Genomic DNA, 144,179 nt, shown 5'->3' with positions numbered 1-144,179 from the left:
TTTTCATCATAGCTGTACACATAAATGAAATTTCCACTTGGCAATGTTACAGGATATGTCGATATACAGATAAGAGGCGTGATTTGAAGATACAATGAATTATGTATCAATTACATTTCCATAATTTACATCATAGGTATAAAATAGTTCACACTACATTGCATTGTATGTTCGTTCTTGTATGAGGTTATTCGCTATGTTTTTATTACAGATATAAGCACGAATATTGTAAACAAACTTTGACATGATATTGGAGCTCACAGTTTCATTTCGCACATGATTATTAAAAGGTCATTTCTATAATCAGGCATGTTGGCTTTTAACTTCACTGAGATAACCATCCTTTATAATGTAACAACAATATCCATAATCGCGATATATGGTGCTGGCGAGCCTATCCGCTTGGCAAGCGTGCATGCATTTGGTGATATTAATAGAAAAGGTGGTTAACGTTATCTATACAAATATGAAGGCATGGGTGTCTAATGAAGTGGTTGCTGACCCAATTCTGGTCAACTAGTATAGACGCAAGCTTATTCTCTTCTTTGAACATGAATTCCACGAATTGTTACGTCGGACAAGCTTGTGCATTATGCTATTTTAAAAGAAGTAAAATACCTACCAACTGAGAAAAAGAGAAAAAGTGAATTGTATCATTGCTCACATAAGCTAACAGTAAACTGGCTATTTAATGGTTATTGATTCTAGCCGCAATTGATCACGAGAGTGAGCTCTGTCCACTCAATCAAGGCGTCCCTCTCGGGGTCGAAGATGGTCGGATTCCTGATTCAAGTATGTCGTCGTCTTCTACATACAACCACGTTACCCTGCCGCAGCATGGCCGGCTGAACATGAATCCTGCTTCGCATGGTATTTCGGCAGTATGGAAACCACATCCTTCTGATCAAGACGGATGGCTGAAAGTAAGAATTGTCTACTACCTTTACTTTCACGAGACAAAAACTGATATAGGGTTCTCCGTGCATACCATTTTGCATTTAAAGGGGATGTTTAGTAACTGATCAGTGGGAATCAGTGGGAATGCTGGGGGATGATTGTTCCAATCCTTCTGGGATTCATTTAAGAGTACATTGTATATCTATTGTGGGAAATGTATTTGCTTCAGAATTGTGTCATATTCAAGTAATATGCAATTCAATGTTTCTAGGTTAGCATGCCTATACAGCGCCGGGACGATTGTTAACGATCGCCCCGACAATCTAAATACATTTGAGACGCAGATAAATACAAATACATGTATTCAAATACATGAAGGAGTTGAAGGCATGTTTTGAACTGATAAAATACGTAATCGACAGAATTTATGAATAAGTAAGTACTCGACAGGAAGGCAGAACATAATAATTATATATGACGTCAAGTTCTGACAACGTGTAAAGAAAGGGCAAAATGATAAGAGTCTAAATTTGTTCGGGGAAACAACAACGATAAAGTATACTAAGCATGCTTACAAACACACACACGTACAAACATGCACACAACGGACATTTACTCATTGACGAAAAATATCAATCTTAGATCTAACATTTTCTAACAGACTTGACAATATCACTGCAGTTTGCCCAAATTTGTAAACAGTATTTCAAAGAGGGCAAAATGAGACAATTGGATATCGGTGAAATCTATACGAAGAACCAGACAGTGTTCTGGTTCAAAGAAATAAAAAGAGTGTGACTGACTGCAAATTACTACAATGTACAATTGTTTAGATATTCAATCATTCATTCTCTATTCATCCTGTGTCAGGAACTGCTATTTTCCTGATCGGGAAGTATAAGAGCATAAAATGAGGTATACATTCTTAAAACTATAATATGGTTTTATACACTCTGACATAGGAATTATATACCATAATATTCACTGTGGACAGGTAGAGGGGAATGTTAGTGTGTATTCCTTGTGATTTGTCCATGATCAGCGGTGAACATTGTAGAATATTTAAGAAATTTGTGCCATGTCAATCTAAACCTCTTGACATTTTCCTTCTTTTCAGTCCTTTGTGTCTCGCCGCATTCCAAAGGAAGTTCATTATTCTGAGACGGAAAACGTTCATAAACAAGATAACTATTTATTTTTTTCAAGTTGATTGGCGATTCGATAATTTCATAATTGGCAAAATGTTTGTCCATACGTAAATACCTAACAGTCACATTGTTTGCAGTTTCGGATATCAACATCGTAAAGTACACTAACATCATTTTCATTGATTCACGTTAGAAATGATAATCATCAGATCTACACACTACAAACATAATTATGTCTGTCATCATTATAACAATTGAAACCTACATGAATTCAGAAAAAAATACTGATCCTCTGGATATCATGAAGAAAAACACGGTTTGTCGATGAATAAGACCTAACATTTACTTTCAGTCAATTTCCTGTTTGTTCACTTGAGTGTTTTATATCATTTCATTTCATCTTATTGTTTCAGCTTGGTACGTGTAATCAACTATGATCACTTTCGGAATATACACATCTTACACGTGGTTCATTATTATTCATGGCTGTTTTGCACATGTGGGTAAGCAAATCATTGTGACAGAGAACAGGGATATAATTAAAGGGGAAAAAAAATCAAAGTTCAATACAGGAGGATACTCAGTATTATGCCGACCTTAATATTGGGGCCTCATTGAGTGCACAAAGAACTAAACAGTTTTAATCAACTGTCGATGTCTCTTAGCTACAACAAAAACAAACTATTTGGCCCAATAAAACATACATGGTCAAGTACACAGGTGATGCTAAGAAAGAAACATGAATACAAAGAAAAAAGGAATAGCCATAATGGAATGTAGTGAGAAGGAAACAGAAGAGAAAGAAATAGGCTAGAAGGACTCCTCGTTCTATTTAGGGGACAAAACCCAATCACCGTACTTTGTTATATTTCTATTTTGCAATAGATTGACCTCGGAGAGGAGTACATCGTAACAGGTGTTGTTACTCAAGGTAGATCAAATGCTGAACAATGGGCAACGTCCATGTACATCTCCACCTCCCTGGATGATACCGATTGGGTTTTTACAACCGACCCGCTATACCGTGGACCCAAGGTAGAGTTAAAGTGCAACGAACGAGATATTTATATTAGGAATATCTTATGAAAGAAAAAGTATCACAGAAGAGGGAATACTCCTGAAACAGATTATCATTTTGTCTTATCAAATTATATTCGCGCCATTGAGAAATTGTGAGTTAAAACTAATCAATTCACTGAACAACAATTTACAGCCGCGTCCTTTTCGAGCCCTGAACTGTGACGTCACAAAAGACTCAAGACCTTTTACGAGTGCAGCGGGACATTGTGTGATTTCAAGTTCGGTGCTAGTACCTATAGTGCTAGCCCGCGAACAGTCTTAAATCGAGCCGTTCCAACACGTCAGATTAACGAGGCGATACCGATCAAAATTATCGATCACTAGCACTGGTGTTGGAATCACAGGACCGCGAAATCCGCGGGAATAGCGCGACGAAGTGATGGCGCATAGTAAAAGTCAAATATATATATAATATATATATATATATATATATATATATATATATATATATATATACCATACTGATATATATATATATATATATATATATATATACATATTATATATATTACATATAACATAATATGTATATATATTACATGTATATATATATATATATATATATATATACATTGTATATATATTAAGCCATGACTGCTTAGTTTTAGACACACAACGAAGAAGACTGATTAAATGGCACAAACTTTATCCATTCATTAAAACACAGTTATCCTAATTTTGCTTTTAGGCTCAGAATTAAAAAGGCCATGTCGAAAGTGTTCGTGTACGATACGTTTGCGACCACTGCAGTCGCTAAGATGTTGCACGTAAAACGTGCATCTATTATGAGCGTGAATATGAGTCTCAAGCACAGTACGGGCAACGGGCCGGGTTTTTGCTATGGTGTGCCAAAAGGAACCATGACTGGTTCTGTTACAGTAGGGAGCTTTAGATTTGCTGCACGGATGTTTGAGACGACGCTTGAGCTGGAAGTTCTCCTTTTTTCCTGCGTCGTGTTGAAAAGCAGCTTTAGATTACGCCAAGACGCAACCTATAAAAAATAAAATGGCGCCCCCATAATTATTGTCGGTGCATGAAGTAGCTCTCTACCAAAGAGCGTACAACCCTTAGTCTAAGAGGGTCTACTTGCGCGATTCTGCACCTAAATAGGTGTAGTACGCCATGGAGTCCAACGGCGGCCATTTTACGAAGCAAACCGCTGGATTATCGCGAGCGTCTAATACGTGACCTATAGGAGTGAATTCTGCCTCCCCTTCATTTTCTCCCTTTTAAGGGAGCAAACAGCGGTATAGTTTTGTTTAAGACCTAAGATTTCCATTTAGTAGCATCATTCATGCCTAAAGATAAAAAAAATGAAGAAATGTCCATTATTTTCGAATCTGTAGTCCCTCAAAGTTCGAGCTATTGAAACGCTTTTCTCTCCATCTCTCCCTCTCTTTCGCCCCTGCCCTTTTGGCCTTATAAAACATCTTTAAGGGGGGGGGGGGGGGGGTCGTGTCCCCTAGATTTTTTTTTTCTGAGGATCACCCCCCTTGTTTTTTTTTTTTCCAAATTTAGCTTTCTTATTTTTTTTTTAGCACTCTTTATAGACCTTGTCACGATGATCTGCAATGGGAACATGTTGAAGATTACAATGTATTAATATTTGATTGAAAATTCTCAAATATTTCACCAAAGGTGTGCATCACATGGTTTGACTTTGATTCTGAAAATGCATTCGGTCCACCTCTCACACAATGAAGACGCGCATATTATGCCGATCTTGGATAAAGAGGTTGCGAATAATAACAAATTCAGCCAAATTTTCTGTACATTTCCTCTGTTTAGAAAAAGCAATTATTCCGTCAAAATACGCATCAAATCATATCAATTCTGAAAATAAAAAAACTCCCTCGTGTGGGACGGAGACATCCTCTAAGTCTCCACCCCCCCCCCCCCCACAACCCTCCCCCGAGCCCCACTGTCAACTTCCAACACACATGTCAGAGTGCACCACGAAGACCGACAACATATAGATCAAGAGTTTACAGATACCATGATTCAGGCAATCCTACTGTCCCAGAATATATTTAATTAAAAAGATTTTGAATATCATTCCACCGAAATGGGCACCGGCCGAAGATTGTTGAATTCTTCTTGAGAAATCCAAAAGCTCCGACGGTAAAGAGGGGGCAGTGGTGTAGACAAGTCCTCAGATTAGACCTGGTATGATTTGTAACCGAGAGCGATCTCAATGTATTACGGCCAAGAAAGGCGATTAATGTCCGTTCAACCCCCCCTCCCCCCCCCCCCACCACACACACACACAGAGGTGCTGTTCGTTATTCCGAAGGTTCGTTAATCCGAAAATGAAATAAGTTCGTTATTCCGAAAGCTCGTTTATCCCAAAATGATAGGGTTCATTATTCCGAAGGTTCGTTTATACGAAAATGAAATAGGGTTCGTTATTCCGAAGGTTCGTTGATCTGAAACTGAAATAGGGTTTGATACGAACCTTCGGAATAACGAGCTTTGTGTCATTTTTCGGATTAACGAACCTTCGGAATAACGAATCTCCGGAATAACGAACCTTTGGACTAAAAAACCTTCGGAATAACGAATCTTCGGAATAACGCACTGTACCCCCCCCCCCCCCCCACACACACACACATACATACTCATCACTACACTTAAATACATGGCCACTTTACCCAGGAATATTTTTCTCTTAGGGCAAGAATAATTGACATTTTGTTGTAATAATAGGAGACGTTGTTTTTAGGTATCAGTAATGTGAAAATGTATAAGGTGATGGCGACAACGATCACAAATAAGATAATTCATACTAAGAAGAAGAGTGTCATGGTTGATAAGAATACATCTTTATTAATTTCATAATACCATGCACCGCATTCGTTTGGTCCATGTTAATTCTAATTTCAATTCAGATTTAGATTCAGATTTTGTTTTCACTTTTCAACAAAATGTACGAAAAATATATGTGAAATTTGACATGCGTGTTGTTGAAAACACAGCGACCCGGTCATATAGGGATACATTATGTTAATGTCTATGATTATGATCAGTACAAAAAAAAAAAGAAACATACAATTCACAAATTTTAAATGTGCAACACAGAGAAAATGACCAAGATGTCTACACTACCCCATCCACGGTATCCCCCCACCCCCATCTAGAAGAAAAAAAGAAAGAAAGATAACCCCCAAAGAAAAAATAGCATAGTGTTCTGCAGCTTTTCTGGAAACAACTGTTTAGAAAGGAAAATTGCATTGACCGCCTACAATGATTTCTATTGGTTGTTCTAGGGAAAATCAGGGCATGTCAGCCTGCATTGCTGACCAAGAGAAGAGTTGAGAGGGAGGAAGAGAGAGAGAGAGAGAGAGAGAGAGAGGAGTGGGAGGGAGAGAGGGGAAGGGGGGAGGGCTCTGAAATTGTGATATGCGATTCTGCGCATGCTCAAAGCATTTTTTTCCCTCTGAACCTCTCAGTCGCGAAAACCTAAACCTCCCTAATATCGCTATTAAGTAAACTTTTACTGGTGACTGATTGTTGCCGTTGATTAAAACATAAGAACACTATTTTTTGCTGATTTTCTGTCGAAATACTGTCTTTTTTTTTCTTAAGAGAACCAGACATGATTCTCTTTTTCGCACCATAGCCTTCAACCCCCCCCCCCAAAAAAAAAAAAAAAAAAAAAATCATGACGGTTGGCGTTAACGTGCTCGGTGTAAACGCGCTCTCACTACCATTTGTTTGAATACTGATACACGAGTAGCTAGGGTTATGGGCACCGTATAGTAGCTCATATAAAGCGTGTTCAGTGGACACATTCTAGCTGCCAGCCGGTCGCCAGCAGCCATAAGCTAGCAGCAGAAGCCGTTAGGACAAAAGGGCACTGTTTTATAAAGAGTCAAAATTGATTATAAAGTTAATTTCAACTGTAAGTCTATGGCAACTTGTGTGGTAAGATGTCGATTTTATCTTTTGATAAAATGGGGCGGTGTGTTTTAGAGGCAGGGCATGTACAGTTACGTCTCACAAAAGTATAGGGACTGTTTACTGTAGAACTCTGCAGTAGCTTGTAGACCTCTAAAGTCTAATTTAAACCTACATACTATATCTAGCTCTGCTTCCCTATAAACAAACTACGGACTAAAGCCAAACCCATAGTTAGTTATCCATATCTGGGATACGAATCTGATATATATGTATTTAGCTAGAATCCTGAAATGTCCAGGGTTCAGAGGGTGTCTTGGGAACATTTTTTTTTTCAGGACTCTAGGAATAGGACTAATTTGCTAGTCTAGATCTTTAACGTTAGCTCTATCTAAAGATGTAACATGTTAGATCTACAGACGAAGATGGATGTGCAAAATTTCAGGGAATTACTTTTTTTTTTTTTTTCCTCACGTATTTTTCAAATATGTCGGACAAGTGACCAACTACTACTTCAATTCAATTCAAATCCCTTTTCTCGACGTCAAATCACAAAATATAACATTAAACATTTAGTGTTACAAGATGAAACATACAAGCACTGACATATAAAATACACAACAAGAACATGAAGTTTACAGTCATAAATTGTTAAAGATTACAACAGGCAAAAAGTAAAATGGAAAACGGTGTACACATAAAAAAACAAAAAGACCTGTAGGCGCGCGGACACCGTTGTCAAAATTATCTAAAATTGGAATGTAAGTTATTTTCAGAAATCATAAATCAGTTTTATATAGAAGGTACCCAAATTATAAACATACACATACAACCATACAAAAAATGAATAAAAAACAGACATAAAAAGATGGTTAATTACGTAGTTTTAATGAAAAGACAAAATAATGCCTCTTATGATACTTCTTAAATGAATCATTATTTTTGCTTATTATAATTATCCGGGTTTATTGCATTCCAAAAAACTGGTCCTGCATGACAAAGAGTTGCTTTAATTTCGTACTTTAAGGACATTTCCATTGATGAACATTATTGTAGCTCCGTGTATGATAAGTATGTATATTTTACTTTAATATGAACATGTGATTATTCATGATGTAAGAAGAGAGTGCATCTGTGTGAAAACGTTGCATTGCGGAAGTTATATGAACTTTATTTATATCATACAACTTTAGTGTTTTCAATCGTTTAATAAGTGATTTAGGTGTGAGCTTAATATGAAGATTTTGTAACATGACGCTTGACGCAAGTCTGTAAACAAAAGTGTTTCCCCATATAATATTTCAGTACAACAAATGAGGTAAAAAAAATGTAAAGATGAAATAAGAGAAAAGGAGATAATTCAACTTCTAACGTTTTAAAACGCCAACAAACTGCGCAACTTTTCTACATATTTTTTCTATTATATATATATATATATATATATATATATATATATATATATATATATACTATGTGGAGCAAGAATGGTAGTGTCATCAGCATATGAAACGAAGATAGAATCAGGCAAGAATTTATAGCAATATCATTCACATAAAGCAAAATAAAACAGAAAAGAAAAGAAAAGAAAAGGACCTAGAGTCAACCCATGTGGAACCCCAGTGCAAATCGTTTTAATATCAGAAGAAACAGAATCAAAAGCAGTGTATTGCATTCTGCCAAAAACTCTCAAATGATTTCAAACAAATACCTCTGATACCAAAATACTTTAATTTCTTTAACAAAATAGAATGAGAAATACAATCAAAAGCCTCTGAAAGATCCATATATGTGACCGTGCACCTCAAAACGAACATAAAGTCGCACACACTGATTTTGCATGAGGACTGAAAATAAGTGAAATGGGTCAACCTAGCCGAACTTGACTTTTTCATATTTTCTGAAAGAGCGGGTCTTCTTTAACATCATGCTGAAATTTGGTATCATAAAACGGGCAGGAAAGTGTGTTTTTTTTAGCAGTTTATCTCGAATATTTTTGGTAGAATAGTGTGATTAGGTGTGTCTTTAGAATACCTTTTTCATTTCTGAAAAACCTTGTCCACACTCTTCACTTTCAACTCTAATAACTTTTGAAAGGATAGTGCTACTGCTTTGAAAGTTGGCATTAATTATGGACAGAATGTGTTAATGAGGCATGCTGAATTTCACTTTAATCTGATAATCCCTTTATTGTTGTTACTCTGGTGGTTTACTTCCTGTTTTTTGTCCCATTCATAACACAGCCAGCACGGTTTGGGAAAGATTAAGCGCTTGAATAGACACTGTACTTCAGAGCCTCTTTTCTCAGTTCACACTTTTCCTGAGTTTGTGCTTTCTTTCCAATATTTAGATAGGTTAGGAGAGTCCATTTGATTTGAGTTATACATCATTTTAAAGCTTAAAGTCTGCTCTTTCAGAATATGGTCTTAACTAAAAATTAATGTCTGGCGACTTTTTGTTTGTTTTGAGGTGCAGGGTCACATATATTTCAATTACATTTTCATTGACTTTTATTTCATTATTTTTTCGATCTTGTATTTCAATAATAGCCATTTCAGTTAAAAAGAATTTGTGGAAACCATACAGGCTCGCACATTGCATTTCTTTTCATCTTATTTCATTTCTGACGAAAGTACACAATGTTGCATTGGCATACAAACAAAGTAAAGTACAATGTAATATACAATGCATATATATATAGTTATATATTCTTTTTTTTTTAATGAAAACTTCTAAAATCTGTTATGCATTACCCACTCAAACTTTTTTTTTTAACAAGGTACAGTTGAAATAGGTCATAGTACTGAGAACTTGGGGATCCCTTTAAAAATAAACCAAACAACAACGGAAAACACATTAGATATTTTAGCTGGACAGGTACAATACCGTTGGAAAAAGATCGATTAAAAACATACATTAGTGGTTCAATAATTACATCAATTGCCCCTTTTTGATAACTACTTCACTATCAACATTATCAAATGTTAAACTTTTCCCGAACTACAACTACTAAAATGATATATACCGTGTTTCTTCGAATGTACTCATAAAATCAAATTGTGAGTGACGTAAGAGGCCATGATACAACATTCCCAGATGATAAAACATTCCCAGATTTTTCTGGCTGAACCATAGCATGAAGCATAGGGAATAATTTTGGCCAAACACGTTGTGTAAGTCAAGTAAAATGGGCGAGATTTTGTCAGTACAATTAAACATTAATTGGAGTATAAATCATTTATGATTCTGGAAGGCTGGGCAGGGGATTATGTGCTTGTGTGTGTGCTTGTGCGTGTGCCCATATCATACCCCTATCAAAATGACTTAGGGTTTGCCATATCATTGTAAAAAGTAAACTCTAATGAAATTATCCTCCTAGACTATTGTTCCCTTCTGATCATGCTGATTCAACGGACTGTATTCGTCATAAGTTTCTGTTATAAGATTATTATAAAACCATGGATTGAATTTCGTATTGTTAAAACAAGTATAATTGATATCACGTGCGTTTTAGAATGGCGAAATCTTTATTTTTTAGAATGGCGAAATCTTTATTATTTTTCTGCTGGCATGAAGGTTGTAGAATCCCTATTCGTCAAACACTCTAGGAAGATAAAATATCCTTTGTTCTGGTTTGAACTTGTCAACCGTGTCATGAAAAGGAAAACATAATGCAGCTGTGACACGCTAGTGTGATACTGCAATGACAATTCATTCATTTTTTCATTCATTTCATTTATTTCATTCTTCTTTTTTCAACAATTCCCTGTCTGGAATTAGTATGCACACAAGTCAATAAATGAGAGATATTTATATCGTAGGATATGTTAATTATGCTTGCTACTCGACAGCACAATATTCATTATCTGAGCAACAAAATTGCAATCAAAGTAGATATAGAATTATTGCAAATAGCGTTAGATTCCTTTTAATAAGAAAAACAAAAACAAAACAGGTGGTGGCTCATGCATCTTAAAACTTTTGAACGTAAAGTATTCTGCCCGTATGTACACCTACGTGTAGGGTGCAATATCGCTGTCTCTGAAACACTGTCGTAGAATGTAGATGACTACATTGGCTTTGAATTTTATATCAGGTATGTCATGAATTGTAATTATAATGTTATGAAAGACGCTAACGCGGTATTGCAGTGAAAAGTTATTATCTGTTATTCAGCGGGCAATAAATGAGTAATGCAGATTTTACAAGCTATGTGTTACTTGCACTTGCTATATTATATCCCTATAAAAATGACTTGAAATGAATCGCATCACTGTAAAAATAGTAGACTCTAACGAAAATATACTCCAACACTTGAATTGTTTCCGAGTGATCATGCTGATTACACTGACTGTATTCGTCATAAGTAACTGTTATAAGATTATATAAAACTGTGAATTGAATTTCGTGTTTAATTGGTATCACGTGCGTTTTAGAATGGCGAAATCTATATTTTTCTGCGGGCATGAAGGTTTCAGAATCTCTATTTCTTGAAACACTCTAGGAAGATAAAACACACTTTGCTCTGTTTTGAATTTTTTGTCAAGTGTGTCATGGAAATTAAACGCAATGCAGCTGTGGTACACGCTAGAGTGGTCTCCAATGACAATTCCCTGTCTGAAATTAGTATGCACTCAACGCAGTAAATGAGTGATGCTTAGCATTATGACATGTTAATTATGCTTGCTACTTGCCAACACAATATCTGAGCAGCAAAACTGAAATTAAAATTGATATGGAATTATGTAAAAATCGCGTTAGATTCCTTGTAATAAAAAAATAATAGGTGGTGTCGCATGCATCTTAAAACTTTTGAATGTAAAGTACACTGCGCGTATCGTATGTAGGTTGCAATATCGCTGTCTCTGAAACACTGTCGTAGAATGTAGATGACTACATTGGCTTTGAATTTTCTATCAGGTATGTCATGAATTGTAATTATAATGTTATGAAAGACGCTAACGCGGTATTGCAGTGAAAAGTTATTATCTGTTATTCAGCGGGCAATAAATGAGTAATGCAGATTTTACAAGCTATATGTTACTTGCGCTTGCTATATTATATCCCTATTAAAATGATTTGAGGTTTGTCATATCACTGTAAAAATAGTAGACTCTAAAGAACATGTCCTCCCAGACTGGAATTGTTTCCTAGTGACCATGTTGATTACACTGGCTATATTCGTCATAAGTAACTGCTATAAGATTATTTAAAGATTATATAAAATCATGTATTGAATTTCGTTTTGTTAAAACAAGTATAATTGGTCAGGTTTGAGTTTCTTCAGTTTGTCTCCCGCTACAAATGAAAATTTGTTAAGATCGCAACTGCTGATCTGTAAATTAATAAACATGTCGGAAAAAATAAACAAGTGGGACTCGAACCTGTCATCTACTGCTTTCCGGGCAGCGACACTACCACCAGGCTGTCCCTGGTTGCCGGCAGTGACACGATGAACATGGAACAAAATACCCAAGCTCCGAGATAGAAGCAGTAGATGACAGATTCGAGTCCCACTGGTTCCTTTTTTCCGACATATTTGTTAATTTACAGATCAGCAGTTGCGATCTTAACAAATTTTTCATTTGTAGAGGGAGACAAACTGCAGAAACTCAAACCTGAGCCTTCACCCCTCTGAATAATATTATCTTGTTTTCATTAAGCATAATTGGTATCACGTGCGTTTTAGAATGACGAAATCTTTTTTTTTTTTTTTGCGGTCATGAAGGTTGCAGAATCTCTATTCGTGACACACTCTAGGAAGATAAACCACACTTTGCTCTGGTTTGAACTTCTTGTCAAGCATGTCATCAAATGTAATGTAATGTAGCTGTGACACACGCTAGCCGGGCACTGCCATGACAATTCGCTGTCTGAAATTAGTATGCACTCAACGCAGTAAAATGAATGATGCTTATATAATAGGATTTGTTAATTATGCTTGCTATTTGTCGACACAATATCTCAGCAACAAGATTGCAATTAAATTAGATATAGAATCATGTACAAATCGTGTTAGATTCCTTTTGTAAAAAAATAATAGGTGGTGTCGCATGCATCTTAAAACTTTTGAATGTAAAGTATACTGCGCGTGTGTAAGTTGCAAAATCGCTGTCTCTAAAACACTGTCGTAGAATGTAAATGACTTTTCTGGCTTTGAACTTTCTGTCAGGTATGTCATGAATTGTAATTATAATGTTGGGAAAGACGCTACTAACGCGGTACTGCAGTGAAAAGTCCTTATCTGTTATTCAGCGTGCAGTGAGTGAGTGATGCAGATTTTACAAGCTATACATTACTTGCGCTTGTTATACATAAAACTATCAAAATGACTTGAGATTTGTCATATCTCTGTAAAATAGTAGACTCTAACGAAAACATACTCCAAGACTAGAACTGTTTCCTATTGACCATGCTGATTACACTGATTATATTCGTCATAAGTAACTATTATAATAATATATAACGCAGTGGGTTGAATTTTCGTGTTGTTAAAACAAGCTTAATTAGTATCACGTGCGTTTTTATATGGCGAAATCCATATTTTTTTGCGGGCATGAAGGTTGCAAAATCTCTATTCGTCAAACACTCTAGGAAGATAAAACACACTTTGCTCTGGTTTGAACATCTTGTCAAGTGTGTCACGAAAAGTAAACATAGTGCAGCTGTGATACACGCGGTATACTGCGATGACAATTCCCTGTCTGAAATCAGCATGCACCCAACGCAGTAAATGAGTGATGCTTATATTATGGGATATGTTATTTTTGCTTGCTGTTTGACAACACAATATCTGAGCAACAAAATTGCAATAAGTTATAAATTATGTAAAATCGCTTTAGATTACTTTTAATAATGATTTGAAATATATATATATATATATATATATATATATATATATATAAATATATATATATATATATATATATAAATATATATATATATATATATATATATATATATATATATATGGTATCGCATGCATCTTACAACTCTTGAATGTAAACTATTCTACCCGTATGTAGGTTGCAGAATCGCTGTTTGTGAAACACTGTCGAAGAATGTAATGACTTATCAGGTTATGAGCTTTCTGTCAGGCATGTCCTGAAGTAATTATAATGTGACAGATGCTAACGCGGTGCTGGAATGACAATTATTTATCCGTTACACAGCGAGCAGTGAATGAGTGATGCACATTGTACAAGCTAAATGTTACTTGCGCTTGCTACTTGACAAAATGTTGTTTGAGCAACAGAATTGGCATATGCAGATATAAAAAAGAATGTAAGGTTTGTGCTGACTATTGTGTAATACAAGCAGGTTCGGGTGATATCACGTGCATGCTAGATCTAACTGTATATTATAGTTTGCAGGTATTTAGATTGCAGAATCGCCATTTGCGACCCACTCTGTACGAATATCATAACTTTCACATGGCTTTGGAATTTCTGCCAGGCATGTCATGAATAGTAAACACAACATTGTTACACACAATAATATGGTACTGTTATGACAATGTCCTGTCTATTCATCAATATGTAGTGAATTAAAGGTGCACATCACGAGATCGACACCAGCGAGTTATACAGCCCACGAGTCAAACAGCCCATGGGTTTGACACTAAGCTAACAAGGCCCACGATACCGACATATAAAACCCCGTGTTGTATCTGTCGAATTCTGTTTTTTTTTTCCTATTGTCGAATTCATGAGCTTTATTTGCCTATAGTGTCGAAATCGTGGGCTGTATGACTCATGAATGTCGGTCTCGTGGGATAACCCCGCAGAATTAGTGCTGCACATTTTACAAGTTAACATCATGTATGTTAATTCTGCTGTGGCTTCTTGACGACATGCTGTTCTATAGCTACAAAGTTACAAAGGTAGACGTAATAAAAGTTTTGAAAAAAATATAGAGTGGATTTCTTGTAATATAAACAGTTTAAGATGATGTCAAGTGCATTCAAAAATTCTAAATGTATATGTATACTATAACAGCATTCTGCTTATATGTAGGTGGTCTAATCACTATTTGTGACCCTGCATCACAAAACTACCAAAAAGACATCATGAATTGATTTCTGGTAGGGTGGATACGAATTGAGCAGACTCTAAGCTTTAAATGACACATAATTCAATAGAAATGGACTATCCCTACCCATCTAGATAATGGAAAAAAGGTACACACTACGGAAAAGTGTGTAACGAGAAAAAAAAAAAGTTTAAAGCTAAGGCTTATTGCTCTCTGCAATGAATGAACAAAGTACAGGACATAAGAATCTATAATAACCACTGTGAAGGGATTACTAAACTAATTATTTTTTTTAATATTATCATGTACATTCTATTCATCACTGATACTAATTTCCAAAATCATAGCATCATTATTTTAAAAGTTGTTAGAGATGGGAAAAAAATGAAGGGTTATTTGTGCTCCGAATCACTAAATCGACCGTAAAAACACCTTCGTCAGACCGAAACAAAGTGTTCCACAAAAAAAAAAAAAAAAAAATCCTGCCACAAAGACAATTTAATACCTGAATATAAAAAAAACGATCCAGGTCCAAATTTGCCTATCGTCTTTGGAGACGCTTTACGAAATCATGCAAAGATAAGTAATTGGTCAAATGATTGTTTTACATTTAGATTTGTATAAATGACATTCCACTCGCCGAAAAAAATAACAAAATAAGAAAATCATTTCAAGATATCTATTTTTTCTAAATTTTGTGTAATGACTTGGGTCGTTTCTATATTCAGGTATTCTATTTCCTATTTGTTTGATGACCAAAACTTAAGAAATATATCGAAGCAGAATTACTCTTACAGAGAATATAAGAAAAAAAAGTTTGACTTGTTATTCGCTTTTCACCTGTGTTGAGTCCTCATGAAAAGAAAACAAAAACAAAAACAGGCCGTGCAACATTTGTTGGTTTTGTGAATTGTGATGCACAGTCACATTTGTGAAACACTCGTAAAGAAAATAAAAATTTCTTCTCTGGTTGTGAACTTTATGTCAAGCATGTCAGGAGTAGTAAGCATGTTAAAAGTTTAGACACACAATATTAAAGGTTCTGAAATCGCAATTTCCTGTCTATTAATGAGTGTGAAATCTTTGAATGTTTCATTTCATTTCATGTCATTTATTTGTTTCCACATCCAAATAATACCAAAAAAAAAAAAATTCGCAAAGACGCATCATCAACTCGTATTTGAAGGTTAAATGTCCTGAAGTAAATACAAATTCAAACAATATCTACAGCTGTAATACAAACGTATGATACTAGATATTAAAAAAGTTCCCCTTTTGATTGTTAATAGTTAAAACACTATATATCAGATACCAACGGCATTGATATGTGTAATAGCTAAATAATGTACAATTTTATCAGAGGTAATTAAAGAATGAAAGCATATATCAGTTTCATTAAATTCAACATTTACTCTTATAAAAGGTTAGGCGTCAGATTTTGCTCTTTTTTAAACCGCTGTACAACACTTTAATTTTGCACAGGGGTCAATTGGTGTGTATGGGAGTGTTTAACACCCAGACAATAGTCCTGAACAATGGCAAGAGTTTGAATTCTCTAGATATTCTTCTTTCTCATTCTCTTTCTCCTTGTGTGTGAGTGTGAGGACGCACGCTTGTCCATGTGCACTTGCGTGCGTGCAGAGAGAGAGAGAGAGAGAGAGAGAGTGTGTGTGTGTGTGTGAGTGTAACTGCCTGTGTTTGACTTTCTTTCGTGGAACCTACTCTTACAAGCATTTGCTTCTATATAGGTTCCTGCCACACAATCTTATTTGTCTGTCATTATCATGTATGTACTTGAGATTGATTTGAATTGATTTGGGGCTATTTGAATATTCTGAACTTATAATCTATGTGTTACTTTACATTGTCATGGATGGATGTTGTAGATACCACACTTAATGATTTGTGTGGAAACTTAATAAATGAAATGAAATGAAATGAAATGAGAAATTCCACTGTCACTGTTAATCTTTATTTGTCCTGAGATGTGTAATGCAAGGACATGAAAACATGTGCTTAGTCTATTCATGTGCATGCATTTTATCCTTAAAAGGGGGTTTACACCAGGGTTTGCGTAGGGTTTGCGCAGCGACTACGCCGAAATCAGCTGTGTAGCTACTCGTGAAAAATAATTACTGTATGATGATACGCGCAGGACTGGCGTTGTTCCGGCGGCGAATATTTTTTTCGTACATGGAAACGCTATGGGACAGTATTGAATTATTCATTGGTTGAGCTGAAATACTGAAATGCGCAAGCGCGTGTATAGCTGGGCCAACTTGTACACAATGAACAGACTCAACTCGCATTTTTCCACAGGCCTACTCTCTGTGTACACATGAAACGTATTTCTTATTATACGTATTATTATTGTGTGGATCGATCGCGCGTGTGCATGTAGCGCACACCCGATGCAGCGAGCTAGCTACTCGTACCTGTGTATGTGTATATGTATGTGTGTGTGTGTGTGTGTGTGTGTGTGTGTGTTGTGCCATAGAGATGTAGTATATATCTCTATGGTGTTGTGCATGTACATACGTTCGTGCGTAAACATGTCACTGCACTCACGAGGTTCGTCCGATCAATGTACAACATGCAGAAAACTGAACTGTCATGTCGCTTAGGATAGCTAGCTAGCTAGGCTAGCTAGCACTACAAAACACATTCACATTGCACACACACTTGATAGCATGCACTCTGTACATCGGATACAATCACGCTCACGTATCACGTACGTCTAATTGACTAATCAGTTTGAAAACACAGAACTAGACTCTACTGAAGTTCGGTCTACTATTATTAGTGTACATGTGGATTAGTAATGATTTTATCGTTGTAATTCAAAAGTGCACTCGAGATGCTTGAGTCACTGGCAGCACTTAGAAGTCGATTGTGAATACATGTCCGCTGCCGATCATAGCCAAGTACGGAGTAGGCTAACTACGACCAGCAGCCCCATACGCATAGCGTAATGGGGCTACGCATTGTAGCATTCACGATCATGACAGAATAGTAAAGCGGACAAATATCAACTTAAAATCGAAAACTTTCTTCAATTTGAAGACTTACCAGTGAATTTGAAGTATTGACAACAGGGTTCGTGCAACGTTTAGTTCTGCCAATAGTCCTTTTCTGTTCAAATTGATGACTTAATATGACTCGGTCAAGAGGAACCTGGGAGAACTACACTGAATTGACGGCCAGCGCATGCGCGCACAGACATGTTATCCAGTCAATGGATTTGGGTTTGTGCGCATGTGATGTGTGCGCATGCGCTGGCAGTCAATTCAGTATAGCTCACTCAGGTTCCTCAGGACCGAGTCATATCAAGTCATCAATTCGAACAGAAAGGGACTATTGGCAGAAGTAAACGTTGCACGAACCCTGTTGTCAACAACATCCGCAACGGTCCTTGCTAATGCGAGCAGAGTACTAGGAGTAGAGTGAGATGATGCGAGGTAAAGCGAGGTAACGCGAACTAAAGCGAGGTAAGTCGAGGTGAAGCGAGCAGGTATCGTAACCATACGCAGTGAAACGCAGTTCAAAGTAAAGCTGCGTTGGCCTGCGTTAAGCAGCTCGTTGTCGCTCGCCCTTGCTCGTCCTTGCTCGCATTAGCTGGTTGTCCCTCGTCTTAGCTCGTATGGATTTTGATCTTGCGTTCAGTTGCGGATGTTTGAAAAAATTTCAAACTAGCGAGCTAGAACGCAAAGCCTTTGCGTTAGTCTGCGTATTAACCTCGTATTAGCTCGTTTCATTGCGTAGTGCTGCGTTGGGCTGCGTTAGACTGCGTTCGGGCAATACGCAGCTGAACGCAAGCTCGAAACGCAAAGGTGTGAGCTAGGCTTAAACTGAATAGCGAGAACGTACGTACACGTACGCACGCAGTGATCACTCGTGATCATATGTACAGTATTAACTATACATCGCCCAGTCGCTGTACGTAGGTACGTAGCGCACAGCGTACTTACAGTCTCTGGTCGGGCTAGTACAGTATGCGAGTCCGTTCATTCTGTTCAAATTGGCCAAGCTATAGAATTTTAGCGAAGTCCACGCGCTTGTGCACTTCAAAATGTCACCTAAACTTATGAATAATTCATGTCCCATAGCGTTTCCATGTACGAAAAAAATATTTGCGTTCCGGCGTAGGGTTACGTATGGTTGCGTATCCACGTAGCGTATTTTGCGTGAGCGAGTAGAGGTACGTACATAATCATTTACACAGAGGTCGGGCGCATAGGTCACGTAGAGTTGCTTGCAGTTGCGTAAAGTTGCGTACCGCCCGTGCATACGCAAATTAATGAAACTGCAGAGCTACTTCAGCATAGATAGCTCTCTGCTTCTCATTTCACTATTGACTGCTGTTCAAACACGTAACAAAATATCATGGGAGAGGTTCAATCCTTTACTACATTGTACTATCTTTAGTATTCTTCAGCATTTGGATGCCCTAGAGATTTGCAGTTCTAATGCGAACGTTTTCAAGAACAAGAAAAGAGAAGAAAAAAAACTGTTTTAAGAATGGGAAAGAGTGTGTGGGTCAAACCTTGGATCCAGTGTTGACCCCTACCGGGTTCAATATGAACAACTAATGAAAGAACTGATGCCGAAGATTTTTCTTTTTTAAAGGGAAGCAGTCCTGAGATTTTCACTGTACTGATAATTAAGAAGAGTAAAACATATAACCTTTCACCAATTTATACGCGTGGACATCAAAAATTGTCTCCGTACGCGATTTTTAAAAAATAATTCCTGCAAGCGATCCTGTAGGAGCCTGCCAAAAGGTGCAACGTCATTGATGCCCTACTCTCAAGTTGACAGCCGTGCCTCAGAAAACCAATTTAAGTATTCAAAATGATCATATCTGATTTTTTTCATAAAATGTGACAATGTGTGGTTTTATTATTTGAAACAAAATATTTCAAGCTTATTTATATATACAATTGATATAGAAATAAATAGTAAACATGTATTTATAAATAACTAGGGAGCGTACGCATGACGAGCAGAACACCGCTGGAAAGAGTTTTGCATCGAAGACGTATGACTCTCCGCCAAGACTTGCTCATTAGCATATTCACCATGCAGAGTCACACTTTTTCAACCAACATGTACGAGCTTATTTGGTGATTTTAAAGTTTGTTTTTGGTGAAAGTAGTTCATTGGAGGTACCAACAACAACATATTTTTTTTTTTAATTTCGTGAGGACTTCGTCCCTTTAAAGTGATCAATTTTCCCGCGAATAGCGCCACAGGTATTCAATAAACTCATATCACATCGCACTACGAATTACAAAACACGATGCCAAATTCAGGTAATCTTTGGAGCATGAAACTTGCAGTAACTTTGAAGTTGATCTGGCCACTGCTAATAGCTACAGGACCTTACGATATGGACTTCGAGATTCTCAAGACCAGAAGTTTGTTTTATAACTTCAAAGGTTTCTTCTCCATTATCCTGCTGGCAATTATAGACGCTCACAGTACAGGTTCATGTAAGTGGACATAGGACAGACGGGCTCCGGCCCTGATGCTGGGATGTTCAACTACAGTTAGCCCTTCCAAGACAGCCATTAAGACCGGGAAGATGAACCTGCCTGCAGCAGACCCTCTTCCCCATATTATGATGACCCTGCAGAAAACTTGAATACTTCCTTGTGGGAGATGATACTCTTGCGCTGAGGACTTGGCTAATAAAGCCCCTGCCAATTCGTGACATGACTCACCAGCAGCGAGTGTACAAAGTCTCCAGGCTTTCACGAGCCAGACGAGTTGTAGAAAATGCGTTTGGGTCTACTATAGTGCCTGCGAACTGCCTGCATCTTGATCACTAGAGGTATATGTATAACGAGCAATAGAGGCCGAACTCTTGCCCCTACCTCACATTTTGCTCTTCCTTTTCGGCATTTTACAATTATTATGCCTACAAAAGAAACAAAGTCTCGAAGAGCACACGTAAGTATAGACATTCACCAGCGATTCACAGTCCAGTGGGATGAATGACAACACGCAGATTTCTAACATTGGTCAGGCATTTGAATGCCCAATCTACATCTATAATAATAGGTTACGCAACTGTAAACAACACTACGCAAATGTACGCCAAGTCTACGCATGTCTACGCAAATGTCTACGTAACAGTACGCAACAATACGCCATGTCATACCTGAGCCCCAAAAGTGCTTTGGTATGAACGAGGTTTGATGGCGTACTATTGCGTATAAATGACGCACAGTTTCGTAGTGTTGCGTAATCTTGCGTAATACCTGCGTATCAGAGCTCTACGCGGAGGTAACGTGAAGAAAAATGAAACATCTCTATTTTTTTTTTTTTTTTTTTTTGCTTACCCTCCGCGTAGCGCACCAGTACGCAGACTTTCTACGCAAACGCACAGGAAACAGATCAGTATTATGGAGTGGGTTCAACAACACCCGATGCTCTGTGATAAGGCTTGTGAAGACTATAACAACAAGGAGGCTAAAAAGCAGGTGTATCAGTCAACAAAAGGCCATGGCGATTGGGGTGGAAGGTACAAGTGATCAACCAGGCCAGCGCTTGCAGACATGGCAAAAAAAAAAAATCAACGAGATAAAGTTGGTAGGCTAATGAAGACGGGCGCTGTTCTAAAGTACCATCAGGGAAAATTCGGAAAAGACATGTCTCCAAAATGTTACTTGTGGCTTTGATGCTCAAGGTAGAGGAAGTTACTGCAATGTCATTCAGTCACACTGATGTAAATAATCAGTATCTAATTTTGCCATGGCACACTGCCTACGGGCGAGTTGAAATATGTTGAGAAAAAGTTGAAAAACAGCATGCATGGGTAATCTTGATGGCTCTCTCTGGAGTTGAAGATATGAAAAGTGACCAGCAGGCAGCGGAACCTTGCTGTCAGTATAAGACTCAACGCATTTTTCAACAACCCGTCTGGCTCGTAAAAGTATATTGTTGTAGACTCGCTGCTGGTGAGTCATTTCACGAAGTGACAAAGGCTTCATCACCCAAGTCCCAAGCGCAATCAAGCGTCATCTCCCACAACGAAGTGGTCGGGTATCTGGTCATCATGGCACACAGGGTCTGCTGCAGGGAGGTCGAGTTTCCAGGTCTCAATGGATGTCTTGAAAGGCGCTCTGGCTGAACGCCCCAGCATCAATAGTAAGAGCCAGTCTGTCCAAAGTCTACTTATATGAACCTGCAATGAGCGTCTACAAATTTACAGCAGGCTGATGGAGAAGAAACCATTAAAGTTATAAAACAAACATCCAGTTTTTGCAGGTTTCTTGATGCCATCTGTGACTACCATGAAATAAGGAGAGTTACAATGCTTGTAGAAGTCCAGTCACTTCCAAGTTGTTTCCATCCCTCTGGAGTGTCTATGGCCAACTGAGAACTTCATCAGATAATCATTCTTCAATTATGACTGGCACACTCGGGGAACAAACTCGCAAATAGTGCTATGAGCAACTGGAATCCATATTGTAGGGTCTTGTACTTATTTCCAGTGGCCAGAAACCTCGAAATTATGGCAAGTTTGAAACCAGGTTCCAAAGATTTCCTGAAATTTGTATCTTGTTATGCAATGTTCGGTGCAATTCGTGTCAGCAGTTCACTGAATGCCTGCGGCTCCATCCGCATTAATTATGAGTTGCAGTTCTTTCATCAGATGTTTGTATTGCCCCTGTAGGGTCCGACGCTGGGTCCAAGGTTTGAACCCCTTACTTCTTCGTATTCTTGCAACAGCTTGTTTTATTCTTTTTTTTATTCTTGAAAATATTCGCATTCTGCGAATACTGCCTCTAGGACATCCAAATGATGAAGAATTGAAGATACTGGCAAAGGAACTAACCTCCTCATCATATTTTGCTACATATTCGATCAACAGGCAACTAAACAGTGAAATGAGACGCAGAAAGTTTTATGCTGAAGTAGCTCTGCAGATTCATTAAATTGTGCATACGCATGAGGTACGCAACTTTACGCAACTTGTAAGCAACTCTACGCAAATGGCGCTACTCTGATGCGCGCTTTCTACGCAGGCATAAATTATGCGCGTATCACAATTATTAGTACGCAGCTGATTTCGGCGTAGTCTCTGCGCAACTCTATGTAACTCTACGCAGATCCCGGTTGCAGTGCCCAGCGCAATCCATCATGAATTATTTTTAAAGCGTTGATGTGTCTGGGAGCAATAGTCCAGGAGCCTAGTCAGCCTAGTTCTGAAAAAAAAGAAGAAGATGGTATTTTATGGTATTCGTGTCTTTTGCTCAGTCATTGTAAGCACACATTGATACACACATCACTGCTCCTTGTGTAAAATTCAATGTTGTACAGAGGATTCGAATTTGACCAAAATCTGGAACTTAACTCTAAAATTAATCATGACTTAATTTTATCGAAACTGGCATATGCTCTTATATATATCTCCTCTAACTAATTGTACACTATATTCAGCTATCACTCACATCAATGACAATGTTATCTGATGTATAGCTTTCGAACTATTAAGGATCATAATCGGGAAATGTTTGTGTAACACCTACAACATGTACAGCTGCACCTACAGACACACATGTAGGAACACTTAATTGAGATAGTTGATCATCATGAATTTATTATCAGTTAAAACAGCCCTCTCTAGTAAGGAATATATTAAAGGAAATATGGAAGGAACTTGCACAAAATGTAGAACTTGTGCAGTTAGCAAGTTTCCTGGGTAGAAAAGAAAAAAAATAGTCTTTGCACACACGCGTATAATACGAACAAGTGGGCATAACGAATCAGAAGGGATAAGAAGAACAGGTAAAAGTAAAGCAATGGAACAATGGCAGACACACATATTCAAATAAACAAACACACACACACACAAACAAACATGGCCACAGACATAAGTTAAGTGTGCTCACACTTGACAACATGCAGTTATTTCACAAAGTTGATCATGATTAGGATTACATCCAATGCGGTGGTAGAGAATCCACTCGACGCTCAACACAGTCTCCTCTGTTATGTAGACAAAAACAATTAGGGAACACCGCCATCTACTGCTGGCCAGCGGCTAAATACGACACCATCTCACATTGAATGACCTGGTGCGTTGGTTACGAGATGTAAAAGGCAGTTAGATTGAACAAAAAACAAAAGAAAAGTGACACAAACGAACAAATATAAAAACAACGGATCACCAGAAATATAATGATTATAACTGTCCAAAGAGAGAGAAATGAATATCGACTCCTTGTTTATGCTGAGACAAACAAAATAATCCTACTTTGTCGCATTGCGATAGAAACAAAGGATAGGATATGGTTGATTGCTAATAGTTTGGCAATATGACTCTATTGAACTTAATTTCCTTGTATCTTTCAAATTCTGTAATATCACGATTTATTGTAAAGTTTAAATAAAGGGTGGCGTGCAGAACTAGCCAAAACTGGAAAAAACCACAAATTCTTGAATTGTTTTCCGTCTATGACAGCGGCATAATATAGAATTCAAACTCCAAACTTTCAAAAATATTAACCATGTTAAAGGTCCTGTTTACCTTTGGGAACAGTGATAAAAAAAAAATGTTCAAGATATCACATTTGATGCATATGTGTAGGTCTTTCAGAATCTGTTCTTAAGTAAAATTCCGTGTTTAGCGACCTTTTTTTTTTTTTTTTGGTTTTTTGATGCAGGGTCACAATTTCTGTTTTGTAAGTGATCGTGTCCAAATAACCCCTCGTGGAGCTTCATTATGAACGTGTCATTTCAGCTGTATTTTCACTTTTACACTACCTTTGAAAGATGATGGTACAGATATCAATGAATAAAACCATTTAAAGTCAAATCAAATCAAGAGGCTTGTTTCCTGAAGTCTACATATAGATTTAACTAGAAGTAAATATTGAATGACACTGTGGAGGCTCTGAGGTTGTATAGTGGATAAGACTCTTGACTTTCAATCAGAGGATTCAAGTTTGAATTCCGTTCAGTGCTTACAGGTTGTTTCGACCCTGATGCAACAAATGAAAATGGCTGCAGTATGATAATTGCGACGACGGGGCGTTCTGGTAGAGCAGTGGTAACAATGAAGAGGGCCTCCTTGGATAAAGAGGACACTATCATTATAATTATCATTATCATCATTATTGTTATTATTCTTATTCTTATCGTCATCATTTTAATTGTTACTACAATTATTATCGTTATCATCTCGATCATTACTAGTAATATCTTTTTATCATCATCATGTCAAGGCACCTGACACTGAAGGATTAGTAGCCTTTCTGATACGTGCAAATAATCAGTGTCGCTGATATTTAAAAGCAAGTGTTAATGAAATACTTTCTTGATGTCACTCATTTTTTTTTTGTTATAGAATAACCATTATTTTTTTTTAAGGAGAGGGTATATCTTGACATGGTCCCGTACAGCTTGAAATTTTAACCTGTCTTTCTCAAAACGATTTGCGCTAGACGCAAAACCTTGCTTAGTTTTGATACATATACGGAGAAGTAATACTCTTGTATCATGCCCGAGTACGAGTTGCAGCTGTTGTGATTTAGCCCACGCTTCCTGAGCTGCAGTCGGATCGTAATGACAAGGAAAATCTTGCCGAAAAAAAAAAAATAAAAGAAGGAAAAAAGAAAGAAATAAAGGTCGGCCTCAGAGTGTACGGGCCTCAAAAAAGAAGAAGAAAAAGGAAAGGAAGAAGAAGGGGACATCCTGTGAAAGTACTCTGAAGCACAGCAGGTTGGCTGGGGGCTGGGTCACCATGGCAACGGGATGATTCATCACGGTCTGGTCTTCTCTGCGTGCCTGCACTCCCACCATGCGTAATATTCGCTCCGTTTATAGGGGATGCAAGCTATACTTCTTCCCGTGGATCATATACCTGACTCAAGGTGAAATCCGGCCTTGCTAGGATGACTTCAGGATAGAGATCAGTGATATAAACGTCGGTTTAAGGTTGACCGCGTCATTCTTTTACTGTTTCCTTTCTCCTTGCCTATGCCAATTTTGCACAACGAAGGCTTCATGTTATTTAGACTGAGTCGGCCGCCGTCCAATCGTCGCAAGCTGTGAAATCGCTTTATTGTGGTCAGTTTTTGATGTCCGGTTTTGTGATCCGGCCGGAAGTCACGCTCCATCCGACTGGCAAAGGTAGGATGAGGGTGGTTCAGGATTTATGGCACTGCGTGCTATTCGAAATGCATACTTCATCGTGCATGCCTGAATGAAAAAGAAATGAATATAGGAATCCACTGAGTTATCATTTTTAAGGCTTAAAACCAACCTTGTTAATTCATTCCAATCAGGAATAATTTGGTAACGACGAGCTTCACCTATCAGGGTTACCAATGTGGTAATAACCGAGGAGTTGTATTGCAAAATGAGCTAAGCACCATTTTTAAACATTTCAAAGTAAGTCCATCATCAGATAGAACAAAACAAATCCTCTCTTGTAATACCTCACTTGTAACCTAACAAGGAATGATTTAGAAGTTATGATTAAAAATATTTTGATCACAAATATCTCAATTTAACAAGAATGGAGTTAGCTCATTTTGCAAAAAAACTCTTCAACTATTCAAGGTTATTTTGTTTGTTTTGTTGTGTTTTTTAGTCTTTTCGGTGAGTGTATGCAATAAAGCATGTCTTAAACTGTTGATTGTGTAAAACATTGATTGAACTTCCCGATGAAAAGATTGGATTTCGACGTGTTTCTGTGCTGGCCTTGATAATCACGATAATACTTCATTCATCAATTTACCCGTTAATAGTCAAACATACATCTCATTATTGCTTAAGATTATTTTGATCTGTTTACGTAAATATACGTCGAGAGCTTATTCTTTTCTGAAGAACTAGAATTGCCATGTTTGATGTGTTTAATCATTCACTTGATCATCTGTTTCATGCACTAATTCATTGAGCCATTGCATCGCCATAAGCTCGCTACGTGTCCAAGAGTATTGCCACTGGTCGCTGGTAGCTACACACCTTTTTGCACTATGTTGTGTTGAAACTGAATCGAATGTGATCTGTTCCACCGATTAAAAGTACGTTTACAATAATGTAGGTGTGCAGAGATTCGACATGTAATCCTTCATTCGATAGCTTCACTATATACCCTTTTTTATGTCACTCTTTTTTTTCTCTTTTCGTGTTGAATTTGACAATGTGGTTGTCCTGTCAACATGGTATTATTATAGTATTCGTCTATGTGTTTTTGTATATGTTATCGAATGACATATTTCTTTAACATTTTTCATGTATTAATCCCTTTTGTCTTCAATAATCCATTAATTTGGATGTCAATTATGTTCTATTTTCTCCTTTACTAAAGTGATTATCTTATCATTATCCAATTGTCTCCTAGAAGTGCGTGTGCTAGCATTCAGGCTTCGAGTATCACAAATCTAAAATGGATTCAATCATTCCTTCCTTTAGACACATTATGTTCAGAAACTTTGTCCATGAATTGGAAGGTAGCTGTTCTAGCTCCGTCCCAAGTCCACGATATAGATCTCTTTCTAAAATGGGTGTGGTTTTGACAATGCTTCTCTTTGGAGAACCGATACTCGTTCGACACCTCGCTCAGCACTTTATGATCTCCACCAGAACTCAAGATCGAAATACAGTGAACAAAAATGTCGAATGACTTGCCTCTGTTCGGATAAAACCCATCCAAGAAAAAGGTCTAGAGTTGTCAGCCACACAATATGGACGGAACTATAGCCTTTTGGACCGGGGGTGGAAAGGGGTTCTTTTCCTCCGCAGGCAGCCCGCTCGATCCCATCGTGCACACTTCACGTGTCATTCCGTGTCAATATTGCGTCACACCGTAACGATTGGACAACTTCCGCCATGGGCCTCAAGTTCCATCATTAGTCACGTGTCTTTGGTGTAAAACTGGTGCCGAAGAGACCGGCATCGCTTTGCCAATATTGATCAAACAAAATTATACTGCCCTACACATGCCCCCCCCCCCCTCCACATTGTATTGGCTGATTTTCCTACTATTGTTTAATCCGAGACAAGACATTACATTCTTAATATTGGTGATTGTTTGTAGATAAACCTGGAATGGCTTCAGATCAAAATTCCTCTTGATGCAGCAGTCATTTTGACGTTATCTATGTTAGACATTATTGTTACAATGCGAACGATATTGAGTCCTGCAGAATAGGTCAATATTATTGTTCCGCTATTTTGTTTTAAAGGAACATTTCAGGTTTGAAAAGAAAAGAAGAAATTAATTGTCTAACTGTTGGATGATACACTTGATGCAAGACAAACGTTATCTCCAATCCGTGCTTGCTATGGTTATTTTTGGCAGTTTGGCCCTGCAGAATGTTTATTGTGCACATACGACTTCTCATATAAACATGCAGAAATTGTGTATTTCCCTTGAAGTTGTGTAAGTGATGGAGGAACAATGACGGTTACTATTCATGCTGCGTATGAAAGATATCTATTAAATATGTAAAGAATAATATCAAACTGAGTTTTCAATAGTTGTTATGTCTCATATTATCATTGCTCCGCGAATTTATACCTTAAACTTATCTGAAACCGTCAGGGATTGGAATAGTTCCTTTTTCTTTTAAAGCAAACTTTCGCTCCATATTCAAAGTTGACCTCATGCAACAAAAACGATCAAATCGCATGAGCAGATATATTTGAAGTTTCACCAAACCATGTAGATTTATTCGCGCATTTAAAAAAGAAAGCAACAATAATATAAAAAAAAACTTTAAAGGGATCGTATAGTTTTGGTGGAGACCTAATTTCAGGTTTTTAACATTTTTTGGTGAGATAATGAGAAACCTCTTATGAAATATGAAAGAGCATGTAATTTAATGAGAATTTAATGATGAAAATTAGTTTTGAAATGGCTGAGATGTCCGAAATAGAGCGATTCTAATTAAGTGTGGGACCCACATTTTATTACGATCGCTTCGTTTTACTTTGTTTTTGGATGTTTCAGTCATTCTAAGTCCCATTTTCATCAAATAAACTTTGAATTCCTCTTAAAATGGTATGCTTTGTACTATTTTTAAATGTTTTCTTGGTATCTCGCAAAAAGTTAAAAGCCCAATTCTCATCTCCACCAATACTGTACCATCCCTTTAAGATATGATGATTATTCAGTGCAATAAATGTGTGACGATGAGACCAGATAAGCACTAACTATAATTACATCTTTTCGCCTTTATTCACTCTCTTCAGTCAAGACAGGGCCCCAAACTGATCTTTTAAAACAAAAATGAACATAAAGGACACGTCACTATCAAATACACACAACTGGATTCCCTACACAAACTCGTTATTTTTATGCGCTATGCACCACTGCACATTTCTTTTCAATTTTTCTTTCTCCACTACATCCTGATAAGTGAGTGACGACATGAGTATTCCTATCATTTGTCGTGCTGTATTGTGAAAACTTTTGCCGAGGCCATCATCGTTGTCAAACGTTTACTCCTATCACTCTAAGTCTCCTGTATTTCTGTTATACTTGGAGTTGCTTAAATTCCATTATGGTACATATAATTAAACACGTCTATAATCATATCATGTATAGTAACACATGGTCTTCTTAATTTGTTATCACGAAATAGTGTCGTGCATTTAAGGTCATCACTATACCTGTTCCAACTGATAGATCCAAGCAATACTCAGTAACTTTGTTGAATTGACTTTGTGTTGCATTCATCTATGAAAAAGAAATGCATTAATGAAATCAATCAACCGATCAATTAACAAAGGACATAAGATGTTAACCCATGTTATGTTTTTACACAACAGTAATATTCCTTTTTTTTCCCCGCAACCTCAAAATAGATGATAACAGCGCCAGAATCTCTAAAGGCTCCAACCAACCTTCAAACAAGTCTTTACTACCCCCCCTTTTTTTTTGGGGGGGGGGGGGGGATGTTTTCATGATATAAATAAAAATGGGGAAATATATATATATATTGTGCATAATTATTGTGTTCAGAAGATTATTCCGTGTTCCTTGTTCCGTGTTCAGAAGATAATTCCGTGTAAAGAATATTCATTAGATTTAATGAAATTTCATTAAATTCATCGTTTAAAGTCCAATTTTGATTATTTATCTACAACAGCTTTCGCTCATGGATTTTTGATTCATTTATCAAATGAAATTGGACATCATGTAGAATGGCACTTCCACTCATGAGCTGCATTCTTAAGATATCAGTAACTAGAAGTATTAATGTATTCACTGCTCTATAAGCATTGTCAATAAATTATGTGTACGTACAAGCGAATCTGCAAGTATGTGACCAGTAGACCGAGGGCCCAGGAGGTTTATCCAACCGAAAAACGGACAATTAGCAACTGACCTCATAGGAAGTTTGCATGGACCCTGGGCATCACGAAAATGCATTGCTGCCGCGTCTCGTCGTTGGCCATTCCGTCAAAATCACTAAAATCATGACGTCACTTCCGGTAGGCCCTTTTCCCAATTTTTTGAGACAGTTTGCGCTGAAGCATCATTATTAAGATGTAAGAGTCAGTAATGGTGTCCTAGATTTATATTCTATTTGGTATCTAACTAGTTTGGAATATGTTCAACCATCTAATTGTTCATTTTCTATGTGGTGATACTAAGCAATGCATTTTTGAGATATACAATGGTCCACGTAAACTTCCTATGAGGTCAGTTGCTTGTGTTTAGCAACAACAACAACAATGATATCCCCATCCAAAATCAGTGGCGTCACAATGCTTGGCAATGACGTCAGCACATCGCAATAAGACGGGTAGGATGAATACCAGAAGAACAACTTGGGGAACAACGAAGCTGTATCTGCTTGCCCCGAGGAATTTTGTCTTTGTTTTATAAATTCTCCTTATTTCAAAGGTCCCTCTGCAGTCACAATGTCTCCTCCGCAGCTTTCAACAGAAGACAAAGAAAAAAATACACAAAACAACAAAAACAGAGACACCATTTAGGATTTTCCCTATTCACTGACAAATTGTGATTTGTTCAAGTTTTGTCTATATTGCTTCATTCCCAGTTTGTTTTTATGTGGTATGTACATATGGTTCAAAAGTCTTTTTCAGAAACACGGGGCTTTTTTTTTTGTTGTAAATAACTTCATGTGTACTTGTCTACAGCCCAACAAAAAGAACAGCTAATGATTGATAAACTAAAATCAGATAAAAATTAATTAAAGTTCTCGATCTGTAAATGACGCATGTTTGTTTAGAAAACTCCGGTATTAACAAAATTATTAAAAATTCTTAAAATCATTACAAAAACTTACAGAAAGTCACCTTATCAATGTGACGTGAGAGTATAATGCCACGATCGCATGGAGCAGAGGGTGTCTTCAAGCTCTGTATAGTAGCTCTGAAAGTATATGACCTTTACGCACGTGTGAGCAAATATCTCTTTGGCCGAAGGAAATTAAAATTCAACGAACTAAAACAAGATGTAACATGACAACATTAAATTCGATGAAATGACAAAGGGTAAATTGTAAATAATGTGAGCAAAGATAAGATGAAACAGTGAAAATAACGATAAGAAAATTACTAAACAAAGTCATTACTATAACAAAGACATTTTCCTGTCGTGTCGTTAGTGGCAACCCAGGTGTTACAAGAGTGTCTTCTACCTGTCATTTCGCTTGTTAGAATCTTTTCTCCTACAACAAGAACCCTCGGCTTATCTGACCAGTTGTTTTGACGGCAGTCTTGGATTCCATCGCTATGACAAGCAAAGCACTTGTCATACACCATGCGTCCCCGCTAGACAATGGCCCGGGATTCTGGGAGGGTGACACACTTTGTCAGTTGGGAGGGGGGAAAGACAGGGGTATCCAGACGAATTCGTGCCAGGGAATTGTTACGGCTTGGATCGAATCTGGAAGGACCTTTATCATTTCTTGCCACACAATGATGACAAAGAAAAACAAAAACAGTACCGAAAACAAAACAAAGCAAAACAACAAAACCACGCTATGTTGGCTCGCATCTTTGATATAAAAACATCCAAAAGGATCGGGACAATAGCTTCAGGGGGCTGTTCTCACTCGCTGTGTCTGTTTTGGCATGTACAGATCAGCTTTGTCTGCAAGAAGTAGATTGTACTTCTCTTTCCTATACTTTGCGTTGCCCCGATATAACATAACCTGTTTGTGTTTCCTCACCAAACTTTAGAATGAATATCTTGCTAGTTTTGCGTTATAAACACTGTCTTTGTTTTTATATTCAATGGTCATAGATGCCTTCAACGTTTATTGTTTTTGTTTGTTGTTTGTTTGGATTTTTTTTTTTGCAGACGTAGATGATACTTCCAGATTGAGTGACACCAAACTATATTTTCCGTTGCCCTCATGGCATATTCGAGCATATGCTGCAGTACTTTGACCTGAAGAAGCAGTTATCATTACGTACTGTAGAAATCGATTTTAACTAGACACAATAGAGTAATTGAGACCTAATTCTGAAATGCTCCAAATTTAGAGCCAAGGCAGCATTAACTTCCGAAATGCTGGTAATGCCAAAAGAGAGCAAGTGCCGAAGTATTGTTCTAGATTTATGCCAAGAGAACTTTCTAGAGTAGATGTTTGATAGACGAGCAAGTGCTGTTCTAAGAACTTGATATCTACATATTTCGCGGCCAACTAGAAAACTTTATCAATTTTCATTCGGAGTGGTCAGGTAGATTTTTGATTGATTGTGTTCTGTGTTTTGGCCGTGCAAATTGCTTTCTGAATTCTCTATAGTTCTTTGAACGGAATTTAACAGACATCCCTAAGAGATTTACAAGAAAGCTGGGGTGTCTTCCAAAGCACAAATAAGCACATGAGAGCTTGAGAGTGTGTGAGGGTGTGTGTGTGTGTGTGTGTGTGTGTGTGTGTGTGTGTGTGTGTGTGTGTGTGAGGGCTCCCGCGCGTATGTGTGTGCGTGTTTTTATTTGTGGACGTCTCCTATTCGTACGCGATGTGATTATGCGTGAGCATTTAGTTTCGTATTTGAGAAAGATTGACCAAGCAAGACATATACATGTCGGGTTTTTTTTTGAACTGCGAATAAAAAAAAAATCGTGAGACATCATTTGGATGGAAATGAAGTGGGATTGCCATCAATCCAGCATACGTGTGGTGGAGTCGTTGATAGGATGCTTTCATCTGTTCTGATATTGGACCAGGAACTTCTACGATAATGCTAAGAGAAGAGGGAAGTTGTAGGTCTAAGTCACTTAATCACCATTTAAGGAGGATGAGAGTCTACAGTAGGGCCTAATATGATACTGCAATGCTTGGAGAGGTCTTTTCTGAGTGCGATTTGAAGAAAAAAAAACCGAAAGTGCTTGATAATTATCATGCTGATATGGAAGCCATACAACCATGAAGAATAGAAAGAAAAAAAAAAAACATGATTTCCTCATTCACGAGGAAATTCCAATTAGTGAATTCGTTCCTTTCGTTCAAGAAGGATAAATATTATGGTTGGTCTTTTTTATATTATTGTTGACAATATCAACTAGTTCGAGAGTAATTAGCTCTGGCTATGTCAACAGTGTCAATAACAACTTTCTTGACAGAATGTTAACACACCTTCATTCTAGCTCCTATTAAACACAAAATGCGTGCACTTGCGTGCACAGTTTTGTCTTGGTTAGTTAACACAGATATTACGTACGTGCAAGTTCAGAATATAGCTGCTTGTATTTGCATACTTTATATTTTCTTCATACATGCATCAAGAGCTATCACATTTTCGTTAATTTGTCCACATGAATATTTGTATTGATGCTTTTCTGGAATATTGTCTGAGCGGCAGCGAACCATTGTTGATTAGCCTAATTTGGAACTCTGTACTAAAAAAATCTTAAATTAGTTATAGGTTGCTTTTTCACAATAACAATAATAATAATAATAATAATAATAATAATAATAATAATGACAACAACAACCACCAAGAAAAAATGTTTCATCGGAGTTCTGCATTGTGGAAAAAGAAAACATAATTCTAATATATGCGTCTGGAGATGATGTGCATGACGTTGCACTTAATGTTCCCTTTTCCACAAAATACGAATCCAGAATGTTTCTTTGTGTGATGTCAAAATTTCATATGCCATTTGACTTATGAAAAAGACAATGTTTTGTTCTGATGAATAAAAAAAAAAAAACAAACACCACAATACAACACAACAACAACAACTCCCTCAAAAAACAAACAAACAAACAAACAAACAAACAAAACAACCGGATCCAGTCAAAAGTAGAGGGCCCACTGTCAGGTGAAATGGTAGAGACACATCAACGTCATTCCTCGTTCCGCCGTGGGGAATTCCAGATTCTTAAAGTTAACGAAGCTTGCAAATCAAATCTATATCATTCAAAGGAACTGAGGTTGTTCCTGTTATTGCTTTCCCAGATGAATACATGATCCATTTGAATAGACGAGATTTGTAGTTTGCCCTTGAATAAACTACGTATGACCAAAAAAGTAACTAAATAAAAAAAGTCAAAATAAGTACAAAAAAATACAAATGCAGTGGTAACATTTCAAAATATTCATTTCACCAGATTTTTCTTATTTCATGTTCCTCATATTCATGAAATTTGCGCAAGTATGCACCTGTTGGCTTTCGTCCTAATTCAAAGGTTAAGCAGATCATCATAATATTGTGTGTTTATGTCTTCGTTATATCAGGGAGGTGGAAATGAATGCTTTATACGAGGCAAACTGACTGGTACAAGGTATTATGCTCTAAAAGAAATAGGCTCAACTTTACACCTTTACCAGTGTCACACTGCGTGGGAGCACCTTTTCGGGTGCAACATGCACTTACTCTGTTGTATGGCATTACAATGAAATTATGTATCATCAAAATATTATATTTTCTGTAATTTGTTTGTTTTTTATTCGAATTTTCACGTGTGTTCTTTCCTTTGTTTTATGTCGTTCTCTTGTCGTCTAGCCTGAGAAAAATTTGGACTGTCTCGGAATGCTCACGTATCTCAGCATATCTAGCCCTCCCTCTACGTCACAGCCTATGTAGTTACAGCACGACCTTTGAAAGAGAGGGAGGGAGAGAGAAAACCGCTATTTCCCGTAGCGGTACCTGATTACTCATCGCTGAACTCGCCCATGCAGCCGTGTCCCATTCCAGGATTTGACACAATCCCCGCCATCGCAACGGAGGTACGTCATCCCCGAATCCTAGGGCGCTGTCACCTTCTTTTGTTTGTTGCCGGACTGACAGCACCCAAATTTAAAGGTAAATCAGCCAACATTCTCCTCAAAATTATTACCAGATTATTAAAAGTATTTGAGTGCCACTTTTCTCAGATATTAAAAAGTGAAAACGCACGGAAGATTAATAATCACAACTTCTGACATGCTTTTCAAACGTTATAGATGCACAGATTTAATATTACCACTCCTTCAGTCTGCCACTTCCCAGATCTGGCTGCATTTCATGTCAGTTTTAATCAAGATAGTTCTTCCAAGTTCCTGTTTCTTTAGAGAGAAACCATCCCGCCCCCCCCCCCCCCCAAGCATGGAAACTTATCTTATCTTATCTTATCTGTATGTACATAAATGATGTATGTATGTATGTATGTATGTATGTAGAACTATGTATTATGTTATATCTTAACTATGATTAATATGATTAGCGAGTTTAGCAGCTGTTGAACTATGCCTCACCAGACAAGTAGTTCAAATGACGACTTCTTTGTGCTGGCTAAAATGTACTTGTTTTCAGGAAGAAAATCAAACCATTCATACGAAGTACTGAATATCATTTTCATCTGTATAACGGAATGATAATATTGAATATATCATACTTCTCTTCATTTGATGATTTGAAACATAAACGCCCCAATAACGCTCAAGTTGACGAGAGTCCCAGTGATCAGCCACTACGCCGAAAAGAACATATCCAGACAGTCCTTGCCATTTTCATAGCCTGGTTGGGTCTTTGCTGTAACGCATAGCATTACTAAACGTTAACCTTATGTTGAAACAGGGAGGTGGGAAGTTGGTTTGACCAGGGTAGCCTGTCTGACGGATACTGCACGCGGGATATAATCTGTCCCTCGGACAGGACATAAAATGGAGGTCCCGTCTGTGAGCGTCACAACTCATGCACGTAAAAGATCCATAAGCAACTTCCCGCTTCATTCATTCATCGCAAAGAGCAGGGTGTTTCCCGCCTCACATCCAACTGGACCCCATGGAAGACCATCTTAGCATAGCTAAATATGGGCTATCCAGCCATCTTCTCAGATGGAAAATGAATAAACAAACAAACAAACAAACAAACAAACAAACAAACAAACAAACAAACACAAAAAAAAAAATCTAGGGCGAAACCATGAGACGGTTAGACAACCTCGATTTCAGTTGTCCAGAGGTCGCTGCATAGACAAAGTAACTGTTTACCTCGATCAGCACGTTTCCAAGAAACTTGTGACTTTTTTTCTCGACATTATTACTGTTCATTTTCCAAGCGATAATTGTTGGATATAAGTAGGTGAGCTTAAACTGTCGATTGACAATTATGGTCACTTATAAGCATGGGGAGTACGTATGAGTCTAGCTATGTAGCAATACCTCAGTTGCTAACCCTCATGGCTGGACACTTGCTTGTCTCAAGACCGACGGAAGTGTGTGCCGACCACATGAGACCAGTTATGTAAGAACCTTAGGACGCCGCGCCGGAGCTCAAAGTTTGCCAAAGAAAAAAAAAATGACAAAAATCTGGCTCCCTCTCAACATTTTTTCCAGGTCCGTGTACAGAGAGAATTAAAAGAGAGAGAGAGGGAAAGTAGGTTGGAGGGAGGGGGATGCTCATTTTTCTTTCTCCCCTATGTAAATTGACAGGTTGCCCATCCCTAAAACGGTGTTCCTGCCAAACTGTATTGTTACCTGACGTTTGTGAGGCCTCTGATTTGGCTCGAACGTGGAGGGACTTTTACAGGGGCAGTTGAGGGCTATCACGCTAAAGCCCGGTCTTTTCTTCCTGCATTTCTATTTAAACATCTTTGAAACAGATAGCGGTTGGTTGTTTAGCCGATTGTGTGATATCGACGCCGACTTTAGATGCGAGAGGTGCCAAGTTCGAGTCTTTTACGAGACAACGTGCTGCAGATTGTGTTTCATTTGACTTAGTTGGTATACAGGAAGAGTGTTAAGTTCAGGGGTCCAGGTAAGGGTTTTATTGCCACTGGGCTACGCTTTGAAATTGTCAAGAGATACTTTTATAGATCATGTATTCATGTTTACGAATATCTTCTATTGTTTATAATGTATATACATACATATAGTTACTAATGGGTTAAGGACCAAATACAATTACTTGTCTATTTGGCACACACATATAAGAAGTAGAAGTCTTATTCATCTCAGACATGAACATACCACTTTTGCATCACCTTTGTTGTTTATTTTATTCTTGGACGTCTTTCATTTGCATTCAGAATGATTATGCAAAGAACTCGTATTTGAGATTTTATATGTGATGATGATATTGTACTTTATCGTTATCACTGCTGAATCTGATGATTTTATTAAGTAATAATTGTGTCACCACCCTTCGGATTGTTTGAAAAGGACAGTCGCCATTAACTGTCTTTTTTTATGCTGAAGCAAAAGGCAATGAAACTTGCCTCAACTGCGCCTTCAGGATGAGAAAGTAGGGTAAGGTATTAAATACGAAAAGGCGCCGTCTATTTTTATTATGTTGTATTCTCCTTCTGTCCCCTTTTTATAGGTTTAGAACATAAACGAAATGAATATGCATGAGAGATAGTGTAATTTCTTTTTTTATGCTGTTGTTATCCAAGAGTGTACAGTGTGCAATAACGGATGTAAATCAAATACAAGTACAATTTTGTGCAGATACCACTCAGTGTCAGTGTGTTGTCTGTTGAAGCCAATTTAATGTGTCCGCATTACGATTGCTGTGACTTTGCGTGTCTGCCAGAATTTCTGCATAGCTTAATTGATGCCATAAATAATTTCGACCACACGACCAGTTTGGCAAACCAACCATTCTTCTCTCAACACGCGACTGTACGCCCAAGGCTAAATCACTCCAAAATTAAAAAGGTTAATGACATTGAAATATCATTATTGCTGTTTTAGGAGACGACAGGTGCTGAAAAAAAAAGGTATGATCCTAATTCTGACACATGCGAACAGTGTATGATATAAATCTAACATGTTCATAAATTATTAATATCCGCAACAACACATTGTATGCGTCTAAGCACACACACACACACACACACACACACACACACACACACACACACACACCCACGCAAAACATACAGATTGTTGGAGAGAAACATTAATGCATCTAAATCTTATCACCCATGTCTAGCCGACAGACAAAAATGACAAAGTCGGTGAAAGATGGGACTGCATTCAATTCAATTCAAACTTTATTTCGTTTTTCGAAAAGTACATACATTTCACTTCCTTTGGTAACAGAATAAGATAACATAATGAAAACAAAGTAAATTGAGAAAGATATAATTGTGGAACCTTGGAGTTACAAATACGTTGTCATGAAAATTTACTGAAGTAATATAGATGATAATATTATAATGATACGCAAAACACCGACAAATGGAGGGACCCGCGAAAAATACAAGGCTTCAAGAATGTGTACAAAATGTCAAATAGAAAAAAAAATGATGCAAAAAAGAGGGAAAAAAAGGCTGTAAAAAAGAGTCTGAAAAAAAGTCTGGAAGCCCACTAAGAAGACAGTTACAAACAGATACACATGCACACGCGAATAAACATTAAACGAGAATGGGACGACGAAACTACAAAAGGAAGACTAAAAGACAAGACAGAATGAGACAAGACTACACATGACAGGAAGAAAATAACAATGAACAGAAAGGCATAACAGATCCAGCGACCCTCGACAGAATTCTATAATGAAAAATAATGGGATGCGTAAAAAGGATACAGAATTATAGAGAAATAGATGCAGAAGTATAATAGAGAGAAATTGATGCAGAAGTAAACAGAGAGAAATAGATGCAGAAGTAAATAGAGAGAAATATATGCAGAAGTAAATAGAGAGAAATAGATGCAAAAGTGAATAGAGAGAAATAGATGCAGAAGTAAATATAGAGAAATATATGCAGAAGTAAATACAGAGAAATATATGCAGAAGTAAATAGAGAGAAATAGATGCAGAAGTAAATAGAGAGAAATATATGCAGAAGTAAATAGAGAGAAATAGATGCAAAAGTGAATAGAGAGAAATAGATGCAGAAGTAAACAGAGAGAAATAGATGCAGAAGTAAATAGAGAGAAATATATGCAGAAGTAAATAGAGAGAAATAGATGCAAAAGTGAATAGAGAGAAATAGATGCAGAAGTAATAGAGAGAAATAGATGCAGAAATAATTCATGCAGTTGAGATGGCCTACTTTTGTGATCCACACCGTTTCCGCTTTCCATTCCGGTATATTTTGTTCGAAAAGAAAAAAAAAAACAGAGAAGTAGGGCCCATATGATTACAGAAAGCGATCAACGCACTGTGTGCTATAGAGTAGTTCAGTTTGTTTTATTTTTTTTTGTTTTTGTTTTTGTAACATGTTAATGTCTATTTCAGCTATAACTGGGGACAGGAGAGGGGTGGGAGCTAGGGGGTCCCGCAGTTATGGCCGACAAATAAAACCACAGTGTCTTAAAACCGAGTAGGTTTATATCATCACCTTTTACTGCTTCGATCTAAACTTTCGAGCTGCAGGTTAGAGCATCATACTAGCTATAGCTTTCATGTTACTATTAAACCGATGTTAACATTTGTAAGGTCAAATGTGTGTCTCACCGAATGCTTTGCTCAACAACGGCAGTCCGCTTTGCATTTTATTTTGGTGGGGGTGGGGGAGGGGTGAGGGTGGAGGGGGCGTGTAAATTCTATAGACAGGAGGGGAATCCTGTGCTGATTAAAAAAAGAAAACAGAAAACAGAAGAGGAAGAAGCTTGAAGAAATATATGATGGAAAAAGAAGTAGAATGAAGAAAAGACAAAGAAAAAGCAGAAGAAAGAGAGAAAAAAAGATAAAGATAATGATGAATCATAATGGTCTACCGACATTCCAGGCCAAAGAATGACAGATCCCGGTAAGATTGCGGTTGATACAAATTGTGAGTCACCTGGTGATTTGCTACGTGGTGTAACAGGGAGCTGACTAGACATTGCCCCGTACTCAAACCGCAGCAACAGCGGACGCACCGAGTCCCATGTGCGTGAATACTTTTCACTTCACAAAGAGCTCTAGTTTTTACATAAAGATAAACGAGGAGAATATCATGGAAATTGCTGGTGCAATATATATTCTATTGCAAATGATTTTGCTTTTGCTTTTCATGGGTCTTTCAGCCACGGGAGTTTAATAATTCATAAAAGTATCTTACAAATGATTTGTTTGTTTGTTTCTTTGTTTGTTTGTTTGTTGTTGTTGTTTTTTTTTTTTCAAATTGATACAGTGGACTCCCGTTATAGCGAAGTCCTCGGGACCGGCATTTTTCTTTCGTCATATCGAAATTTCGTTATAACCGAACAAATAAACAATAAAAATACAAAGAGGGGATAATGTTGCGACCTGAATTTTTACTTCGTTGTAGCAGGAGTTGCATAATAACCGTGTTCGTTATAATGGGGGTGCACTGTATTGGTGGTGTCTTTCTCTCTTTGTTTGGGAATTGACTGTTTTCAAGATCGTAGGAGAAAGATACGGAAAATGTACCCCTGAAATATCCTTTAACATCTCCATAGAAAAGTAGGAGAATAAAAAGAGGAGGAAGAGGAAGAGGAGGAGAAACAACACCACCAACAACAACAACAACAATAAGACAATGAAGAAGAATGAATTTAATATGAAAGGAGAAAAAAAAAACATTCCAGATGAAACGTTAACAAATGTGATAAAATTGTCACATTCCATCGCTCTTTTCTTGTAAATGTCAAAGATTGCGAATGGGTGTCGTATTCAACGTTAGTTTAAAGTCTTTTATATTTCATTTACCATCTAAAAGTTGATTCTATTTGAACGTCAAGACAGGACAAGCAAAGCATGTGATCAGGGAGCTGCAAAAAATAATAAAAATTATAACGATGTAGTCGGTTTTTTTTTTTTTTCAGGGTGGCCTATTCAGTGTTGCCACTACTCTACCGGAGGGCCCTAACATTATCATTACCCTATAGCGTTGCCAAGTACTCATTTATACACCTGGGTCGAGAGGGACATGGTGGGTAAAAACATCTTGGCCAAGGATATAATGCGCTGGGCGGGAGTCGAACTCGGGTCCTTCGATTCAGAGTCAGGAGTCGTATCCACCAAAACCACAGCTCCCCATGGGTACAAGGATGAACGAGAGGCGGAGGGAATGACGGTAAAGGGATGAGGAATATGTTGACATGATAGGGGAATGTGCGAGACATGACGGGAGGAAAGGGGGGGGGGGGATGAGGGGAAACGGAGCAAGGGGTGAGGAGAGGGTAAGTATGCAGGTGTGAGTTTTTACTAATTTACTCATTATTTATCTAGCGATCCACGTCCGACAAGCTTTGCTTTTTAGTGGATCACTATTTTCCATAATCGAATTTATTTTCCGCTCGCCCACGAGGTATTTATACAGTTTTTTCCTCATTATTGTACATATGTTGTTCTATAATTTGTCTCGTATATATATTACATGAATCTTTTGCAAACGTTTGAACTATATTATTTCATCACATGTATACTTTGTACTATGTTTTTGATTTCCAATGATTGGAAATAAACTATGATTAAATTGAATTGAATTGAATTGAGTGTGAGAGATGGGGAGGGATAAGGGGTGGGAAGGTAGGGGCGCGGGCGGGGTGTGGTAGTGAGGGGTTGCGGCCGCTGGAAGTGAGACGAAGATGAGACAGGTAGGCCTAGATTGAAAAGGAGGTTGTAAGAGACAAGACAGACAGGTTGTAAACACTATTGTAAGGAAAGGTAAGGATTAGAAAGGGCGGGGGTAGGGAACACGGGGGATGTGAAAGACTGGGTGGGGGGGGGGGGGTAAAGGTGCAGTAGGGGAGAGAGATAAGTAAAATAGCATACGCGGGGGGGGGGGGTAGGTGAGAATAGGTAAGAACAGTAAGTGGTGAGATGTGGGCAAAAGGGTGGGAGGTTATAGGGGTCAAGACAGAGTGTGGGAAGGGGAAAGGATGTAGAGAGGGAAAGAGGGCTAGATTTTATAGGGAAACAGGAGGCTGTAAAAAAGGAAGAATGCAAGTTATGAAGGGGATAAAGACAAGAAGAGGATAACGGATAGAGAGCGGGATACGAGATGAGATGAGGTGTTATATTGATATAAATAAGGAGACGGCGAGTAATAAGGAATTGAGAATGGCGCAGGATATATACAACTGTAGCATATGGGGTTTGTAAAGGTCGTTTGTAAAAGCCGGGAATAGAATAATGGGCAGCGGTTTGATAGATAAGACATCTTGCGACCTGAAAAAGTGACCAAGGCTCAAAATATTTCCCCCAATAATTCTACTTTTTTTTTTCTTTTTTTGCTGCTATAGTTCCAGCCCGAGGAATATTGTGCTGATATCCTTTCTCCTTATACTGTTACACATTGCAGTTGCTCTTTGCATGTCTAATGCTGATTGTATTATTAAAGCATGGTAAAATATACTGATAATGATGCTAATGAAAACAACGACAATAGTGCTAACGATAATAGTACAAGAGATGAAAAAAATAACTGTCATGATCATTGCTATAATTATGATGATGATGATGATGAAGATGATTATTATGATTGTCATTATTATCATTATCAGGAGTAGTATTATTATCATTAATTGCCGTTGTTATCATTATCATTATCGTTATCACCTCTCTTGACTTGTCATGCCCGTCCAGCGATGAGCGTGGATTATACGTTGTAGGATTTCGAATAATGCGTCTTTGGTAGAAACGGCCCTGAACCGTTGCTGTCCATCACACCATTTTCAATATACTTAAGAGGCTTCCTCTTTAAAGTTGCTCTAAGATAGCATCTATTAACTTTCTCTTTCACCCAGCTCCCCCTATCCTTCCCTCGCTCTGCCCCCTAGTTCTCTCTCCCTTACCTTCTCTGTTGCAGAAGTCATTTGTTTCTATTCGTGCTTTCTTTTTTTTTCTCTCCCCTTCTGTATCGTATCGGAAATGAGATGCCATGGTCAGACTAAGACAGAGATTTCCCATTTCATCTCACTTTTACAGACTTTTTACTCCCTTCTCCCGCTCTTCACCATTTCCTGCACATGCATCACACATCGCATTGTCTTGAATGTGACTTGAAGCATGTTTGCTCCGCTGTGCTCAAGTGTTGCCGTTTTTGCATGAGAACTTTAAATTACATTTTTGAGACGTTCTGGCTTTAAATGAGCAACTCCACCGTTTTCAAGTAAACTTTGATTATTAAAGCAAGAAAACACGAAATGAAGTCTTTGAAATTGGACATGGTATCATAATAGAAATTCAGTCCTGATCAATTATCTAACAACTCTAAAGTGCTCTTATGAAGGAGCAGCCGTTAATATATCATTTTGATGTAAGAATTGATTCATATAAACCATACATTCATTTCATCTTTATGAAATTATTTTGGAAATACCGGGAGAGAGAATGGCAAAGTTCATCATTTCATATTGATATCAGTACTTTGATAAATTGCTTTTGTTATTAGAGTTGTAATAACACTACCATTATCAATTTTATCAATCATTGAAATTATTAGTATTACTATAACTAATTATAATAACAACGATACAGTGTTATCGCATTAGTACGATATCAATAATTATATCAGCAGCATCATAACTATCGTTATCATTATCATAATCATCATACTCATAATCACTACTGCTACTGCTCCTACACGTATGCCTCGGAGTAATCATTATTACTACACTGACTAAAATGTTATCGTAACAAGTGTTATAGTTACTTAAGCGAAATTATTATTCGGCAACCATGTGCCGTTATAACAGTTATTCTTTCCGTCAGAAAGTTGTTATCAAGGCGCAAATAGAACTTGAAAACAATAGTAAAAACACAAAACAAAACAAATAGAAACAGATACAAAATGAAAGAAGAATCGGAACAAAAACAGCAAAACACGCGGACAAGCAGAATGTCATTGTGCCTATCACTAAACAAAAGCCAACATATCCAAAATCTACATGCATGGTATCGATATCCTTAATTTTCTTTTCTGGTGTATACCTTGTCATAAGTTAGTTATTAGCTGACTGGGCAGATTATTAGGACCGACGCAGAAGTGGTATGAAGTCATTTTAGCAGTTATTCTAATTTCCTCCATTTCCTACAACTTTTTTTCCTTGATACGATTTAATTACAGTTTGCCTGTATGCATTTCCTTAAACCATGCGTTGTAGTATTGTGAAGAAAAAAGAAAAAAAAAAGAAAGAAGCACGCAACAAATGAGCTGCATTGTTTTCGTTTAATTATGGAAATGATTGTTATGGAAGATTGTTCTTTAAACTTTCGTTGGAAATAGAATGAAATAAGATGAGATAAAATGATCGAAATAAAATGAAATGAAATGAAATGAAGGGAAAACTTGCGTATTATTGTAAGTGGACAGAATCACTCAGGTTCTCTGCTGGGTTGTGTGGACGTCCGAATCCAAAAATAGTCGCACCACGCCTTTCCGATGACACTTTTGAATGATATTGCCACCGACACGCCAAGGCGTTTTATTACGCCTGGTGTTACACACCAAATCTAGTTGATCAGGGAGAAATCCGTCTCTGTAGCTCGCTTGACATTTACCACAATAGAACACATTGACATTGGCAAAAGAATATGACAGCAAGAGAAGAAGTAACGGTGGGGGGGGGGGGGGTGGATAAAATTAACAGTACACACTAGTTTCTGAGGAAGGCGCTGCCTTGTACTCTAGTAGTTTCGCTGTAGTTATTTTGTCATAATGTTGAGAAGAGTTAGTTCAAGGGTCTGCGTTGAACAGACTACGGAGCACCTGCCTGATGCTGATGATTACACCTCTCTCAAGAGGAATACAAAACTCGCCTTCACAAACTTGGCATTGGTTATAGATACTCTCTCTGCAGGCGCAACTCGCGCGGAGTCATATGCGCTTTATAATCTTCTCCCTTTTCTGTTCTTGGTCTGGCAACTCGCCCGTGTTCTCTGCGGTTGGCTTCACCCCTCGGCACTGCCTCCCATTGGTCCTTCTTTGCTCTTTGGCCACTAACATTGTTTCCATAGGCTCTATACCTGAGCCAGCCTGTCACACTACTATTTCCAGTACTGTCAACATTCCTCGCCAAGGTAAGTTTTGTATTTCGTTTTCCGTCTTTTTTCCTCTGTTTGGTTTTTGCAAGTACATGTTATTATTAATTATTACACTTCATTTGTTTCCAATTAAATTAGGGTGTTCACTAGAAGTACTATGGTATTGTATACGTGTTCTTATAATATTACACGAGTCGGCTCATCACTTAACGGTCAGAACATTATAGGCATAAGATCTTTACGCGTGTATACTACGAGCATTCTGAGACATTTGATCCGTCTTCAGAATGTGATACTTTCGTAAGAACCAGACGCATCATTTTTATAGTGTCGAGGGTAATCTTACGATGAAATTGATGCGGAATTCGTAAATGGAAGACAGACACTATTCGCAGAGAAAGGGAGTGAAAGAGAGAGAGAGAGAGAGAGAGCGAGTGGAAGGGGGAGATCGAGAAGGAGAGGCATATTGAAAAAAAAGTATATATATATATATATATATATATATGTACATGCATATATATATATATATATATATATGTGACCGTGCATCTCAAAACGAACATAAAGTCGCACACTCTGATTTTGCGTGAGGACTGAAAATAATTGAAATAGTTCAACCTAGCCGAACTTGATTTTTTCATGTTTTCTGAAAGAGCGGGTCTTCTTTTACATTATGCTAAAATTTGGTATCATAAAACGGGCAGGAAAGTGTGTTTTTTCTAGCAGTTTATCTCGAACATTTTTGGTAGAATAGTGTGATAAGTTGTGTCTGTAGAATCCCTTCTTCATTTCTGAAAAACCTTGTCCACACTCTTCACTTTCAACTCTAATAACTTTTGAAAGGATAGTGCTACTGCTTTGAAAGTTGGCATTAATTATGGACAGAATGTGTTAATGAGGCGCGCTTCATTTCAGTTTAATCTGATAATCCCTTCATTGTTGTTACTCTGGTGGTTTACTTCCTGTTTTTTGTCCCATTCATCGCACAGCCAGCACGGTTTGGTAAAGATTAAGCGCTTGAATAGACACTGTACTTCAGAGCCTATTTTCTCAGTTCACACTTTTCCTGAGTTTGTGCTTTCTTTCCAATATTTAGATAGGTTAGGAGAGTCCACTTGATTTGAGTTATACACCATTTTAAAGCTTAAAGTCTGCTCTTTCAGAATATGGTCTTAACTAAAAATTCATGTCTGGCGACTTTTTGTTTGTTTTGAGGTGCAGGGTCACATATATATATATATATATATATATATATATATATGCATATATATATATATATATATATATATATATATATATATATATATATTAATCATTTTGACTTTCCACTGAAAGCATGAACAGGTGACATATGATGTACGAAGTTTTCGCGCAATTTAGAAAAATCGATATATCATAATAGAAGGAAAAAGAAAGAAACTGACACGCTAGAGTTAAATTTACAACAGAACCTGGTATGTTGAATTTAAATCTAATTCGAATTCAATTAGTGTTTAGCCAGAGTTGGAGAGAGAGAGAAAGGAGGAAAGAGAAAGAGAGAGAGAGAGAGAGAGAGAGAGAAAGATGGATATATCACGTTAAGTCACATGATGTGTTGATATTTTCTTTTTTAGTTGCCATTAAAATCATGACCGAATAGTGATGTGAGGTATATATCCCGCATAAGAATCGATATATCGCATCAAAGTGCTGTGGAAGGAGGCAAAATCCTGAATATTCTCGTAGTTTTCTTCTTTGTCATCTTTGAGAGATTCTGACTGGCAATGTATACCTCTTCCTCCCTCTCTCGGAAAAGAGCCAGGTAATATTAGTCACGAAAGATTTTCGTGGTTAAGCGTGCAACATGACTAATAATTTTAGATTTTGTTCATAATTGTTGCCCTTTCAGCATAAAGTGAGGGCATTCGAAGCCGTCAAGAGTATTGATTGCTGCACGAAACAAACGTCTGCCTGAAGCGATGAAGATGTCATCTTTTATTATTATTATTTTCTCTTTAGGAAGGGGGGGGGGGGGGTGATCCTGCTTTTGTGAGTGTTGTGGTACTTCTTGCCGGATATCTATGACCAATATTGAGACTGACACAGAGGGTAGTAAATTCCGATGCTTCCAGTTAAATCCACCAAGGTCGCGTACCTTTCCTCTCCCTCTTCCTCTCTCTTTTCAAAATGTTCCACAATGGTAATAATGATCAATGGGACTGAATAGTATTAGACTTCGAGTTATTGGCAACTTGTTCAAAATCATGTTATTATATTCATCACAAAATTTATGAGTTTGATTGTATAGGAGTGTAGGGACGGACGGCAGGACTCTACACGATGGCTCATAAAAAGTTCGAGATGCATGACTCACGATAGTTTGATTGATTTTGAGAGTTGAATCTATCTCGGATGTGTCTTTATCTCGTTTACACCGGCAACCGAAGGGCTCACTGATGACAAATTGAAGGTACTTTACTCCTTCAAGACATCTGACACTGAGGTGAAACTGAATTTTATTAAGTCAAAAAGGACATGAGACTTTTGTTTGCTTGTTTGTTTGTTTTTATCGGTTCTTTTTTTACACTCCTTTTAACAACTTTGTTAACAAAGCTGAAGATAATGTTTAGGCAGTTGGACAACGATCCCGTATATTCATTTAAGTCTGGAATTTCGTATGTTACAACATCCCCTATTTAAAGTCGACAGTGTCATGTATATAAATCGCCTGTGTGGAATTTGTTGTTGTGTTTCTTTTGTTCTGATTCCATAAGCATACAATCATGGAGTTGTTTTTTTTTTTTGTGAAGCTGTTATGTCATCATCCTTGTTCACTCTGATTGTTTATGAATTAAAAAAAAAAAAACATTCTTATCCTCATTCCAATCACTACGTATTCTGAAAATCTCTACTGTGTATAACCAATTTATAGATGAGTAAAGTATAGAAATCACAAACTGACTTCGAAGCGTCCTTTGAATTATGAAATCTCATGAAGGGGATGATGTCATAATTATTCTCAGTTACTTACTCTGTCTCTGGCTTGGTACAAAGAGATGCATATCACAAAGTCATATTATAATTTTGTTTGTTCTTCTTCAGTGTAGAATCTGTAATGGCAGTTTCACCCCCTCACCACTTAAATACCACTCCTGCTCATTTCAAAACAGGAAATTTAGAGATGGTTTTTGAGCTGGTAAATGAAAGAGTTGTTTGGAGATGATAGCGTCATTTCATCTTATTTTCATATGACCCTGTGGTCATGTGGTGGTTGCGTCTTACGTCATGTTTTTTTTTTTTTTTTTTTTTGGGGGGGGAGGGGGGGGGACTAAAGAATTCAGGTTGCATAACTTGCCATCAAGTTGACCTTTGCTTGATTGAGATGATATTCGTATTCAATTCACTTTCCATGATATCTACGATAGCACTAAGTAAAGGTCAGATTTAATATGGAGTAGAATTGCACTTCTCTTCTGTAGTACGAGTTGTTTTAAAGAAGAAAAGGGGGGATGAAGGTCCAACGAATGAAACTCCTTCGGGCCTCTTTGCGGAGAACCACTCTCCCCGCGGGTACTTCCACAGTCTGACAAACATAGAACGACTCTTAGGAGCCGGGGCAGAGCCGGTGATGCAAACCGAAAGATTTGTGGTCAAGTGCAAAGCTCAAAAACAACCTTCAAGGTGCATATGGATAATTTGATACATGTGGTAATATCCTACACATACAGTAACACGTGTGAACAGAATTGGAAGGACAATAGTAATAAAAATGATGATGATAATAATGATAATAATGATGATAATAATAATACTAATAATAATGATGATAACAATAATGATAATAATAATATTATTAATAATACTGATGATGATAATAATAATAATAATAATAATAATAATAATAATAATAATAATAGCAATAATAATACAATGTAATTTACCGTTCAGTATTATAGCCGGTTCGGAGTTGGCTCATGAGCCAATGGGTGCAAATGACCATTCCTTGTTTCTCATTCGGTAACATTATTACATTATTATCGGCACTTCACTTATTTACAAAGCGACATGATCCATAGGATCGCCTGACATAACAATTTTTGGAATTCATCAATCATGTTCAACCAAAGATCAACTTGCGTAGACTAGGTGACCAGAATGATCCGTCAATTACCACTTGGGAGCGCATTCGTGTAATTATTTTGCATTGAATGTCATGAACAATCTTATTCTGTTGATGTTGCCAAATATCACTTTTACATTTGTCGGGTAAATGTGCTGGCAAGCACCAATTATGAGGATGGCTTGAATACTCATTACATCACAGCTGCTTATCTCATTGCAATTAAAAACCAATATGTCTTGTTTGTACAAATTAAGGACCTTTTTCTGTTCATGCCCAAATTGGAAACCTCAAAGCTGCTCGTTCTGGTTCAACAATATTCTTCTTGTATATACATGTAAAAATATAAATGAAAGAGCAATTACAGCTTATTAAAGTCATGTTAAGTCACGTGACATAAAATTCGTCATGGCAGAACTTGGATAGTGCCAGGAAACATGCCTCACTCCCAGAATACACACTCCTACATCATTACCAACAAAAAAGACAATGTACCTGTTTTTCTCATTTTCTTTATGCTGCTCCTTTACCGAATCATTGGTCTCAAGTTTACTCCATCACGTGAAACCACCTCCTAGCGTCTGTTTAATACTTCTTTGAGCTTCTTTGAGCTTGTGTGTGTGTGTGTGTGTGTGTGTGTGTGTGTGTGTGTGTGTGTGTGTGTGTGTGTGTGGTTTGTCTGTTTGTTTGTTTGTTTGTGCAATGACCCTTCATGGTCGTGGTGACCTTGATTAAAAAAGAAAGAAAAGAAAATGTAGGAAGGATAGCATGCTGCAAGTTTCGTCATACTGGAGATAAATTATGACATTGTGAAAGTTGAAAAATATGTAATACGCCCCTTATAAATGTTATATAATGTTTTGTACAATAAAGAGATATCATAGCCTTAATTCATGAAAACAACATGGAGATTTGATGTGTGAGGAAAGAATACATTCTCACTTAGTCAAAGACGAATGAAATAAAAGAAAAATGATGCAGCAGTAAATGAAAAACTCGAGAGGTGTTGACATCATCACTGTCACTGTTTTCATGAGATCTTGTCTCCCATAACTTACTTCCGATCTTGACTTTATAGACTTCTTCATTACTTTTGTTTGATTTCTGTAATCCCTCAGTTTTAAATTATCGTGTATGCGCAGAGTATAATAGACTTGCACTTTAAGCTTATTTACATTATACTTGCCTATTGCACATTGTTTTATCATGCGAACATAAGAGAAATGTCAAGGTTTTGCAAGTTTTTCCTCTTATGTAGTTTTGCCTGAAACATAGAAGTGCGTTTAGATTCCACTTTGCTTGAATTATATTACGCCTTCTCACGTGGGTAACGTGTAATAACCGCCGTGTTCTATAAACAATCTTTCGGGATTAACGCGCTGTTACCACAAACTGCTATGTCTTTAAATTTCAAGTATGACGTCAGTAAGCATTATTTTTCTCTCCTATCCCGTCAGAATCTTTCCACCGTAATTAAGAACAGAGCTATTTTCGACACGGCGAATTATATATTTAGACAAAGAAACGTGGCGGAGTGTATTATCCTAGAAAATATCAGCGCTACAAAAGAGGCACTTGCCTGTGAGGTTGACTTTTGTTCGAAAAAAAAGCAAAACAAAACGAAGCAAGACATCACATGGAACAATGGTTAGACCCAGAAAAACAAATGGCGAAAGATATTTTGACAAAATATACTATCGAAATGGCGAAAGATATCTGACAAAATATATTATCTAACTAAATAAAATATGAAATTTAATGATAGTAAAATCAAATTAGAAAAATATCATTCGAAAAAAAAATACCTAAAACACTTTTGAAAAGGAGACTGATGCAATCAGTAAAGTGTTTGATCAGAAAATGAGTTAAACGCTACTTTTGTAAATACTTTTATGTATATCATTAGGCAGAAGAAAATCAAACCTTTCCAGTAATACCTTACCTGTCACGTGATAAGGAACAGTCTTGAAAATATGATTGAAATTGCTCCATATCAATTCAAAAACAATTTTTCCCGCAGATTTATATCGCAAGTATCTTAAATTAACCAGAATATTTAGACAATCTCAGCCTCTTTCCTTTCCGACAAGTATAGGCCCTACATTCTTGTGGAGTGCACCCGGAGATGTTGCCAATTTCATTTTTAGTTGCTCACTATTAGATCAAACGGCGTGATTGATTTAGTAACTTTTCCGATAGAAAACGGTTCCATTTCCCTTCAGGATCATTGCTAGAGATCACCCAAGGAAACGTATAGGTTCCCATACCTAAAAAAAGAAAAAGAAAAAGAAAAAGAAAATCCTATGCAAACCCGTGATAAAAAACAGTACAAAAGAAAACTGCAAAATACACTAAAGATCTTTTTGTTTCGGACTTGAATAGGGAATCAGGGCAACCTACTCTAAAGTCATTTAATATTGGATGTTGCCATAGGTTTGGTAAAGGTTCCCCTTTCCTGTCTCTCCTCAATATCTTCCACCCCTTCTCCATCTCACATCCCTCTGTCTGAAGAATCTGTTCTCTAACTAGAGAATGATTGTCAAAAGGTAAGGAGAAGGTCAAAAGTCATTGAAGTTTTATTTCGAAACGTATCCCTCTCTATTACGAGAGTCGCGCGGTAGTGGTGTTGAGAATATTTCAGTGTTTAGTTAAAACTTAACGAACTCCTTTTTTTACGGTATTAAAGTCTGGGTTTTATTTGATTTATTCTCTGTATGGCATTTCTTCACAAGCTCATCAATCCTCAGCAATTTCTTTTTTTCTGCAAATATGGCAATAGTCAGTAATTTGACTACTTTCAACAACTTTTGTGACATGTTTTATATACATCGTAAATCGAAGTTATGACAGTCATGCGTAACATCTTAATTTCCATTCAGAACGATTGCCAAGAACATAAAGCACAGAGTTTCGCTGTTTGGCAACCGATTATGAAGAAAGAGCGGGAGAGAGGGGGATCGTGTAGGCCTATCTACCGTTCGTTTCCGTTTTTCCAGTCTCTTGTGTGTTTGCGATGTGTGATTCCAGAAATGGTTGTGATTCCACATTATCAATTATCAGTTATCAGACTTTCACAGTGCTTCTATGACATCAGGAGACAATTACAAAAAACATATCTAAAAAAACCAACAACAACAGAACAACAACTACGAAAGTTACACAGTCATCCGATGCTCAGGGTTATATCAACGAGAATTTTGTTATTGTGGAAATAACGCGAATAAGAAAATTAGTTGAAACAACGTAAAATGAGAGTACGATAATACTGCGGTCGAAATTGAAAACTGAGCAGACACAGAAATAATACAGATGACGTGTTTCATAAAATAGAAAATGCACGCACATACACACACACACACACGCACACACACACACACACACTCACATATACATGAGGGCGAGGATTAAGATTGTGAATACAGTGTAAGTGTACAATTTACAGTAGGGCCTTACATTGTACGAAATATAATAATAAACAGCGGAGGAAAAAGTAAAATTCTATGTAGAGCTGCTATTGTTGTTACTACAGTTTAGCTCTCAGAAACGAACCGGGCTGGATACTAATGTATTGAGAATATTCACCCCCACCATTTGATCTTATCTCCCTCTCTCGCTCTCTTTCTCTTCTGCCCCCTTCATCTCTATTTCTATCTGTCTCTCCAGAATTAAATATCCAACTGTTTGCAGTTTAACTTTGACTTTAGAGTTTGGAATCTCCTGTTTGCATATTACAGTTGCTATGTTGGATACTTCCCCTCAAACAAACAAACAAACAAACAAACAAACACACGAACAAACAAACTAACAGGCAAACAAAAAAGCCATAAAACAAGCAAGAAAACAAAACAAAAAAATAAACCGAAAACAGAGATTCAGCAAGCTTGGTTTTAGTTGCCTGGAACAAATGTGCTAAGAAGTCATATTCTAGACTGAGAGGATTCAAATTGTGTGAACACAGAGAGGCGTATATCTCACCTCTTTTTCTTTTCTTTTTTTTTAATTCTGCTTGAACAATCCACCCTTGGGGTGGGGGTGCATAGGTTGTCGTAGGTTATCTGTAAGGACGTGATCTGCGCAATATTCGAACTTATGAATGAACACTATGAAGTTCACAGATGATTGCGAGAAATTTCAGAGAAACAGGTTTTAATACACAAAATGTGTGTATTAAAATCTCGTAATCATCAGTGAACGTTACATTCAGAAGGAGAGAGTGTGACTGTGAGTGTGTATGTGTATTTGAGAGAGAAAGAGAGAGATAGAGAGAGAGAGAGAAAGAGGGATAGATGGACGCAGAGACAGAGAATAGCCTACTTTTAGTTTCTTTTTTATTCTTTTCATGATTACGAGAAATTAGAAAGATAAAACATAAAAAAACTCAAAAGAAAAGTAGACGAATATCATTATCATGACTCATGCAATTTGGCTGGTAAGAGACACAAAACACAAAATACACTCATATATCATATGCTATTTTATTCTCATCGGATTTGGTCTTCACGTTGTGTGCGATTAACCCTCCGTTGAGATTCACATAAACACATGCTATATTTTATATACGGTGTTTTTTTTTTTTTTACGCGATAATCGCTTCAGCAGTTATCAAATGCCATTTGTCTGAAAGTGGGCGAACGTGTAGTCCCGTCCTTTATTGTGCCCTTTTGTGGAGGTAGTAGCGCTCGATTGGTTTGTTGACCCAACGAGTGACGTCATTCAGCCCAAATCCGAGGTTATTGGGCTGTGGAGCCACTCGGAAGAATTACTTGTATCTATTCAGTTGAAAACTATAGGTGTTGTTGAAACGTTTCCGTTAAACTTTCTGTTGTGTGATAATTCACAAAACGGGGTCCTTGGGTACAGTAGCTATCAATTATTCGTTGGCACAGTTAGGATACGGAAGGGGGTAAGTACCAGCTCGACTTTGTATTATTATTTCATTATTTGCGCAGCACGTGTTTATACGATATTGCATTATAATGTATATTAAATTGTAGATAAGCATCGATACGATCAATGCATCGATACCGATTGTGATGTCATACTTGTTTCGCTGGCGTATTCCTTTGTATAACAAAGGGGAAAATGGTTTAAACTGACTACTGTCCGTAGTCGGTAAGAATGAAAATTGAAAAGAAAAAAAAAATCTTCTCAGGGCATATTCATGTCTGAGTGTATATAAACCCCAATGCACCGATATCGCGTCTTCTTTATTATTTTCATTTCGTTTCATTTATTTCAGTTTCAGCAAAAAGTTTCAGTGTATAAAACAGAGCACGAAGAAACAAAAAACTGATATAGCATAAACATTAAGATAAATACTACAAGTTCCAGTTATAAACGCTTCTTCACAATCATTCAAAATCAATTCTACGGTTGCGACGCGACGGAAGGAGCAAAGACAGTGTGGGAGGATATGAGTAGGGAGAACCCTTCTAAAATCGTTAGAAAAAAAATGCGAATCGCAGACGGGAAATGCGTGATGTATATTAAATTTTCAACTTTTACCCCACTGCGTCATCTTTGTCACGCAAAAATATGACATACATAGACTGAACTCTTATTTCGGCAAATAAAGCAATCCTAGCAGTGCTTACATATGGACATAATAGTATACGTAATTGTGCATGGGAAAAGGGACCAAAGTTGTTGTTTTTTTTTTTCTATTGAACCGAGCGATATATCAAGGAAGACCAAAATAAGTATGGTAGTGCAAACTGTAGTTGAATTTAACGCCTTTCAGATTGCATCTTCATATTGGTAGCATAATAATGAATTATAATGATGGTAAAGTTTATCAAACATGAACGCATCCACTCTTCCAAATTTAAATCGACAAACAGGCAGAACATATTCTTTGTTGGGCAGTAGAAACAACAACGACAACTGAAGTTTATTGCATAGGTTTGACTTTTATCAAGTAGAAATAACAGCGTACACAATCTGCATTATTAACAATCGTCCATACACACACAAACGATGCAATACGTGCAAAGATAGTGACAAGAAAATAACATTAAATTCAATACATTTATGAAAGACAAGCCAAATTATACACTCGCTTGATAAGTGACTTTTGGTTTCCAATCCTGGCAGGACCCTCCATCTTTTATGGTTTTTCCCCTTCATTCATTCATTCATTCATTTATTTTTCATTTCCAACAGAAACATATAAATATATTACAAAAATTGAATACAGTGCATAAATTTCATCATACAAAGTAAAGGATAAATTTACAGAAAATTTGTAGGTATAGGAAAATGTTGGAAAACTAGTTTTCTAATACTAGTTTTCAGTATTTTGTTCAAATTTCATCTGTACTAATGCACACACTCGTGTTTATTTTACTCAGGTGTGTGCTTCTGGTATCCCTTACATATTTGCATTCTTTGTTTTATCTGCGCCTAGACGATTTGGTTTATGTGTAGGAGATTAAATAAACTTGAAGCTATCATGCAATACAGTATGAAAAAAAAAAATCAGGGGAAATCCACAATCGTGTTTGAACAATAATAACAATTGAATCCATTTTCCATGTATAACTTTAGAAAAGTATAGACAGACGAAAACAAGCCTATCAAACACTTATTCAAAACTATACTAGCGTTTCAAAGTCACATTCATTATAGCTATGAAAGAAAACTTTAGTCATAAGTTGTTGGTAAAAGAAAAAAGAAGTCAAATTAGTATGTTGATACATTATCCCTTGTTTTATTTTCGAAAGTCGGGTGTACATGTCATGTATGCCCATATCCGTGTTGTGGAGATTTATATAGCGGTGATGATCATACGTTATATGTAGAGTATTATGACATAGAGTGAGGTGTGTTTGTTTAGGTATTAAAGTAAGGACCAGTGGTGATTTGAGAACCAGCGAGAGCTAAATTTGGCATTTTTGTTTTCAAACTTGCATTTTTGACTGTGCGGACTAAAAGATAGAACACTATAGCCTATATAACTCTTGTTCAGTGCGATCACAGTTAGATAAAATGACAATTTTTATCATGATCAATGATGCACCAACGTCAATCTTTTTTCTATTCACATGTGCCGGTTTGATACTTTATCGATAGGGTTTATTAGGGGTAATAGCAATCCACATGCGCCTCACACAACAAGCTTGATACTAAGAAGTACAGATATTGCGCTCTTACAAATGTGTGTTGTTGTTGTTGTTGTTGTTGTTTTTCTTCTTCTTCTTCGTTACATAGTTCGTTTTCTTTGTTTATCATTTGCCATGACTCCTACGTCCTTGGTGCCTCTTTCAACAAACTGAATAATAGTAGAGCAAAAGAATTGTACCAAATGGATATGACCCTGAAAGTGGGGGAGGGAGGGAAACATTGTCAGATGCATTCCGTTTGTTGCTTGCAAACGATAATAATACACAGTTCATTGTGATTATGTGAGCGATATTTCTTGTTTGTGAATGAGTCTGAGTGTGTGTGTGTGTGGGGGGGGGGGGGGGGTTAGGTCTTTGCAGTTAGGTAATAGTAGAGTAATGGTGAGCAAGTTAAGGGGGTTAAGCAGGAATACTGTTTGTTTTGATGATATGCGCACATGGTTATTTTGTTTTGTACAGGGTGAAGGTTGATAGGTTTTAAAAAAATGATGTATTTCGGTCGGTTAATTTAAACAGGATTTTTTTTTTTCAGTTTCTTGCAATTTTGGGGAAATGCTCTATTTTCAAGTGTAAGGGAGTTTATGTAAATGAAGCGGATACTGCTTAATTTGATCAAGTTGATCAAGTTTTTTTTTTGTTTCTTTAATAGTTATGCTTAATTGATATAATTTTTGTATAATTATAGCGTGTGTTCTGCAAAAAAACACACAAATGTTAAAGAAGATGGTGATTTAGCAGCACATTCTGCTCTTCCTAAAGTCTTGACGCACACTACATTTGTTTCCCCAGTACCATGGACTTGATTTACCGTTACCTCTCTTTCGGGCGGCTCGCCGTGCCTCTGCCCATGGTTTGGCTGACAGTGCTTTGTCTAGCCCGTGGGACATCAACTTCCGGTGAGATGTTTGTTTCTTTTGTTAACTGTTAATTTTGAGTGAGGAAGTAAGAGAGAGAGAGAGAGAGAGAGAGAGATAGATGGAATAGGTAAGATGTTTTGAGATGGAAGGGGAAAGAAGAGAAGGAGAGAGTTCTATTATTTTTATTGTTCATTTTTCTGCTACAGATATCCGCTTGGTTGGAGGAAGCAAACCGAACGAAGGGAGAATCGAAATCAACATGAATGGCACGTGGGGAACGTTATGCGGACATTCCAAGGACCTCCAGATAGCGATGGTTGTTTGCCGCCAGGCCGGATATCCGGGAGCTGCCATGGTATTCGGCAACAGCAGCCGGTTTGGGTCAGGCACTGGACCTGTCCACTATAACGGCTACATGTCATGCATAGGCTGTAAGTAATTGTTGTATTGAAAGAGAGAGAGAGAAAGAAAATTCAACACATGACTTAATTGAGTTTACAACCATGGCGATCTTTCGAAAAAAAAAAAACATAATTAGGCCGGGTTTTTTTCTGTTTTGTTTTTGGTTTATGACATTCTTGTCTTTAGTTGTTGTTGTTTTTTTTTCTGCTAGTTCCGTCCTTGTTTTTGTTCTTGCTCTTGTTATAGTCATTTCTTTCTGTCCGTTTGTCTGACGTCATTATGTCAAGATTTACGTAGAGTCCTTGACAATAGAATTATCTTGAGATTCCTTTCTAGAGTAATAATATTATTATCTACAAAATTTATGCTTCTCTTGTGGGATTCTCTTTCCATATTGAGTTAAAATATATAATTTTTGCTGCTTACTTGTTCATTAATCAAAATCAAAGACAAAATTATTATGACTGTATCATTACATTATTTAAATTTATGCGATGTGGACTTTTCTACTCATATACGCGCCATACTGCTTTGTATTACTTGGTATGGAAGTGAAATTATTTGAATTGAACTAAATATTTTGCCTTTGAGCGCAAGTTATCTTGAGACACTTTAAAAAAATCATGGTATTTGCCCAGGTGTATTGAATGCTCCATGTCCTGACTTGGTTTGGGAATTACATAAACAAAAATAATAATCATGATAGTCATAGATTTCCCCGATAGGTTGATGACCATTTAACATCATACATTGGGTTAATGATAATTTTTTGCCTCAATTTTTTCATTATATATATTTTTTGTTATTTTTTTTTTCAGCCGAGCAAACGCTTTCAACGTGCTACTTTAATGAGTACAAGTATACGGAATGTCCCCACTCCAAAGATGCCGGCGTCGTCTGCCTGGGTGAGTTCAATGGGAAGATCGCAGGAGATAAGTAGTGAGCTTTTAGACTCTGAAAATGTCCAAAGTTTGCCCATTTCATTTCATTCTCCTTCACTGTTCACCTTGCCACCATCAATTATGCTAGTAAAGTAAGAAATAAGCCAACACCAAGATGTTTATGTGCGACTCTTTCCACGGGATTTCTAGGATACTCGTATAATGTGCCATCGATTTCTCAGGTATTATTCTACAGTGTGTGCGTGCGTGCGTGTATGCGTGTGCGTAGGGGATATACATGTCATTGTATGCATTGGTTATGCATAGAACACAATTGTGTGTGTGTACATATGTGGGTGGGTTTATGTATTCTTTCTTATCATAATTATTTAGTTATTTGGTTCTAGAGAATAGCGATGCAACTATAGGTAATAAGTTTAACAAACAGGCAAACAATACAGTATAAGATACGACTTTTTGACTCTATACTTTGGTATACAAAATATAAAGAAAACACTATCAGAATTTCGCCTTCAAGGATAACAATGTTAATGAAATTCAAATAAAATTTCGTATCTTTATGTACAATAAGTCTAGAAATGAAATCTGCATTGCAACGAAAAGAGAGGGTTTAGATAATGCTTCTGTCCATGGCTATATGTGACCGTGCACCTCAAAACGAACATAAAGTCGCACACACTGATTTTGCGTGAGGACTGAAAATAAGTGAAATGGGTCAACCTAGCCGAACTTAACTTTTTCATACTTTCTGAAAGAGCGGGTCTTCTTTTACATTATGCTAAAATTTGGTATCATACAATGGGCAGGAAAGTGTGTTTTTTAGCAGTTTATCTCGAACATTTTTGGTAGAATAGTGTGATTAGGTGTGTCTTTAGAATCCCTTTTTCATTTCTGAAAAATCTTGTCCACACTCTTCACTTTCAACTCTAATAACTTTTGAAAGGATAGGGCTACTGCTTTGAAACTTGGCATTAATTATGGACAGAATGTGTTAATGAGGCATGCTCAATTTCATTTTAATCTAGTAATCCCTTCATTGTTGTTACTCTGGTGGTTTACTTCCTGTTTTTTGTCCCATTCATCGCACAGCCAGCACGGTTTGGTAAAGATTAAGCGCTTGAATAGACATTGTACTTCAGTGCCTCTTTTCTCAGTTCACACTTTTCCTGAGTTTGTGCTTTCTTTCCAATATTTAGATAGGTTAGGAGAGTCCATTTGATTCGAATTATACATCATTTTGAAGCTTAAAGTCTGCTCTTTCAGAATATGGTCTTAACTAAAAATTCATGTCTGGCGACTTTATGTTTGTTTTGAGGTGCAGGGTCACATATACTCGACAGAGTCCACATTCTATAAAACATGATGTTATAAAACGATCCTGCCTAGTTGCTGCTGGCTTCTCATCCAATGACGAACGAAGTTTCATGATGTCTCATCCCTCCACTAGAACCTGGTTACCAGGGATGCGTCCCGGACAGCGAAGTCTTTCAAGGCCGCTACGTCCCTAGAACGGTTCCCGTGGAGACCGTCGACGAATGCATCACCCAGTGCCAGGCAGACGACAAGCGTTTTGCCGCCATTTCTCTGCGCAAATGCCTGTGCAGTGACAGCGATCCCGAAGACTTCTCGTTCGGGAGACTGACCGACAAAAACTGCAACGCTTCATGTCCTGGCAACCCTCGCCAAATTTGTGGAAGTGCCAACTTTTCTTCCGGTGAGCTATCTAAAGCGCTTTAATTAGATTATCTCTTCGCCTTCCTAATCATATTCATCTGGCCGCTCTCCTGATGAGTAAAGTTCGGATGATCGTAAATCTATCGTGGTTATGTCTATCTATCTATCTATCTATCTATCTATCTATCTATCTATCTATCTATTTATATCTATATCAACCCTATATCTATTTATCTATCCGTCCATTTTCTATCCATCTCACTTTTATGCTAGGCCTATTCATCATTTTTTATTTTCTACATATTTATGTGTTTTCTCTTTTTTATGTGTTTCTTTTCTTTTAATCTATCTATGACTATCAATTAATGTGTATATCTATGTAATTATCTATTTTAATCCATCTTGCCATCTACTTCTTTCTTTTTTTATTTTGCATTTAGTCATTTATTCTGCCTAGGTTCCTCTATGTCTATTTTGTTATAATCCGTGTATTCCTCAATCTCTCTGCATCTATCGGTATGCGCTCCCCAGTTGGCAAGTCGTGGTGATGACAAGCAGGTTGTAAGAAAAGAAAAGAGAAGAAGATGAAAAAAATGACGTTTATTTGGCATCATGACAGAGTATGCAAGGCAAACTAATATAACTTTTGGAAAGGCATCGCAAATCGTATGCTCGTTTTTAGGGTGAGTGTTTCACATTGCATATTGCTGCTTTGTGTTTGATATCATGTGTTTCCTGAAAGTGTTTTCACTCGATTCTATTCAGTGAACAATGAAAGAAAACAAAGTAAAACTTTGGGAGACGCACCTTACAAAGTGAGTGACTGTTGTCGGAGTGACGAAAATGTCTGCATCACCCACCCCTCCTTCCCCCACCCCCACAAATACACAAAAAAGGAAGAGAAAATACACCTTTTAGTGGCCCTTCCGTATGTCACGGTTCCAATTCCCAGCAAGGACACATGGTATATATAATCATTATGGTTTTTGTTTGGTTTGTCGAAGTACGAATGACGGACACGTACACACGCGATCTTTGGCCCCGTTTTACCGTGGGCGAAGGTCAACCTGTAACGAATCTGCATGAATATTTTGTCTTTTGTTTCATATCATTGTTTCCTTGTTCCATACTTGTTGTTATTGTTGTTATTGTTGTTGTGGTTGTTGTCCTTTTTTTTTCTTTTCGAATCATCTGTATTGGCATCACGTAGCCAATTTTCTCTAACATCAATTAAAAAAAGCGAGAATAGACGTTACGCAAGTTTAAAACAATTCAACGAATATCTATCTATCTACTCATATATCTTTATCTATTTATCGATCTATCAGTATGTCTTTGTATATATTCCTCGGTATCTGTGTGCATATTAAGCTACCTAATTTCTGGTTTGTTTTTTATTCCTTAATGTCTTTTTTTCTCATAATGTTATTAGCCATAATAAAACAATAATTATACGTATATGAAAATATATTTGTCTATCTTTTTCTCTTTCCATTAATATCATTATATGCATTGGAGAGGCCGTGACATTGATCGTCGTAGAGTAACTAGTTATCCTGCGACTCAGCCTTTAACTCCGAGCTCCGGAATTGTTAGAACAGTTGTGACGAAACAAAAAACAGTTGCTTCAAGACGCACTCTTAGTACCTTGTACTGTCATCCGCGCTTATCCGGCCAGGATCCTAAACAATGGGACCTGATTTTTAACACAAACTGCCTCAGTATCTATGAGTAATAGTTTTCTTGTACAGCTGTACTTGTAACGCTTAACAAGGCTGTCATTCCACAAATGTGTGTGAAGCCAAACACACCGAAACTCTTAAAGGGAAGGTAAACCCCAAGAGCAATGTGGATTGAGTGAAAGCAGCAGCATTAGTAGAACACATCAGTGAAAGTTTGAGGAAAATCGGACAATCGATGCAAAAGTTATGAATTTTTAAAGTTTTGATGTTGGAACTGCTGGATGAGGAGACTACTAGAGGTTATGACGTATGAGTGGACAACAATACCAAGAAAATATAAAGAAAATTCTGCAAAAATCCATTTTTCATGAAAATTACAAATTCCATCAACTTGATATTGACATATGTTAAGGGTAGCAATTATTCTTCCTGCTTTCTGAAAGCGGTTGGTCCATTGCTCTTTCATAATTCTAGAAAAGTGAATTTTTTATATAATACACAGATACATTGGCCAACAAATTTCTTATTACGAGTCATATATTTCATAATACAGTATAGTTTTATGCCGTTTTTCTGCACATCACTTGGATCCACCCCTCTCCCCTCCCCCGCCCCCCACCCCCCCCCCCAAAAAAAAATAGAAACAAAAAAGAAACATCCAAACAAGATTCTCTTAAATGAAAGAAAGATATTATTCAGAGGGGTGAAGGCTCAGGTTTGAGTTTCTTCAGTTTGTCTCCCTCTACAAATGGAAATGTGTTAAGCAGTTGCGATCGTAACAAATTTTCATTTGTAGAGGGAGACAAACTGAAGAAACTCAAACCTGAAGATTCTCTTATTTTACATCATACTACTTATATTAGAATTCATATTCCCGTAGACGGATGAAAGGGACCATATTTAACATAACTACACTAAAAAAATGTTCATGAGATTACTGAGTAGAATTAAGAATTCTTAGAACCGCGAGAACAGCTTGAAGAGTGTACATATGAGGGGGGGGGGGGAAGAGTAAGAGAAGCTGTTCTGACATTTTAGGCCTTTTTTATCGGAACAACCTTTTCTTAATGTCTTGCTATCTCACCGACCTAGTTTTCAGCACGACTGACGGCTTCTGCGACCGCCTCAGCCCCCCAGCGAACGGAACCGTAGACACCCGGGTGAGCCGTTTTGGAACTACAGTCAACTTTGGCTGTCGCGACGGATATGAACTGGCTGGGGCCAAGAAGGCACAGTGCGTCAGCAGTGAAACCGACACCACCACCTACAGGTGGGATGTACCTCCACCAAAGTGCAGAGGTACGTGTTCAATCCTTCGTAGAGACACAAACGTGCACAGTTGATCTGTCAAATGATTAATGTCTAGGAGGGTAAAAAAACGAACGTTAGGCGATGATTAGCTTGTACATTATCTGTCAACCGATCACTCATATAGTGAACATGAGTTACAAGAGACGTTGCGTCATTCATGTTTGAGCGGGCATGTGTGTACCTATAATGTCTGTGGCATATTTCTACTCTCATAGTCTATTGAGCAATCTGTCTGTCTACTTAATAATTATTATGATATCTTGAATGATATGTAATCCCCCCAAAACAAACAAACAAACAAACAAACAAACAAACAAAACGGGGGAAAATGGACACCATACCATCAGCTGCGTATCAAATTGCGAGTGTTCAATAATTCCAAAACAGTAAGCCAGTAAAGTCTATAATCAAAGAACACGAGGTTCTAAACATTTCCGCTGTTACCATGACATTTAATTTCAGCAAAACTATTTGAGAACATAGCCGGTTATCAACCCACAAACCCAAAATGAACTCGTGATGCCATTTCCTAAAATGCTATGACCGAACTAAGGAGTTGTTAACTACAGAAATCCCACTGAACATTCTAATCAGATACATACCCTTTCAAATATAATAATAAACGTGCTAGAAACAGTGCTGGCATAATTTAGTGTCCCTTTAATTGTCAACATAACTGTCTGCACAAAGAGGTGCTACTTCTGGACAACATTTAACGGGCGTGAAAAATTGTTCGAGAGTCATTGTTCGAAGAGTTATCATGTGAAATGACAATGCATGAACAAAGGGAAGAAATTTCGAGCTTCTAGACAAACACATAAATGTGAAATCGAGCGAAATATATGTTTATTCGATATCAATAGGCGAATAGATAAACCAATGTCACCAAACTGATTCAGTCCGTATTATTTCGCCCTTCTACAGTTTCGTCTAGCAGGGGGTATCAATGACATGTAATAGCCCCTGTGATTGTGACCTTTACCTGGATATTGTGACGGTTTATACCTGACCACGCCCCGGACTTGCTAGTCGTCCTGTGCACATTCAACAGCCATTTTGGGAGGGGCGGGGGGGGGGGGGGTCCATATTAGGGACGGATTTATTAAACAGAGTAAAATTAGAAAGGGACAGCATGTCTGTTTGTTTTTTTGTTCAAATTCAGACGTAATATGATAACAATATCAAAAAATGTTGCATTTAAATATCTCATGTTTAACAAATAAGCGACGTTAGTCGCAATCACATACACAAATCGGCAGAGGTTGCGTTATCTTCACCCCTCTAAACTCCCATTGAATGACTCAAAATTCTTCGCTAGATTTTACTTTTTATTTCGTATGAAGTAAATGTCGGGGAAAAAATATGTACCTGTCAGGTCGCGTCAAATCATTGAAGTCGTGTTATAACCTACAATGCAGCGAAGTTTCAGAAGTTGCAGTTGCCAAATCACATCGGTTAAAAAAAAGAAATGATTTTCAAAGATACTTTTGTTTACAAATCAATTGGAGAGGAGTGAGTTAATGGCATAATCGCGTTAAACTTTGAACTTTCTTATTTTAAGTCTTTTTTTTTTTTGGGTAAATCAGATATCACTTTGTTCGTCTGAATTTAATGTATTTCATTTAATTTCGTTTATTTTCCCAACTTGGGTTAAGAATTTTTAAAAATGAACAAAAATATGATTTCTAATATAGCCTACTCACGCAACTAAAACTTACTCTCTAAAAAAAAACACGAGTGAAAATATTCACTCTTGAAAGAGTGAATACAAAAAAAGATGGAATTTAGAGTGAAATTGGAATGAATTTTGAGTGAAAATGTTCATTTTCACTCATTTTGGAGTGACCTCAGGGATCACTCGAAAATTTTGGAGTGATCCCTGAGGTCACTCGAAAACGATTAAAAATGAACATTTTCACTCAAAATTCACTCCAATTTCATTCTAAATTCACTCTTTTCTGTTATTCACTCCTTCAAGAGTGAACATTTTCACTCTATCTTTTTTAGAGAGTACGGTATAAGATTGTACTTAATTTTGTCGTGCTTGCTATTATTACAGTATATTTCTTTTTGTTTTTGATTTTGCTTCTAGCGTTTTGTTCACTCCCCTCTTGCTATGTTTATTTCCTTTTAATTTCTTCTGTGAGGATAGCTTCAAATATTTCTACGTCAGCTTATGTTGAAGAATTGACGACAGGTAATACACGTTTCCCCACGAAATTTGTTTGTAATCGGCCTACTAGTATAACGGATTTGAATTGAGCACACATATTATAGCGCAGATTTAATACATCAATAACAGTATCATACTAAACACTGTACATTACAAGAATATGGCCCTGTAATGTTCACGTAACACATAGAATTATACATACGCCAGCCCGGTCCACCTTATCTCCAATACAGATCACTTCTAACACATTTTTATAACACATCTTCTCAGCACATGGTGAATGGTATACTTATAATGCACTATCAGTTGTAAGTTAGCATGTAACCTTCTTGCAGTGGAAACCATGGTGCAAATGAAACGTTGTCTGCATACAAAGGGTAAAGGTGGGAATAACGTGTTCTTGCGGGGGTGGGATAAGATAGGCAACCCTCCCGTCGTTCGCATGGAATCTTCATCCCCCATAGATTTTTGCACAGTATGACTGTCACATTGCGTTTTCACGTAATATATTACCATTTGTTACATTACCATTCCTTACATTACCATTCCATTCTTATGTTTGCAACGTTATTTTTTCTAATATGCATACATCATAATGGGTGGATGGGAATAGTAAAAGTCTCCAGCTGTCCCAACTGGGGTGCCGTTTTGTTTTGTTCTTTTTGTTATTGTGTCTGTTTGTTTATTTGTTCACTTATCTTAAAGATTGTCCTTGACCTTGAATCCTTCCTGCGCTGAATTTCGCACTTCATTATATGCAATTCATAACGTTATGTCATGGTCAACGGAGTGAGCTGAAATTTGTCCCTGCCATTATCATTTCGCCAACAATTTCGCGCACTAATCAATATGCACACTATGTACATCATAAGATCATTACTTACTTACATGACTTAACAAGCTCTTTTATAAGTTATAGCAGTGATTGATTTACCCATGCAGCACTAACAAGCTGCAGTTTTCAATCAAACAAAAGCCTTGGCCTGGAGAAGAAAACAGTTATACCAGAAAAAAAAAATCACCACATCAACAACATAACTTACGTGGAGAATCTTGCCATGAGTCATTCATGTCTTTCTCCTGTTTTGGTTGATGAGAGGATTATTTTTTTTCTACTCTCATGAAACAAATTGGCTGTCCCAATTATGCAAAATGACTTCTATATCATGATACTAACATCCGGGGTAAATCCTGAATACAAACCATAGTAATATTGTCTTCGACTTTGATTCTTGAGGCAAATAAAAAAAAAAAGAAGAAAAGAATCTAACATACACTAATACTTATCCCATTGCTTAATTAATGGTTAAGTGTACTTTCCACATTCTATTTTGTTGTTATAAGTAACTGCTTGTCAACGTAATGATTATCCCATCAATCAATTAAACAATTGGAATAGCAAGAATATCAATCATGACTCGTCGTGCTTAAACAGTTATTGCGTCGTCTCACACTGCCCTATAGGAATAGGATGTGACATTGTCGAATACAATGAAGCGTCGCATCGAATCGAAAACAAGGAAGGTTTGAGAGGCAGCATTGTCATTCAAATAGTAGGGACTTACGAATACAATCCGACAAGACGTTGGTTTGCATATAGAAATCTGTACAAATGGAGAATATACAGTGCTTTTGATTATGGTCCATTTCTGCGAATACACATTGATTAACAAACCATTGATGAAATAATGGAAGTCATTTCTAAGTATACAGGAGTCATGTTTTACACGTGTCGAGAAGTCCACATTTTGACCATTTTTGCCCATTTCTATCGTACATTCTCTTGTAAGAAAGAGCTTATTAAAACAGCAGCAGTTTCAATAATGCTCGGTAAATATACTTCTCTGTAATATGCTGCATCTAATCCATGAATATAAATCCTAATTAACACAATACAATGTCTTAATCTCGTCTTTAATCCTCTCGCAATCCCATCGTAAAAGTCGCCATTATTATCAGAGAATCTTACACGTGTTTCAATCTTTACTGCAATCGTGTATCGAATATACTAAGATAAAAGGAACATCGAAACCGTAAAACCTACTTGTATCATCCCGCCCGAAGAAGAATACTCTCTTGAATATCTGCTTGAGTCATTGTTAAAGTCATTAAATGATTTTCTTTAATGTTTCATTTTTTTTAGAAACAACATCCATACTAAGAGCTCCAGGCGGATCTATTCACATAGGTAAGATAAATAGTCATCGATTGTTTGTTCCTTGTTTGTCTGTATGTTCGTTTATTTGTTTGTTTGCATGTTTGTTGAGCAAGAGAGAGGCTGGGGGAGGGGAAGGTTGGGAAAGAGAATGATAACTGGTATACATGAGTCAAATGAATAATACACTTACACATTGTATTATGCATAACAAGACTAAATGAACACTAAACATATAATTACAATGTGACAGGCTTCTGCTACAGCTCTAACTAATGCGTTATTGCGCGGCCATGTGCTCAATTACTCTGGCATGATAATACAAAATTCCAATAGGGAAAAATCACCATTACAATCGCTGTTGTATTTTTGCATTTCGGTCATGTGAACATGAGAATTTAGTTTGTGTTGTTGTTATTATTTTTTTTCATTCCATTATCCAACATCATTTATTTATAATGAATGTTGAACTGAACCACATATTTTGGACAATAGTACAGTAACTATGATTATGTTGGACAATCAGTAGACATGTATTAGTGTTCATAGTATTATTCCTCTAATGTGGCCTACAATCGCACGATGTTGTCAATGATCATTGTTCATTTTCAAATGCACTGCCGGTGCTGTGGAGTCATTGCTCGTTTCATGAGAATAGATGTGAAAACATCCTTCTATCAAGTGTACATGTATCTATGATATCAATACAGCTATTTTTAAACACAGTAGGACAATAGACAATCTCCTCCATACTGATCCTGATGTTTTAATGACGGTAGTTGGCGCTGTTCACAATACTTATTATGTGGCTGTGATACAGTCGCAGAGAATGTAATCATTGTTCTATTAAACAGCAGCTACAACCCGTCATGCTGCATTTCACATAGCAATCTTTCAATAATTCTATACAATGAATAAACTATGTGCATATTCCTGAAATACATAAATATCCGCTGAATTGACACGTCGAAGTGGTCGGTTTCCGATATGATAAAAATAAAATCCATTAGATCAGGCTAGAAGCCACCATGTCGTCAGAGTTCGCGAAACGCAGTCCGCCCTCTATCGGTCTTGGTATTACAGTCTTTTTGGCTTGTCTTGAATATAATATAACGTGTTCATGTGTACTGTTCTTTCAACAGGCATCATTCTGGGGACACTCGCTGGTCTTCTACTCGTGGCCGCTGTCATGACCCTGGTTTTCTTTCATTGCAGAAAGAGGTGACTTGATTTTCCACTTTTCCCATCATGAAGACTTTTTGCCCTCATTCAGTGTCTCTTAAAGTCTGATATCTCATGTTTCAATATTTTCATCATTCTTGTCTCATGTCTCATGTCTCATACTCGTGTCTCACGTCTCATGTCTCGTGTCTAATGTCTCATACTTTCTATCTCATTTCTCATACTTCGTTTCTCGTCGTGTCTCGTCTCGTAAGAATTTCCTGTGCCACTCTGTCTCATTTCTAGCTCGTATCTCAAGTCTTTTGTCTCACAACTCACAGCTCAGCCTCCCAATCTCATTTCACATACCTCGAGTCTCGTGTCTCAAGCCTTGCCATGCTCCCTTCTCATGTCTCAGAACTCATGATTCTTGTCTCATTTTCACACCCCGTTTCTCGTATCTTGCGTCTCACGACCCATACTTCCTACCTCAGTTCTAGTGCGTGTCTCATGTTTCATAACTCAGGTCTCATCATGTCTCACGTCTCATGTCTCATGTCTCATGTCTCATGTCTCACGACTCATCTCTAATCTCATTTCTCACACCGTGTGTTCCGTGTCTCACATTTCATGTCTCACGTCTCAGGACTTATGCCTCCTATTTTGTTGCTCATACCTTGAGTCTCGTGTCTCATGCCTCGCCATGCTCACGTCTCAGGTCTCACGTCTCAGGACTCATGCTCCTTATCTCATTTTCATATATCGAGTCTCGTAACCTTTGTCTCACGACCCGTGTTTCCTGTCTCATTTCTAGTCCTTGCTCATGTCTTGTAACTCAAGTCTCATCATATCTCACGTCTCGTGTCTCATATCTCACGACTCATGTCTTGTAACTCAAATCTCATCATATCTCACGTCTCGTGTCTCATATCTCACGTCTCGTGTCTCACTCATGTCTCACGATTCATGTCTTGTATACTCAAGTCTCATCATATCTCACGGCTCGTGTCTCATGTCTCACGACTCACGTCTTGTAACTCAGGTCTCATCATACCTCACGTCTCGTGTCTCATGTCTCACGATTCATGTCTTGTAAACTCAAGTCTCATCATATCTCACGGCTCGTCTCTCATATCTCGTAACCCTTAAGTCTCATGTATCACGACTCATACTTCCAATTTAATTCCTAGTCCGTGTCTCATGTCTCATAACTCAAGTCTCATCATGTCTCACCTCCATCTTCTTTCTCATGCCTCTTATTTATGTCTCAGCTCTCTCGTCTCATGTTCCCTGTCTCATTTCTAGTTTGTGCTTTTCTCAGGACTCATGCCTCCCATCTCATTTTTCATACTTCGTGTCTCTTATCTTATATCTCAGTCTCATGCCTCACGACTCTTCTGCCTCCTGCTTCATTTCTAGCTCGTGTCCAGTGTCTTGCATCTCATGTTTATAGTTCCATACTTCATATCCCACTTCTTATATCTCGCGTCTCGTATCTCATGCCTTTCATCTCGTCTCTCCTCAGTCTCTGTCTCATCTCTCACGACTCGTCATTCCTATCTCAAACCTCGTTTCTAAAAAATCCATGTTTGATGTCCCATGCGTCCTGTCTCATTTCTAGCTCGTGTCTCGGCCCATATTTCAATTATCTCAAGTCTTATGTTTAATGTCTCATGTTCTGTGTCTTATATCTTACTCCCAATGTTTCATGTTTCATGTTCCATCATGTTACCATTCTTGAAGTCTCATGCGTCAATATATGACACCTCCATTCATAAAGACAAATATGAATAGAAAAAAGAACATTTTAACGTAAGTACAATATTGAAGGGTATCGTCACGAAAGGATTTTTTTTTTTTTTTTACTATGATACGACAGATACAAAGCTTATGAATGATTTTCATTACAACACAACATACGGACATATGTATATAGGTAAAACGCACAAATAGACGAAAGTCGTGCGCGGAATTTTTATAGGGCCTACTCAATAAGATCCGTAAAGGTCATTTGTTATTTTTCTATCTATATTTCATTAACACTTATCTTCATAAACCTCATTAAAAAAGTAAATAAATGCTTACCACAGCAGTATGAATTTTAATTCGCGGGAAGTAAGTTATGCAACATTGAGTTGTTTCCTTATGTTGTCATAATGTATCATTAATTTAATATTCCAATATCCCTTCTTGTTAAATCGCTTCTTGAAGCAGTCATGCTATCAGAAACTTTTACATGCTCATACCGGTAAACCACATACTTTGATTTTCATTCGAAATGATTCCACCCCCAGGCCTGTAAAGTATGGAGATCGGAAGCCAATGCACTTTCGCACGTCCTGGAGTCCCATGCACCTCGAGAAAGAACAACTTGAAGCCGAGCCGCACACCTACGAGTCGGCGAGCCAGGGCAGGGTCAGTTTTCACTCCTCACCAATCCGTCGGGCTTCTACCCCCGGCGGTCTCTCCGAGCACCTCTACGCCGACTACGACGAGTTCCACGACGTCGATGTCAACGTTGACGGCGACGACGCCATCCTCCTGAACTCGCCTTCGCAAAAGGTGCCGAACGGTCGGCTGGTGATGGAGGACGAGAACAGGAACTCCTCCATTATGGTCGTCAACGAGCTCTACAATCCGTCCTCGCCGGCGTTTGAGTCGATCATACACGACGACGGATTCATCTACGAAGTGGGAGGGGACTTTACAGCGTCCAACGCAGCAGAGAACTATCTGTACGACGAGCCGTCACTAGAAGGAACGAGCAGCTCCGGCGAGCACATCTACGAGCCGGAGCCGAACATGGAAGTCACACTCCACGTCGATGGCGATCCTCTTTACAGTACGGCGGACTACGCCGAGGTTGACGCACGTGACAGTGGCGTAGGTACGATGACGATGGACACAGATTTGGACGACAGGGAGGGGAGTTTAACGATGGTAGAAAACGAGCTCTACGTACCTGCCGACAGTCGAGGCGACAATGATTGCCAGGAACCAAATGATATCATGGTCGACAATGTTCTCTACCAACCTCACGATTCTACAGTAAAACCAGACAGAATCCTCAAGGCACTTTAGTGTATCTAGTGCGCAAATGCTGCTGCCTCAAAAGAAAACTGTGACAAACGTTCTTCCTCCAGAATTCAACTACGGTTTTACTATATACCTCTTTGTGTCTGCAAAAAATTCGTTAGGACGCCATGCACATCGTCAATGCTAGTGTTATTTTTTTCTCCTGTTTCTTACTTGTTTAGATAATATTTTTAAAAGTCATTGTGTCTATCAGTGGTCTACTAAGAGTGTAAGGAATGACAATGCCTGTGAACATTTTCAGTTTCCGTCCAGAATTTGCGAAGATCGCTCGACACTTACCTTAAGTCATTTTCTGAATCATCAAAGTTAGTGATTAAAACGGATGGATGATGAATATTTTCGATTGTGCATGGCGACGGAATATTTTTCATTGTTTATTTCAAAACAATTTTAATGACTTGATTGCCCGGACTTTTTATCTACAAGTTTTGGAAGTGAGAGCTCTTAATTCTATCAAAATGCTCAAAATACATCAAAAAGTTTACACAGTTACATGTGAGCTGGATTATATATTCTGAAATACTCACACTTGCTGAACATGTGCGTACTTGACAATACAACTTCGAATGTCATCGACTGCACACCAAGTCCTTTGTGAACTTCGTTATAATAGCAACCATCCCCCTACTTTTCAGGAGTGCCCAACCTGGAGTATTTATATCTTAGAGGGAAAAGGGAGTAGACTTTTTAACAATGTATGAAATTACGCTCTTCACTTGGTTATAATAATTTCAACAATAGACGACTCGGAGGCACTCTGGACCATTAAAGAAAATCAAAAGCAATTTTTGGAAAGGAGTACTTGCATATCTTTTATCTATTAAATCTTGATAGTCTGACCGAAAATCGAAACACGCTATATTGGCAGATGCTTTCTCCGAAGGAGAAATAGACAAGCAAAAATTAGGAGGGTGTTTTATGTTGTTTGTTTGTTTGTTTGTTGTTGTTTTATTGCGGTGTTTAAGTTCGGTTCAATACGATGCAGTGCTTGTTGAATATTCAATGACATCACTTGCATTGTTACTTTTCTCTGCTGCGTTTTCGTAGCAAGTTTGTCTTCAGAGACTATGTAATCATTACGGGGCTGTCTCTTAGGGGTGTCATTTTCGTTTTCAATTCATCAGAGTTATGAACATTTGTAATCCAATATTTCTCATATGTGATATTTGTGATGGTTGGTAATGTTGCTGTCTCTTCGGCACATGGCATGATAGAGCATGTTGTGCTTGTCAACATGTTTTTCATTATGTTCGCTGCAGCGTCGTCCATTCAAAGAGGTACATGTGTGTGTATGAAGCATTATAGTCGGGCCTTATGTGTTTGCCGGTAGGAGATGAAATTCCATGTATATCAAATATTAATTTGTTTTATAAGAAAATATAATACGCAATATGTATCATTGTATCTTTCATACTAATGCCAAATAAAGCAAATACATTTCGCCATCATGCAATTTAACAGAAATGTAAATGTATTTTAGCAATCTATCCTATAATGGGTAATAACTTTATACATGTCGCTAATATCATATTTGTAAACACACGAAGGCTAAGATGAATCAGAAGTCATATTATATATTTTGTTACAGGAATAGCAATGTGTATATATTTGGTCATTGGACAGCAAGACAACGATCTTGCACAAAACACGCCATGTCAGAAGCAAACATGTCTTTACAAAAAGACTTATTATTTTTAAATACTTGTTATCTTTATTTGTCTACATATTATTGTATATTTTCGATCATGGTAAAAATGTAAATATTATTGTATATCATGTCAAAGTCACCTTGCTGCATTATCCATATTTGAAGATAAATACATTTCTATCAAACTTCAATGCATTATTCAATGCAGTAATTATCAGGTTACTGTTAATCGTGATGAGACTTAACGTGGTGAAAGTAATGAACGGTCATTTTTGTTTATTTGTGAAGAGAGTGATATGACACTGTGTGCGTAAAACGTAGAAATATCAACAGTGCTAATAATGGCAATGATCAATTTAGTTCCAACAATACTATGATGTTTTAATCGCCATGATTGTCATCATTGTCAAGGCTTTCATATCTAAAATCAATTACAAACATTACAATAGTCAAACATAAAATACATGTGAATAAAATGAAGTGATGGTGATGATGATGATGATGATGGCGATGATGTGTATGTTTGATAATACTGATATCAGAAGATAAATTTATCGGAAGCTTCTTCCTTAGTATGGGTCTCCTCTCTTAATATGAGTCTTCTCTCTCTCAGAGAGAAGAGAAGAAACTGTCGTCTTCTAAGATGTACTAAAATTGCTGCTCTTTCGGAGAGAAGAAAAAAACAACTATCGTTTATAAAGAGATTAGTCGAAAACGAAAGCCCATTTTGAATAAGAGTAGTGAACTCGGTGAAAAATAACAAAAATTGAAGGACCATTTAGATGCTAGGCTATAAAATGAAATTGACATGATATCCCAGGACTATCTGAAGAGAAAGAGAAAAAAAAAAAACCAAAAGCCAATAAATGAATGGTGCTATTTAAATAATAATATCATTAAAGGAGTAGTGGCCTGAAATGACACTGCAGTCGTTATTTTTTTATTAAAAGATAAGAATGCTGAATATATCAGAACCCTGATGCTTTCTGTTGTTAGATCATGAAACGAGTATGACTTGTCCAACTTTATTCAGCTTGAGAAATATAATGCGCTAATGCAATTTCTCTGAAAGCGACCAATCTGCCTATGTCGGTACTGCTCTCTTTATTGCAAACTTCAAGTCATGATGCACAAGCCTCGATGTTTGATAGACGGATATTACGACGTTGCTTGTTTATGAGGAATCGATATACACTGTATAGTCATAACATTAGAAATTAAAGGACAAGTTCACCTTCATAAACATAAGGATTGAGAGAATGTAGCAATATTAGTAGAACACATCATTGAAAGTTTGAGGAAAATCAGACAATCCGTTCAAAAGTTATGATTTTTTGAAGTTTTTGTGCAGTACCCGCTGGATGAGAAGACTACTGCAGTGTATGAATAACTTAGATGTCACGTGCGTACAACAATATAAGGAAAATATAAAGAGAATTTCACAAAATTCCATCTTTTGAAAAAAGTACACATCCCCTGACTCGTTACCGATACATGTTATGGGTAATATTATTCCCCCTGCCCTTAGAAAGAGGCAAGTCAATTGCTCTTTTATTATGAGAAAAAAGTGAAAATATGTTGAATTTTCTTTTATATTTTCTTTATACTGTTGTACGCATATGACTCACAAGCTGTAGTAGTCTCCTCATCCTGCGGTTCCAACACAAAAATTAAAAAAAATTCATAACTTTTGCATCGATTGTCCAATTTTCCTCAAACTTTCACTGATGTGTTCTACTAATATTGTTGCATTTTCTCAATCCTTATGTTTATGAAGGTGAACTTGTCCTTTAACCTCCTATTTACCCACTTTCAAGAAAGACAAAAAACAAGAGTGAAAAAAAAAATGTCTCTAGGCACCGTTTTATCAAAAGATATAATAGACTGTATTTTTTTTTTACCACACAGGCTGCCATAGACTTATGATAGAAATCAACTATGTAACTCTTCATAAAACAGGGCCCTGGTATTATGGCTAACAAAAGGTCGTATTACTGTAACAGGTTGATCCCAGCTGTGTGACCATCTCACCCGCAGGGGGACATTAAGTGACCTTTGACGTCATCGCCAGTCACCTCGTGATGCTGAGCCCCACGTTATGTGGAATTCTCTGACAGGTTCCACCTTAGGGAGAGAGAGAGGGGAAAGACTTGGAGGAGGAGAGAGAGTAATGTGGTAATTGTAAGAGAAGACAGGAGAGTGTTGTCACCGGAGACAGAGTCACGCCGCACAGTCTGTGGGCCAGAATTTCATTTCATTTCATTTCATTTATTAGGTTTCAACACAAATCATACAGTGTTGTGTTTACAACATCCATCAATGACAATGTAAAGTGACATAAAAATTATAAGTTATAAGTTCAGTATATACACAAAGCATTAACATAGCATAAAATCAATTGAAATTATTCTAAAGGGTACATTCATAACGGATAAATAAAATTGCGTGTGGAGGGAACCTACATAGAAGCAAATGCTTGTAGGAGTAGGTTCTCCGAAAGAAAATCAACACAGGCTGTTACACTCACACACACACTCTGCACGCACGCACGCACGCACGCAAAGTGCTCCAAAATGATATTCCATACTACCTTTTGCTAGAAATAAAGCATTCTGTGGTAAAAAAAAAAGGGGGGGGGGGGGAAGAAGCGCCTGGACATAATGTAAAACGCATATGAGTTCATTATGGTGTTTTTTTTCAATTGGACACTTAAAACATTCGAATTATACACAATACAATTTGCAATCTTTGTAACATTTGACTTATTTTTACCTCAAAGGTTGACGTGAAAGAAACTTGGTTTACACGATAAAATGTATGTCCGCAATCAGTAATTACATCCGTAATACACTGCCAATGTATAAGATAGTGAAGATCGATGATCCCCTCCCCTTTTTCATTCATTTTCTTGCCAGATTTGAAAAAAAAAACAAACAAAACAAACAAAAAACAAACAAACAAACAAACACAAACGAAAGTACGGGTAGCACGGGAAAATAGAACCACACTTTTCCAGTATCTTATTCTAAGTTTCTTCGAGCAACAATCCTGGAAAGTGAACAAAATCAAACAAATTTTGTGTTCATTTATAACACAATCCCCCCCCCCACACACACACACGCACACACGCACAGACACACACACACCCAAGTACGCACACACACAAGAATAATCAGCCTATTTTTTACGATAATTACCCTATTAGAATACTTGTATCATGACCATTTTGACTATTTAACAACAGAATTGATGTACAATATTTTGAATAGTAATCATGAAGCTGTTCACTGTCCTGTGAATTTCTCTCATTTTCGGACTTTATAGTTTGAGCTCTTTCGACTATTTCATCAACAGGTATACGAAATACTTCATTGAGTCAGATTTCAGCTTTTTAAACAAAAATGACACATGCCTTGCAGTGTGCAGTGTTCAGTTTAAAGGGACTGTACAGTACTGGTTGAGGTGGGGATTCATGTTTTGAACATTCCTAAGTGAGATAATGAGAAACCTCTTATGAAATATGAAAGAGCATGTAATTTCAAGAAGGATTCAACGTTTATTTGATGAAAATTGGTTTTCAAATGGCTGGGATATAAAAAAAAAAGAAGTGATAATAATAAAAGGCGACAGGCCACTCCTTTTATTAGGATCTCTTTGTTTCACCTTGTTTTTGGATATCTCAGCCTTTTCCAAGCCGATTTTCATCAAAAGCTTTTGATACCCCTTAGAATTGCATGCTCTTGACATCTCATAGAGTGGTTTCTGAATATCTCGCAAAATATTAATATCTCAAATCCTCACCTCAACCAGAACTGTACACACCCTTTAAAACAACATTAACAACAACAACAACAACAAATCAAAACAAAGCAAGGTACACCTGTAAGCCTATGTGCAATAATAAGAAAACCATTACATGCAGCTTACGAGTGATAGACTTTCATGACAGCATTTGATTGGTAAAACAACAACAACAACAACAACAACAACAAAACAAAAAGACATTGGAAAAGGTCTGATGGAGTTCAGTGCTAATGCCCCTTTTGATTAGGGTATATGACATTAACTTTTTGGAACTCATCAGAGCAAAAAAAGCTAATTAAGGGATATACGGAAAGGACATTCCTTCGACGTCTCCCCGCCCACAGAGTGCGTTGCAGACTCATTCCTAGCAACGTCACATAAAACTGCGCAGATACGCCTCCAGAGGAAAGGCTATTTCGGGTTCAGGAATTACGGTCCGTCTTTACTAAAGGAATCATGAAACTATGGTCATTAGTCACGAAGGACAACGAGAAATTATGAGGAATTACACAAGAGCTGCATCCACATATTATAGCAGCGTGGTCAGGCATAATAATGCAATTTAGTTTATTACATCTGCGAGACGTGACGGAAATTGTGTATTGCGCGTGGTTTTCAGCAGAAGTAATTTTACTGCTCAGCCAAAGGCAGCAGCTGCTCTCACTGGCTCGGAGCTGCTGTACAGTTCCACTTGAAATTCTTTCATCCTTCTCTTCTGAGTCTTCTCTCCTTCCATCTCTCCCTCTCTCTCTTTCTCTTTCCGTCTTTCTTTTTTTTCTCTCTCTGTCTGTTACATCTCAGAAGCATGAGTTTAGTCAACTCTAACCTTGCAGTCTCCTCTTTATAATTAACCCTTTCATTGTTATCCCATTTGTCACTATGCAAAAAAAAAAAAACAAAAAAAAAAACAAAAACAAAAAACAAACGCCCGAAGCCACCCGTCCGTTTTTGTTTTATATGCACGTAGTTTTAAGGCCTCGATCGGCACGCAGAGCACGGTATAACGGCAACCATGGCAACGGTCCGATTTGTTGCTATGGTGCGTAAAAAGGAGCCATGTCTGGTTCTGTTAAAAAATTAAAAAAAAAAACAAAAATCAACAGTTCGGTACAAAATAACCCACAATTTCATTCTTATGTCAAAATCAACAGCAACAAAATTACTATTTGTAATGATATTGAAGATATATTTTGTAACAAAATTATTAGCGGGGAAATAATATTGTATCAGAACTAGACATGGTTCCTTTTGGCGCACCATATAAAATAACCGGACCCTTGCCGTTACCTCGGTAGGACCTTATTTCGGTACCTTGCTCGGTGTGCCGAGGCCTTTATGCTTTACGATTTGTTGTTGTTGTTGATGTTTTTTTTTATTCATTAGTTATGTAATTTGAAAGATGTAAAGGTCAACAAAAGTATGTCAGACTCCTCTGACACACCATTCTCTCGTAAAATCAGACTTTCAAACAATAACTTAAGTAATAGACAAAAGATGCAGTAAGGTATTTTACATCATTTAGAAAGTTGTCGAAATCAGAGCAATATTGCCGTACCTTGCAGTGAACCAAAGGCCATTATGTACAGAATCTTCAGTTGCTAAAGTGTTACAATCTATCCAAGTTTTATAACCATCCTCCGAGATGAATCCCCTCATGTGAACGGGATGATCATAAGGTTACTATACAGAAATAAATTAGTTCAAGTTCAAGTTCAAGTTGATTTATGTCATTTCCAACAAAATAATTATGAATACAATGAAATGTTCGCATATACATAAAAATGTCACGAAATCAGTACAACAATGTAATAAAGATAATAACATGTAATAAAGACACAGACAAATTATTAACAGAGATACAAATAAATGTTATATCAAAATGGTAAAGTCAGAAACAAAATTGTTGGAAATGGAGGGGACTGCTAAAAAGCAGACCTTGTAGTATACAGTCCCCTCATAAGAAAACAAAATCGAATTGCACAAAAAAGGGACAATTTGCCTAAGCGATAGAAAGAAAGACAGAGTAGTACACACATACATGCACACACAAGGACGCACATTAACAATCACGAGGCAGCTCTCTTGTAAGGGAAGAAAAGATATAGATAGAACGATTAGTGAGAAAGGTATGGCTATGAAGAGTCCGAGGTGGACAAGAAACGGGGAAGGAGAATGAAATGGTGGGTCATAACAAGGGCACTAGAGGCACAGAAGCAACAGCAATTTTAAAAATTGTTGCTGCTATGGCGTTCCCCCTTTCCCCTTTTCTGAGCAAATCCTAGACACTTACTTTATACTAAATTAATGTTATTAAAGATTGATAAAAGACGTGACATTTGTAACACTAGAACCACTACATATCAAATATTGACGAATAAACGAGAAGTTTGTTACAATAAATTGACCAATTTCGAATAAGAAACATGTGCTAAGTTATTTTATTCTCAATTACCCTTCTTTTGTAGATCAGTCTTCTTTTCTTTCTCTTCTTCTACCTCCTCCTTCTTCTTCTGCTCCGTTTTCTTCCCCTTGTTCTTCTCCATCATCGTCTTTTCATCTTTACTTTTTTTTTCTACCTCGTCTGCTCTTGTTCTTCTGTTTTTCTTCATCATCTTCTTCTTCTTTTTCTACTGATTATTAATTGCTTTCTTCTCCTTCTTTGGTACTACTTAATGAATCACAGTAATTTCGAGCGGCATACATGGAAAACAGGTACCGGTGACTTTGCTTGTCATTGTTTTTATTGTTCTCTTAATAAAGTTGTCATTTTTTCTCTTTCTCTTTTTAATGCTAAGGCAGTCCAGCGTCGCGATTCCCACTGCTTAAAACTAATTTTTACAAGTAAATTACATTCATTTCTGGTTAGTTTTCCCTTTGTTTGAGTTTAATTTATTACCTTGGCACATTGAACGTATTTTACCCCTTTTTGAGTTACCTTTTTCATACATTACACATGGGGGATTTCTGTAGGATCATATGGCAGTAACTGACACTATAACCTAACTCCAGCCGAGTTTTACCTGCCCACGTTCCTTTCGCGGAAACACGCCATCACTCGTCATAAAGTGTCAATGGCATGATGCAACACCCAGAGGTGCTAAGGAAGTCCGCTGAAAAAGAAATTCAGTGGAGAGAGAAAGAAGGGTGTGGGGGGGGGGGGGGGTAGGCCTAAGCAAAAGAGAAGGCAAGAAAGAGAGAAAGATTGTGTGTGTATTTGTGTTATGTGAGTGTAATGTCCTGTGTGTGTTTGTGTGTGTGCGTGTTTGGGTTGAACCTGATATTGAATGGAATTCAAATAAAGAATATCATAAAATCATATCGTCTGTCTATGTCTGTGTCTATAATACTATTGTGTGTGACACTGACAGGACTTTGTCTCACAAGACAGCATCACCACCGCGTGAGTCACTGCTCGTAGAAAGGTAATCTCCTACTTTGAGCCACATGGAACCCGAGGCGACCGAGAAAGCAGCCAAAAATAGGCCTTTCTCCGGCCCCTTGGAGGATTTCTTAGACTAGCACCAGATGACGAGGTAACGGCGTAACACTTTTCAAGCTTTGTGAATTCGTGTCAGCTTTATGCTCCGACGTTGCTAGACGACGATTACTACCCGGTAATACAATTTTAACTTCATATTAATTTTTCATAGGCCTGGGCTATCCTTGCTGTGTAAAAGATTCCAATTTTGAATCCCCGAAATTGACTGATTTGTAAGGAAGTAGTATGTCTCAACATGTCGATAGACCGCGCAGTGCGTACTAGTAATTTCGCTGGAGAATGTTTTTGTATGCCCATGGCTACTTCTAGCGTAGGGCCTACATTCACTGAATTGCCTTCGTTATGTAAGACCAATGTTGACATTTTTATTTCCACTAACGGATTATGAAAAATGTGTCCAGTTTACCCGCTTGTTGTGTCGTGAAAAAAAAAAAATCGAAAAAAAATCGAAAAAAATTGTTTAACCTCGTATCTAAACGGACACGCTTATTGGAATCGACAAGTTTGTGAGAACATTGATCAATAATTCTTCCATTGTGCTAGCCACATAATTACAATTCTTTTGTATTGTCAACTCATACTGGAAAGCAAAACAAGCCTTGAACTGAAATGAATTTAATCAAAGCAGAATGAAGGGTTTTAATTGTTCTCGTGACAACGTTAGTGTCCCGTTTCCTCCCACGAAGAAAACGAAACAAAATAACAAGCACCGCGAAAAAAGCGCAAACACACACACACACACACACACCCACACACACACACACACCCACACACACAAACACACACACATAAACCCGAAATCTTTTTTTGCCATAAGCCTTCCGTAGCATCCGCAGTCCCTGAAAATTGTATAATGCCTTTAATCTTTCAAAGATTTCATCTTTAGAAAGGCATGTTTTTGCGCATTATGTTCATATTCCTGTCTTGAGTATTTCGTGCCATTTAAGACACTATTGAGTCAAGGACAAAGACACGTCGCTTGTCTTTCTCAGAATAGATAGTTTTGTAGAAATCGGACTGGCAGGTGTCATGATCTCGTAAGATTCATTCGCATTTCCTCCAAGGCTCTTCGCGAGAGCAGGATCTGTCTCCTCGATAATGACTGGCGCGTCACAGTGTGCAACATGCCGCTGCCTACACTTTGAGTGCTTAAAATGTTAAAGGGAAACTATAATCCAGGTTTAAGTTGACTTGAAGTCCTCGTTATAGTACCATTTGAGGCGAACAAATGAACTTTATAAATTTGATTTAAGTCGGACAATAATAATGAAAAATCACTCATAGTTGCATTTTATATAGGGTTCTCAAGAGCAGTTACATCGGTCAAACTCGAGCATGCAATTCAAATGATGTTGTTAGCATCTTACGGAATATCCATTGGTAACTAAAAGTCATGCATTTTGTGAATTATACTCCCCTTCTTTCAACTGAAAAAAAGAAAATAAATGTACCACGGGATTCTTGCAAGAACGCAGGACACTTTTGGAGGGGGCCGGGATTGAATCACATTTCTGACTTTGAAATTAAAGTTTTGCTTTTCCACTTGAGTAATTTTACTCATTGCAGCACACGTCACCGTGCATTTACTCCTTACTAATTGAAATCTGCATAATGAAACACTTTTGCTGTGCGCGTACAGTATGTGTGTGTGCATTTGTGTTTGTGTATGTTCAATTGGGGGCGCTGTGGCATAGTGGATAAGACTCACGACTCCCGAACGGAGGACCGCGAGATCGAATCCCGCCCAGTGCTTACGTCCTTGGACAAGATGTTTTTACCCACAATGTCCCTCTCGACCCAGGTGAATAAATGGGTACCTGGCAACACTAGGGTAATAATGATAGCAGGGCCCTCTGGCAGTGGCAACACTGAAGAGGCTACCCTGGGTAAATAAGAGCTTATTATTATTATTATTTATTATTATATGTTTATAATCGCACTTATCATTTCTTATAACAAGGTAGCGAACGGTTGGACATACACATGTAATCTGTGTAAGAGATGTATGCATGACGTCATCTCGGTAACCGTTATGCAGGCACAGGGTGACCATTCTTGTTTGTTGTTGTTGTTATTATTTTGTATACGAAACTTAGAGTCCTCGCAAGCTTTCGGACAAGCACGTTTAGTCATTACACATCAGAGAGAAAGTACAAATAAAAAAAAAAACAGATAAGGCTGGCAATCATTACCAAGGGTGTCCTATTTAGCATGACTGTGCTCTCCGTAGTTACCGTCATTGTTTCATCATTTCTATTGCTTTCATCACATTTTTACGAAGCATACGTGTGTCTTGCATAAACATTATAATCATAAAGTCTTACATATTGTATTCTTTTCATGTTGTTTTGCTTATGCGTTGTATGGAAGTCGTGGGGTAATCAAGAAAAGGATTGAAATGAAATTTATATAATTGATTAGTATCATGATTATCATCATCATTCTATAGCATTGTCCGGTCTCTATATTTAAACATATAAGTAGGACCTATAGATGGACACTGTCGTTGCTAAAGAAATAAACAAATCTCGTCTTTGACCAGATGCACTTGACGGGATTTTATCACAGGATCTTTGTCAAAGATCCGGGGGCGTTTCATGAAGCGTTTTGTCGGATATTTTCTTTCTGTCAAATTTGCTTTCAGCCAATCAGATGACAGGATTTCGATAGCTTATAACAGTTTGATAGAAAAAAAAAAAATCCGACGAGTTTTATGCAGTGCTCTCCCTCCCCTCCCCCCCCCCCCCCCCCCCCGCCCCCGGTCTAGCGTTAGGAGAGAAGGATGTCCCCATTGAATCGATCTGAATTTGCTGCCCACAGGGGCATATTCGCAAACCACGAAATCCGCAGGACTGCGAGAAAAGCATTGCTCGTCAGCGAACATGTACATCGAAGCGTACAGTGTACTCTCCTAGGTATTAACGTTCGGCTCCAATCGATATTCTTCGGCTGTGTGTATGTCAGTGATAAAGCTGTACACAATGCCTTTACGGGGATTCCCGAAAACAGCCGAATCGGGTCAGCCTTCACATTGCATGGTATCCTTACGCTCCGGGGTCTTTATTGTAGCCGAGGGCCTCCAGACGTCCACCATTATACCACAACAGACAATCATGGCCACTATTGCGCACAATGTCGTCACAAGTGTTACTCATATTCGCAAGAGAAGGACTCGCCAAAGATGTTGACAAGATTAGATGGAATTGGCTCTGGCTAACCAGGATCACTTTGTTACGCAACTTCACGCAACATTCTCAATCATTGTTATACTAAACAATGATGACACGACCATGATGTACTTCTGATATCAATCCAGCGGGCAGCAAAACGATGGTAACAATGAAATAGAAGAGCGAAAGGTAGTGCCGAATGAGTAATGAACGATAACGAATGAATCAACTGCCAGAATTACGAAGAAATACGGTTGTCCTGCAGCAAAGGGTCAAGCACAAGTTATTTCTCAACAGTCAATCAGTGAGAGTACAATCAATTAGGAGTTAAACTATAGAATGCACGACAACATCGTATTAACTAATTTCCGAAGGGTTCTATTTCCTGGGCTCTCGAAACGATCACTTCCTTTGGACAAGTTGCAGTCATGACAACGCCTCCGCTTTCCTTGAATTCATTTCCGATTAAACTACAAAGAAAAAAGAAACAATAGTGCGTGGACATCGGTAAAAACCTCTCTAACTTCCGCCTGTACGTGGGTGCCTCGGACCTGCCGATCGAAGTCTAACGTTATTGCAGCTACTATCGTCTATCATAATCGTATGTACGAAGAAACAAAAGAATGTCATTAGAAATATCTCTCGTTTGCTGTCTTGTCATAAAGGAGTCCATAATCAACCATGTGATCAAACTGCTTTCTCTCTATCAAACAGCCACGTGACCAAATTGACCTCGCTTCAACAAACAGCCACGTGACCCAATTGCCTTGACTAGTGTACCAACAAGCTGGCAAGCAAAATAATCTAGCACTTCATCTTTAAATCTAAAAGGGAAGGCTAGTAACTGATCAGAGGGAATCAGTGGAAATGCTGCGAGATGATTGTTCCAATCCGTATTGGATTCATTCAAGAGTACATTGTATATCTATTGTTGTGTGAAAATTATTTGCTTCAGAATGGTCTCATATTCAAATAATTTGCAGTTTAATGCCCCGTCACTGACCAGGCATGCTTACCTGGAAACATTAAACTGCACATTACTTGAATATGAGACGATTCTGAAGCAAATAATGTTCACATAACAATAGATATATAATGTACTCTTGAATGAATCCCATAAGGATTGGAACAATCATCTCCGAGCATTTCCACTGATTCCCACTGATCAGTTACTAGCATTCCCCTGAGGATGAAACCTGTACAGAAAAAACAAACAAACATGAGCTCTGATTTGCTTGTTTGTTTGTTTGTTCTTTCGATTGTTGTCGTCTCGTGTTCTGTTTGTTCTACTTCGTTCAGAGCCAGAGTATTTAGGATTTTATATACCTTGTTATCTGTGATACGGAGTTTCCGCGGCACTCTATTAGTCAACCAGGTGACTTCAGCTAGACTTGACAGTAAGGTGAAAGTGGGAGGTCAATGATCTCAAGCGGTAACTCCCACTCAAGGAGAGAGAAAAAACAACAACAACATAGGATAACCTGTAAAGATAACATAAGAAGTTCTTAGTCATGACGCCCATACTAATTCATGGCTATGCTATCAGTCTGGTTATAGATAGAAAGTCAGCTTCCGGGTCGCGAAAAAAAACACACGTGCTCAGACACACGCACCTGCGTACACACACATTCACACACATACTCTGTATACGCATGCACACATAGTAGACACACACGCGCACACACATCCATCATGCATATATAATATACATACACTTATTTGTAAAAGAAAACAATTATTGTCAAATGTTGGGATGAAAAAAACGAATGGTCCCACAATATGTTCGCAAGAGAATGGAAGCATTTGATAAGGAAAGTAGAGGGCCGCATGTTACTATGCTTACGATAAAGAAGTTGACAACTATTACGGAACAGGTTTCTCATTGATTGATGGATATGTATTTGTTAACAAAAAATAACAACAAGAAAGTAATACCACAAAACTAATACTTGGATTTCATCATAATAAGCAGGAGATAAAATCAATTTCGTAGAGCATCATTCTGACCAAGAACAAATGTTTCGAGGTTGACGATGTATTTCTTTCCATGTTTCCAAATCGATCTTTGAACGGATTTTTTTTTTCTTGATTGAATACCAGTAATTCAGTTGAACCTAAATTGAGTTAAATCTGAAGCGAAGTGAACTTCAGTTCGGAGGAGGACCTTTATAAGCATGACTTTTTTTTTTTAAATGAGGAAAGCTCTCCTCCCCTTGAGTAAACCCCTTTCACTCCCCACACGCACTCATCCATGACGTACTTCCCACCGCCTTGAGGTTTCACACTCATTTAGTCCCTCCCTCCCCCACGCCCCCCCCCCAACCACATAAAAGGTTGGGCTGTATAGCTACAACAGCATGGAGTTTCTTTTGTGTTTGTTTTTATTTTATCGTCATTTTTGTTTTCATCATGAGGGGGTAGGTGAGGAGGAAGAGGGGAAGGGTTTTTTTTTTCATATAAAAGATGTGAAATCACAAGGTAAATTGTCATGATATCATGATAAATCAATGTCCGTCGCCCCAGACACAGGCTGCCTGTGTTAAGTGAGATTTTTTTTTTCTTTTTTAGCAGTCTCTTTTTTTAACGATTTTTGTTTGTGTTTGTCACCGTGTCTCGGGAATATCTTTTGCGGTCGCCGGGAGAGGAAGGCCCTTAATTTCTAATGATGGCCCCGACTGTAAGTGCTGCGACACGAGATATAATACGTAAGACGAGGTGGAAATGAATCTACTCACCCCTCACCGACCCAATTTTTCTAGTAGCTTTCATGGTCTTCTACAACCCTTGGGTAAATTGCTCAGCCCAAACATTTTCCCTCTCTCATTCTTCCTCCACCTCTATGTATGTATGTATGTATGTATGTATGTATGTATGTATGTATCTATCTATCTATCTATATATCTTCCCAGCATTACATAGAATGTCCGAGAATTGATTGTGCAAAGGAATGCCTTAGTTTTACAATTCGTTTTCTTCTTCGTAGAATTCTCAGCCAGTCGACCGTCCTTTTGCATTAGCACATGTACCAAATTGGTTACACATGTTTCTTTTGTAAATGGGAGCAAGCATTATGAGACATAGCGGGGCAAACAACAGCAACAACAACAAAATGATAACTGTATCCTCAATCTCCATGCAATTCTTGTCGTATTCAGGACGTACCTTTAGATCAGTGGTGAGGAGGATTCTTACAAATAGAGTAGATCATTCATTCGTTTCTAACGCATTGAATCTTACGCAGAAAATAAGACTTGCTAGCTTACGAATAATAAAACAAAAAGAACAACGACATCGGCAGCTGTTGATTTTTTGATGAGTTGTAATTTTTGAGGGGTTTATGGAGACACCCTTTCATAGGCAAAAAAAAATACAATCAGACATTTATTGAAATGCTGAGCACAAATGACAATAATCTAATCCTCCAATTAGGATGTTGGTCGGGGAGGTGATGGCAAATTAATAAGATATCAGTAACAACAAGTATTTTTTTTCTATTTTCCTCATCCGAGGTACTTTATTTTTCCACATATCTTCGCATATTTACAATCACATTATCTGCAAGTATCCAAAAGGCATTCAACATAATCATTATGACAGGAAAAAAATAATTAAAGGGTACATCAATGGTACCAACCAAAATAATTGCGTATTCTTCTTAATCCAATATCATCGAATCTCGTTTGGTTGCACTTCAAACTGATATGAAATCTTAATTCCGCTTTCAAATCTTCTATTTAATGATGTACATTGAACAAACATTTGTTTCTTTCATTGCGTTCTCTGACATAATTCCTGTAGACAATGAATTGGGCATAATTCAATAAAAGGTTTACTAATTTCATCTTTTTGTTACCTATATCATGTCCGAGAATAATGACTTTTTCATTGATATCTATTACAAGATCGAAAATATTTCGAATTAAAACCGAAACCACTCTCCAATTTATTTTGATTTTTTTTTTTGCATTTCAGCAAAAAATGACAAGTGGTTTCTTTACAATTACATACAGTACACAAATTATCATTCAAAATTTCCCATTTAAACAAATTGTCTTTACTGGGCAGTATTCAATGAAAATGCTTAAAATTGAATTGCTTTATTCTGTAACAACAAGTATGATAATGACAGTCAAAGTATTAATGATGATAGCAATAATTGGAGAGAGAAAAGAAAAAAAAAGAAAACAAAGACACAAAAGGCAGGGAAAAAGAGACGAAATGAGTACAAAAGGAAATACACATATGTATAAAGGTCAATTTAAGGATTTTTCCATTCTGCATTGATGTTATGCTGTTGAAAACACTTTGCAATTATGATCATTACCCTAGTCAGTGGATTCAAACTCTTACATTTATACATCACTCTCCTTTGGAATTTTCCAGCACCGTCGAAATCTCACGGTGCACCCTTGCTCATTCTAATCTTGTTTAGATCGTGCTAGATACAGGAAGTTCTAGGAGAGCTTCTGTGATTCCGGCGTAAATGCGTCGAGTGAAACCGATTTTCATATCGCAGTGTTTGGAATGTGAAGCCATGGTGTCAAAATCGGGTAGTACCGAAATCAAATAGCGCGCGCGATCTTATACTGTTTGAGAAATTAGCATTAGCGGGCCAATCCCGCGACTGAGACTGTAGGAGCTACCAAACGAATGCCTTTTGACGAGCCCCATAAATACGGGGCGTGGTTAAACAAAACTTCGTGATGAACAGATATCACTTTATCTCTTGGTGACACGCCCCTAGTACGAGGTAACTTGAAGTGGCTTGAGGTGCAAAGTAACTGGAAAGACTTGTAAATACGAATGTCAAACATTCTGGTCTTTCTTCAAAGTAAAACAGGAAATCTCTTACACATTTAAGGATATAATCGTGATTACATCTTAAGCCAGAGTTGATACTCAGCAATCTTAATTTCTTACTGAATCAAAGGACTTTTTTTTTTCAGTATGGGCTTGGCCGCCCTGTTATCATTACTACAACTTAGCTAATTTTCTTTCATATGTGGCCCTTTAATTTACATGTCTGTACAGGTGTGTTAGTTAGAGTGGCTAACAAAATGTTTTGTTTTCTTTCGGTAAATATACCAAGCACACACGTGTAATTTTTGTTTTGTTTTGTATTCCAAATTAGTATATGGGGGTAGGGTGATAGGTGTGAAGAAAATTAGAATTTTCTTCGCTTGATTGAATTATGGTTTGTGAGATTAAAGGTTACTGACGATTTTCGTGAAATGTTGTCTTTTCATGTGTGTATTTTGTGCAATAAAGCAGATATTTATGAGTTTGATCATGTTGATGAAGGTGGATTTATGCATTATGGGATTTATGTAGAATTTTGTATAACTGTTGTTTACATCGTATGAATTTTACATGAAATGTTTATCTGCATGTTAAACATAATGTGACTTAGCAGGTCAAGTTAGAAGATATAGCTGCCCTGTCTTGTTTGTGAATAATGTTCTTTATTTGATTTCATTCGATATCAGCATTATATTATAATGCTGATATCGAATGAAATCAAATAAAGAACATCATTAAAAAGTGTGTGTAGGCCTATTTGTATGCACTTGTGTGTGTGTGTGTGTGTGTGTGTGTGTGTGTGCATGACGTGAGCATTAGTTTTGAATTAAGACAAATACCGTCAGAAGATAAAAGTAAGGAACACAATAGTCGATGAAGGAAATTCATGTAGAGTAGTTTCCATCTCGCCCGTTGAATGTTCTGAAAAAAAGAAGAAGAACAAAAAAAAAAGACATTCCCAAGCCTAAACTTGCTTTCTTTCAACCTCATGATAGCTGAAACATGTATTTCCTAGACCCACTTTCCTCCCTTTTGCATCAACGTATTTTTCTACTGACGTCCTTTACCTGAGGGTCCCACACTCTACAAGCTTTGTCTTTATAGTGGGTCCCTCCATTTTTCTGAATTTGCGAATGCTATTTCATTTTCGTCACTCCAATTTTCATCACAATTTGTGATTATTATAAGGTTTCACAATTATTGTATACTCTTTTCAGTTTGTTTTGATTTGCTTATAAAACCTTATTCTCTGTTACCAAAGAAAGTGAAATGATAAATGAAATTAAAGTTGAACTGAATTGAAGTGCATTGAATTGAACAAATTTACTATCTAAAACATCTCGAGCATAATAAAGATTTTGTTAAAAGAATCCACTTTTGTGTTAAAGAAATTGCTAACTAAATTGATGTGTATGGTAATTATACACATATGTTTGATTGTCCTGATGGTATTATTTTTTTCCATTTCACAAAATGTCTGGAGATAAGACTACAGCTGCTATCACGACTTGTGTAAATCACGAGCTTAGACCGCGACTTCCGGTGCAAGTACAGAGTTTGGTCATGCGCAGATGCGCCAATGACAGGCCAGGGTTGGTGGGTTGAGGAGAAACTTTCGCTGAATCGCAGCCACGCATTTTGACTTTTCGCCGCGAGAAGGGAGAGTAAAAAGGGGAAGCGCTGAAGAAACTTAGCTGAAGAAAGAGAAAAAGTGTCGGCGGTGCTGAGCGTCTCTCAGCCAGTCATGAACCAGACGAGGTGGTGGTCATTCGATGTTCCTAACGGTCAGCACGTTGGTATACCGTCAAGCCTTCAGATGAATGCCATGTTTTTGCTATGTTTTGTTTCGTCTGTGGTGCAAGTGTGATATGATATGGATCGGCCTTCATCTGTCTTCTCAATTCGTTTGCAGCATACGATTTCAACCGACCGGACAGTGACCTAGACCACTTTTCCAATTTCCGAGACACTCAGCCAGTACCAGACGTAAGCTTTCTTCTTCCCCCTACCAGGGTAAACTGTTTCCCGGAGATGTGCCTCAGATGATGTGTGGAGCTTTCCTCCTATTCATATAAAAAATATATATATATTTTTTCTTACCCCATTAACTTTTATTTTCTGTTTCTACCCGGACCTATTTCCTGGACTAACCTCTTCCTCAAATGTGGACTTGCCAGCTTCCAAGAGACAACTTCTTGATCCTGTTTGCTCGGGTGCCTCTTTACTGCAAACGTCAGAATGCGTTCTGTTTGAGTCGACGATAGTGAAGAAAAAATGATCTTCACAAACAGATGTACTTCCAAGACAAATCTACCGATCTCTCAAGGAGGTTGTTTTTCTCTTCACTTGATTGTTTGCGTATCATGACGAACCTCAATTTGCTCCAACCGCGTCAAACAAACAATGCATTTTTATTTTCCACCGGATAACGTATAACTGGAAAGTTTGTGAACTTTGCACCTTTTTTTTCCACTGCCCTCGCTGCATGATCTACTTTATCACGAGAGAACTGAATGACATATCTTTGCACTGTTTTCTCTATGTACTTTTCTGGATGTGACTTTGCCATTGTTCGGTTTGTGCTATCTGATGAGCTTCCCTATTTTCTGTTATTACTGATGGAGAACGGAAGAGGGTAACATTGATCTCTACCAAACTTTTCTCTTCCTGCCTGGGACCGTTTGCACCGACAAAGCGGTGCGACGTTTTGCAAACATGTCTTCGTACAATTCGACTGGTAAGTATAGAGAAGTGGTTAACAAAGGTCAGCAATGACCAACACATAGATACGAATCCCTTGTTGTTGTTGTTGTTGTTGTTGTTGTTGTTGTTGTTGCTGCTGCTGCTGCTGCTGTTGCTGCTGCTGCTGTTTTGGGAACATAGTTTAGATTTGAAAGGTGTTTGTTAGATTGTGTGCTGTCGCGTGAAAGATTCATTAGCACATGCCGATTGACACGCTAATGCCGCTAATGAGATACCCGATAAGATGTAAATCATTTTCACTGTTTAACGGATTCTGGGAATATGTAAAGCCAGCAAAACATTGAAGAAAACAGAAACGATATTGAAGAAAACGTGTCTCCGATATAGGATGCTTTGTAGGAACAAGACAAGTCTTTTGAAACAGTCGAGGTAGGTAATTTTGCGTTAGTCACAGGTTGTTGACGAACGGCAATCATTCGCAAAATTAGGTGCTATAGAGAATGTTTAATTGGCCTCCGCTAAAATAGAAATTGGGCGCCGCAACTTCAGGTGGATGCCAATTCCAAACGAATCAAATTATTCCAGCCAAGATCCATTGTGAGGATGCTATACATACAGCATAACGAACTGCTGCTTTTTGTTAAACGTATACCACATGCACCACGCGTGATTTATGAAACTGACCTAATTGGCCAGAATTTCAAATCTGAAAAATGAACACATCAAAATAGTCAAAATTACCTATTAAGAAAAGAAGAACAAGGACATTTATTGTGACTATTTATATTGCTCTAGAATAGAACCACTTGTACCATTGTCTATTCGTCGAAATTCGCCAAATCTTTGAATAGATCAATAGATGAAACTTAGAATTAGCCATTCAATGTTGGATCGTGTTACAAGGAGTAGTGGGTATAAACCCCTCCCATCGAATCGTTTATATTCATTTTGAAAGCAATTGCAATGAATAGGTTTTTTATGAATGTTTCAGTGGATCCCAATATTATTCTACGATAGGGGGTTTGGTATTGTCACCTCATCTGCCTTGGAGGGATGTTATGCAAAGCTGACAAATACCCCCCCCCCCCCTTACCCATCATAATTCAATTATTCCATTATAAATAATGATGGCACACCTACAAGTTGGGACATCTATTGATAACTATTTTTGTCTATAACAATATATAATGTATGTATATCTATCTACATGTACACATAATAAAAACATTGTATGAAATCACGAGTTAAGGGCAAAATATACATCTATGCCGTTAAGAACACCAATATACTTCTTAAATGTTTTATTCTTGAATTTCCTTGAATGCTAAACTCCTCATCCAGACGTCTGTACAAATGTTATGAGCAGTGATTCGCGTAACAAATTAGTAATACTTGGGATGAAGGATATAGCAGTCAGATGATAGGTTATGTTAGGCTACCACACTCAGGTGAATGTTTGTTTTTGTTTTTTTCTTAAAATTATATTTATACGTCAGTTGCAGGAGTTTTGTTTTGTTTTGTTTTGTTTAATCTTATCTCTTCTTAATATTTGTTATCATTATTGCTTGAATGTGTGCTATTTTATTTTATTTATTTATTTATTTATTTTATTATTATTATTATTTTTTTTTTGGGGGGGGGGGCATTATGTCGATCAGATTCATGGCTGATGATTTCGGGTTCCATCAGGGTCGTCCATGTATACCTCATTTCAAGCTGCTAAAGCTTTAGTATATTCGGAATATTCTGGTGGGAAAACAACAACAACATTACTCCCAAGCAAACAGAACAAGGGGGCATCATCAGAGGTTCTTTCCTGCCGTTTGAAATAGATAAATTACTCTGCCTAAGAGAGAACTGCAGCAAATTTGAACTGGACGAATGCTGTGTCTTGTCCTTGCAATGTATAGTAATCTGTTCAAGAGGAGTAGCATTTAAGATATAGACCATTGTTAGTACTGATGATCCATTTGCACTATTGTTCTATTTTTCTTTTTGAATCAAGCAACGATCTCGAGTTCATGAAAACAAGGGGAGTTCAGTATCATTGTTGTTAGTTAGCGTTCTTACCTGCGATCAACCGAAATGTCAACGTGCCTGTATTAATACAGAAGGTACCCTCTGTCTTTTAATCATCCGCTCTGATGTGTTACACACATGCCTTTTCCTCTACCAATATCCGCCCTGTTTCCGGCAGATCAGCCGAACTATTTTGGTACAGGAATCATACCTGGGGTCATCATGCAAGCAGAGAAGAGGGGCAGACTCGAGGCTGGCTTGGTTTTATTGAGTTACTAAACCCTAATGATAATGATTGAGACAATGCCCCGCACTAGCGATTGATAATTTGAATGTTCCTGTCTGCTTTCATTGACATTTGTCGCCAGGCATTACAGCGCCATTCCTCTCCATTTCAACCCCTCTGGCTGGCCGATATCATTTGACATCAGACGCACAAAAGAAGTTTTTGAAAAAAAAAAATCGCTGTTCAACTAGTCACAAATGTTTAAATTCCCGTCTGATCAATGCTCTAACTTATTAAAAGGAAACCGTCCTTGAGCAAAGCAAAAGTTATACAATTTTTAAATCCAAATTACACGCAAGGATACAATTGTAAATTTAAATCCCATATTACTCTCTAAGTCATGTGTCTAACTCTATTCATTTTTCAGACAAAAATGGAAATTTGTTTTATATTGTATAAACAATGATGGGAAAACAAAACAATGTACTCAGACGTCATACGACACATAACACCTACACCCTGATCTTTCCAAATCAATAACAAAGTGTATAATTATATGTATGTAATGTGTATGTTCTGTGTAATGCTATGGGAATCTATTTAAATGCCTCCACGGTAGATCAAATTTGTGTTCAGATGATTTTGTTTTCAACTATAGAATTGCAAAAAAATCTTTTTTACCGAAATAAACGTAGACGATATGCAGGTTCGTCTTTCAAATAGATTCAATAGATGCTCAGCAGGTGTTTGAATGAGCACTGGGCAAATATTGTTCCTTATCTTGCTATAGCATAGTTACTATCTTGATAATTTTTAGATGGTATTTATTGATATTGCATTACAAAGCGATAACTGTGATCTCAGCGCCCTGCCAAGATTAAGACCACGTTAAGGTGTGAATCAGCCAGTGGTGTGTTGTGCTAGACCAGCGTCTACTTTACCAATTTAGATGGCATTACCAAGAAGTGAATTAGCGCTGTGTCACCTCGTTCAGTATGACGTAATTGAAATACACGAAAGTTCCTATGCAAAGGAAGGTGGGGGAGGGGCCGAAAAATAACTGACGCAGTAAAGCTGCTATTAAATGACAAACAAAATCAACATTGAGATTGCGCATTGAACAAAGAATCATGTCTGTTGTGTATTTTGTACGACTACAATACTAGCGTCACCATGAAGATTATGGCTTCCTTTACACCATCGGAAATGTTCGTAATAGTTTCACTTTATTGTACTGTCCTGCCATTCTCTTGGAATATCATATTTTTTGTTCAGCAATGTTTGGTCTCATGTATAGCCCAACAATGATTCATCAATATACCTCATATAATTGCCCACTGGATTTCAGTTTTGCCTATACTCTCGATCTCTGTCCCCAAGACGCTTTGGTTATGAACCAAAAACGATGGTAATCTTCTCCATTTCAAATGTGTTTGCCTCAGTCTAACTGGAAAATATTTTAACATGCAAAGGCAGTACTTCAAATGATTCATTATTTGATAGAGCCTATGTCGACTGGTCTTCGACAAGTATATGGATGTACATTATTGAATCGTATCTTACATCAGGAAGTATGTAGAATATTAGAATAATAATGACAACAAATAACAACCGTTGAAAGCACATAATATTAATTCATTCTATATCGAAAATTTTGTACAATCAAAATGCTGCCATGGGGAAAAAAACAAACAAACAATCTAGCGATCCACGTCCGACAAGCTTTGCTTTTTAGTGGATCACTATTTTTCATAATCGAATTTATTTTTCGCTCGCCCACGAAGTATTCATACAGTGTTTTTCCTAAATGTTGTACATGTTATATGTTGTTCTATAATTTGTCTCGTAAATATATTACATGAATCTTTTGCAAACGTTTGAACAATATTATTTCATCACATGTATATTTTGTACTATGTTTTTTGATTTTCGATGATTGGAAATAAACTATGATTGAATTGAATTGAATTGAACAAACAATAACGACAAAACAAAAGAAAAAAAAAACATAGACCCAACTATCATATCCGTGACAGTGATTGGTAATAATGAAATAATGTCAGATATTTATTTTAAGTTTTCAATTTGTGTCTACCGAATGACATGTCATTTAAAGGCGAAGAAAAATTACAGATATTTCATTTGTATATCATATTTTGCGACTGGACACCTCTAGAGCGGAATGCAACTTCCTCTTTCATATCTATTTTTTTCTGTCTGTCTTTCTTTCTGTCTGTCTTGAATCTATATTATCTATTCATCTGTTCATCGTTCTCCCGCTATAGGTATGCATGTAGAGACTATATAGATGTGTGTATGTGTGTATGCATGTATGTATGTATACATGTATCTATGTTTCCATCTCTCTCTCTCTCTCTCTCTCTCTCTCTATCTATCTATCTATATGATCATCTCTTTCTCCGATAGTTTTCTCTTGAATATAATCTCAAGAAATTAACTGTACCAGTTTTTTGATGAGGTGGAATCCTTTACACACCCTGAACGGGGTCATGAGGGGGGAAAGGCCTTATTACTAATGTAAAAACGGTGACAGTTCATGTGGTAAGCAGATGAGTAGCACTCCGCGAGTGACGTCACTGTGACGTCGTCAAGGAAGCGTTAATGACCCGCTGAGAGTATCCGTCAGATCAGATGTTTTATAATTTACAATGTACTGACATTAAACAATAATGTGTTCATTTTTCTTACTACATGTGTATTGCTGTGAAATTACTCCACTTTCTCAATGTTCTGCTCGCTTTATTTCCTTAGAGCAAGTGAAAATAGACTTATCCAGTTGGGGGTTGCGACTATGCACGTTGCATGTATTATCATCTCCCAGGGTGTAATACAATGGTTTACTTACTCTTAATGATGCACTTTATATAAGGCAACGAGAAGACTGTGGTGTCAAAACCGATCTCTCTCTGTACACTCTTGTAAAGTATATTAATCATTACATTGTAGTATAATTATGCCTCATGGGGAAGATTATTAGGGTAAGTATCGGGTCTGACAAGTTTACCGGATTTCAATTTCAATGTTAAAATTATTTTCGTATTTCTCGATAGAAAATACATAAAATATAACAAATTGTGATAAAACATAATATACAGCTTGGCTATACATGTACAAGAAACATGGTAGGCCTACATATGTGTCGATGTGTTGTTTCAATCAAAGTATAAAAGAGTGCTACGGAGAAATACTATTTTATAGCAAGCTTGTTGAGTGTAGGTCCCAACAAAAGCCTAGTGTGAAGAACAGGATTAGGAGCACGGGTACAACTAAAGACTAAACTAACACAAAAATACTATTAATGCTCGAAGTACAGAATATTCTTCTCAGATACAATAGAAGGAGAACAATTAACCACAGGCTACACACAATGCGGTTGCTCTGATAGTAGTGTGTATTTTAATAACTGGGGTGTGATAATGTGAATGCGACAGGGTGGCTTTAACGTTTTTATACGGCTTCCATTGAAAATACACGTGACTTGTCGAAAAATGAAAGACATGTTTTAACAATTCCTATATGTGATATTTTGGAAATTAAATGAATGCTACAATATTAGTAGAATACTTCATACAAGTTTGAGGAAAATCAGACAATCTGTTCAAAGGTTTTAAAAGAAAAAAAAAAAGGTTTAGTGCCGCCATCGCTGGATGAAAAGACTTCAACAGCTTGGGACATCACTGCAGGACAAGGATACAAATTATAGAGATAATTCCCCAAACTTTCATTTCATATTATAAGGTACACATTTCCTCGACTTGTTGCTGGCGTAATGTTGAGAGTGATATTGTTTTCCCAGTAAGAGATAAGTCAAGTGTTCCTGCATTTTGGTAGAAATATGAAAATATGCTGAATTCTGTAAATATTTTCTTTATAATAAGTATCGTCGTTCTGCAGAGACGTCACAAACTGCTGTATAGTCTTCACATCTAGTGACTTTTTGAATGGATTGTCCGATTTTCCTCAAACTTTCACTGATGTCTTTTACTAATGTCGCTGCATTCACTCACCGACAATTCACACATATATTCGGATGAACTTGTCCTTTAAAAATCGGTCTGCTCGACGACAGGTGGGATTAGGAATGATGGGGAGGGCCGTACTGTGCCAATTAGCCTCAACGAAAACCTGCACGATGACAAAGCAACTCGAATGAAAGAGGAATCCCCTGATTATGACGTCACCGCTCTGACTCAGGGGCAGGTATTCTGGGGAAGGTGATGATGAATATAATGGCCTAAAGATGACGGTTTAATCTGTCAATGAAAGACCATCCAGTGACCGATGCCTAATTGAATTTGTCGCGTATATACAACGGCAAGTACCTGACGCCGATTCCACTATAGAGCTCGCCAATATGCAGTTTGGACACTTATTGGACGATATACCAAATTATTTATGGAAATTAGATAAAATAATTATGACACTATAATAAGTGTCTAGCTTTTTGCTTTGATTTATATTTCAAGAAGAGATCTAAATTAGGGACAAAATTTATGTAACACATTGTTACATGGCAAGCTCATCTTCTTGTGGAGGAATTTTGACGTTGGGATTTTAACTCTACTTTCGGATGCTTCAATGTTGTCGTTTTATTCTCTGATCATCAAAAACATAAAAATACATGTGAAGAGACAACAACAAGGAGGATCCAATAAACCACATCAAAACTGAATTGACATGTAGAACTATGTCGTATTCTTTGTAGTGATAGTTAAATCGGACTGACCATAATAATTTAAGATACAGACCAAGAAGCAGAGTGGGTCTCTCTGTAACCCGGTATGTTGTCCATAATATTATGTTCATCTTTTTTTTCTGCCTGTGATTCCATAGCATATTCCCTTTTCTGTCTCTTGCATACACCCCACACATTCTTATTGCACGTCCTTAACTTTATGAAGTTGGATTCACCCCCGTCTCGATGGGGTCAACTATTACGCAGATATAAACATGACCGCAACAAATTTCGCCTGAGTTTATAAACTATATATAAAAACAGGTGCAAGAAAAAGTGGCTCTTCCTTAACAACAACTCAAATACAAACAGTATGTTTATCCATACTAAAATATCTACCAGCTGTTTGCCAACCGTAGGTTGATAGCTATACTATCGTCGGGAGCTGAAAACTTCCACAGGCAAAGAATGAGCACATGAGTTCGGACATAATTGGGGTCACGTGGCGACCTTCTTGATCCTGCGGCTAGACTTTTATGACAGTTTTATGCTTAAAGAATAAACATAAGGGGGATAGATATAGCTAAAACTGAATTGATTAAAGATTGCCTGCTACATAAATTCACTAGGCTGTCAAGTAAACCTTTATGAAGAAAACAGATCAAATTAATTTTTGGAAACATTGTTATCCTGACTCATTAATAAAATGATATTCATGAAGCGTTGATTATACCTTTCTTTTATTGCTTTGATACTGTATCTTTTTATTCCTATTGTTTATATTTGTAACTCAACACCAAGATGTCTTTAAAAATGTTCGTCAGACATCGATGTTCTGATTTTGGTATTTATGAAGCCGTCAGGTTTGGGGCTTTACGGTGTTACAAAAATGTCCCGCCTTATCAGAATTAAAACAACAATAAAACAAGCTAGCCAAGAAACGATAAGAACTTCTGTGTAGGGTCAGGAATAAACACAAAAATCAATTAAGAAAAGTTTAATTGGTCATTACTTCCCACTCCATCCCCCACCCCACCCCCCCACCCCCCAAAAAAAAAAAAAAAATCTACATTTCATCTACATTATTTGAAATTTTCAAAAGACATAGCAACAAGATCGACATTTGAATCGTTTCACATGTTCTCGGTATTATCTCTTTTTAGCCAAATCGGCTTCTCTCTTAGTCCGAAGTTCTTTTGTACACCCCTACACTATCAACTATTTTGTTTTTGTATGCTTATTTGTTTTTTGTTGTATGTTGAAAGATCTTGCCACAAATTACACACGCAATTCAAGCAGGCCCATACAGTTAATGATTTTAAACGTCTCTTGAACACACACCCCTCTACGTATCCGGGCAATTACCCCCAGAGGGCAATTACCCCCCGGCTAAATACTGGTTAGTGGTAAGGTTAGAGTAAAGATTAGGGTTAGGGTTAGGTTTAGGGTTGGGAGTTTGGGTTATGGGTATTATTAGGTTCAGGATTAGGATTAGGATTAGGGCCAGGGGAAGGGTCCGGGGTAATTGCCGAGGGGGTAATTGCCCTAGACCCATCTCTCTAACATGTCAATGGACCAGGCTTTACGCTGTATCTCACAGTTTGTCACTTTTGATCTCGTTTGTCTCTTTTTTTTTCTCTATTTGTTTCTCTATCTGTCTGTCTCTCTCTCTCATGTCTGTTTTCCTTCCTTTAATGTGCATAGACATATTAATCTATTTTTGTGTGTGTGTGTGATATGCATCATACAAAGTAGATGATGTTGATGATGATGATGATGATGATGATGATGATTATGATTATTATCATTAATAGTATTATTATTATCGGTTCAAATGTCTAAGATTTTATCAGAGAATTGTGGTAACGTACTTTGTGATAGATAAACTCGGACGAGCTTGGGAAATGATGCACAATGTACAGGTACGAGGCGAGTATCTATAGGAGCATGACTGCCTTGGTGGGTCGGTCAAGTGTCGGTCATGTCGCTTAGGCTTGCTGTGCTGTACGTAGACTCTTGTGTATGGACAAGAATTGTTAACTGTAATACTTCAAAGATTATGATGACTTGGGTTATGATATCAGATACTACACATTATACAGAGTTAAGGGGTAAATGCAACATGATGAATTACCTGTGTTGAGTCCATATTATACGTCCGTCATCATCTCTCAACCAGTCCTGTACGACTTTCGATGGGTTTTATGTGCAGGATATTCACTCGTTACTCATTCCAAACATCGATAACGCTTAGTTCCCAGAAGTCCCTAGGTACACCGGGTACATGATTGGGCAAAATTTTATCCGGCGCGTGCCTTTTTTTTTCTTTCTTTTTATCCTCATTAGACAAAAATACATTCTCAGTGGAATGACGTTCTTCTCTGCATGAACTATACAACAGAGTGTGTTGCATCAGTCGAGCTAAAAGAAATATACACTGAAAGGCACTGCATGGAAATGTACGACCAGGGAGGTGGAAGACATTCTCTCTTCCACCTCCCTGGTACGACGCAGTCGTGTGTGGAGTATTACCGAGAATGAAAGTATGATTATCGCTGAAAAGGTGTTTTAGATCATGGGTCATCAGCAGGTACCTGTTAAAGGGATGTTTTAGTTTTGGTTTGTTTGAGATTGGAATTTAGATTTTAGCAGTCTGCAAAATAATTAAACTATCTCTATGAAATATTAACTCTTTATGTGCCACGTTCGCACGTCCGACTCAAGTCAACGGCGTGCCAACTTCGCATATTCTGCTCAACAAACAAAGCCGCCAAAACCGATCGATAAATTGCTAATCCCGCGGTACAATCAAAGCGTTTCTCGCGCTTTTGTTCCTCTCACATACGGCTTTCATTCTATGTGGTGATTGACTATCAAGCGGTGTTCCAAACTAAATTTGCTTGTACATTCTAAGTTTCTGTCACTATTTTATGTGCAATAGTCATGCCTTTACAGTAATGTAGCAACTGGTAATTCAAAAGAAAAAAGAAAAAGAAAATGGAATTGTCATACATTGTATATTGGTGCAAAGGGTGCAAAGTTTGGCATTCCTCTTTAACTTTGCTAACTATTATGTCCAGCTTAACAGAAATTTGAAGAATTTATACAAATTGGAAAAAACAGATTTCTTTCTCAAAGCATGACTACCTTCGTGTCTCAGAATAATGTGGCACACAGGGGGTTTCCACCATGGCACATAAATAGTTAAAGAGCATAAAATATTCTAAAAGGAATTCAAAATTTGTTTGGTGAAAATCGGTTCTGAAATGACTGATCGAGATATCAAAAAACAAAACAACAAACAAAGAGGTCGTAATAAAAGGTGGGACCTACCTTTAACCACGACCACTTTGTTTTACTTTGCTTTTTTTATCTCTCAGCCGTTTCAAAACCAATTTTCTTCAAATTAACTTTGAATTCCTCTATAAATCGTATACTCTTTGATATTCAATTAGAAGTTTCTAATTATCTCGCAACAAGTTAAAATCTGAATGCCCCATCACAACCAAAACTACACTATCCATTTAAGTTACAACGTTAAAAGAGTTTAAGGAAAGGGCTCTGTAAATGAAGAGAATAAGATGGGTAATCTCTGTTGGGATCCACTGATTGCCCATTGCTTTCTCCATAAAGGGGATAAATTTAGTCGATTGGGAATACAATAATGTGTCCCGTTATACGAATGTAATGTACTTAAAAGGATGGTATAGTTTTGGTTCAGACGTTGCTTCAGCTTCAACTTTTTTTGCGAGATAATGAGAAACTTTTATCAAAAATTTCAAACAACACACAGTTCTAAGCGGAATTCAAAGTTTATTTGATGAAAATTGGTTTTCAAATGGCTGACATATCCAGAAACAGAGAGATTCTACCAAAAGGTTTGACCCACCTCTTTTTAAGACCCCTTTGTTTTACTTTGTCTTGGGTATCTCAGTCATTTCAAAACCAATTATCATCAAATTAAACTTCGAATACCTCTTAGAATTGTGTGTTCTATAATTTCATTATTTCGAAAGTGGTGTCTAATTATCTCACAAAAATCTGAATCCCCCATAGACACCAAGACTATACCATCCCTGTAACATCGTCCTTCCAACTTCTAGCATTTCGGATTTATGTTTCTGTTCCAGATTTACCCACATCTGCCGAGCCGACTCCCCAGGACCCGCGGCACGGAGTTCTTGAAGACATCTGCATCACGCTCGCCGTGTTTTCGCTGATTATCATTAACATCCTGCTCTTCCTCTTTTGGAGGTAAGTTGTTACTTCAGTTGCTCCAGTTTCCCGTTTAACCCCGTCAGGGACTTCGGAAAGTTTGTAGAACGCGATGGATTTCTTTGCCGATCGGCAGTCAAAACTGACACACAACGGGTAAACTATAGATGTATTGTGTTGTTTTTGTTGTTGTTGTTGTTGTATAAGTTGCATATTATTTTCACCTGCCTTAGTTTTTCATTTTTCGTCCTGAATCACACGTCCTCTTTCTCCTCGTCTTCTTCTTTCTCTCTTTTGGTCACAGTTTTGTCTGTCTTTTTTTTATTATGACGCCGTAGCTGATATGCTGATTTTAAGTCATAAAAGAATGCTGTCATATTCCTGCAAATTCGTTATATATATATATAAAAAACATCTCCTGATATTCCAATTATTACCTAATTACAACAAATCATCCTCTCATCAAATATGCTAACACCAGTTAAGAGAACGTAGACTCAGAGTTGTCGAACTGAACAAAATAGAAAACAAAACCAAAAGCAACACCAACTTCTCCAAACGTACCCTTCTATTTTGAGATGATTATCTGGCCAGTACGTGAGAGGTTGGATCTTGTAGGAATTCCGCTAGTCTAAAGTGTGATTGACTCCGAGATTATGGGGAGCCAGTGATGAACGATGACTTATTCAATATTGATGTGAATCATTTTTTTTTTTGAAGCGGGTCTGTGACTTCAGGAGAGGGGATGGGTGGCGGTTAAGATGGGGGGGGGGTGGGGTGCGAGCTAGAGGAAAGGTTCCAATTTTTGAACAGCGCGAGTTCTTGGGCACAGCTTGGAGATTACCGAGTGTAGACAGGAAATCTCGACTTGAGACCCACGCCGAATGATCTTGCTATATGTAAAATACGAATTGGAAAAGTCCGAAGGTAACGGGGTCGTCATTAAAAACTTCCTGGTCTGGCAAGAGCGGTGAAAAGTTTGATGAAGTATGATTAATTATTATTCTTTTTATTCATTATTTTTGTGTGTGGCTGATTTGCACTGATTAGTATGTTTGCTTGTCAATGTATATTCACAGAGGCTACACAGCATGAATGTTTGAATGATTGTTCGCATTTTTAAGGGTGTGTTTCTTTCTGTCTGTAATTTTAGTGAAATCTTTGGGGTCAACATGAAGACTGCTATCCCCCTCAGATCATCTTGGCCATATCCTCTACAAGTGATATCCATTTAGTATTTTCAATAGAGATGTAACATGTTCGCTCTTATCATATTCCTGACAGGGAGCAATACCCCTCAGTGATACAATATGCCTTTACCTCTTCTAGGTCAGTATCACTTGGCGTAAATGGTCAAAATTGTAATTGTCACCAAATCACTGCTGATATATCCACTACCAGCATTTGCAAAATGCTGTCACGTCCGTAATGAAATAATATTTGTAGTTTGATAAATTATACAGGTGTAATGGAACAAATGAGAATGACAATTTAGACAATAGCTATGTCAAAATGTATGTATCAAAATGTAACGCTATTTCAGCGTGAGAATGTTATCTTCTGTTACGTGTCCCTGCCGATGGCAAAAAAAAAAAAAAAAAACCCACACACACAAAAAAAAAACACATATATCAGTATACACAAACGAGAATTTGCGTGCTGTGAACAATTAAACTCGAGCATCGAAACATTTTGGCACGCAAATTCTCATAGCCTCTAAACAATCAGACAGGGTCATTAATTGGTTTGGGTTGATTTGTATCTGTATTAACCTTTTTCGTGTGTGATATTTTTGTTATTAGAACGCAAAAAAGGAAATATATATATATATATATATATATACTTATATTATGAAATAAATCGTTCAACTATGCTATTAAGCATTTCAGTGTCAATGACCATTTAATGTACACAAATTTCCCAACCAAACATATGGGCAAGTAATAATAATAATAATAATTCCTTCCTTAGTATTTCATAACAGCAACTATTTATTCCATAAAACGGGGTATCAACTTGTAGGAAATTTAATTCTCTTTAATATGTTGTGGGACGCAGAAAGTTAAAGGGATAGTACAGTATTGGTGGAGATGAGAATTGGGCTTTTAACTTTTTGCGAGATACCAAGAAAACACTTATTAAATAGTAAGGCCTACAGAGCATACCATTTTAAGAGGAATTCAAAGTTAATTTGATGAAAATCGGGTCTGGAATGACTGAAATATCAAAAAACAAAGTAAAACAAAGCGATCGTAATAAAGTGTGGGTCCCACACTTTATTAGAATCGCTCTGTTTTGGATATCTCAGCCATTTCAAAATAAATTTTCATCAAATAAACGTTGAATTCCTCATGGAATTACATGTTCTTTCATATTTCATAAGAGGTTTCTCATTATCTCACCAAAAAATGTTAGAAACCTGAAATTAGGTCTCAACCAAAACTATGCAATCCCTTTAAACAACATGCACCGAGAGTACCACTTTGCGATGATGAGATCGACTACAACCCCTAAATGCAATTTTGTTTTGTATATGGGCATAGTGTGATTGGTAATAGATCAAAGCGCGGCAAAGAGGTCGAACACAAGATAAACATACGATATAGAATGCAAAATTACAGAAATCGAAGAGGCAGTGCTTGCATTGCTGTTGAAATGATATACAAATGAAATTATTTCTATCGATGTCACCAAAGAAATAAATATGCATAAACTCTTGCAGTGTTTCTTATGCCCACCGTAAATCCTACCTTTTTCTTTTTGAAGGAACTTTTTCCTACGCATGATTACGTTCGTACCTGATTGCTTATATTTTTTTCCATCCAACATTGTTCAGTTTTTTCCCTGTTTCATATTAATCCATTCATCTGTCTACTTATCGCAGATATCAATTCAAATTAAGGTTTCTTTTCCTCTAAAGTCCTTCTTTCTTATTTCCCCTATCTCGACGAGGCAATTCTTTATCAATATTCTTTATTTTGCTTGGTTTATCTATCTCATTCCCGTCATCCTTTTTGAAGAATAGTACAGATCCTAATCAAAGCATAATTATAGTCTAGGTCAAGAGATCTCTCTGTGGAATATCACATTGATGTAGATTATCAAGGACGGATAACGACCTAAGACTCGCCTGCCTTCGTTGTAGCAAACTGTTCCCGCTGATAAACGAATCTATAACACCTTGCCGACGCAGACGAAAACCGCGTTTAGCTGGCGTTCGAGAATGTGTGGAACTCGCACCGCCGAGCCGCCTCTCCTCCTGGACGAATGTGACAAATTTCCTCCTTAGGCGCGCCACGAGCTCGTGACTGTCAAAACAATAAAGTATCTTCCATCGGGAGTGATTAAATCCAGATTAAGAGCCGTGCTTAAAGACCTCCATCGTCTTATATTGTGTGTACCGGTACTGCTTCGTCCGCGCCTGCGTCTACACAGCTAACAGTTTAAGGATATTTCCTGTTTTATGAGGGAAAACGGGCGACCACCTTGTGAAGATGACGGGGCGAACTTAAAACACTGTGCTGTTTTCTTCGTTCAGTTGCGGGATAGTTCGGGTCTCTATGGGGAGAAATGAGATTTTGAATCGGTTCGAATTTGTCACGGCTGATATTCATCTTCATTACCTTTTTTATTACCTTACAAAAAAAAAGTTGAATCCGTTGAGAGTCTGACCTACAACCAATATCAAATGAGAGTTCGTCACTACAACGAACGTGATATATCAAACGTTCCATAATATCATGCATGGTTAGATGTTTTGCTTAAACTACTGAAGGAATATCTGTCGAAGATTTCTTCCTGCTGTTGTATTTTGCTTCCGCCACCTTTAAGATTAAATATCACAGGTTATTGCAGCTTTAGTTGAGCTCAATGAAGTACATGTAATAAAGAAAAGAAGTTTATGATTCTCTAGATCCCCAGCCTGATACTCAGTAACCACCAATGCAGTTAGTTGAGATCATCACCACGGGGCAATCAACCTTAATAAAAGGCGCAAATCCCTTCAGGAATGACAATCAGGTGACTAATAAGGGTACAGGGGCTCTTGAGAAAGCCTTGATGGTTTGAGTGTTTGTTTCAGTCCTCGGACACAGTCATTATCATCCTCATCAGCAACAGCAGCAAAAATTTCCAGGTGTAAGTTGCAGGAGGTATTATTTGTTGAACCTAACTGTTTTAAGTCAGTTAATCTAGTTTACTTGTTTGGCAGTTATTGGCTTGTCTTTTATAATGGAGTGCAGTAACGCTATGTGTTCGGCAATATGCCAACTGGGGTGTAAAGTCTAAGCAATTATTTGATTTGATTATGATAATATAATGTCCTTCCGAATGATAGCTTTCATTTTCAACAGCCAAACGTTTGCTCTACAGTTTAACGTGCATTTACATTTAATTAAGTTTTAATATGAACCGCACTATGCATACATAAAACACGGCAACAAAGTATAGACCTGCAAAAGAAAAAAAAAACAGCGAAAAACACCCTTTGGATGTTTTTACATTATCAAATAAATGAAACGTTTTGTTTGAGTAACTTTGACATTCCTGTTATCGCTATCTGTCATGCGCTCCTTGTTCTCTCCTCTGCTACTTCAGCTGTAGCTCTGGGCTCTGTTATACCTCCAAGGCATTAGAACGTGCTAGAAAATCTCTATCGAATCTGATTCCTGTCAGGTCGAGGGGCGCGGGGGAGTCGGGACAGACTGGGGTAGACTGATTCAAAAAATCTCTGGGATGACAAACCGTCCGGGCCAGGGTACGGCAAAGAGCGGCATTAATCTCCTACTCTTCGGCCGCACCCAACCTCACAAGAACCTGTCAAGATATGATCATCACATTAATACCCCCATGACATCTCTGTCCCTCCATCCCCCTCCCCCCCCCCACCTCTCTCTCTCTCTCTCTCTCTCTCTCCCTCTTCATATATCGATCTATTAGTGCATTTACGTGTCTTTTCCTCTCTTTTTCGTCATTGCTCTCTCCCTCTCTTTTACTCAACGTCCTTCGTTTGGTTTTTGATGCAGGATCTCACCCATCCTTTTTCGTGAGATTCAAGTCTCCAACATACTGTAGATGTGGTTTAAGATATACACCTTGTATTGTACACATTGTTATCAATCTATATTGTTACTTTTATCATAGTATACCTTTATATATTTCATTTTTGCTTCTCACTGTTTTCTAATACATGTTTTTACTTTATACCACTTTTGCCCCTCCCTATAAATATGTACATCATTAAACTCAAGGACGTGCAACGATTCAATTGCAATTGCGTCAGCATGATTTAATTAGCAGTTGAGGTTAAAATGACATCATAACTCCCTCACTACAACTGATCGCGGCTATCGTCGATTTTAAATCTTGTTTTGAATGTTGTCACCATGAAAAGAAAATGCTACTCAAGCAAACGATGTAAAAAAAAAACAACTCATAGGTTAAGTCTCTACTAAGGGAAAGAAGAAGAATAAGAAGAAGAATAATATTGAATGATATTGTGACATAGCGTCCCTTGGGTGACAAGACCTTGTATATGCAATTTTGGTGAAAATGATTTTTTTTTTGATTAATAGTCAAATAATGGGTTAAGTGATGTCCTGTCCAAATCCCAAGTGTGTTACTCCAAAAATGAAGCCACCACAGCATGTCAAGAGAAAGTCTATCCCATTCGGTATAGTGCTTTGGCCGCCATGTTTTTTTTTTTTTGTTTTTTTTTTTTTTGTTTTTGCTCTCCTGAACATTTGACATTTTGTTGATACGAGGTCTTGTCGCCCCAGCGACGATAAGACTTTCGTTAGAAAGAAATAAAAAGGGAGACAGTGTTTTGTACACATATGCCACCTCGTGTAAGAGTTAGATGAATCGCGTAGATTATAAATGCTACAACCGAATCTCAATTACAAAACATGATTGTCTTTGTCAGGGGTAACAATTTATGTTTCATATATCTATATTTTGTTCACTTTGATCTCTTGTTTCACAGGTACAAGGCCCTGGGTAAATCTCCGTTTCCATTCCGACGCTACTCTACGGATTCCGAGGCCTACGCATCTCTCCATCAGCCTGTCTTCGCCAAGAGCAACACTATCAGTCATCCACCCAGACGTGTTCAGGATGTTCTCAAGAACTACGCCTCAACCTTGGCTCACGTCGGGCACAGCAAGACCATGGGCGGGTCGCGATCGGCCAGCACCTTGTACGCGTCGAGCAGCGACAACTCTCGCACCTCCCTGGTCCTCGCAGACACTGATGACAAAGGACCGACATCGTCGAGACACACTGCCGAGGAAACGCGTTACATCCTAGCCAATGAGCAGTCGCCAGGAAGGAGAACCCAGGCTGAGGTGGAAGAGAATTCCATAAAATTCCACATTGGCCATCCCGAGGAAGACAGCACCACCACCGGCGATAGCGATCACCAGGTGTACTGCGAAGTCCTGGACGTCACCTCGAAAAGAAACGGTCGGCACATCAAACCTTTGTCCTTCGATTTCTGCAAGGATAAGAATCCGTCACCCCCAGCTTCCTTTGTAAACAACAACCAATCCCCCGAATTCTTACAAACAGAGGACACAGATGACACGGAGAACATCTACCAGAACTTCAGAAAGAGGAAACCGACCTCAAAGTTTGCGTCGATGGCAAGAAGTGACGTGTCTTCCACCAATAATTCGTTGATGGGGGAGCGGTCTTTCGCTGACACTAATAGTGACTGGAGACCGATTTCGTTCGCCTTCTGCAGGGATGCCGATCCTCAAGCAGACAATGGGGCACCTTCAGCAGACGAATCACAGGCTGATGTCACGCTCAGCGATGGAAACGCGACCTACGAGCAATTTCTTGAGCCAAAGGACCCAATATACTCTCAAACGGTCATTCGGAGGAGCCAGAGATCAGTGCGCCAGTATCCTTCAACCCTACCCAGAAACTCCTCTTTGAGTGGGCAACCGCTCTATGAGCAGCCTCTCTTTGAACAACCGTTGTACGAAAACCTGGAGGGCCAACAGAACTTTGACGCCGGCGACGACGACCACCGATACAGCACTTTGCATCTCGATCCGCCAGGCAGCTCCAGCGAAGCGTCCTCGTCCTACGCCCGAATCAGTACCATATCGTCATCCATAAGGAGTCCCACCCGCAGCAAAGGCAGCCGGAGAACAATTAGGTCAAGGGATTCGAAGCCTTCGATGGGCAGCGAGGGGGGCGTGTCACCCCACGCCATTAGTCCCGTTATGACCATTCCCGAAGCTGACGGAGGGGCCGGCGACAGCCCCTTCCACAACATCGCCAAGGAAATAGCAGGACTTCACGACGGGGTTGATGACGACGACCCAGAGGAGAGTTTCCCGGTAGTACAGATGCTGTCCGATCGCTACAGCACGGGCAACTTTCTGAACAAATTCTACTAATGATGTGAGCAGTAAAAAGGGATTGGAGCGGGACAAATGTGACCCTGCACCTCAAAACAAACAAAAAGTCGCCAGACATTAATTTTTAGTTAAGGCCATATTCTGAAAGAGCAGACTTTAAGCTTTAAAATGATATATAACTCAAATCAAATGGACTCTCCTAACCTATCTAAATATTGGAAAGAAAGCACAAACTCAAGAAAAGTGTGAACTGAGAAAAGAGGCTCTAAAGTACAGTGTCTATTCAAGCGCTTAATCTTTACCAAGCCGTGCTGGCTGTGCGATGAATGGGACAAAAAACAGGAAGTAAACCACCAGAGTAACAACAATGAAGGGATTATCAGATTAAACTGAAATTAAGCATGCCTCTTTAACACATTCTGTCCATAATCAATGCCAAATTTCAAAGCAGTAGCACTATCCTTTCAAAAGTTATTAGAGTTGAAAGTGAAGAGTGTGGACAAGGTTTTTCAGAAATGAAAAAGGGATTCTAAAGACACACCTAATCACACAATTCTACCAAAAATGTTCGAGATAAACTGCGAAAAAACACACTTTCCTGCCTGTTTTATGATACCAAATTTTAGCATAATATAAAAGAAGACCCGCTCTTTCAGAAAATATGAAAAAGTCAAGTTCGGCTAGGTTGACCCATTTCACTTATTTTCAGTCCTCACGCTAAATCAGTGTGTGCGACTTTATGTTCGTTTTGAGGTGCACGGTCACAAATATTCATGACTGTTCTCCCTGAACACCATGCAAAATCCATGAATGTGTGACATTATGCAAATGTACTCTCTAAGATACAGTATACCATCATCTTTGTGTCAGTAACAATCACTGTGAATGCTGATGAAACGGTATAAGATGACGAATAATCATGATCATAATGATAACTTTATGTTATACGTAGATGACTGTACGAGCGGCGTACATAAAGTCGGTAATTCAACAGAAATGCAGTCTGTGTAAGATTGGTTAGCTTGGCCTGCATCACGAAGGACATAAAACACTGTGCAATGAAATCGGAAGTTCGGGAGTTGTTGGAAGAGAGTCACATGCCTGTAAAGGCATACGCCAGTCGTGATTACATGCTTCGCTACCAATCCGTCATAGGCAAACATTTTACTGGTAATAAACGAGGAACAAGGTGAACCGCATACAGAAATGATAACTTATGTATAATCTTGGCTTCGTAAAGGATATTAGTAGAAGCAATCACTTCCGGTTTTAATCTGTTAGGTAGTTTGTTTGTTTGTTTGTTTGTTTGTTTGTTTGTCTGTATGTCTGTATGTTTTGTAACACTGCCTGACGAAAGATTCAACTTCACTTTGTATGACGAGTGAATTATTGCTCTCCCGGAGAAAATGTATTCTGAAGAGAATATTATTGAAAGGTACTTACAGTAAAAGTTTACAAAATTGTTGACATGAAACAAAATGTATGGAGAGTAACCCCAATTTTATTGCTGGTTTATAGTATTGGACCCTTTGTGGAAAGTGAAGGCACAATTTGATGACATAACCGATGAGACCTTTGGGGGAGAATATCCTCACTTGTTAAGCTCCTCAAATTTACATTATATCAAGTTCATTATCGTCGTGAGTGACATATTCCCCAATAATTTCATCTCGTTAGCATCACTCCAACTAGAGGCGATCGAACTCTCTAAGAGAATTTAACAATAATGGAAATTTTATATCGATAACGGCACAAAATGAAAAGTGATTAAAAATGTGTTAAGTTGTTCACTGAGTACCAAGTCACAATAACAGTCAGCAAATCTTTGTCACCTATGTGTTGAGAAAACGATTATTTCGCAAGGCTTCCATTACGTCCAGAAATGATTTTATTAATAGTGCAGGTTGTCATTAGATATGTAGTTAACATCAGATAACGGTATGTTTGAGGTAAACGCATTGCTCATCTACTCAAACGCTCGCATTTAAACACTAGATAAAGACGCGAACACAGGAACACATAAAACGGACGTACGTTTCGTTTACATTCCCGGAATGACTCATGGACTGATATTGTTATCAGCGCAGAGTGGCCATTGGCCATTGGCACCGGCACAGAAAGGCAATGGCAATATTCTAACACTTTGTGTCATGCACAGCAAATTCGATACATTCTTATCATCATGACAGAAAGATATGTTAAAACTGGCACTCAGTAAAGCAACGTGTATTTTGCCTCTCTCTCTCTCTCTCTCTCTCTCCCTATCTCTCTCCCTTTCACTCTTTCCCGCTCTGAGTATTAATTGTTTATCCCTTTCATAACACACATAACGTCCTTGCAATCCGTGACCATAATTTTATCTTTTAGTCGACAATAATCTTGTATAATCGAGTATACTCGGACAGGTGTCTATGGGAAATGCGTGTTGTAGCAAAATCAAACCGTCCTCAACGGGTTAATGATTAAAAGCACGAAAGATTCAGTTACTTTCGTTGTTTCAGTCGTATTTCACTGATCCTGAAATTACCAAGGGTGGGATGGGATCAGCTCAAACTATGACGTCGTCACGGAAAGACTATCATTCCTGTACTTCCATGCAAAAATTTCGCGTGTTTTCTGCATCGACGCGACGTCGAAACAAATAGGCTAAGTCCCCTACAAAAGAAAACATTTCCAGTATCCAAATGAGATGTAAAGTGTAGAGGCCATTCACCGTAATCAATCGAACATCTTCAGTTCTCAAAAGGGTTGGTAGGGATTCTTTCTTTTTTTTTTCCTTTCCAGATTTATCTTATTATATTGTTATTTAACAGAAAAAAAAAGTGATGGATGGGAAGCAGTAAATTGGTCCTCATGGTGTGAGACCTTCGATATCGAAGTGACCTTTTTCAACCGTAGATGGCGCTGTTAAATATGCATGAGAGTCCAAGTTGGAAAATGTTAATGGGTTCGTAGACACGTAATCGTTTCGGGCTACAATTTACTGTACAACATTTTGGACGTTCATTATCGTTTTCACCTCGCTTATCTTTAATCAAACAATGGCTAATTAGATCAGCTTTTGTTCGACACTACAAACTCTTACACAATAATGCATGTACAAATACCACAACTTTCATTATTGTTGTATCATACTGTCACCACCGTCGATATGCCCCCATTGATAGTTAAAACGCAGGGTTTGAATGAGCACCAGGATTGTTTTTAATCGGCTAACCACATAATAATTATTATACAGTCGCCATAAAAGAAGTGAGGAAATTACGGCAACGGAATAGCTTGAGTGTAATAAAAAGAGATCGTTTATGCTGATTGGTGCTGGTTAAGCATTGACTGATTTAAACACGTAATTAGACAGTATGGGGTAGATTTTTCCAACAAATTAAAAACTCATGTTTGGGCATTCATAGATTTTGTGAAGATAGTGTGTAACTCATTGTTTCATTTGTTTTGTATCTCATTTCATTTGTTATTTGTTACTTACTATACAAGAATGGCTATAGAGTGTTCTATTTATTTCGTGCAATTAGGTGAGGAAAATCATTGATAAAATGAGTCATTGTACATAGTATTTATCATGTTTACTACCAAGTAGTGTAACAGTTGTAAGTATCAATTTTACTCACTGGGATTTTCTACTGAACATGGACTGCAGCTTTTAGATCTACGGGGTCGTGCTAAGTTTATGATGTTAATGTAATGTAATGTAAAATACTTGGAGAGGTGCCTACTTATTAACTTTGTTTTACCATGTCAAGGCAGTGCCGAACATTCCCTGCATTGAATTGGCTGTTTAACCCGTTGAGGACGAGTCCCTAGTATACTCGGGTAAGTGTCTATGGGAAATGCGTTCTCAACGGGTTAAAGATTATAATGAGATAACATCTCCCCAGGCTGGCCTCCTCCCCCCCCCCCCCCCATCGTTTGGCAGAAAGATAAACGAGAGAATTATAGCGCAGGTAGTCATTTATAAAGACGAATAAAAATAATGACTACAATGATAACAAGATCACCATACTAATAGTTACTTGCAAGTAAAGTGGCCATTGTCATTACTAATCGTATTATCATGGTCTGGAATACGTCACTTCCGGTGTAGCTGGAGTACAAACAAACAACTCTCCCGTACAGTATAGGCGCGGGGCTGGAGTATGAATAGGTGTGAGTGCTGTGCATGTACGAGCATATTACGAACCTACGTGGTGATACAAACGACGCGCCAGTCGGCGTTCAGACACCTCGATCTACCATTCTTTTACGCAGTTTATCAGAAATGTCGATATGAGCCATATCTGGCAGTTTCATGGAATTTCAAAACCAATCAAGGAAGAAAAGTAGATAATTTTGTCTCAAAAGTAATTAATGTGTTAATTGTTTTCTCTCCAGCCGCCGCTAAATACCCGGATGTCCGATCATGAGAATCATCATCTTCATTTTCATCGAAACGTTAAGAAACCGGACATAGACGCAGTGCTCTCTGTAACCTCAAATTAAGGGAAGAAGATCTGCAAATAAAAGAAGAAGATGTTTTTCATCAAGCATCAATATCATATGACTTGAAAATTGATTCATTCGTATAGTGGCATTATTTCTCGTTCTTTTTAGGGCTTTATATTTGTTAACATTTCTTTAAGGGCTGCTAATTGGTTAACTTTTTACCGTGACATGATCAGGTTTAAAGGGATTGTATAGCTTTGGTTGAGACCTAATTTCAGGTTTGTCTCATTTGTTTTACTGAGATAATGAGAAACCTCCTATGAAATATGAAATAAGCATGTAATTCCAATGTTTATTTGATGAAAATTGGTTTGGAAATGGGTTAGATATCCAAAACAGAGCAATCTTAATAAAAGGTGGGACCCACCTTTTATTGAGGTAGCTTTGTTTTACTTTGTTTTTTGGACGTCTCAGCCATTCCAAAACTGATTTTTTGTGAAACAAACTTTAAATTTCTCTTACAATGGTATGTTCTGGAATATTTCATAAGTGGTTTCTTGGTATCTTGCAAGAAGTTAAAAGCCCAATCTTCATCTCCACCAATACTATACCAACCAAAACAGAGCAATCTTAATAAAAGGTGGGACCCACCTTTTATTGAGTGATGATGTTGTCTAGCTTTAATAGAAATGCAATGAATGGGATTGTTTTGCTTCAATGCATTCGATAGTTTCTCTCTAGGCAGAGCTGTAGAAGAGTGTATTCTCTTGAAGCTCAAGTAACAACAAGGCGAGATCTCGGGGTGGGGGTGGTAGCACAGTCGTGAAACGGCCGTGTCGTCAGAAGAGATTTCACATAGCTTATAATACGCATAGAAGCCATGTGTGTGACTTGTCATGTATAATTTCTGGAGACTACGAGTTTACTCTTCGAGAATCGTGATCGCAATGATATTTAGGAGGTTTAACTTTGTTTAAAGAAAAAGTGGTTATGCACTGGTATATAAATGGTTACGGTGCATGCTCTTCGAGTACAACCTTTATATAAATACTCCCTGCTCTCGTTTGTCATGTTTGTAGAATGTTGTTTGAACGGGAATTAAATTACAGTCCTACTTCAATTTTGAAAACACTCATTTATCTGCAGTTATGATGCGTTGGTGTCTGAGCAGGGTAAATATACGTGTCCTCTCCTATTCTACTGTGTGTGATGTGCCATGTAAAATTGGCCCTTATTCTTTCGGTTTATGAACAAATCGTGAGTGATATAACCTTATAAACATATTTTCTTTCACTTTAGCCATGTTGAGGACAATGCTGTGTAATGTAAAATCGGCCATTATCTTTCAGAATAATCTATGTGGAAACGAGTGATATAATCTTGAAATGAAAACAAAACAACAAAAGCAACAAAATCCGACAACATGCAAACACAATGCATCTTCCATCAGCCCTACTTGAAATACATGTAACTATACCTGGTTATAGGACACAGGTCAGGGTCAGTTTCGATTAGCACTTACAACCTGGATTTTTCTCTTTTTTTCTTTTTCATTAATACCCCTCCTCTGGTCGTCTTTTATTGGAGGAGCTGGAAACCGTAACTGGTCAGGAAGCGAAATTAGTTAGCAATTAAACGACATTATCACCCACACTCAATCAAATAAATCACTCATATCATATACCACAATTCCATTTACATTCTCCGTACCTCTACATAGAGCAAACGCGCACTCATGCTTGATTTACAGTGAAAATGGGACGATTTAATAAATCATTGTTTAAAGTCTAACAGCTCTGACAATAATGAACAAGTTCAATCGAAATTAGAAATGTACACACCATCTATAGTACTTTCACAATTAATGGGAGAGCTCAGTGTGCGAAATATCATCGTAAACGCAAGAAGTACTGGAATAAAAGCTAGTGTTCATCAATATTTATGTTGGTATTACTCTTGACACAAAAAGCCATTTCATCCAATATAGTAGACGCAACAATCAATGATACAAAACAAAAACTTGTAATGACACTAAAACGTGAGATAAAAAATCATCCCAGTGGTTTTTAGAGGTGTTTGAAGTGTATGTTTGTGTGTGTGTTTGTGTTAGTGATTTGTTCTTATAGAGCTGCCTTCTATCTAGTGATGCTGCTACAGGATACTTGTCGAAGAAGAATGCCAAATACGTATAGGGCAGTGTGCAGAAACCTCAGGCAAGCTGCCAGGCATGTGGTTAGACGTTTTTTCTTGTAAAATAAAAAACAAACAAACAAAACTACACTGGGACCCTGGTGGCGCTATAACTGTAGAATTCAGCACATTCACGTGACTCATCAACCCTGTACATCCAGGTGAGCCTTTTCCACTTCTGTCCACTGTCAGCTCAACCCCTGAAGCCTGCGGGTACATTTGCTGGGGAAAATGTAATGGTCGTGTAATTATCATAAACAGCTACTCAGACTTTCACCAAAACGTTGCCAATTTGGAAGAGAAACAATCTAACAATCGGTTGTAATTTCTAGTGATCGAGAAGCTTTACAAATTTGCAACGAAAACAAACAGAGGTATTTGATTTAAACCACTGACATAGTTTCTACCTCTTGGTTAAAATATCACTGAAATGCGACAGAATGTTTTACTTTACTTTATTGTAGAAGGCTTACAAACAATGATATTGATATCACTGTGATAACAAACCATCAATTAAACCGCAGAAATAGGGGTTTCTGTGGCACGACGTGGTTAAAGTCGCCAAGGTTCAAGGTTCGAGGAAGTTAGAAGAGAAATGGCCGGAATGATGACAATCGAATTCACAGCTAAACTCATTGTCTTACCAGATTGTTATACGCAACTCAACAATCCACTGGCATTTTCCCTGTGGGCACGAAGACTGGTCTCAACCGTCGCCAGTACTGCAGCTACAGAGTTGCGCGTGCTCGAATGTCGCGTGCACGTACGTTAGTGTGCGTGCGAAGAGTTTGCATATTGCAAAACTTTATGTATAAAGTTCGTCTGTATGTGTATGCGTGTGTGTATTTTCAATGAGCTCTTGTTTTTCTTTGTGAATGTGTGTACGATTCTATGTAATATGTATGCCTGCCTGTATGTGCTTGCTACTTCTATGACGTTGGATGTTTGTTTTTTTTTTTTTTAAGATTTAAGAGCGTCATACAATCATCATCACGATTACAAGTACAAGTGTGCTAATTATGACCTTCTCGATAGCCTCCCAAACTAAAAAGACAACATTGTTTAAAAGAGCTACATCGCGTTAAAACTTTGTGTCACAAATGTTTGAGAAAATACAATACGAACCGAGGTGTTTCAACCTGTCAACTTGGCCCCCCCCAAAAAAAAAAAAAAAAAAAAAAAAAGAGGAAGGATTTGTCCCTGCAAAATGTGTGGTACAAGAATGATCTCCATGATCGCATAAGGCACTAGGCCATTATTTCGTAAACATTCGTCTCTTTGGACAGATTTACCAGTCATGTGATCAATAATACTTTTAAAGGGACCATGCAATACAGATGCATGTTGACTTGTATGGATGCATAATGTCCAGATCATGGTTTATAATTTGTATGTGGCCAAGAGAACATCTAAATATGTGCATTATGTTTTATAACAAATTTGCGGTTATTTTTCTTTCTTCAGATTTCATGGAGACGCCCACATAAAAAAAAACAAAAAAAAAACTTTCAAACCAAGATTCTGTTGATGACATAATTGTTAATCATTGCTAGGGGAAAGTACGAATAACTGAAAAGTATGTTGTTTTATCACATTTATAGTAACACAGATAAATGCAAGTTATGTCTTTTGTAAATTGCCTCGTGCTTTTCTTTTTTTGGGGGTGGGGGGTATCAGATTAATCTGAAGCAAAATATCACAAAAATACCACATAAAGACATATTGCATTTATTTATTCATTTGGCGACATTGGTGGTGTTAATGGTATTACGAATAAACACAAGTCAACATTCATCAGCGTTGAATAGTTCCTTTAACCTGTATACCAATATTTTGGTGGACCACCCTAGATCCGTTGCAGTCTGAATACCCTCTGCTTTGGCTGAAGAGTGTCCCCGTGGCAAGACGTAACGCAGTTTTTTATTTGATTTGTCTGCATGTTATTGACATGAAAATAATGAATGGTACATGTAGATGCGGAAAAAGAGCTATTTATCAGAAATGATTTCGATGTAGTCAGCACCATAGTCGGAGGCGTGGACGGGATCGGGAGGAGTAAGACTGGAGCGGCCTGGTGGACGCCGACAACGGGGGCTGGGTCCCGCAGCTCGTATCACTCCAGCGTTCTCGTAAACCTCCTGCTCTTCCTCCTTCGCATTGTCCTTCGTGACATCATCACTCGGAGTCATGGAAACGCAGAAGTTCCCGGGAGTAGTCTTTCTCGCTGGTGCTACTCGGGAGACTGCGGACACGACATCCGCCGACCCCTTCCTACCGGCTGGCGATCTTGGCAGACGACCGCCAGCGAGTGAGCCGGTATGGCTCGCGACCACAGAGTTCTCATAGATCTGGTCTGCGTCGTCTTGTGCGCTTCCTTCTCTATCCTTAGCGTTATCTGGCACAGGTTTCAGCGAATCTCTGAGCGGTTGCACCGCCTCAGCGTTCTGATACGCCGGTTCACTTCGCGCCTTTTTGCCATCCTCCACTACTGCCTTATTCACGTTTTCGCGCGAGCGACTCAAAATGATGGCGGGAGCATTCTGATATACAGACTCTCCTCGCTTTACTGCTACCGCTACATAAGATCCTGGCGCCTTTACGGAAGTAGGTGCTGGCAACCTTGGACGGTTGTCCACATCTTGGAAAGGAACGTTCGGGACTAAGTAATCTCCGTCCTCCTCGTCACTGTCCTTGGTTATTGTAAGTTCGACCTTCGAGTCTCCACTGGGAGGTAACCTCAAAGGCGGCGGAGGAGTGATGTTCAGAGATTTTCGTTTTTGTCGCATGCAACATAATCTGGATTGGGGGAAAATGGAAGCATAAAATGATTATGATGGAAACTCAATGATGTATAATCGCGATAGACTATATTTATTGACACATGGCAGCAATTCTTAGGATTACATGACAGTGGAAACTACAATATGTGTAGGCCTATGTAGAATGCTGACTTTATATGGACGGGTGGACTAGCAAATTCAAGTACAGAGATGCACTAAAACACCCTGTTAATGTCACTTTCGCTTAAAACACTGAATGACAAGCAAGAAGAAAACAAAATGACACCCATAAACTACCAATGGATGCTGTCAGTTCCGTATTCAGGACACAGAATATCTGGCGTCCTTTCTGCGGTTGACAAAGTAGAATTGAAATCGACTACGATACTATGGCATATTGTATGGCCTTATCACAATAATTTTGTCTCATGGATATTAGGTATTGTTTCCATTGTTACGTTGTGAGTTTCTTAGGAATTGTTGAAAATTTGCTGAATACATTTTGATGAACATGAAAAAGTAATCGAGAATTTCGAAAGGGCAGCCGAGTTCCGTACTTACGCCATTATCAGAGTGATGAATAAGACTATCACAAGTAGTCCGCCGCAAACGCCCCCTACAAGGAAACAATAACAATAAGTAGTAAGCATTTAACTGATTTCTAGGTGTACACAGGGTTATAACATGATAATACTACTCTTTAATACCTATGAAAATAAGCTAAGTACACCGTTTGAGATTGAGCTTTATTTCTCAAACTTTAAAGTAAAGACCCAAGTTCAGCTATTCAATTATCTTATGGCACAACAAAGGGGGGGGGGGGCAGAATGCATCTTTAATATGCATCTATAGTTTTGCATGTAGCAATTATTCCACCAAACACAGTCATTATCATACTTGCATTCCGATTAATGTCTAAAATGGCTACATACTGACCACCAAGTCGGCTAATAACTTCTCACAGCAGGTAGAAAATTGTGCTCATATTGCAACACTTTCAATCCTAATTTGCACAGAGCATTGCTTGGTATTAAAGATGAAGAGCTTGAAGAGACCCTATACTTCAAAGCCCTTTTTTTCTTAGTGCACACTTTTCCAGAGTGTATGTTTTATATTTAAATAGAGGGCTCGTTTGAATTGAGCTATACATCATTTCAAAACTTAAAGTTCGCGCATGCTCTTTCAGAATCTGTCATTAACTAACGTCAGGGCCCCATTTCATAAAAGATGTTAGGATGACAACTCTTGCTGGAATGACCACTTTCCACAGCAAATAGCCCATCAGGAAGCTGTATTCTTGTTGTTACCATGACAATAGTCATTCCAGCAAAGAGTTGTCATCAAATAAACTCTTTATGAAATGGGGCCCAGGAGGTGAGACAGAAAATCTATGTCTGGCGACTTTTTGTTGGTTTTGGGATGCATGGTCACATAGGCTAGATAATGTCATCAAAATAACAATAACAATAAATGTATTGGCAGGATATTTTCTGTATGGATGTAGACTTACCTATGAGTCCACCTCTACCGATGCTTGGTGGGGGACCTGGTAACGATGTGGGTAGGATAGTAACAATCTCTGAACTTGTAGATGATTTTGTCGACTGCTCGGGAGATGACGCTTTGGGTTTAAAACAGTAACAGTGAGTTGATTCGATGTCAATACATTGTGCGCTACCTTGCAATACCTTTAAATCTTGAAAATATGCAGGATACACAGAAATGTACATAAAAGTGCAATGGGAGGGGGGGGGGTAAATCCCTGATAAATCTGTAACTGTGAAAGGTCATCGGGAGGTCGTTAAGAACATAACATTAATTTTCTGATTCAAACCAAATACACAAACTGTACACGTATTGGGCAAACCTGTCTGTCTTTGTTGTTGTGCATTGTATTTGCTTATTGAATCCAAGGATAGATATTAACACTCAGATGAATTCAAACTCATAATGATTATGAAGTAAAATGCACTCAAAATGTCACTGACTGCAGCTGCCACTGAAACTCGCCGATCAGCGAATATTGTGAGACGAAATTCAGGTGCACATTACTCACTCTCAACACATGAGGGCGTCGTGTCATTCCAAACCACTCCCTCCGCTGTGTTTATGCACACGATAACCGCCGATCCATTGAGCTCAAGCCCGGCGTCGCACTGGAAGGTGACCGTGGAGTCTACCCGGAAGTCACCGTCGCGAGACCGATTGCCATTGTCAGGGGTGCCCGGGTCGCTGCATTCCAGGACCTGTGCTCCTAATGGTTTTTCAATGATGGAGAATTCAGTTTATTTCACACAGAATACATGATAATCTGTTTTGAATATGGAATCCAGGGACCCTAATGCTGAATCGCGCACGCTGGTTACCCGACACTAAACAATTAATAATTCTTCTATGCCATGAAGTTATGATAAGAAATCCCCTTCTATTCTAACCCGTTGAAGACCATTTTATAGGCGTATACTACGGGCTGGTGCAGTTGTCTATGGGAAAAGCAAAATATGATTTTACACAGCAAAATCGCCTCATCCTCAACGGGTTGATAACATCTTTATTACCCCATACGTACCTGCGAGAAATCTCCGTTTTTCGTAAAACAATACTCAGTTTCAGTTTAGTTTATTTTGCACCAAGCATTAAAAATATACAGAGCAAACAATAAAAACATGAATGTACAAAATGAGATACAAAAGAGAAAAATTCATAAGACATAGGACATACAATTAAGAATAATGTGGCGGTATGACTACATACAAAGACAATGCCATTGGTGGGGGAAGCAGCAAGAAAGGAAAAGCCCTTGTGAGTAGCTGACCCATTGTACTGTAACATACATATACCTTAGACAGATTTAAGGAAAAGAAATGACAGTTAAGTTGACAGAACGGAACAAGTCAAAACAATGCAATAATTACAAAGAAAACTACGGAGATATGGACGATAACAACACAGAAAAACAGCAGCAACAAAAATAAAAATACGCCTTGAATTAACTACGTTTATAATCTTCCAGTAAAAAGTGTTTATATTTGATTTCAAAATTATTTATAGATTTTGATGCTTTAATTTCTCTAGGGATAGAATACCATATATGAGGACCCTGATATATAACTGAATTTTTAAAAAATGAGGTGCGCATGTGATATAAATGATAGTTTGCAGAATTTCTTGTTCCGTAATTATGAATAGTGCTGTTCAGCGAAAAGTAATCTAAAAGGGATTCTGGAAGTAACTTTTTGTAACATAGATACAAAAAAATACCCAACTGTAAAAGATAAATACCATAGAATTGCAGCATCTAATACAAATGAAAGATTGGTTTTGAATGGGCAAGATATGAAGCATGGTGTACAATACGTATTGCACGTTTTTGCAAGACACAGACTCTGTTCAACTGGGTTTTTGATGCATTGCCCCAAATTATGATCCCGTATGACAAATGTGGTAAAACAATTGAATTATAAATCATTTTTAAAAACACTTTAGGCATTGACTTGAATTTATACATAACACCAATATTCTTTGCCAACACATTACAGACGTTATTTACATGAGCATTCCAGGTAACATTTTCATCAAGTATTAATCCTAAAAACTTCAAAGCCTTACTGCACCAATATCAGCTACAAGACCCTTGTTTACGTGGAAATATTTCAAAGCAAATGCAACACCGATTTGAGGAATTAGTTGCCAGATAAGAAAAGAAACTCAGGGCAGACACAGACACAAAGCACTTTGTAAAATCTTGATTTTATCTTTCTTCTGAGCTTTATTTCTTTGAGCTATATAGAATGAAAAGTATCATCATAGTCGTTACTATTGTCAGTTGACCCTAATAAATGAAAAAAAAAAATATTTTAAGAGGCAAGTAATAATACTGCTACAAAGACAAGTGATCTTACCTAGACACAAAGGACAATAATGAAACTTAATAAAGCACTGAAAATGGACATTTCAGATCGGGTGAAAAAGAGATAGGGCCTACAAGGCTCGATCACAAAACTACAACAACAACAACAAAAACAACAACATATGCCACATGGCTATAAGTGAGATCGTGTTTGTTCAATTCAATTCAAATCAATTCATTTATTCAAGTTAAGTTCTTTTTTTTTTTGTTGCATGATCCAAGAGTAACCCTACAAATAACAAAGTGGTCTGCAAAATGATACCTGTTGAAATCTAAGTCAAAAATTAAAATCCACTTTTGAATGCCATATATTTTTTTTTTTTTAATTTTGATTCTCATGATTGGGAATAAAAAAAGAACAAAGACAGAAGAACAAAAGAGGGAGAACGATCAAACTTGATTCAATATGTTAGGAACTCTTTAACTTTCAGGGTCTTTTTTTAATTCCTGCTTGAGCTCAGGATGTTATCTTTTACAATATCCGGCTTCCTCGAGAATATTGGTGTCAATGGAGGCCAGCGCATCAAATCCTCGAGTGACCACAGTAGATAAGACACAGGGGATAAGTATGCGTCACACAATGGCACCCTCTTTATCATACGTTATGATGGATTACTGAGAAAAACACTTTACTTTGAGCAGATGAAAGCATATTATTTTTTTCCATTTTTTGTCTTTTCTTTCGCAGACGACAGTCAATGGCAATCATTACTCATCCTTTAATCCTTCAATAAACAATCATCATTACACACATCCATTGCTCACTTCTTCTTCTTTTTTGTAATTGAAGAATGCTTTACTAATAAATATTCTCCTGAATCTGTTAGACAGGATTTGCGCCGGTTGTCAACTGAATCTATCACAACCATTAATGTGTGTATTCCTCTAAGTGCAATTTCCACTCTCTGTTCACGTGGGTTTCATCAAAAAAATTTAATAATTATACGTTTTCATGAAATAGCAAGGGTAGAAAAATAATCACCTTGGATTACTAAGGGAATTACGCATTCAATCAACACCCGAGTTACAACTCAAATTGTTGAAATTAATGTTTGATTATTATAAGAAGATAGAAATATGCTGAATAATTTAATTCATATAGCATACAATGTATTACTCAAGTAAATTTGTTACAGATGGGAATAACTTAAATGGTTCTCTGCCTCTAAGTCAAAGTCAGTGTAGTAATCATTGAACATTTTTGAAAGAAAATTAGATATGTAAGTAATAATATAGCAGAAAATAAGAAATAAGTTCAATGTATATTTTGATTAAGATAAGGAAGTCACCAAGTATGAAAATATCTCTCATGCTTTCAATTCTCACTTTGTTTTTGTCAGTCGTTACTGAGCTTCTAAAATAGAACCAGTCCTAAAATTATGAATATAAATTCACATTTTGCTTCTTTTTCCTCCTTCCTCTTTCCTTTACCTGCCAACAGATGACGAGGATGTATTGAAGATTGTTGAAAAATTGAAACAAGGTACATCTACGGGGTATGATGGAATAAGGGTTCGTTTATCAAAGAAGATAATTAAGCGAATAACTTTTTTTTTGATTGATTAATTAATTATCATGACTGTGTTTAATCTTTCTCTCGCCACAGGGGTATGTCAGAATTCCCTTAGAATAGTAGAAGTAGTTCGAGTAGTTAAACGGAATGACTCTTCTGGATTTTATTGATTACAGACTAACATCTATGTATTGTAGTAAGTGCCTATATCTAAAATTGTGCCAAATTATCCATAAAAGGCTTAATTTTTTTTTTCCTAAGAATGATCATGACCCACGTATACCAAATCAGTTCGATTTCAGAAAGAGGTATTCCCTCGCACCATCGGCAATAACTTGATTATCATATGAAATTACTGAATAATTTGGGAATAAAAAAAGTCGAATAAGAATATTGATGGTTCCTTCCAAAGCATTTGATAGTATAGATCATCATATTGTGATTTAAAAGATACAAATATATGGCGTTCGTTATTGTAACACTTTCATATGTGACCCTGCATCACAGAACCAACAAAAAAATCGCCAGGCATGGATTTTTAGTTGAGGGCAGATTCGTAAAGAGCAGACTCTAAGCTTTAAAATGATGTATAACTCAATTCAAATGGATATCCCTAACCCATCTAAAAAAATACTAGAAAGAAAGCACACATTCTGGAAAAAATGTGAAATGAGAAAAGTGGCTCTGTGAAGTACAGTGTCTATTCAAGCACTTAAAATCTGTTAATACCAAGCCGTGCTGGCTGTACAATGGAAGGGACAAAACACAGGATGTTAACCACAGGAACAACAATAATGAAGGGATTATCAGATTACTCTGACATTGAGCATGGTATATTAACACATTCTGTCCATTATTAATGCCAAATTTCAATGCAGTATAGTTATCCTTTTAAAAGTTATTAAACTTGAAAGTGAAGAGTGTGTAAAGGATTTCAAGAAATGACAATGGGACTCTACACTGTAAAAACATCGGTGTTAGATTTAACACCACGGGTGTTAAATCTAACACCGATCAAACTTCAATAAAGGACCACACCCACAGGTGTTAAAAATGCACTGTGATGGTGTTGAAAAGTGTTCACCTGACACTTCGTGGTGTTAATTTAATGTAATGTATATTTAGGATATTTTGGGGATAACTTCCTGTTCATTAACAACTCAACTTAAATTCCCTTGTTTTTGTAAACTCACCTCAGAATATAACACCAAGATTATTTACTATTAATTTCCTGTCGTTAATTACCCTTGCTTGATGTTTACATCAAGGAGTCATTCAATCACCCTTGTAACAACCCTTCTTTGTCCCCGGTTTAATTACCCAAAGATTATATACACACACCTTGTGAACCACCAGACTCTTTGTCTGCCCCTTATCTTATAATACTTCCTCCTCCACAAAAGAATCCCCCTCTTTTAATTGGTCAAACATCACCCCTTAGGACAACCCCTTTGGTCACTCTTTTTAGTTATCCCTTTTTGATTGGTTGTCTTACCAAAATTCTCACCCATCACCCATTGAACATTTCCAAGTTTGGTGTTCTTTCCAAGGCCCCAAGAGAGATGATGATTTCGACATCAGAGAGTCAACCTCGACTTGATATTGCTCTCTCTCCTGCATCTTGGTACTTCTATATTTTACTCTGATGTACATACTCGTCATTTTAACTTGTTATTGAACTTCATCATGATATTTCTGAACGATTGCGAATAAACACTTTGCATCGATGAAATGTACCAAAACTGTACCCGAGCTCCTTCATTTCTGCTTCATAATAACATTCCAAATGTAACACCACCCGTTACATTACATGGTGGAGAACCCGGCTTGAATTCATCACAAAAACATCGAGGAGAATCCGGTTTCTTTGACTTGACTGCTACGAGAACAAGGAAACACTGCTGATCAACATCAACATCAGCTGCTGCAAGCAAAACAAAGTTGTGGAGAACTACCATCTGTAACCAATAAAGGGAGCAAAGTTTGATCTTCCCAGGACCAGTAAATTTTTGTCTTCCTGTACTGTCCTGATGTCAAAGACTAATTGACGAAACTTATCATTGCACAATTTGCCAGCTCTGTGACAACTCTTCACTAGAACCGCTGCATTCACATTTGGCAACCATTTTTTTTTGCCTGACTGAATTTGAATTTCAACAAAACATTGCCATTCAATGACGAACCATCCACCAGAACTGAAGATGATTGATACCGACGACCCAGACGACGAACTACCCTTATTACTACAGGATTGACAGACTGATCACCCCACCGCTGATGACAGTCAGACCTTCCAGACGACGCCCATGATGTATGTTCCCGCGACCACAGCTGTACGACACGGACATCGTCAACTAGCATCGACACACGACATAATCAACTCAACCCCAACAACCCACGAGGACTACCGGGACCCACAGAAAATTGTAGAAGACACTTGAAATTGATAATTAATCCATGGAATTGATTTCCCGAACAGTGACACTTCAATTTGGACACATGCACTTATTCTTTTGTTTATTTGTGTGAATGTTACCTTGTTTCGACACATCCTTGGCATCTTATGTATCAACATTAATTTGTGAAACCCTTCATCGTGACCGGTAAGTGAAACACACTTTCATTGTTCCAATTTGAAAGAGAGCGAGCATGAGAGTGGAATATGGAGTACCACGTACATTATATAGAATTTGGCAATGTTATTGGCAGTCTGCACTAATTTTTAAGATAGGCTGTACTATCGGATGCTGCACTCACTAGAGATAAAGTCAATGGTATAATTTTACTCTCTTTTTCAACAATCAAGAGTTTCTCATTCTGTTATTATTTAAAAAAAAAAAATAATAATCACTACCAGCATGGTTTAACAACATGCACAACTAATATCCTTTCATTTTCACCATGTAACAATGACGTAAAATGTGTCCTACCATCACTGACCATAACACTAACAGACCCAATTACAGTTCCACTGAACCTAGACTTGACGACAGACAGAATGAAATGCAATGTGCCCCCAATGACTACTGCCCAGTGAATAACTACTTGAACTGTTCACCACTAACAACCTTGACCACAAATAACATGATATTGTAGCTGGACAGCTAACACAAAATAAAGTTGACCAGTTCATGACAGCCTCCTCAGGCAATATAACAACATGACTTCACCTTTGGACATAAGATAGTACATGAGTACTAACTATACAGACCTAATTAGGGAAAACAATAGAAGACTGACCAATTCTCGTGATGATTGTATAACATGTAAATAGTCTCATGTATCTTTTTTAAGTAGCATATAGAGTTCCAGGTGAACAAAAAAAAAAGAATATTGTTATGCTTTGTTTACGTTATGTTGTGTTATCAGTTATGTTCTCACGTTATGTAACTTCCTTTTAGTGTGAAACAAAGGCTATGTTAGGAAAGTCATCCTGTCCATTTTAATGTTGACTGCTATTATCTTTTGCAAGACAGTATGCCCAGCTAGTGTTTGAACGATATTAATCATATATGGCATCAATATTTGATGTGTAACGAGCTTGAATGACTCGTTTAAATGATACTAACAAGTTTGAAAGTACTTGTTCAATCGTTCATCAATTTGACATCAGTGTGGAAGAGTATGGAAGGAAACCTTTGCTTAACAGGATAGGATTGATAGTGAATTTATTCTATGTTGATACTTCACTATGAAGTATATGGGCCCCTTTTAACATAGACGCTATGAATACCTTTAGTGCCCTGTTGACCTTTCACCATATTGATGAGATATTCAGTGGATGAAATTTGAAGTTATTTCAGCATACTCTTTTGTGAAAGATTTGATCAAGTATAGTTCAATGTGGATTGATGGATGACATTTGACTCAATTTGATTGTTTCTAGTAATATACATGTGACATGAATACATACAAGTTTGAAAGTACTTGTCATGAACGATTATTGTTTCATTAAGTGAACATTCATTTACTTGCAAGTTGAGATTATACTTGTTAGAATTAAAGCAAGCTTGAAGATGCTTGTTCCCTCGTTCATTTCATATTTTACTTTTTATCAATTGGGAAATTTGCATTTATGCTTAAATAGAAAAGGTTTGTAAGCCATGACATTCTATGATAGTCCTTCAAAATTGAATGACATTTTGCCTGGATCATAGACTTGACTTTCATTCCTTGAGCGTTCCTAATATCTTCCCAATGATTTTATTATACAGATATATGCATGGATAGTGCATTATATGCAAGCACTCAAAGTTGTTATTTAGATCGAATGTTTTATTTTGTGTTACCAGAATTGCCTTTGTTTGATAGGCAAAATCACATTAATGCTTGTTTACAGTGCATAAGTCTGCACAACATTGTGTAAATACATGTATTATTATTATAGTGCATAAGTCTGCACAATTTAATTTGTCTTGTTTTATTCTATAACTTAAAAGGGGTATAGACATTATTGAATATGAAGTGTTCTTTGACTTGGTAACTTGAATAGCTCCCGAAAATACATACCAGACAAGGAAAGTTCACTCAGTGGAATAATCATATTATATGTGTCATAACCCCCTTGGCACGACTGAGTTATTTAGGCAGAAGGTAAATGTCTTTATCGTGCATTTCATTTACAGTAAGTGGCTTAATTGATTTAATTGAAAATTATTATTGTAGGGATTTGAGCAAGAGAGAAAGTATGAAAGAGTCTGGAACAATGATAAACGGTTTCACAAGCATGTTTTGTACATGGTCAATCGCCTTTAATTTTGTCACCCAGTATATACTGAATTATTGTGTTCAAACCCATTCCAGCTCAAAAAACAAAACAAAAACAAAACAAAAACAAAACAAAAATAAGAGAGGAGTTTTAATTTCCTAACAAAAGGGGATGTAATGTATATTTAGGATATTTTGGGGATAACTTCCTGTTCATTAACAACTCAACTTAAATTCCCTTGTTTTTGTAAACTCACCTCAGAATATAACACCAAGATTATTTACTATTAATTTCCTGTCGTTAATTACCCTTGCTTGATGTTTACATCAAGGAGTCATTCAATCACCCTTGTAACAACCCTTCTTTGTCCCCGGTTTAATTACCCAAAGATTATATACACACACCTTGTGAACCACCAGACTCTTTGTCTGCCCCTTATCTTATAATACTTCCTCCTCCACAAAAGAATCCCCCTCTTTTAATTGGTCAAACATCACCCCTTAGGACAACCCCTTTGGTCACTCTTTTTAGTTATCCCTTTTTGATTGGTTGTCTTACCAAAATTCTCACCCATCACCCATTGAACATTTCCAAGTTTGGTGTTCTTTCCAAGGCCCCAATAGAGATCATGATTTCGACATCAGAGAGTCAACCTCTACTTGATACTCTCTCTCCTGCATCTTGATACTTCTATATTTTACTCTGATGTACATACTCGTCATTTAACTTGTCATTGAACTTCATCATGATATTTCTGAACGATTGTGAATAAACACTTTGCATCGATGAAACGTACCAAAACTGTACCTGAGCTCCTTCATTTCTGCTTCATAATAACATTCCAAATGTAACACCACCCGTTACATTACATTAACACTGTACCTGGTGTTATTTTGACACTGTACTGGTGTTAATTCAAAAATGACACCACATGGTGTTGATTTGATATTTGTTGGTGTTAATATCAATGGTTTAACACCCGTCCGGCTTCAATAAGAGACCACACCAGCTGGTGTTACTTTAGTGTAAATTTATTTTCACATTTTTTCAAAAATCTAGTATTTTAATGTAAAATTCTTGATCGTCTTGTTTAAATTAAAAATCAACAAGAAGTGCAGTTACTAAGAAACTCTTCAAAAAACAGTTTAAAATTTGGAAATGACACCCGGAGGTGTTAATTTAACACCATAAATGAGCACCGAAAATTTAACACCAGCTCGGTGGTCACTATTTAACACCGGACTTTTTGCAGTGTAATACATACCTGATCATTCTATTCTCCCCCTAAAAAGAGTTGTAGGAGAACTGCTGAAAACACTATTTCCCATAAATGTTATGATCCCAAACTAAATAATAATGTAGAAGAAGGATAGCTCTTTCAGAAAAAAATGAAGAACTGAAAATTGACTCGGTTGACTCATTTCACCTTTTTTGAGCCCTCATGTAAAATCCAGGTGTGCGACTTTTTGTTCGTTTTGTGGTGCACGGTCGCATATATTACTGAATACTTATCTTGAAGACATCAATAATTACAAACAAGGACACCACATCTTTTCTATGAATGGCTTCACAGCTTTGTGAAATCTTTTGTTGTCCAAGCCGAGTCAATGGAGACTTATGGTCAGCGGTTGACCCACGACAAAATCCTTGTGAAATATTATGTATTATCTAAATCTCCCGAATCCCGGAAGACTAATTTTGTGTGTTGCATTCCGCAAGTGTGAGATCAATTCTTGGCCCTCTGTTGTTTGCTATGTATATCAATAATATCATAAAGTTGTCCAGCACTCTTAATTTCATATATATATATATATATATATATATGTTTAAATGATGATACTATTTTTGTAAATTCCCATAAGGATCTTGAAAAGCTGACAAGTACTTATTTTTTTTTAAATCAATGTTATGCATTTAATAGTTTGAACTGAAGTGAGATTCCCACAATTCTTAGCAATTACAACTGACTCTCATTTAGCTGGGAATGATCATAATTTATTCACAATATTCATAAATCTATTTCAAAAACAATGGGAGCTCTATACCGATTGAAAAACCTCATATCTCAAAATTCCCTTATTATTTTAGACAATGCTCTGATTTTGTCATATATGACTATGCAATATTGCATTAGGGACTGTGTCTTAAGTAGAATAAATCCTATTTTTGTCCTTCAAAAACGTATCGTACGATTAGTCACTAATTCAGTTTACATTTGACCCCCATCCGATACCCTGGTTTATCAATTAAAAGTGCTAAAAGTTAATGACATACATTCTTCTCAGACTGCAATTTTTAAAGCAAAAATGGGAAACATGTAACCGTCTTCCTTTACAAAAAGAAAACAAAATTCCACTGCAGATTCTGCAGTTTACTCATACCCAACGTGCCCAAGGAGTCAATTACTTGATTATCATCCCTAGAATCATCATAGCCCAAAAATTATTGAAACATGGGCCTAATGCCTGGAATTCTCTGCCTCTTAATCTAGGTCAATGTAGTTATCATTGAACATTTTTAGAAGAAAATTAAATAAATTATGTAAGTAAATTCATACCATTTATTAAAATTCATTAAACAAACCGTTTAAGGTGATGAGATTTGATATGTGTCCCACTTAACATAGATACTAGAATAGTGTAGTGTTGAACACGCTTTTAATTCACTTTTGATAAAGGATAACTCATTTGGGACAATGATCTTTCTATAATTAAGGTCTGCTTATATGAAAGCGATCTCCTTCATTTTCAATCTATTTCATTTTCAATGTAAAAAATTCTTTTATCGCTTTTATCATATACAAACACTGACAAAGAAGTGTAATGTTTCTCATTGATTAACGGCAAATATCTTATCCTTTTAACAACGTCATTACAGCTTACTATTTTACGACTAAAACAAGCTGATATGGATGGAATTACTTCTTCTGAAACACATTACAAAAAGAAAAAAAAAATCAAAATGAATTACTGATTATTGGTGTGGCAGCCAAGAAAAGACTTTTGAGGATTGATGACGCCATCACCTAATCTGTTATTTTTTGGTAATTTCCTCCTTATATCATTATCCTTTTTTTATGGTAAGAGCACAAATCACTTTTCTGTAAATGGGGAAAACCCCCTTTTTTTAAGGGGGGGGGGGGGGGTAGAAAGTGGGGTGGAATGAGTGTGATTGAGTTTGCAATCTTTTCTCTGTTTGATTTCAATGTGTTTACTAATGAATACCTATATCATATACCCGAGGTAAGGTCGTCATTCAAGGGCAGCGCCCTTCAGAGTTTATGAGTTTACTTTTGAATATCAAATGAAAAAAAAAAAACCGCTTTGACCACATTTGCGTAATCCAGGATATCCACAATGAATAAACAAATGACACGATTTCGTGGTGAGAAATTATAATAAATATCTAATTGAATTGAATACTTTAAGTAATCACTGTTAATCATTTGCACAGAGTAAATTCACAAACAGAACTGTTAAAGTCCCATCACAGTAATTTTGTCCAAATATCTGTTGGCATTGAAAAAAGAATTATTATAAGTGTGGACATTGGTGCATAATATGGGTGGAAAATTTGATACCATTTTAAAAGGCAATGAGGAATCCATCTATTCAGCAAATCAATGGACAAAGATGATCACGTCGACATCATCCTCTCACTTAGTAGATTTAGAGTGTAAATGCTATTCATGTTCCAAAGTTGCAAGTTATTGGTCTGGTGGTGAAAGAAAGGGTAACTTGGAAAAAACAATCACCGACCAATCTATACGATAGTGTATGAGCAGCGTCACGTCATTATTAACAGTTATGTTTGTGTAGGTGTCAATATTTTTTTTTTGAGATACCTTGAGCAGATCGATCATGAACTCATATAGTCGTTGTGAGTTTTTTTATTACCTTTGCTTCTTTCGTTTTTCTTTGATACACTATTTTGGGCAGCTTTCTGGACAGCGTATCTTAAACTGATGTCATACTTTCTGGGGAATTTGAATCGTTCTTGTATGCAAAGTGCTAAAAATAGAAAATGACGAGTCTTGTAAAAGCATCGTAATTGACCATTTGATGATCTCGATATTTACAAAAGAACGGAATTTGAGAAAGGCAGTTTGGCACAAATTGTGGATATAATGCCGAACGAAAGTAATGGGGGGGGGGGGGGGGGTGTAGCAAAACTATACACTGTGTACAATATGCCACTATTTCTGTGAATGTTTCCCACAAAAAAAAAAATAGTTTCTGCATACCATATTATTCACCTTCCGACACCGATTTAAGTTATATAGGTGTTTGAACATTATCCCTGTGCTGTTCCTCAAAACATACGACCGTTATAATCAATTTCATCACAAAATAGCGCTGTGGTAGGAGCAGTACCATAAAGGTCACGACATTTTCATGTAATATTAATCATTTTTTAATGTAAAATAAATGTCAACCTCTTAATGACATTGAGAGATTTAGGTCACGAAATATAGCGACAATTATATATACAGAGGTGATATACATGATTATCATCATACAAGTCATCCTTCTTTTCTTTTTTACACTAACGGAGTTTGGTCTTTCGCTCTAAAACCGTTAGGTACATCGAATATGTGACAATAGATATAAGTTATGCGACTAGAAACAGTGCCCTAACGTGTGTCGAGGGAATGACAAGAACAGAAGATACCAATATACCAAACTTTTTTTTTTTCACAAGAGTGAAAAAAAAAGATGAATAACTATTGTCTATGACAAAATTATGACCGGACTCCCAGTAAAAAGGCAATTGTATACTCACGTGAACATCGTAGTTGCGTATTCCATGTCACTAAAACCACCAGAACTGCGAGTAATATGCCGTTGCAGGAATAACCCATTTTCACCTGTAGAATCACAGTTTCTTTTAATTTTCCCCGTGAAATAAATTCGGACTACTGTCCCTTATGTTCTGTGCATCGCGATACAGGTAATATAGATCTATGCCATATCGAGGCTATTTGTAGAACACGTAACCTGCAACTCTATCAATATCTTGAGAAACAGAAACATTCAAATAATGTTTCAACATGCATCTTTGTACAAGACCCCAACTGGAGATCTGTATGTATAGTTAATGGTACTTGATTCACCAACGTAGGCGTATATCTCGCGCACACGGAAGTATACTGTGGAGCGCAGTGGTCTCCTACCCGAAAGTGTGTCGCTTCCTCAAATTCCTCTATTATTGCATTCGTGGTGGATGGCAGGCCCACTTCCGCTTCCGGTGCCTATATCCTGCAAACGTTGACGCAACAATGGAGTCCTTACCGAAAAGGAACATACAAACACAAACACAAACACTTAAAAGATGATTAAAGAGTTTGCTAACAATTATATTTGCGGGGAATGTTTGTTTCTTTGATTTATGTCCTCCAACATAATTCTATACATAAATCAGTGTTTATCTGTTTTTTTCCCAGTAATATCGCAGAAAACATCAATATACAGATTACAATGTACATGAACAAGAAAAAACGGAAGAAATGTGTACTTTGATTGCATTAACAAATCATTTTGTATTTCCAAATGATAAAAAAAGAAGAATACCTGAGAAATTATGTAAAAGGACTGTTACTATAAGCGGATGCTTGGACTTATGACAGCCCAAGAAAAAAAAAATTATGTCAAATAAACTGCATTAGATTGTATGTTTTACTGCATAGATGCTAATAAAGATACGGTAAATGATAATTATGATGATAATTATAATATTACTTAAAAAGAATCTTGATTTATGTATGAAATTGTGTTGGAAGAAAAATAAACAAACAAATAACAAAGTGGTGTTAAAAATGTGATAACGAAGATGATAATGATGGTGACGATAATGGAGGTGATGGTGATAAAATGAATTGGTTGACACAAAAATATAGTTCATAATCTGCTGTGCTGTAGTTTGAAATCTTATTCACAGATTTAAAACAAATCTAATCAAAAGAAACTGATACTCCTAGATTGTCGTCTGACAGTAGCATAGTTTTTAATCTGTCCTCGAAAGAATGCAACCTTTACATGACTTAATATAATCTGAAAGTGTGGCCCAAAGGTCTGGTTCATTATGTCTTATGGATTTTTTTTTCTTCAAATAGATTCAAATGAAAGAGGTAAATTGGACAGATAGATACACTCATTAACTAGGTAAACGAGGTGTATTTTTTTAATATTAGATCGAAATGAAGAAGTAAATTGGATAGTATAGATACACTCATTAACTAGGTAAAAGAGGTGTGAATTTAGAAAAAAAAGGTGATTCAATTAACGAGTATAGTTACATTTGCTATTATAAGTTAAAGAGTGTGTGAGAAGGAAGTCCTTTAATAACTGCTATCCCTAAGATTCCTTAATATTCAATTATCTTTGAACCTTGAAAGCAATGAGCACAGAGAAAATCCCTCCATAATTATGAATCGACGGTCGAGTTTTATCGTATATTGTAGAACACACTGAGACACCGTCCTTCTTAGTGAAACTTTGACATTATAGCTTTATGGTTCAATTAGGGTAATTTGGTTTCATTGCAAAGACAAGGAACGATGACGTTATGACAGTTAAAAGAAAGAAAGAAAAAACCCTAACTCAATGAAAATGACTAGCTAAGATATATCAATATTATGTTTAGGATATAGTTAAGTTGATGATTTTCAAAGCACTGTGGTGATATTGTTGGATAAGCTCCCTTATAATATTTGTTACAGTTCATTTTCCGAATATTTTACAACGTTGAGAACTTAAACTGTGTCATGAAAAAAATAATAAAACCGGGTGTTTCACGATTCAGAAAGCATTGCCGTCAAAGCCACCCAGCCTCTGAAATCAGCCTCCAATAACGAAAAATTACCACACAGAGCAAAATCATTACATTCTAAACATGCAGTAACCGCCTGTGACACTGCATTGTGCTAGATGTTGTCCTTTGTGCTTCCTATGTGCAGATCATCCTTGATTGTTCAGGCATTGGTGATTTGTCATGGCTATGCCAAAGTTCAAATCGAGTATTTTTTTTTATCACACAAAACTTTCGATTTCAGGACAAGTTCGAGCAGCGCATGCGCTAGAACAATGAAATCGTTGCATCCTTGAATTAGAGAAGTGTACACCAGTGTATGGTTGCAGACGTGACTCACATGTAAATGAGTGTTAGACGTCAAATGTAGAGAGCTCGAGGCAGCACCCGCACGCTGGCGGAATTTCATGCTACCGCGGTTTGAAAGGAAACCCCAGAGCATATATGTAGAAGTGGACCTTGATTAGAAAGAAAATGAAACTGCACTATACCAACAATAATAATGTTTATTGTAAAATAAAACAAACATAAACACACACACACACACAGACACACACACACAAACACACAAATTTGCTGAAATCGGACCAATAAATATTACATAATATTTCTGACTTGGATATCTATAACATTACACAGATTTGGAAACGGTATACTTTCATTACCTTACAATTTTTCCACTTGATTATAGGGCCTACTTTCATAATCATGAATTGGTATTACGATATACACATATTGATTTTTTTTTTTCCATGGGACATCTAATCAAATAACAACTACTAAAACTTTCATTTTCGAGAATGTGGCACGCAACTGCTCATTGTTTAATCCCGAAGTTACTTTTGGGAGGGGGGGGGGAGGGGGATACTGTATACGTACAAGAAGCAGCCAGAACTCGGATGAAAGTAGAAGCTGTTCGCTCTTGTATTATAGTCGGTAATTTGTTTATGCACAAGTAAGGAGTGACCTCTTGACGTGATGGGGTCAAAGGGGGTGATGTCCATAAATGACTTTTGATTCTCTTTAACACACAGGTCGTCCATTTTACATGCTTTCCGAGGAACAGAGTGTTTTTGCCTGTTAAACAGCAAGTATTTCTTAGCTCGGCTCATCGGACTCAGACGCCAGCAATTTGATTGGAAACCAGGCACGTCCGTTACCACTGGACCACTATACGGACGCATAAAACGACTCCTCATTAGCACGCCATGTTCGAAATGAAGCGTTCACGTGATTTCTATGGGCCTTGGGAGAGGAACATAACATTTTAAAAGTCTCATGTTTCAGGACATGTATTACTTGCGACATGTAAACATGGCAACGGACAGGAAATTAATTGTTATTATGAGGTTCTGCTTGGGATTTCCCGATGAATAGAAAGTAGGCACATCCAATACCTACACAAACAAAGTATGTTGGTGCATATTTGTTTACGGCTCATTATAGATGTGAGTTATGTGTTGTTTGAAGGTTTGCATGGTGAAGTAAATGAGGAAGAAAGATTTGCGGTGACAAAATGTGTATGTAGTCCTTAATCGGATCGCTGTTTGGCAGAAGAGCCTAGAAAGAGGAGAAACGAAGAGGGAAGCGACATATGGGGGTTGTGAGGAGGGCAGAAAGTGAAGAGTGGGAGACAGTAATGGGCTAGAGGTTGAAGTTGCACTAGTGGAGACGGTAGAGAAAGGAACACAGAGAGTGGTAAGGAAGAATAGTGTGAGAATCAAGTAGGATGTTCGGACATCGTTAGAAGGGGAAAGATGAAATAGAAGGGAAGAGGAAGAGGAAGGAGTTGAATGTTGGAGAATCATGGAGATAGAGGAGAGCAGTAAAGATTCATGAAACCAAGAGAAGAAAAACGAAGTCGGCGAACAGTGTGGCTATGGAATGCGGAATCAATGGAGAAAGGACGAATAATCCCTCGAAGGAAGGGTAAGTAGAGGAGAGAAATGAATATGTTGATAGAAGGGAGAGAGAGAGAGAGAGAGAGAGGCGGGGGGGGGGGGGACAAAGAAAAGAAGTAGAAAAGAACAAATTGAAATTCAATACGTAAATCAGAGGGAGCTAGTATGGATCCTAGAATGAAATGCTGCTGAGAGGGAGAAAAAAAAATTGGAAAGGAAAATTGATGACAGTTAAGTCCTGAAAAGGTTCCTGTGGGAGAAAAGCAAAAATAAGAAATCAAAATGAGGTTAAAGTGTAGACCTGAGGAGAGAAGACAAGAGAAATAACCTGTGGAGAAATGCGTAAATTAAGTAGAGGTCCTGAAAAGGACCGTTGGGTTGTATGGAAGGAAGAAATAAAACAAAAAGAAGAAAGAAGAGAAGAGAACAGAAAAAAAAGATAAGTAGTGTAGAAACAGACAAAAGTGTAAGAGAGAGAGAGAGAGAGGAAAGAGAAATGAAACACTGAGTAAAGGTGCTAGTGAAAGTAGCGCAAGAAATCTAGTTATGAGAATAACTAGGAGAACCGAGGAACTTGACGTTTCGGGCAGGTTGACTGTCCTTCGTCAGAAGTGAAGCGTGATCTGAGAAGAGGCGGGCTATATATGGAGAATGCGGACCTAGATGGAAGTGGTCGGTTGAGGCGGGCTCGCAGGCGAGCTGAGCGTCGGCTGTTGGTGGAGTGTTGCGGTCGTTGATGCGTTCTATTGTTCTCGGTGTGTGTTGATGGCGGAGTATATCTGTGAGAGCTAACTAGGCTGTTATAGACCGGGGGCCCAGAGCATTTATTCAGCTGAAAAGGGTCACACTTTTTAATGGTCTCATCGTATAAGGATGTGTTCAAGGGTCAATAAAATGAATTGCTGGCAAGTCACATCCTGTACCGTAAGCCTAGGGACCACAAAAAGGGACCCCGAAAAATCGATTTATTCAGCCGAAGGGGGTCACGGACAAAAGTTGGTGGATATTGTTCCTTTGGGTGTACTTATCATGAAAACAGCAATGCCAGCTATTTTATCCTGTACGGGGCCCCAGACAGTAGCCCCAAAGGGCCCCACAAATATGGTGTTATTCAGCTGAAAAGGGTCACGACTAATTTCTTTTGCAATGGAAGTAGTTCCCATCAGAGATATCCAAAACACCAATGCCAGCTATTTTATCCTGTACGGGGCCCCAGACAGTAGCCCCAAAGGGCCCCACCCTCCATAGGCCTACGTACAAACACACACAAACGTTGATTTTATTCAGTTGAAAAGAGTCACGGCTAATTTCTTTTGCAATTGAAGTAGTTCCCATCAGAGATATCCAAAACACCAATACCAGCTATTTTATCCTGTACGGGGCCCCAGACAGTAGCCCCAAAGTGCCCCACCCCATAGGCCATACGTACAAACACACACAAACATTGATTTTATTCGTGCAGTTGAGAAGAGTCACGGCTAATTTCATTTGCAATGGAAGGAGTACCCATCAGAGATATCAGTACGGGGCCCTGGACAGTAGCCCCAAACGAGCTCCCCCCCCCCCCACCCCGGCACACACACACACACACACACACACACACACATTAGTTTCATTCAGCTAAAAAGGGTCACGGCTAATTTCTTTTGCAATGGAAGTAGTACCCATCAGAGATATCCAAAATACCAGAGACAGTTATTTGATATCCTGCACGGGGCCCCAGACAGTAGCCCAAAATGCCCCCTCCCCCCCCCCCCCCACACACACACACACTGATTTCATTCAGATGAAAAGGGTCACGGCTAATTTCTTTTGCAATTTAAGTAGTACTCATCAGAGATATCCAAAACACCAAATCCAGCTATTTTGTCCTGTACGGGGCCCCAGACAGTAGCCCAAAAGTGCCCCCCCCCCCCCCCCAACACACACACATTAGTTTCATTCAGCTGAAAAGGGTCACGGCTAATTTCTTTTGCAATGGAAGTAGTACCTATCAGAGATATCCAAAATACCAAAGCCAGCTATTTTATCCTGCACGGGGCCCCAGTCAGTAGCCCCAAATTGCTCCCTTCCCCCCCCCCCCCCCCCCACACACACACACATTGATTTTATTCAGCTGAAAAGGGTCATGGCTACTTTTTTTTTTTTTGCAATTGGAAATAGTAGGCATATTCATCAGAGATATCCAAAACACTAAAGCCAGTTATTTTATCCTGTACGGGGTCCCAGACAGCAGCCCCAAAGTGCACCCCCCCCCCCCCCCCACACACACACATACATTAGTTTCATTCAGCCAAAAAGGGTCACGGCTAATTTCTTGTGCAATGGAAGTAAAATACCCATCAGAGATATCCAAAGCACCAAAGCCAGTTATTTTATCCTGTACGGGGCCCTAGACAGTAGCCCCAAAGTGCCCTCCCCCTCTCCACATACACACACACACACACACACACACACACACACACACACACACACACACACACACACATTAGTTTCATCAGGGAGGTGTCACCTCCCTGGTTTCATTCGGCTAATTTCTTTTGCAGTGGAAGTAGTACCCATCAGAGATATCCAAAATTTATACCAAAGCCAGTTATTTTATCCTGTACGGGGCCCCGGACAGTATAGCCCCAAACACGGGTAATTTCTTTTGCACTGGAAGAAGTACCTATCAGAGATATTCAACACACCAAGGCTACTTATTTTATCCTGTACAGAGCCCCAGACAGTAGCTCCACAGTGTCCCATCCATTATACATGTACTGTGAATCAGCTGAAAATGGTCTTACAAATTCTTTTGTAACGTAAATATCAGGGCCTACTGAACAGGGATATCACAAACACCAAAGCAAGCCATCTTATCCTGTATACGGGGTCCTATAGGTTACAGTAGCAAAACACTCAAGAAATTTGCAAAGGAAGCATACAACTGTACTTCTGTATAGTGCACAGAATATACGAAAACCAGTCATTTCATCTTGTACTGGGCCCAGTACAGTAGCCATAAAGTGCCCCTCCCCCACATAATTACGATGACATCATTTAGCTGAAAAGAGTCATAGTTGTTTTTCTTTTACAATCGAAGTATAGGCCTTAGTTTACATCATAGATACCCAAAACATCAAAGCCAGTTAGGTTTTCCCAGCCAATTTCGCACTTTTGTTGGTTCAGTTGATAGAAGGTTCGAATTCGTAAAATGGGTATTCATATTGGCTGGTACCCTACGTTCATTCAAATTCGCCTTGACTTGCCGAAAAGGGTATTTCAGTCATTAAATTTCGCGAAAGACAGTCAAATTCCAAACGTGTTCATTCAAATTCAAATCATGCTATTTCTTTGTTTCAGATCATTTTAACGTGTCTTTCTATGTGTGTTTTCGTTTCATCTATGAATTACTGTTATAAAGCAGTAAAAGTATCATTTTCTTATCTAGTATAACTGGATTTGGTTGTTCTGTAACGCTCCTTCTCTTTCATATACATGTCATAATAGGCCTATATACGTGTACCAGTAATGCAGATTAACTTAATTTTTTTTATAGTCCTGACAGCACAATAGATACAGACGTATATCTCTCGAAGACATAGAAAGAATTATTAAAAAAAACATTATTTTGAGGATCATAACCTTGACTTCTTGGAACTGGCCGACCGCTCGTATAGCGCTTGTGAAGGCCAGATAATTTGAGGCTTCTTACTTCTTCGGATTCAAAAAGCACGTTAGAAAAAAAAAAAAAAAAACTGGCGTCAAAGTCTCTTAAACGAATACGAAAACATGAAATGCTATGATGCTTACAAAACAATAACTACGATGAAAGAAAATGAGGAAAGAGGCCAAGCATGAACATATCTGTTTAATTGACTGCAGAACATGTTAAATTAGATGGCCAGAAATCAATTTGAATGAACGAGCGCAGCATGTAATCACGTGACTATATCATTATGAATTAATGAACGGATAGTGGAATGGTGCTTGTCGTATATATGGATTTCAGTTGAAAAGTGTTATTTAGAATAAGGTTAGAGGTAATGTGAATGTTTCAAAATAAATTTGAATGAAGAGATTATGACATTGAACTACCATGTCATCTAGGCGAAATTTTTGCTAAATTTAATTCAACATTAAAGAATTCGATTAAAAGAGGTGCGAAATTGGCCCGGATGCAGGGCCCTTGACAGGTATAGCCCCAAGGTATACCCACCCCATATGAATTAAATGTTTTTAGGTGAAAAGAGTCATGTATGCCTATTTTCCTTGGCAGTGGAATTAACAGCTGAGATACGTAAAACACAAACCCATCCAGTAGCTGGAAAATGCTCCCGTATTATATTCTAAGTGAAAAGAATCACTGCTATAATTTCTTTTGCAATGGAAGTAGTACTCAACGAGGTATCAAAAACACCGAAACCAGTTATATAGCTGTACGGAGCCCCCAGTGTCCCCACATGTAATCCCACTATCATGATCTGCATCCCAATCTATTCAATCTGTCAGATCGGGAGAGAGCGTCAAAAGTGTACGGGAACCGAGAGCATCGTAGCAGCAGCGTTTGGGTGATGGGGTTGGATCTGGATATTTTACAGATCGGGAAGAAATTTTGAACTGGTTCAAAATTTCTTCCCCATCTCCCCATCAAGATTGACCTATTTTGAATCGTAGCTCAAACGGGGAGAGAGCAGTGACAGTGTAAATACCGCGGGATGAGCGTAACAATTCCAGGTTTTTCTGACCGTAGTAACAGCGGCACAAGAACGGGAAGTATAGTCTCTACTAGACACCGACGACATGTTTGTCCCGCTGCTGCGCCGCTTTCTTGATCAAAGCACGACCTTCCCGCTTTAACGACGCTCTCACTAAGTTCTCTACTCCCGTATAAAATCAAGGCCTGTTCCTACTTCATTCCTGCTTCGATAACGCTGTTGGCCGCTTTAGCTACGCTGTTCCTACGCTTTCCCAGACTCAATTATGCACGACTTCCGCTCTCGCCGCTCTAAAATCGAACGTAGCCGATACGCTGGAAAATGTTTGCCAGAACAGCAAAACTGATGATGATGAGGAGGACGTTGTCGTTGTCGAGAAAATGAAGACGAAGGAGCGCATATTTAAGAAGAAGAAGAGATGCAAACAATAAAGAGAATAAAGCAAAACACTTTGGAGCTACTGTGTGGGGCCCCGTGCAGGATAAAATATCTGATTTTGGTATTTTGATATCCGATGGATACTACTTCCATTGCAAAAGAAATTAGCCGTGACCCTTTTCGACTGAATGAAACCAATATGTGTGTGTGTGTGTGGGGGGGGGGGGGGCACTTTGGGGCTACTGTCTGGGGCCCCATGCAGGATAAAATAACTGGCTTTAGTGCTTTGGATATCTCTGATGAGTACTACTTCCGATTGCAAAAGAAAGTAGCCGTGACCCTTTTCAGCTGAATAAAATCAATGTGTGTGTGGGGTGGGGGGAGGGGGGAGGGGAGGGGGTATAAAAGGGGGCAATTCGGGGCTACTGTCTGGGGCCCCATGCAGGATAAAATAACTGGCTTTGGTATTTTGGATTTCTCTGATAGGTACTAATTCCAATGCAAAAGAAATTAGCCGTGACCCTTTTCAGCTGAATGAAACTATTGTGTGAGTATGTGTGTGTGTGTGTGGGGGGGGGGGGGGTACTTTGTGTCTACTGTCTGGGGCCCCGTACAGGATAAAATAACTGGCTTTGGTGTTTTGTATGTTTCTGATGGGTACTACTTCCATTGCAAATGAAATTAGCCGTTACTCTTATCAGCT

At 37.7% G+C, this 144,179-nt stretch overlaps 3 protein-coding genes across 3 annotated transcripts; 2 read left to right on the top strand and 1 right to left on the bottom strand.

The window, feature by feature from the left end:
- The first annotated feature begins 41,308 nt into the window (after positions 1-41,308).
- LOC139720310 (uncharacterized) lies at positions 41,309-71,987 on the top strand. Its single transcript, XM_071631672.1, has 9 exons — positions 41,309-41,455; positions 45,343-45,405; positions 47,258-47,288; positions 57,653-57,877; positions 58,667-58,753; positions 60,198-60,464; positions 63,199-63,405; positions 68,888-68,966; positions 71,201-71,987. Exons 1-9 carry the CDS (start codon positions 41,309-41,311, stop codon positions 71,985-71,987), a joined length of 1,893 nt encoding a protein of 630 aa, XP_071487773.1.
- A 19,651-nt stretch (positions 71,988-91,638) lies between these two features.
- On the top strand, positions 91,639-110,191 carry LOC139720309 (uncharacterized). The gene is made up of 3 exons (XM_071631671.1): positions 91,639-91,660; positions 102,698-102,821; positions 108,766-110,191. Exons 1-3 carry the CDS (start codon positions 91,639-91,641, stop codon positions 110,189-110,191), a joined length of 1,572 nt encoding a protein of 523 aa, XP_071487772.1.
- An 8,576-nt stretch (positions 110,192-118,767) lies between these two features.
- LOC139720308 (uncharacterized) lies at positions 118,768-134,683 on the bottom strand. Its single transcript, XM_071631670.1, has 5 exons — positions 134,473-134,683; positions 121,616-121,813; positions 121,070-121,180; positions 120,121-120,175; positions 118,768-119,575 (listed from the first exon to the last, which is right to left on the bottom strand). Exons 1-5 carry the CDS (start codon positions 134,549-134,551, stop codon positions 118,768-118,770), a joined length of 1,251 nt encoding a protein of 416 aa, XP_071487771.1. The 5' UTR covers positions 134,552-134,683.
- Between the last annotated feature and the right edge of the window lie 9,496 nt (positions 134,684-144,179).

Source organism: Diadema antillarum, unplaced genomic scaffold (genome assembly GCF_040938485.1).
Source record: "Diadema antillarum isolate AM-2024a unplaced genomic scaffold, OU_Dant_1.0 scf00000126, whole genome shotgun sequence".
Classification (NCBI taxonomy): Eukaryota; Metazoa; Echinodermata; class Echinoidea; order Diadematoida; family Diadematidae; genus Diadema; species Diadema antillarum.
The sequence above is the reverse complement of the archived record's forward strand: the minus strand, read 5'-3'. Positions and strand labels throughout refer to the sequence as shown.

Bases quoted from the DNA above. Each gene is read 5' to 3' on its own strand.
- LOC139720310 (XM_071631672.1), top strand. From the start codon at position 41,309: ATGGTGGGTAAAAACATCTTGGCCAAGGATATAATGCGCTGGGCGGGA. The intron at 41,456-45,342 runs GTAAAGGGATGA...TTGTTTCCATAG, and splicing joins GAGAGGCGGAGGGAATGACG to GCTCTATACCTGAGCCAGCC. The intron at 60,465-63,198 runs GTGAGCTATCTA...TCACCGACCTAG, and splicing joins AAGTGCCAACTTTTCTTCCG to TTTTCAGCACGACTGACGGC.
- LOC139720309 (XM_071631671.1), top strand. From the start codon at position 91,639: ATGTCTTCGTACAATTCGACTG. The intron at 91,661-102,697 runs GTAAGTATAGAG...TTTCTGTTCCAG, and splicing joins GTCTTCGTACAATTCGACTG to ATTTACCCACATCTGCCGAG. The intron at 102,822-108,765 runs GTAAGTTGTTAC...CTTGTTTCACAG, and splicing joins CTGCTCTTCCTCTTTTGGAG to GTACAAGGCCCTGGGTAAAT.
- LOC139720308 (XM_071631670.1), bottom strand. From the start codon at position 134,551: ATGGGTTATTCCTGCAACGGCATATTACTCGCAGTTCTGGTGGTTTTA. The intron at 121,181-121,615 runs GTGAGTAATGTG...TTAAACCCAAAG, and splicing joins GACGCCCTCATGTGTTGAGA to CGTCATCTCCCGAGCAGTCG. The intron at 120,176-121,069 runs GTAAGTCTACAT...GTTTCCTTGTAG, and splicing joins CGGTAGAGGTGGACTCATAG to GGGGCGTTTGCGGCGGACTA.